General features: G+C 43.8%; 1 protein-coding gene and 1 long non-coding RNA gene across 2 annotated transcripts; both read right to left on the bottom strand.

Annotated features, from left to right (window-relative positions):
* Window positions 1–1,486: 1,486 nt before the first annotated feature.
* jak2b (Janus kinase 2b) lies at window positions 1,487–12,397 on the bottom strand. Its single transcript, XM_003975117.3, has 24 exons — window positions 11,925–12,397; window positions 9,759–9,995; window positions 9,171–9,294; window positions 8,969–9,086; window positions 7,822–7,967; window positions 7,446–7,737; window positions 7,221–7,340; window positions 6,909–7,066; window positions 6,318–6,429; window positions 6,051–6,237; window positions 5,634–5,758; window positions 5,411–5,545; window positions 4,972–5,059; window positions 4,360–4,487; window positions 4,147–4,285; window positions 3,917–4,068; window positions 3,574–3,724; window positions 3,140–3,276; window positions 2,809–2,998; window positions 2,538–2,662; window positions 2,287–2,459; window positions 2,088–2,205; window positions 1,832–1,945; window positions 1,487–1,629 (listed from the first exon to the last, which is right to left on the bottom strand). The coding sequence occupies exons 2-24, from the start codon at window positions 9,979–9,981 to the stop codon at window positions 1,522–1,524; spliced, it is 3,363 nt and encodes a 1,120-aa protein (XP_003975166.1). The 5' UTR covers window positions 9,982–9,995; window positions 11,925–12,397; the 3' UTR covers window positions 1,487–1,521.
* A 3,962-nt stretch (window positions 12,398–16,359) lies between these two features.
* On the bottom strand, window positions 16,360–64,124 carry LOC105418061 (uncharacterized). The gene is made up of 4 exons (XR_003886818.1): window positions 63,984–64,124; window positions 62,863–62,882; window positions 17,409–17,554; window positions 16,360–16,971 (listed from the first exon to the last, which is right to left on the bottom strand). It is a non-coding gene; the product is annotated as an uncharacterized lncRNA (long non-coding RNA).
* Between the last annotated feature and the right edge of the window lie 59,029 nt (window positions 64,125–123,153).

The following is a 123,153-nucleotide window of genomic DNA, read 5'->3' as shown; positions in this document are numbered from 1 at the left end:
TGGCCAAGCAAAACATTTTCAATCTTATCTTAACAGCCAGGATCACCATCACCACAGAGAAGGAAGTCACATTCTACCATGTTCATGACTGTCATGCTGACTTACCTCCAGACACACCACATGGAACTGAGATATTCAGTCAAACTAAAATAAGTTCAAACCAACTTTAAAAGGATTCTTTCACCACTGAGGTTCAACAGCATTCATGGCCAAAGAGGCATAAGAGCACAACAACCCTGCCAGTGCAAGAAGCAAACTCATGAATGAACAAAGAGCCAGCAATGATTCATATTTAGTGAATTCCACATACAGAGGGCTGCGGAAGTCCACAAATTCTCCCTTTATCAGTTTCAAACATCTCCTGTAATGATGGCTGTTGGGAAAACTCGTGGTTAGCCCTAATTTCTGAACAAAAAACAAGCAACAGGTTTTTAAAAAAAAACAACCAATGATGTAACTTTTGCTTTCGTGAGGCTGCAGCTCACTGCAGCAACTCTTGGTTTAAAAAAAAAGACACCTTAAAAGGTATTTTATGTTACTATTAAAACATTTACATAAACAAAAGGTTGTGAAATTTTCAGACACGGGTCATCAACCCCATCCGCAGGCCTGTAATCCAGCCAGGATTTTGCTCCTTCCAGGTAGGCGACTGCTTTCAAAGAGTGGGGTTCCAGGTGAAAGCTGCTGGATGGAAAACACAGTTGGATTATGGGCCTGGCTGGACGAGGCTGCTTAGCGTGCAGCGGCCCCCAAATGAACGAGGATGATCGATATTATCACTAGAAATACAGGCAAAATATTCCTGGGATGTTGGAACAAAACAGACTGACGATGTTGAAGGAAACAGATCTTTACTTTTCACACCACCTGTCACAATTTTAAAAAAAAGTAACAGATTTTTAAATCACTTTTTATATAAAGTTCATTCCCATGACACCCTGCTGGCAGCAAATATAGAATTTACTATATTTTGTTTTTTATAAAATTAGAAATTTCTTCTAGAGATATGTACACAAATATATGGTAGATATATACAGGTACACAGAAACAGTCCACATCGAGAACCAGTCCTGCTAGCTATCTGTCTGGACATCACATTGCAAAGTAACACCCTTTCTTTCAAACACTTTAACACAGTAAATTCACAAGATAAAGGGGATCAGTGCCTTGCTTAAAGGCACATTGGCAGTAGTTCATCTGCAAGTCTTAATATTAATACTGTCAGTAATCTAATGCTCTCTCCACCCTCCCAAACCCACCCTGATAGATAACACACTGACTTCAGGGCCCTTTTCTGAGATCCTTTCCATCATTTGGGCTGGTCTGCGGCGAATGCAAGGTGTATTATCACAAGTGATGCTGCTGTTGGATTCAGATACACGATATAAATACAACTGAATTGACAAGCGGGCGCGCAACACGCCAACACCTGACGCGGTGGGCGAGATGGCTTTAGTCTGTGAGCTCAAACAGCTAAAGTGACTCCAATGAAGACAAGCGTGGCACTTCGGGTGACTCTGCCTAAAATTCCTTGTTTTCCCTGAACAGGTCGATGCTCAGAGCGAGCTCCTTGAAAGAAGGACGCAGGAAGGGATCCTTGTCCCAGCACTGCTCCATAATCTCGTGCATCTGAAAGAAGGAAAAAGGCATGAAACACAAACACCCACGTTGTTCTGACTAAAACCAAGACAGGAAGCGTTAAAAGGTTTGTTTCCCAGTTTAGAATACGCTGATGCTGTCTTCTCTACAAACTGCTAAAAATAACTGCACTGAATCCTGGTCAGCACCAGACAGTCACATGCACGACGACAAAGATGGTGGCTGTCCTCACCTCCGTGGGACACCCCAGAGGTGGAGGCAGCCGGCTGCCAGACTTCAGGAGTTCAATGAGGTGATAAACAATCAACTGTCCCTGCTTGTCATTTCCCATCATGGACATAAAGACCTGGAAAAACAGAATGAATGTGGACATGAAGAGGATCTGCACTGTTCGTTAAACACCAAGAGTCTCAGTTAAAATGGGTTTTGTCGACTGCTCGGGGGCTAGAAATGACGCTGCACGTGCACCGGTGTGTGCTGGCACGTACTGTGGGAGGGCTGCTGTTCCTGTCGCTGTGGGTGAAGAGCTCATAGAGCACCACCCCAAAGCTCCAGACGTCCGAAGCCACCGAGAACTTGCTCTCAGTCAAAGACTCGGGCGCGTACCTGCAACAATGGTGCACGCTGGTGAGCAAAGGTGGCCACGAAGGGCGATGGAGAAATACCAAAAAACCCAAAAGCTCTGACCAGAATATGGGGCTCTCTCCCGGCTCCTTGACCATGTAGTACTCTTTATCTTGAGGCAGGACTTTGGTGAGGCCAAAATCTCCGATCTTCACCCTCGACTCGCTCTCCACGAGAATATTCCGCGTTGCCAGGTCTCTGTGAATGTAGCGCTTGGTGGACAGGTACTCCATTCCCTGCCGGGACACAGAGGGGAGGAAATGTTGCGCTGTGCTTCTTAAAAACAACTTCACACACTGGGTCGAAGGAAGTACCTTGCAGATCTGGGAAGAGTAATGCACGAGCTTTTTATGGTCGATCCTCTCCCTGTTTTTCATGAGGTAGTCTCGCAGACTTCCGAAGGGAAGATATTCCATTATGAGACGCAGATTCCGTCGACCTGGGATGTTGAAAATGTTCATGGAAGTTTTTTTGCTTTATTAAGGCTCCGGTTAATGCAACTGAGGCTGCAGTTGCCAGAATTCCAGCATTTCTCAGGCAACCTTCCCGGAAACACTGACAATGTTGACGGGACGTGAACTGTACCTGCGCTGTAGCAGACGCCTTTGTACTTGACGATGTTCTCGTGCTGCAGAGATTTCAGGATCTCGATTTCTCGCTCAAAGTCTCGGATGTGCTCCGCCGTTCCGTGCTGGAGTTTCTTCACGGCCACGACCTCGCCGGTGTTGTCCTGAAGCGGATCGTATCGGCACATCTCCACGCTGCCAAAGTTCCCCTTTGAGAGAGGGCGGACATCACATTTAGAACTTTTTTTGGTGTTTTGAGTGAAAAAATAAACCATATGGACAACTGATCTATATTCATGCAAACCGGATGAGTAAAGTAAAGATTAAAAGCTCCCTTGCTGCGTTGGTACCTTGCCCAGCTGCTGTAGGAATATGAGGTGTCTCTCCTCGAACTGAGCCGGCTCCTGACTATCGAACCCTCCCGATGACCAGCCCGCGCCCACTGTCCTGTTTGGCAGGATGTCGCTGTCTACAATCAGTTCGTAGTCTGGGGAAAAACAAGCACAAATTCAGGCACTTTTACAGATAGGAAATTAAGTACATCCACATTTATGGAGAGAAGATTCACCTAAAAAAATGGAACAGTCCCTAAAATCTCATCTGCTATGCAATTATTAAGTTCAATGACTTGTTTAGCCATCTTTCAAAGGATCAGATTTCTGAAGAATCCTCAGATTTCCTTGCATAATTCCAAACAGTAGCTGGTAATGACATGAGGAGACCCTGATAAAGGTGTCTGATGTGTGGGTGGTCCCTACATTGGGGACTGAGCACCTGAACCAACCTGGCGTGAAGAGGCTGTGGAGGTCACGGATAACGGCACGAAACGTGGGCCGGAATGTCGGTTCGTAGTCCATGCAGCTGGTTATTAAATTTGCCAGTTCGATCCACTTTGGAGCTGGAAGCTGGTACCGGTCCTCATAGAAGAGGATTTTCTGTAAGAATTAGTAAAGGCATAATGTACAGAGAGGTGAGCTCAATCAATCAACATTTAATGCTCCTATGTTAGATGTCAGTCAAAGCACTACTTATATTTAAAAAGGGAATTTTCTTCTACTTTAAACGACCGACCTGCTAAATAACAGCCTCAATGCCGATTGTGTTAATAATAAATACAGCAGCCCTACCTTAGTGTTGTCCAGTGATGCTAAAGGCTTCTCTCCACCACTGCAGATCTCCCAAAGTGTCGTGCCAAAGCTCCATTTGTCTGCTGCCAGGCTCAGGTTGGCAGGATCAGTGAGACATTCAGGAGGTACCCAGGGGATCCTCTCCACCAGGACTGGTAACAAAAAAAATAAACCCCAGTTGGTTTGAAAGAGAAATAGAGAACTGCACTTTAGGTGGAACTTGCACTCACTCTCTTTGGGCAGGACAGTAATGCTGATGCCAGGGTCGCTCAGTTTGATGAAGGGAGGGTTTCCGGCCTTCCAGTCATCCTCTCTGATCAGGAGAACGTTTTTAGCACACACGTTGCCATGGACAAGATGCTTCTCCTCCTGTGGAACATCGAAACAAAACATTTGTATATATTAAAAGTGACTTCCTGAAACTGGCGAATATAGGTCCCTACCAGGAAGTTCATGGCCTGAGCGAGCTGCTTAGCCACCTCCAGCTTCCAAAGGATGTTTACAGAGTTCTTGTTCTTCTTCAGGTAGGTGTCCAGGGAGCCAAATTTTACAAACTCCTGCACCATTATATCTGAAATAATAAAAAGATTTAGTCCAACGTGACAAATGTAGGCTTAATTCCATCATACGCAAGAATAAAATCAAAAACATTCTAATTTTATGCCCATTTATAATCATATTCCCAGCCTTGGCTCCATTTGGCTTTAAACTGCACTTGTGTCGTCTTCCTCTCAAATTCCTACAATGGAGGCACCTTCACCATAGCCTCTGGTGTTTCTTACATGTGTGTCACAAACATTTCCTGCCTGTTGATGGCCGTCCAGCCGGTGGGATTATCTACCTGCACGCGGTCATTAGTGAGTGTCAGTTTTGGAAATGCAGCGTGTCTGGTCTGGCTTAACAGATGGCTGCATTGGCAAGAGAATCAGAATCATGTCAGTGCACGAAAGGTGAAGGTGATTGTGGGGGAGGGTACAGTAATCCCACTATATATAACCCACTATGCCAATTGTGAAGCTCACAGGGAAGCGTCTTGACATTAGCGATTGACTTACTTTCCTCTCCGCAGACACAGACGCCATAGTTAAGGATCAGGTGTTTATAGGACAACTGTGTCATCATGCTGGCAGCTTCGAAGAAAGACTGAAACACAAGACAGTTAGGTTTCCACTTATGTCCTTTCAGAGGTAAACCAGGTGGCAACCATGGTTCTATCAGCTCATATTTAAGGATCTCCGTCAGTCTGTGACGTAAAAAAAGACTTAATTTTCTCAGAAATAAATAAAAGCACACAGAAGTAAAAAATATGGGAAATGCTAAAGCTATTAAGAGTATTAAAGGACTTTTCATGATATATAGCACATCATATGATATTCTTATACATCTCCTGCAACTCTTCCAGTCTGTAAAACACAACCAAGGCAATCTATTCTTTTTTTGATGCAGGAAGTGAGTTGTGGAGGTATAGAAGGGTGTCACACTTCGACAACTGACCTCTGAGAAGTTCCGGTGGGCCTGGTCAAGGACCTTCATGACTACTTCGGTCTGATGCATGAGGCCGTAATCTCCCAGCTCTTTCCGGATCCCTTTGAAGATTTTGGTAAAAGTCCCTTGACCCAAGCTTTCATTCTGAAAGCGAGGCCACAGTCAGCGTTTCTAGACCCTAAACACTCGGCGCTGCACTTTGATTCATGAGAATTGTTAGAGAAACGCTTACAAATTCAAGATCTTCTTTCCTGATTTTGTGAAACACCATCTGACTGATGTTGTGTCTGTTGGTTGATGGCGACAGAGGCACGTCGGGGCCCTTGTTGCTCCTGCATACAAGGAGGCAAGACCTTTCTGGGGAGGGAGAGGGTCGCGTAAGAACTACTAAGGTATGCAGTTCTGACTGGTTCTAGGGCCCCTTAATGTGGAAGTGAATCTGTGAGAGTCATTTTCCTATCTTAGCCCTGTTCCTGTTTCGACAGCAGAGACAGTTGTCCCACACTTGTTGGTCATGTTGTAACCCAGCCACAAATATTTTGTCCCTCTGTGTCCCAATCACTGGCGTGAGCACTGACTTTATTTGAAGACCAGATAAAAAGAAGAAGCTACCAAAAAACCAATCAAGGGTAAATCCAACGGACGTTACCTTTGGCTTTAGGAGGACAGCACTTGCTGAACTGAAAAACAACACTGTCGGAGCGAACGGTTTCATTTTGGTAACAGCCGAGGAGCTCGTGCAGGCTGCTGAAGTTTCTTTTGGTTCCACTGAGATTAAACTTCCCGCCGTCAGTCCTGGTTATCTGGCAATGCTTGAATTCTACAACGTCATACACCTGCAACGCACAAAGAGGAGGTTTGACATGAAGAAAGAGATGCTTGAATAGCCAGTTAGCAACAGCCAAATGCTACCTACCTCCACAGGAAACGTCAGGAAATACTTATTGAAGTCTTTAGGGCTACACCTCAAAATAAACAACCCCTGCTTGTTTCCGCACTTCTGAAGTCGATTGATTGCAAACTCCAGCCTGCAGAACAAAGAACAAACATTCATTCAGTCATTCTGTGCAATAACCATAACCATGTGCATATCTACATATTTAAATATATTTGTATTTCCAGTCCTTTAGATTATTTTTCAACAGCTCTCAGGGTGTTTATTTCTTTTTCTTTCCTATTTTCCAGTCTATTTCTGCTTAAGGTTATTAGTGCTGTGTGTGTAATTGCAACAGCAGTTTCCCTGAGGGAACCTCCCAAATGGATTAAAATGGTCCATTCTACTCTATTTAAAAGGTTTTGTATTAACCGTTGAGGCAAACACACAAACAATGTTTCAAAGGCTGAAGGAGGATTAAAAACTGGTTAGAAGTAAACGGGTTTCTCTCGTTTTCAAAGAAGATGCATCAGACAGGCGAGGCAGTGAAATCTCAGCTGATTTAGCAAAATCGAGCCTGTTATTAAGACACAAACTGAACATAGACGGAAAAAAACGCATTCCTCCACTTACGAAATGGGGCCGTGGCAATGGGACGTTATGGCCTCCACGAGCCTCGGAGGAGCCACTTCTTTACAGAGATAGTGGTGAGCATCTGTGGTCAGCCGATAATAGCCATCAATGAGGGACACGAAGGAGAGCGCTTCGGAGAGGCTGGGGAACTCCAGCTCCTGAGAGTGAAGACAAGTATCCAGAAAGGTTCTTAATTACATCCATTTAAAGAGGCCAAAATGCCTGCACCAGATTTTTATACTATGTATCATAACTGGGCTGTTCCTTCTTTTTAAACTGCTGCCGTGGTAACAAGGAGAGTTCTTCAATTACCACGTTCTTGCCGTCTTGTTTGTTGATGGTGACCACTCGGCTCTCTGTAGCTCCCTCTTTGCTGGCCTGTTTGATGCTGATGTCAGTGACATCAGGGAAATCACAGAAGCTCTGCAGCTCCTGAACAGGCAGGAGATAAAAGAACCCCCATCATCCACAGTGGCGTCTCCCAGAAGGGACCAAAGAAAGTAAAGGCAACCCCCCCCCAAAAAAACCGTTACCAACCTCATCTGAATCTTTTAATTTCTCTCGACACCACTGGATGCCGCTGTCGGCTGCGACCAGTACGATGAGCTGGCCTTTGGACTGTTCCCTGACCTGGAAGGTCTCGGTGTAGAACGCCTTCTCCAAGGACTCCATGCTGATGAGGTACTTGAGTTTGAGGTCGCGCACTGTGGTCCGACACTGACTGAACTGCTGGATGAAGCGCTTGAAACGGAAGCGGATCCGCTTGCGTGTCAAAAAGTTGCAGTCCTGAATCTGAGCTCTCATCTCTTTTGGCAAGAAAGACTTATAGCTGTAAATAAGCAGATCAAAAACATTTCCAGAAATCAGAACATGCAGTTTCCAGGGTTTTAACAAAGACGTGTTACATGAATACCTCATAGTGTGGTAGATATCCAGAGGTGACAGCTGACTCTCCTTGGCTGTCCGGGTCATGTCCAGCACAGCCATACCGAGACATTCTTCCTGAGATTCATGAGAACTGGGAATCTTCACTAAGCCGTTGACAAAGTCGTTCCTCCACTGCATGAAAAAGAGAAAGAGCAGAATCCACAAATGGGGTCAAAACCCAAGGTAGGACCAAAGAAGTACAATCAACAAATGAAACGATGAATTTACACAAAAATTGCGCCCTTCACCTCCTGACGTTCCTATTCTCTCTTATTTAATCCGGTTCGCTCATAGAAACCTGGTCCGACAGCAGCTAGAATGGAGACGTGGCCAATCGGCCCATCCAGGTTCAAGAGAGGACATGTGTGACGTCACCAACATTTTTGCTGGTTAGTCGCCACTAGTGCTCTAATACCCGACCTTACCCAGGCCAATAGCTGCCCATTACGCAAGCCTGTGTTAGAGGAAGATTCTTTTGGGCTGCGCAGATCATGGGATGCTGGAAATGGACTGGCAAACTTCATCAAATTGGTTTCAAAGCCTGGTGCTTTTTATGGAATGTTTGATTGGGACCAGACTTTGACACAAACAGCAAGTAATATCCCTGACAAGCTAGCAAGAGTGTGTTTGAAACTCATAACACCCTTCGTACAGATGCGATGAATGCCGGTCTGGAACGGCAACACGGTGGCAGAGAAACAGGGACCTCATCTCCACGCCACCCGCTACCACATGGCCACTCGCAATTATAGCTGTTCCTGAGCCATGTGCACAGCTTTCCATGAGCATAAACCCTCATAATCCTAAAGTTCAAACCAAGTTCAGCTGAACGCATGTTACGCTCTGCTGTTACCTTGTTTCACCCATCAGACACACCCCCTGTGCCCTGTTTGTGCTTTTTGCCTTTCCAAGTGGGGAAATAAAGCACATCAAGGTTGAGTAAGTAAAATAAAAATGCCCGTAAAACTAAAAATGTACCAGAAAAATAAACAGAATTTATTCAACTTGTTTTATTTATGCAATCAAAGTGCATAGATAAATGTCATTTACATTGTCCAATATTTACAGAACCTCACAAACGGATGTGGGAACCATTTAAGGGGAAAAATATATCTTTAAATCAAAGTTCTCACCTGAGAGAAAAGGTATGACATTACGTAGTCATCAAAAACAGGGCTCTCGGACCCCTTGGCCACCCCATATCGATATGCTCGGGATGCCCCCCCGCTGTACCACCTTGGGAAATAGTACCTGATTTAAAGCAAGAACAAAGACAAAAATACATTAAACTATTATCTGGAAAACAAAGCTGCTAACAGAGAGCAAAGATGCTACCTTATTCTGAAAAACACGTCTTCTGAAGCCAATTCATCGAGCTGGAATGTATGATTGGGTGAAAACCATAAGCAGTCTCGCTCTCGGAAAAGACCGAAAAGACTGAAATACAGTGGCGAGATACCTGGAGCAAACACAGAAACAGCCCGTTAGATTTGACACAAATGCTGGGAGCAACATCTCGTTTCACGTGGAGGAAAGGCTGAATCGGATTCGTGCAGGTGCGGCGTTTCCACCACCCACATAGGTGAGCAAAAGGTGGATTAAGATTCCCTAAAATGTCAGCCGTGTTTGGTTTACCATCAAACACTTGACAGAAGTTTCCAACAATATGCATGCCAGATCACACCCCCGCCTCCTCCTCACAAGGTCCTGCTTTGTCTTACACTTGCAACACATACTTAAGGTTCAAGAAAATAAGTACCACGTATTAAAAAGTGCCAAAATGTCTGGAAAAATTGTTTTTTTCCATGGTAAATTTCACAGGAGCCTCTTGATTCCTTTATCGGAAGACCTCTGCCCTGAGCTAAAGCAAAACAAAGATGAATGGGAGTGCACGATGAGGGCCCGCACGGCTTCAGTACTCACTGCACGCCTTGGCCGCGTCTATGCACAGCTCCTCGGCAACGTAGTTCCCAGGTGGGTAGCTGAGGAAGCTGGAATCTGCCGCTCCGTGGCCGCTGGGGTAGAAGTGAAGCCTCAGCACGCCGACAGTCGGCCCGGCCCCGTGAGAGTCCCGCTGGGCAGTTCCGTTTTGGTGCACCGCAGGGCACGTGTCAGCCAGAGTTTCCATGGCTGCCACAGAGGCCATCAATGCAACGCAGCCTTTAAATCGATTAAAAGCGAGCGGTTAGTAAACATGTTTTATGGTTCTTGAACTAAAGTGTGATGCATCATCTTCCGCTGAAAGAACCGTTTATGCAATTGTTGCATAAACTGTTATCTGACTCTAATATTACATAAAGCTGCGACGCAGAGAAATGACAGTCTGGACGGAGGTCGTTAAATCTGGAACGGTCATTTAAAGAAGACAGTCTATAATACAGGTTTGGGCTTAAAACAAAACGTAACTTGGTTCAGGCTGCATTGAAATTCCCATTGTGATCCTGCTGAGATACAGAGCGCGTCTGCCATGAATTAGACCGGAACATCTCTCATCTAACAAACCAACGCACTGGATTATAGAACTGAGACTTCCCCCGTGTCCAACGTGCAAAGATTCTGCCGTGATCGTTTGAATAAACAACCCCCGTCTCTGTCAGTCTCAGCCACTGTTCTGATGCTTTCCAACCATACAAGCACGTCCAGACAGATGATTAGTTTTAAAGGAACCACCATATGTTCAAAGTGTGATGATTATTAAATTGGGTGGATGAAATAGATGATTCTGAAAAAGGTCTTTGGTAAATTTAATAACGGTGCAGCAAATCAATTCAGTGCGCACAGGACCAGTGATTTTACTGTTTGTCTTTCCTTAACCCACCAGCAGCAGAAATATCAATGATTTGTCCTGCAAGAACTCAAAACGCTGCAGCCAAATACAGTTTGTCTCAATGGATCCAAACCTGCAGGCAAAAAGTTTAAAGGATAAACTGATTTTGAGAAATTGCATATGGCTAGCAGTGTTGCTAATTCTATTATTGTTAAAGAAATCAATTTTCAGCGTATTAAAAGAAAAACAGTTATACGGTGGCATCATCATCGTCAGGATTGCGGCAACACATTCGGCTGACGATGATTTGTAATGAGTCGGTGACTTTTCCCAGAAGAAATGAGGGAAATCCAGCAGAAGGAGGAACAAAACTACCGTAATTGCAAAACCCGATCAATCTGTGCCATCTGGTCCCTGTACTCCTACATCCAAACAGCTGCTGTGTCTTCACGCCACAACGTTCCACCGACTTCACCAACTTTACCCGAGAACGTGCCCCTAATGTGGGTCCCATTCGCATGCATATGCACATGCACATGCACATGCATGTATAAACCATCAACGTCCTACATTTGTACTGATCCAATATCTCACGTCGGGTCCCACAGCAACACTGAAATTCCCTATCAAAATAATATCTGACAGAGAAAAATGAAGGATAACAGTACCCAGCTGATAAAAGAGGTGACTGACATCAGCCCCGGCCGAACCTTAGAAAATCCAGATGTGAACCACTGGCAAGGGTGAGTCAATATTATCACAAACCTTCTCCATTTGTCTCCATGACTCTTATGACGATGGCACAAATGATATCACTGGATGCAGTTCCGTGATAAAAAGGATGGGTAATTCAATTTAGGCGAGGACTTTACACGTGAAGCTTCCTATTAAGGTCTAAATTTACCTCATTTCTCTGGCAAAACATAAAATAAAACAAGGTTATGCAACTGCACTGTTCACATAATCGACATCAGCTGCAAGCACTGGCGAGTCAATGAGGACCAAACTACCAAAATACACGGGGAGAGGCAATTCTATGGCCGAATTCAGCGTCCATCTGCAGCTGATGGTGTCAAGGAGCGCATTCCAAGTTAAGCTTTGCATCAAGTCCGAGGCACAAACGTCAACTTTTGAACGGGCCCTGGTGCTTCCTGCTCCCGTTAGCTTCACATGAGCTCCAACTTTAGCGGAACATGGCAGTATGGCGAGTCCCATGTATGAATTCATGAATCCGCCGCCACAAAATACAAAACAACTCAACTTCCGAAGCTGAAAGTTTGCGTTTGTGCACCAGCAGCACGAAGCCGTCAATAGATACTTACTTCGGTAGGAGCCAGTCGAGCAGACAGCTAGCTTCCTAGGCTACCTCTTTAGCCAGGACGGTCGAGAATCTGACAGCTACACCCTGCCCGATTCGTTAAGTTGGACAATAAGACAAACGTCCGAATCAATACAAATGTACTTTATCGTCCAACCATGTCGGAATGCTTCTTTTTTCCATGCTGCATTCTGCTGGTTAAGCTGCCTTAAGAGCTAGCTGCAGCTAACCTAGCCATACCTCTCTTATCTTGTCAACCTTGTAACTTCAGCTAAGGCTAAATGAAAACACGTCATTTTCCGCAATGGACTGATCCGCAACAGAAACGATCATCTCATTACGAGGCAACCGAATCACATTGTAGACAGTTCGTCAAACGAAGAGCTTTGAGTCGAGTCTGCTGGGCTAGCGCTGTTAAACCTCGATAGACTGATAATCAACAAACCAGCCTCTCCCACCATGCTAATGATGCCTTCAGGTACCTTCCAAAAATAACACAACCTGATCCCAGACCTACCAATGGCAAAGATATTAAAAACCAAACGCACAGCCAAAGCTTGATGAGTTCTCAAAACAATTGCCTATACATAAGGTCTAATATGCATTAATATCTGAAGGCCAAAATGAGCGATGGTGTAATTGTAATGCCTTTTTCTTTGGGATATAATGGCCAAGAATGAATTTGAAATTAAATAGAAGTGCTTTTGTACAGTGGTTATTTTATGACTAAAGATTTAATGTGATTTGTTCGGTTATGAATGAACCCGTAAGGAACTTTGAATTGGGGAAGCCCAAATTACGATGGCCGTGAAGGCAGCAGCGTCAGGATACTGAATCCTGTTCATGATTTTAAATCAATACGGTTATTATTTTTTGAGTATGGTACAGGTGTTTGATTAATTTGAAGCCAGTTTATCTGCTGACCTTATGCTCGGAGTAAACATTAACTATGGGAGCAGGGGAGACAAATGAGGCGAAGAGTAGCAACGCCAGGAAAGGTGATGGAATAAATGAGAAAGTGAGAATGAGAAGAGAGACAACAAGGGTGGTTCTGCAGATGGCCTGCAGGTTCTGCTTACTGGGACTGGAACAGCTGTCTTTTGTAGAGTTAAGATTAGACATTTCTGTTATCGAAACTGCAGCAAACATTATCTTATTTGCCGTTTAGTTTAGGGTGAGAAAAGTTTTTTTGAATTACTAAAATAGAGTGCACACCTTTTATACGTGCACCGATACGCTTACCTGTCCAGTTTCATGTTTGTGTAAAGGTTAAGTGAGGCGCGTCAAATACCAACACCCACCACTAGATGGGGCTAAAGGTACACAAGTCCCAGTCACACGCGCAGATATTTATTGGCTCTATGCTGCCACCTGTCGGTGATAAGCCTCCACTGCCACTGTAAAGATGGTAGATCACAAAAATATTCTTTTAACAACTTTGGCCAAAAATGTGGACAACTGCGTTGCACGAATAAAAATAAAGGTCCTCACAGAGATAGAAACATAAATGTCACATCCACACCCGCATAAATCTGAAACTACGGAGCACGATTATAACAGTGCCTTTGTGACCTATCTGCCAACCAATCATAATTGAGTGATGTTTATCATGTGAGTAGTAATCTTGCTATTTTTCATATACACCTTTCACATTTTTCCTTATCTTCCTGACAGTATTATCCTTCTCTCTCTAGGATTGCTCATAAATCTTCTGTCATCCCTTGCTTTTAATCAAAAATAGTTCTCCGAAACTGCCGCAGATTTCACTTATAAACAGATTTTACTTATGATGACATGACTTATAAAAGTCATGTCATCCGGGTTGGTTAACTAACTTTTAGAATGGATTTTTCATTTAATTGTCAGGTCTCTCAGATCTTTCAGATGTTCTTAAAGTGGTTCTTAAAGGTCCAGTATTGAACACTTTGAATATTGTAGTGGTACAAATAAAGACTGCAAATCTCAGATGGCATAGAACAAATTAAATTTTTCCATAACTGTTTAATAATTTTAATTTAGGGACAGTTACATCACAGAACATCAAGCTTTATCATTATTCTACTTTGCACTAATCATCTACGAGTGTTCGTATCCAAAGCTGCGAGTCAGCCGCTGCACCTGTTTACTCCACATGGCGAATACAGGAGAGACTTCAGAAATATTCAAGGATTTATTTTTTCCATAACTGCCTGTCTGGTCTGGTTAACTGCAGAAGCACGAAGGAGCAATATTCTCGCACTCGTGGAGGTGAATATCAAACCTCTACATCAATCCCAGGTGAACAAGAAGCATATGAAAGTTATGATACACTACAAAATGTTGGACTCTGCTGTCTGGTTTTAATGAACTCGATGTTAAAAATAACGTACGTGCTGACAGTTTGTTTACATCCAGACAAAGAGATGAGATTACATCTGCCTCTTTTCCTCACAGACGCCCCAGGTTTTTCCTTTTGTCACACTTCTGTCACTGCGACGTTTTGTGGGAAGAAGCCAGAACTGGGAACCAAAGTCAAGAAGGGGCGGAGAAATCATTATGTTAACGGAAACAGTGAGAGAAAAGTGCAGAAACATTGGCTTTCGAGTGCGGTGAAGTAGTCATTTATAATCAGAACTGACTGAGAAAAACAGGAACTTGTTGCCTGGTTACTCTCATCCGTATGTCTGTCATTTATATGTTCACACCACATCTGCCCCAGTAGATTCCACATTAGTGTGTGTTTGCACGTTACCGTGTGGCCGTGCGCTGACACGATACACACATGCCCGCTGCCAGAACGTGTCCTGCAGCAAGAAATCTGGACTTGGGAAAGCGTCCGCTGAGCTGTCGATAGGTGACATGAGCCAAAGCGGGCGCGCGGTCTGACACTACGTGCGTTCGCCTGAAGCGGCGCCAGAAACTGCTCGAGGGTGCAGACAAAGAAAAAAACCAAGCGACTTTGAACTGTTTGAAACAAGAAACGAGCGCCAGAATCTGTCCAGAGTGCAGCAAACGGCAAAGAAACCAGCAGCAGAAAAGACTTTGAGACACCTGTTCATGCAGTTTGTCACTCCTTCATTAATTGTGTGTCAAAATCCAACAATTAATATGCAAATCTGTAGATTGAGGTCAGAGTTATGAGGGTTGCCAGCGGTGGGAGGCTGTGTGGAACTCATGCATATTTATTTCCTCTATCTCCACCCTTCATTCTCCACCTTTCTTAGCATTTCTCATCCTCTGCTCCTTCATCACACATGGGGCGTTCGCACACGGCTCTCCTTCACTCCTCCTCATGCCCGTCTTTGCTTCCGTCCCTCCTCATCTCATCTTCCACTCCCCCCCCAACTTCCTCTCGCGTCTCCCCGGCAGCATCCTTCTCTGCTCCCATCTGCCTGCGCTGATGGAACGAGGCGTCTACCCTTACTCCAAAAACCGGCGCCAGCACTGAGAAACAGTTTCTTTTCATAAAGACTCCGGATCTGTCCATTGATAGCGTGTTGAAATTCAGTGGTAATGAAACAAACAAACAATAATAATACCAAAATAAAACCCTCAATAGAAGTCTATCCATCTATTTATTGATCTTGTTAGCTTAGTTGCTAATTGGCCACAGACAATTGCTTGCTCATTCACGCTCTCCCTGCTCTATTTTCTTCCTTTTTAACTTCATTGTACTTTTTATTTTGTTCCCCAGTGCTTATATGATCTCAACTCTAGCAAGAACACTGTGGTTTTAACCAGGAAATTAACAGATCCATTATAACCGATGTTGTAGCATTGCCACGATCAATGAGGGTAACTAAATGTAAAAATGTCTAAAAAGTATTTAAAGTGGTTTGAGCTGAAGAATCTTTATATTTGAGAAACTGAAGTGTTGGCAGTGATGCAGGTGCTTATACCTTCAGTTCTATTCAGCTTTATCCATAAAGCCTTTGTTTCAATCAAAACATCTGATCATTTTAAAAGCAACGGTGGCAGGAGAAACTTCCTTTTAGTTGGAAGAAAACCTTGAGCAGGTGGAGAGAAAGTCATCAGCAGTCTAGAAATGTCTTAGCTTACGCTCCAATTTTAGCTTTATTCTCGCTAGTTTGTTGCCACAGGCAACTGTTGCCTCTGATGACGTGACGAAAGGATCCATAACAGAGGTTTGAACGTCCCTGCGGGGCTCATGGAACCCAAAAAGTGGCTACTTCATTTCCACTGGGTGGCCATCTTGCTTGTGAGCCAGGGTTTGTGTTTCTTAAGTGCTACATGTGTAAAACAGCTCAGTAATGAGTTTTAGCGAGCTCATTGAGCAGCTGTTGTGAGTAATTACAGTTCAATCTCAGAGAGGAGAGTTTCTGTGAATATTCACACTTTGATCAATTCAGCCGGCCCGTCATCTCATGCCCTCTCGTTTCAGTCCCCCCCCTTCATTCATCTGTCCCTCCCTCCCTCCCTCCTCTCTTTCTTCTGCCTCTTGCTACTCCTGAAAGGAGCAGGACCAGTCTGCATTTGGACCGAGCAGACATTCTCTTTTCTCCGACTGCTTCTCTCTCTTCATCCTTGCTGTGGGGGTCTCGATGCTGGTTTAAGGTATTATTCTACATTACAACGTTACACAGGGTGATCACAACTTGACACAAATCTAGAGCTAATAGAGCTGCTGAATAAGCTGCTCCCTGCTGCTGCCCTCCGTTTCTTCTCCATGTTTGTCGTTTTCCACCCTCATCGCTACCACATCACTTCCGTTTTCACATGCACAGATGCAAAGAACCAAATAATAGTCCACGTGCACGACGGCATCCGGCTTTTGGAGAGAAATCCAAGTATGGAAATCTACGTTCTCATAATTAGATTACTGCTGATACCTAAAAGAACATATTACATTAGGTGTTTACACAAATAGCCTGATTAAGATCGGATAACGATCGGATTTTTATGGCCATTTAAAAATTCCAAGGCCACAGACTGAAGTTGTTCCACAATAGAAGAAACATGGTGGACACTTGTGCTGACAGATGACTGGAACAAGACATCCAACTGGTATCGGAGCCCCAGTTCTAATCAGGGGAGGCAGGAACAGCATTCAGCTGCAATCACAGACAGTTGCATATATGTGAGCAAAGATGTGAACCGATGTTTGTTTTTTAAGTCAGAAAGGTGACAAACAGACACAACATTTCCCAGAATTATCTGGAACAAACTTTTGTATGGATTGACAGGTCGACGTGGGCTTAAAAGCATTTAACGTGTAAAATTGTTCCGGCTACGCGTGAAACCTTGTGGCTGCTGCTAACGGAAGACTGTAATTTACAGACTGGATGAATAATTGTGCACCGAAGAGTTCAGGTTGCATCAATGACCGCAGGGCCGTCAATCTTCGAATTTTCCGAAGGCAGGAACACACTTCCCACATGGGTGAGGGTACCAAACATCTGTCACTGTTTTGCTTGAAGTCACATCTGCATGCTTCAAACTGGGAACAATACAGCTGAGCTTTCAGAAAATAAACCAGTTTCATAATTACCTCGTGGCTGTTGATGTAAACAGACTTCACAGCTTGGAGTGAGGAGTCGCGGCGCTCCTCTCAGAAGAGCGGGGATACATCAGGTTCTCTTCTGTTGCGGTGCCCTTCGCAGTGCAATCGCATTCTTATTATTCCCATTTTCCATTCTGCAAATGGCACATTTGATGTACAAACGGGAGAATTCTGAGTATGAGAAAAATAATGCTTATAATAATGACAGGCCTAAGGTATATTTTTGTACAAACCCTTGCCTCAATCTTTGGATTTTTGAACAAGGCATTAAATTAATGAATAAATTAACCAAAAAAAGCTCTGTAGAATGCTGTGCAAATGTAAACATACCATGTTTAAGGTTCACACAAGATGATTGATTTGCATCAAAAGTATATATAGTTGTGAAAAGAAGTAGGATTCAAGTTAGTCTTTGGAGAACTTATTTAGCTTCTTAAATGAGCTGGTTATCATTTAAAACAGTTTGACTTCCTCCATGTTTTATTCCAAGAACCCTACAACCACATCACTTTCAAACTAATAAATTGTGCGCGGGCGAACAGATACCCTCAGGTAACAGGTCACCAATGCATGCTAAATCATACCTGAAGCCTCCGTGTAACGTGTGTTGGAGGGTATATAAACAAAGCTGAGCCAATTTCTTCACCTTCCTGCATTTGTTTTCCGAAGGGACTCAAGCTCAAACCTTCTGGTATCACGCTCTCCTCTTGAATTTCCCATCCTGATCGCTCATCACTCCGCATTCGCTCCCCCCTCTGTAGCCCCCTTGTCCTGTCACACCGCCTGCTAATTCAGCAGCTCTCCGGTTGCATTTTTTCTCCATCTGTTCATAAGAAAAGTAATAAAGCCAAAGCTGTTCAACAAGACGAGGAACCGGGCAGGAACACACTGCAGGCTTTAAACTGGATCCAGGTGTAATGCCGAACTACCGCGCCTTTGGGCTTAGCAAACAAACAAGAGAATAAACTGAGGGGTTTTTGTGTCTGCCTTCACTACCTTGACATTATGTGAGTAAACAACCACAGCTGGCAGTTATTCTGTTTTGTGGCTGCAGTCACTTTATGCCCTATTTTTCCCGTGATTAGCTGCACTGAAGTTTTCACAAGACAAAGCTTTATTCCAGCCCTGAGCTTCGAGTACGCGTCACAAAGTGTTTTGTGCATTGTGTTTAATCGGAATATGTCAACACGTTGGCCTTGCTTAGCCATGGTTGTTTGTGCTCTATGGTCCTTGGCTCAACCCTAAATGAAACGGAAATGTGTGTCTCGTTGCTGCAACAACCCACTCGCTGCAGTTCGAAAGGCAGAGAGAGAGAGAAATGTGAAGGAGAAAGCTCAATCCCATCGTTTGTATATGCATGTGGACGCCTTAGCTCGATTAAAATCGGGGTAGAGAACTCTGAATGAAGTCACAATAACAGCCCCAGGTCGCTCAGTTTTGACCTCATGTCCGAGAGCATGTGTACAGCGAGCAGGCCCGCACGATTGACCAGGAAGCAGAAGCGTCCCATCGAGTTGCTTCCAAACAGTCGGCTGTGGGTTGCAACCGGTAGGAACCTAGCCAACCATGGCAAAGTATTTTTGGAACAACCGATGATTTTTTATCGAGAACATAGAAACAGTAACCAAGAACTGACATAGAAAATCTCCCAGGGTATGGGGGGGTTAAATGTCCTCACTTCCCACCAATGTCCTCACTTTGTAGAGTGCAGAATGTGGTACTCGATATGTAACAAATACAAACACACACACACACACACACACACACAAACACAAAATCATTCAATTACACTTAGCTTGCTGTATCGATTGGCATCCTTGTGTGTGTGCTTGCATTAGGCCTGTATAGTGAATATTACAGGTAATTGAATGTTACAGAGTAGATTGACTGTCTGTGGGCGGGGGGGGTGGTGGTGATGGTGGTGGGGGTTGGGGGGTGGCGGGGGTGGGGATGAGTGAACCTTTATAGTGAAGAAACAGAGGTAATCTGTGTAAGTGCTGCTACACTCTGAAACCTTTAAAAGTCTTTTCTGAATAGGCTCTAAGCGAGTGTGTGTGTGTCTGTGTGTGTGGGAAATAGAGGGCGAGAGATTGAGAGATAGAGATGTCTGTTGCTGGGATGCCCTATTAAAGATGTTTTACATCATCACCTAAAGTTGGACTTCATACCGAACGTTTGTGTTCATGTTTTGTATTTTTCAGACTTTAAAAAACATCCACACTCGACAGTGTTTATTCACCAGGGAAACCTTTGCAGTTTTAATCAGGGATTAACTGCTGAAGCACCGGCCGATGTGCCAAAGAAACAGTGACCGCACATATATTTTGTCTGAACCTGCCTTATTTATTAATATGTTTCCCTCCTGGGGGTGGGGTGGGGGTATATAGAAGGGTGTGACTGTGACATGGAGCACCTCTACAACGGCGCCCCTGGCCGTGCTTCAGGCGGCTCATTAATGTGCTATATAATCCAGGGCTGTCCAATGATTAAAATATAGACAACAAATTATTCAGCATTAATCACAGTCAAATCTTTCTTTTTATTGTTGTGGGAATGGAAAGCTAAATGAAAACAAGGGAAGCGTACCGTTAAGATTCAGCCTGGTCCAGGAAAAGAATTAACAATTAACTTGAATATCAGCTGATGGATTCATTCAAAGAAAAGAAATCTGACCTTGTTTGACTAAGTAGATTTAATATTACACCTTGATCAACGCAGGCGTTGAGAGTGATTGTTGGCAATATTCGGAGCCATATTCGGACTGCGTGCGCCTCCCAGAACCAAGATTGCCTTGTTAAATGGAACAACATTACAATTTTTTAAAAATTATTTCATCAGTGTTTTCAAACATACATAATTGAATCTGGTTGAGAATGTGTTCAAAACATCAGAGAGACATTCTGAGGGCTTCACATCACCACTTGATTGAGTAAGGGTTGAAAAATATTGAAATTAGTCATTATACAGACAATTGTAGCAATCACTTTAGTTTCCACAGAGTTCAACTGGTTCACCAAGCTGTGTGTGCATGTGTGTGTGCATGTGTGTGCGTGTGAGTGCACGCGCGTGCGTGTGTGCATCCAGGTCACAGTGTGTCAACAATAGAGAGAGATGAGTTCCACATGAATGGTTCACCACCTCTGCAGCCTGTCTCATCCATCCATCCATCCATCCATCCATCCATCCATCCATCCATCCATCCAGTCTTTCCCTCTCTCTTGAGGATCACACCTCCTCTCTCGGGTCAGCAGCTGCTGCTTATGGATGCAAACATTTAACTAACTGCGCGTGTAAAGTTCCCCCACAAAGTGAAACCAGACAACTCTTAAGGGTCCGGCAGCTTCTGTTAGTGCTTTTATACTGGTACCAGTATCTCCAACAGAGTGGGTCCAGAATATTTACTGCAATTGGGTTCAGCCTGTTGATGCAACATCAATAAATTTAAGGTGATTGATTTAAATTTAAATGGAGATCAAATTGCCTTGTTTTATGCAAGAATTGGGTGAATCCAGGTTGATTATTTTCAAATCTTTTGTCGTTCTGCTTTTCCTCAAAAGATGCTGTTCTCTGCCCCCCCCCTCCCACTTACGCTTCCTCCCTTCTTTCCTCCATTTCCCACCTTTACCACGTCCACCTCTGCACCACTGTTGGTGTATTTGTTTTGTTGTTGCTCTCTCCCCATCCACTAATCTTTAGTTTAAATAGCAAATACACACATGCGTGCGCGCACACACTCGCTCACAACTACACACACAGAGACATGCAAGCAAGCGTGACGCACAAACATGTGCAGTAGAGCAGAAGTAAGTAACATCCAAATACAGATAGGTGCCAACATGAAAACACACTGGAGACACACACACACACACACACACACACGGTGTATACCTTGCATGTACAATGCACCTTTATAGTGTTTTGACCACTTGAGGGTAGTAGAGAGCTTTTACTGAGCTATATTGCAAAAACACGCACGTGCACGCACACACGCAGTGATGCACTCACTCACTGTGACCAATCACAAGCTCTTTATGTGCCCCGGCTACTGTAAAGGTTGATGAAAGACCTCGGCATTGTTTGAGAATGAAATTCGGTCTCTGAGCCGAAACACGACGCGATTGGAGGGGATGCGGATTTGTCATTTAGTTTGGAGCCTCTCTCAAGCCGGGGTGAGGGGACGGGGGTCTTTACAGAGGCCTTGCATAACCAAAACAGGTCAATTTCTGAGAGATTATTTAGCGGCTTCACGGTGGTGCGGTTTGCTTTTCAGTAGCGAGTGGTGGGAGACACGCAGGAGGTTCTGATCTCAGACTTGCGACACCGTGGGTGCACTGCAAGCACACAAAGATGAAAACAAGCGCGCAGCACTTTGGGCCTTGCTGCCACTTGATCCTACAGCAAACACAGCAGAAACCGCGGCGCTTGATTTACTTTAATCTCGCCGGTAACGCGTCTGTGTTGGCAGATTTTCCAGCCTGCTGAAGTAAATCAGGCGCCTCTGAAATGTTCCAAAATAAAGTGACATTTACAGATTCACATCAGTGGAGTGTGTACCCTTGTCTAAGAAACAAATCATAAAAAAAAAAAAACTACCATAATTTCCAGACTATAAGCCGCTACTTTTTTTCTACACTTTAAACACTGCGGCTTATTCTACGGTGCGGCTTATTTATGTTTTTTTTCGTGGCGCACTATCACAACTATTGTGAATCAGTCATTTTTATGAACCCTCATCAACATGGAAAAGCAACATAGAAGAAAAGCATATGATGCGACTTTTAAGTTAAAAGCGATCACTCTGGTGGTTGAAGAAGGAAATTGAGCTGCGTAATCTTGGCATTACGGTAATCAATGGCGAGAAGGTGGAGACGCCCGCCTGAAGAACTGATCCAAAGCAAAAAGACGACAAAAGCTTTTAGACGTAAACATCGCAGGTGGCCCGAGCTTGAAAACATTCTGGAAGAGTTAATATCCAGTCCAAGAAATTGATTTTCTTTCTAAAATTAGATTATGCGTCTTATAATCAGGTGCGCTCTATGGTCCGGAAATTACGGTAAGTATCAACCAATCACAACCTCAAAGTTAAAGCACTCATGCAAAACTTTAGATGAGAATCTTCTAGATGATGTCCTTAAGCTTAAACTGAATTTTTTCTTTCCATTTATCCCCTGAACGGCACCTAATTTGTAATTCTACAGCAGCCACACACGGTGCAGCAGATTTTATGATTCATCACGCCTGCAATCTTTTAGTATACGATCAGAAAATACATCAGAGCGATTCCTGTTTTAATAATGGCCTCGCTTGGACGATAAAACAAACAGGACACACGGCAGCGCTGCATACAGAATCAATGTAAATTCCAGCAGGCCAGCAGGGACCCGCTACAGCGGCAGGAATGAGAAACTGTAATGACTGCGGGGTAACACACACTTACAGCCTGCCATTCTGCTGAGATTTTACTCTCTAAAGCTCATGGAGGAATTTCATTAGGTAGAGATTATGGGATAACTTCGGAAAGTGCATGGGCAGGTGACAGTTGTATACAAGCACACAAATGTCACCAGATGTGTGCATCTAGTGAATGCATCTTTTTTAATGTTATCAATGCTTATTGAATATTCTGCTGTGTGGGTGGACTCATTGACAAGGTTCTCTTCTCCTCCCCTCTTCCTTCTCCTCTTCTCTTCCTTCTCTCCTCTTTTCCCCTCTCCTCTCCCCTCCTGCTTCTCCTCTCCTCTATCCCCCCTCCTCTCCTCTTTCCCTTCCTCCTCCCCCCTCTCCTCCTCTAGGTTTTCAAACAAACAAACAAGCAAAACAAACAATATAAATAAATAAATGACTTGAAAGTTCATGGTGGGAAAACCCCCTCAAATCTAGGACCATGCAGGCTGGATCCTCAGACATGGTGCATGGTTGTCCCTGAAGAACACTGTCTGCATATCGATCGGAATATGAAAGCTGGAAAGAGCAAAACTCCAGATGATCGACTCAAATCCAACAATCACATAGATTCTAATCTAGTCAGTGCTCTGGTTACAGTTTCCTTAATTAAACCAGAGAACGACGTCACTTTGGTCTGGAAATACACCGACGAGCCCCCTCCAATAAAGAACATTTTAAAAGTTGCCCCTCAGCCCACATTTACATCAATCTAAAGCGCCCAAGGCTCCAAACTCATTTAAGTGCTGCGAAAGTTATTCCATCGAAGCAGAAAGACATAAAACAGCCGAGTAAACACAACTTCGAATCTCTCTCTTACTGCATGACTGTCAGTCGCTCTTCATCATCATAACTGCTTACAAATTCAACCATTTTTTTCTCGCCTCCCTGTGGCAATGTGCAACTTGCGAGTGATTAGTTCATTTACAACTAATCTCTTTTGCAAATGGCATCATTAAGAGTATTGTGAGTTATATCGTGTTATCTGGGCTTTGCCAAATGCCAAGATGTGGCGGATTGCTTCTGGGCCTGGACATTAAGTGGCCAAAGAAGCAATGATTCGTTTGGTCTCAGTGGATCCGTTCATGTGTTGAGGGTGAAGTAAATAAAGTTCAATTTCAAGAACTTCTGGAAAAATAATAATAAAAAAATGGTGAAATGTGGGATTGGGTCTTTTCTAATGTCCAGAAAAGTTTAAAAAAAAGAAGTTCAATTGCTACAAAAATCGATATTTTTTTTCTTGCGGTCAGTTTAAAATGTGATGTGTCAGAGGAAAGACCTTTTGTGTCCATCCACCAATCACAAAGCTAATGTTCCATGTACTGGCAATCGGGATCCAATCAGAGACCCAATCAGTCAGTCACTGGGTTGTAACACTGAAGAGGGAAAGAAGCACACACACACACACACACACGCACACACACACACGCAGCAGAGTTTAGTAACTCGACAGCAGCATTACTTGAATTCATCATCCGAAACATCAGTTACATGTCGCGTCCCAAATGTGTGATCCAGACATTAACAGACGTCGAAGCTCAAGTTTGTTTTTGTTGAGTCAATATTAGAGATTTATCTTTGTGCTGTGGCGCTCCAGTGCAGAGCAGAATCATTTCTATAAATTATGGTGGTTTCCATATTTTAGACCATGCTGATGGGGCTGACACATCCGTAATGAGATAAGGAATGAATTAACTTGATTTATTTTGTAGTAGTTTGCAGAGGAGCATCGAGGAAAGCCCTGCGTGTAGCCAGAGCTAGGCTAGTTTATATTTTGTGGAGCGTGGTAAAGCCAAGGAAAAGCTCATCTTTTCATGTAGATCTATATTAGAAGGTATGCTAGCAGGCTCTTTGATTGCATCCAGAAAATACAAAGGTCTTCTTCAGTAAGAGACGTTTTTCTCAGAAAATAAAAACCTTAATATAAGACCTTGAAAATGTGCCGTATTTATAATAAAAGACCAGGAGAAAAGTCTCTGAGCATAAATGGGAGTGCTTTAAATAAGAGAGGTGAGTGAGTGGGTGGGTGAGTGAAAATATGTAATGCAGTTTTGGATGATTTGATGTGTGTGAGTGTGTTCTGATCCCATCTAAGTACATTGTCTGTGCATTTATGTTTTTTGTGAATTGGGGCCACTGATTTTGACGACTTCACAAAGTCCTCCAAAATGTAGTTTTCCAGAGCTTTGCTGATGTCATTCTAGTTTTCTACTGGGTTCGACACTGATTGTCACTCATAATTCTGGTGGTTCAATCATAAAAACTTCACTGTCTGAGTTTCTTGAAGAGGCTTTAAGATTCCCTGATGAAGAATTGATGAAGCCTCTTGGATGAGGGGTGAAACATTTTCAAGAAACTCAAACAGTCCAACCACCAGGATTACCAAGACCTGGATGACTGAGAACCTTCACAGACATCATCACTCATGGAACAATTGTCACTCTTGCATTAGATTTTTCTTCTAATGTGGCGTAAAGTGTTGTTGACTTGGACCTAAACGTCCCTGGCTCATTTTTCTGTCTATGAATTAAAATTTCCTTCTTTATTAAAGCAAATTTGGAATAGAATTCTACATAAAGGGTGTTGTGCTAAGTCACCACCAAGTCCACTGGTGACCCCCAAATCAGTCCATGATGCCTTTTGAACAAAATATATTTTTTCTTCTATTTTTCTTCAGAGCCTAATAAAGTTTTAGCCTAAAGTGCTCAAAGTGAAATGCACACATCTGGAGACAGAGGAGCTAGAAGATAAGATACCGTCTAACTGCGCAGGCTTGCAGACTGATACCCCCAATTGGATCGCCACACAGCAATCCCTGCAATCTCACACCTGAGCGAAGCAGACAGAAGTGCAGTAAAGGTACGCTTGTAAATGGAAATAGAAGACCATTTGTGGCTTGTCACTTTGCCGGCATATAACATATACATGTCTGAATAAATGCTCGAGCTGAAGCGCTGATTTGACAGCTGCTAGCGCACTCCTTTTCTTCCAAAGAAATCTAATATATCACAGTCTGACACACACTCCGAACGTAATCACAGAAACTGAAAAGGATATTTTCAATACACCGGAATGAGTCACTAAACACGTTTCTATGAGATCCTCAGGACATTTATATCTTACTTTCTTTTAGCGCAGCTCATCAGATATTGATTTCTCATTGACATTCACAAGGTTCACCTGTCTGCAGCAGGGTATAATGTTCTTGGCCTTGAGTTCTGACTTACATCACATGAGCTGGAGAGAGGGTGGGTGAGGAGATCGTTTCTGTGATCGTTTTGGACTAAATCCTTTCCCGTTTCCTCTTTTACCCTCCCTTCTCCATCTCCTCATCACTCAAACAGGCGCTAGCAGGAACCACTTGGCCATATCAAGTTCCATTTCCCTCGCAGGCCCAAGTAGGAGCCCTCGAAACTTTTTGGATGCACACTTAATGACAATTTCCTCACTGGCGCATCTCCACTTTCTTGAAATGCAGATCTGCAGTGTGTCTCAAAGAGAAACGACGCTTCCCGCTGTGCCTGGTAATTACGCTCTTGTGACTTGGCAGGAGCACGAGTGCTGAATGGCAACTGCTTCATTTAAACTGCAGCCTGTGTGAATTCAGGAGCTCTTTGTGTGTTTAAGTCAGCATGGCGACCCGAGCAGGTGAAGGTTCTGTCCTCTGGTGTTAGCTTCACCAACCTGTCTCCACATAAACATATTTGCTGCCCACTGGTTGTTTTTCTGGCATTTAACAAGATGGCATTTTCAAGTAAAACTCTTTAAATAACAAAGAAGATTTCCTCAAAAGGGGTCTTCGACAACCAAATGCTAACATTTAGAAGTTCGCAAAAGGAAAAGTTGCCTTTTTGTCCATTTTTTTTTTAACGGAAGATAGTTATAATGAAATCATCTACAAGTGCAAGAGAAATAATGACTTAATTAGTTCTCACTGTATGTAGATTATATTATATTTATATGTGCCTGATGAGTGAGTGGCCAGTGACAGTAAGTTTCAGTGGGTTGGAAGTAGGGATGCGCTTGAGGTTGGATGAAGTTGTGGATTACGTGATCAGTGGATGCACTCATATTTAAGCTCAACGCCCATACTCCCTCCTGGCTTCAGGTGTTGTCATGCTTGCCAGTATGCTAATGCATTCCTGCTTCAACCCACTTCATGTTATCTTCTCTCTACCAGGTCAGAGAGAGATGTGAGGCTGGAAAAGAATTCTTAACATTTCCACCAATTTTCCATCAATCAATGATCTGATACTGTGAATTATTTATGTATTTTTGTGTCGATGATCATTAATTGGCACACCAGAACAACCACAATTGTTTCTTCTATGTCGCGACTGAAAATCTGGGGTTACTCAAAAACCACTACATCCAGAACTTGCAAATACAAACATTCTGAGTCCAACTGAAACAAGCGCAAATAGAAGTAGTAGGATGTCCAATCTAAAGGATCAATAACAGCAGCCGACCTCAGGTGATTACCAGGATTACCCTGGTTTATACAACATCAAATCACAAATGTAAACCTTTTAAACAAAATCACTCCAACATGACCAAACTGGCATTTCAGATCTGGACCATTCCATTTAATCCATGAATGGCTTTTGTTCAGTGGGCGCATAAGGTGTCATTTCATTGAGGACAGCAGCCATTGTTGTCTTTGACTTTGATGTCTTCAGTGTGTGTGTGAGCAACCTGATCTCGAAGCTTCATGTCAACAGGTTTAAGAATTAAGGTTGCAAGGTCGGGATTTTAAAAACACAAAGCTTTCTTCCTCCCAGAGAGACTTTGACGGGGATGTTTACTTTGACGCAGAAATCAAACCTCAGACTTGCCTGTCTGTAAGCTAGGTTATGTCAGCAGTCGGCACAAATCTCTGCGAGTCATTTGTGAATTAATAGCACGTTTGTTTGCAGCCTCTTGTGCTTCTAAACTGGCTGCATTGCAGGGATTGTTAATCAAACAATTAAAAGTGTATAAAAGTTTCACAATATAACCAACAAGCACACCTCCATCTTTGTTTTCATGCACGGACAGCTCTGGCTGTGCCTCTTTTGCAGCCCAGTGTAAAAAAAAAAAAAAAAACCCTGAAAAACCCCCTCCATCTGTAGTGCAAGTGATAGTTTTTCGGTTCCACTTTTTGCACTTTTTGTTACTTCATCGCTGCGCATTTGGGATCCGGAGAACAAACAGAGAAGAAAAATGAGAAACCAGTAACCTGTAACAGAGAATTCCACGAGGCGAATGGGTAAAACACAAAAGAGAGAATGCAAATGAATGAAAATGTTAAAAAAAAAAACAGAAATCAAATTTGCATAAAATAAATTAATCTCAGTGGCCCGAGAGTGAAATGAGGAAAAACACCAAGGAGAGGTTTTCTTATCTTTAAGACTCTCTTTCACAGACACACATTTCTTGACCTTCCCTTGTGTGACAGGTATAACTGCTGTTAGCGTGCTCCGCTCCACCTCACGTGCACCTGATGGAAGGAGGCCTCTTCAGCACTGTTACCTGCAGAGAGCCTCACCCTCTCAGGTACGAGTGGCTGAGAGTCTCCTGCGCACTTCAGATGGCTGAAATGACGCATTGGCGGGTACGAGGACTGGAAAAGGCGATCGGAAGGGCGCAGTGTTTCACTGCTCATTATATGTGTAATGTGAGGCTTCCTTGGTGGTTGATGGATCACTCTTTCTAAAATAAGACAGCAGGATGGAGATGGAGTTCTTTTAACAGAGCTTTCCTTCCCAGCAGACTGACCAATTACAAGGCAGGATTGAACAGGATTCCAACAGGCCGACACCAACGTAATGCAGCTGTGTCTAAGAGCCCCTATATTAATATGTAAATATGTGAATCTGTAAATCTCAACCCTCCATCTGTCAAACTGATGCTAAATGGTGCAGATGATCTGTTGGGATGGCAGCAAAGCTCCATTCTAGACCAGTGAAATGAAAACAATGTGTAAAATGTGCAACTGCTTTGTTTGCACGGCTCAACACAAATGGATTTTACTGAGGAGTGCGAGGGTAAACTGGATTGTTTAGAGTTGAAAGTGAAAGAAAATTGTACTGAAGAGACTGGTTATTAATTCAGGATCTCCATATTGTTTTGGAACTTGAAGTATATTCCATTATGATCTATAAACTCACAGCCTGCTGATGCCGTAAGTTCCATTTTCTAACTTTCCCACTTTACTGTGAAAGTCGTGCCGTCCATTTGTGCCGTCTCGTCAATTGTGTTCATTTGTTGGTGCTGTTCACTAAAGCTGTCAGAAAGAAGAATTCCACTACCTTTCACTCTTACTGTGTTCAGACAGTTCCGAAAAATTCCACAGGTTATGTTTTTCCCCCTCACATTCCAATTTACTGCACCAACCACAAGAAAACCCTCTCTGCTGTAATCTGATAAACACTTCAGAGTGAACGAAAATGTCTGTTGAAAACTATAAACTGTCAGAGAATCTTCCAGGGCAGCAAGCACAGCATTTCCTTAACATTTTAATTAGACCATAAATTAACTTGCTAAGAAGTCCAGTGTTCCTTATCCGGTTATAAAAGAATGAAGATTGGAAGAAAAGAGGGGAAATAATGTAGAGTGCGCTGAAATAAACAGCAGATTAATCTGTAATCTTGCAGGTCTGGCGACAAGTCGAGCAAGTTTTAACGAATTAACTTTTTTAATTGGCCCGTGTTTTGACAACCCCAGATCCGATCATTTTTACCCTTTTCCTCTTGGTGCATTCACGGCCCTGTGAAGGTCTGAATTAGAATCTGTTTCCCGTTTTAATTAGTGCTGTTTCTCTTAATTTGTGGGTCTTTTGACAAAGTCGGGAAAGAGACGGGCCGAGACGGAGATGGAAGCCGATGATTTGGTCCTGCCCTCCGCTTCCTCTTCCGCCTCGCCTCACGTTTGTTTCCATGAGTCATCATCATGTGAATGTGCCAGATTCTAATCAGCTGCCGGCAACTGCTGCTGGCGTCTGCTCCAACGGGCGCCAAAGACAATCAAGGTTGAAAAGTGGCAGCTTCAACGACAACCAGAGCAACAATGGAATCTGCTGTTTTAAATGTGGTTTCAAAGGAAGGATGGCCCATTCCAAACGTTCCCTACTCAGATGATGAAAGCATCTATTCGGTGCTGCGCCGGATCCAAAACTGTAGTTTGTTTTAGGAGAGCTAGTGGCTACAATACCAGTGTCACTTTTTACGATGGAGTAAAGGAATATAAAAAAGGTAATCGTGTCATTGTCTGGGACAATCCTGGTGCCTGATTCACTTCCTCTCTTAGATTCCCTTCTTCTCCTTGGTTCCATTCCTCTCTTTGGTTCACTTTGGTTTTATTCTGTAAGTGAGCCTCACCAGGGTTCACTTACTAATCAGGAAGCTAATCAGGACCCTCATTTTCCGAGTTGGCTTGTTGTTGAGTTCACACCTGCCCAAATGAAGTGGACTAGCCCAAGAAACAAACTCCAGTCCTTTTAAAGTGGTTGAAAGACCTCAGGCGTAAAAATGCTGACAGCATCCCAGCAGCACTAATGGATGATGACGATGTGGAATAACTTGTGATTTTCACATCTTATAGTTGTAGTTTTCTCATGTGTTGCGTCTTATCCCAGTTTAATATTATATTGAGAATTTTTTACAGAGTTTTACATGTCTTATCAGGTCACGCAACTTGTTCACACAAAGCTTGCTAAAATCTCTGATTGTAGCATAATGTCACACTGAACCTCTCAACATTCCATCCTTACGTAACTCTCCACAGGTACAAACTGGGTTCACTCTTACTGCTGGATCAGCAGTCAGCGTAAAAAGCTGCCAACGTTTTTATTGCACTTTACCTTTTTTCCCCCTTTTTGCAGATGATGAACAGGTCTTATCGCACAGCCTCTAAAGTCCATTCCAATTCATTATCCAACGCGCAGGAAAACCTTCAATGAACAGGAAGCGGCGCTCGTTCAGAATGAGACCGGCACGATAACTGGAACAGTTTAATTGAGGAGATGCCATCTTGTTAATTTAATTAGCAGCAACAGAATACAATGTCACTGACAAGTCGCCGAGTGACATTGAGAGAGTGGAATGAAGAGGTGATGCCGATAAAGGGCCACACGGACCACACGGAGAAGGGAAGGCTGAAGAGCTCGGGAGAGAAACGGACAAAGAGGAGCTTGAGTGAGAGTGAGGCCCCTTTGAGGGGGAAGCTTAAAAATGAAACGAAAGGCAACGCATGGAAGGAGAGATGAAAGGAGGGACGGTGAAAGGATGCGCTCGGCATTGATTTTACCTATATAAAAAGATCATGTCAGAGCAATTTCAAGGAGAACGTGTTTACTGTTACACAGACACACACACACACGGAAGATGCTCAGGGATGATTACAGTTGCAGCTAAGTGAACTGTATCCTATTTCTATGTGTATGTGTGTGTGTATTGAGGGTGGAAACCTCAAAACACCAGCTTCTATTTGGAGCATCTTTTCTTTTCTATCAACAACCCTCCCTGAAAGGATCTCAGTGGTTTCATTATGATTGTTAGATTTGATTGATACAGAAACTCGTGACAGTATAGAAACTAAGAAAAATACCCCTTTCGGTCAAAGGAAAGATTTTGCGTTATTTATGTCAAATTATTCCCCTACGGCATTTCAAACTTTCCTATTTTTGCTGAACCATCACACTTGTTTTATCTTATAGCACATTTCCCCCCCAGAACAATCCAGAATTCAGCTGCAATCCATTATTATTAAGCTGTTATGTTGCCGTTAGTGCTATTTATACTGTGTGGGGGAGAAATTACGGTGCATTTAAAGGGGAGTAGCAAATTGCTAAGTGAGAAGATCAGTCACATCCGTCAACTGTGACTTGAGGGCAAAAGAACTTCTGCGAGAGCAGCAATTGATTAACATCAGTTAAAAGATTTTTGGGATCGTTTCTTATTTATTATGTTGTGTCAATGTGTAGTTAAAATGTTAATGGCGAGACATTTTTTAGTCTGGTATTGACAAAGGATTAGCTGCGGCAGTAATTAAAACCTAACAAAACGGCCCCTTTTGTTGAACTGCTGTGAACAAAAACAGTTCCACAAGATCTTTGTTCCTTTGCTCTGGAGTGACTTGTCGGATTGTGTTGAGTTCACAAAAGAAAAAAATGTGCTCACCTTGTTCAAAGGAGGTGAAGGCAGAGACTTCTTTTGGGCAGAAAAATTCTAAAATGTAAAATCTATCATTATAAATTACTTGTAGGTTAAGAGTTCAGCACGGACGATTCCAAAAGTTGCCCTCTTCATCATTTCCCCTTACAAAAGCTCCACACACTCACACACAGGTGCACCGCTCTGTTTGTGAGGACTTTCATGGACATCACAACTGTGAGAAGAATTATTGTTGTTATTACTATTATCGTTTCAATGCTATAGTAAGTATAGTAAGTAGATTTAGAATGTTTAATCAAAAAGAATGTATGAGTGTTTGACTCAAGTATTGTAGCTGTTATGTTCCCAGCACTGGGAGGTACCATGTTCAAGGACACGAGGAAGTCGTAGAGATAGGAGGAGAAGGAATCATGAAGTTGTTTTGATACCAATGTTGTGTGAACCAAATAAAAGAGGAGAGCGAGCAGCAGACGGGCGGAGTTGAGAGAGGAAGCTTGAACTGCTCGTCAGCTCTCCCTTGCAAGGCCACCTGTTGTCTGTGTGGTTGATCTGAGTCTAGTAAACGAACAGCGCGGGTGACCAAACATCACCCTCACAAAAATTGGTCCTTCGAGCCGGATCCCAAGACCTGGAGAGGAGCGCCGTGGGACGACCGAACGCCGAAGTCTGTGCACAGCCGGAGTCAAAAGGACGTCCGAAGTGAAAGACCTTTCATCACGAGTTGACGGAAGGCCGGTCTTCGTCCCTCCCAGGGCGACCATCTCCAGTGACGGGAGGAAGGCACTAAAACAACTCAGAGAGAAACCATAGCGACAACGGAGTGAGTATAAGACACGAAAAGCGCTACACAGAAAATACCGCGGTATTGCCTGCCTGGTCATCGGGAGAGAAGCAGAGGCAAGATACACCCGCCTCCTCGGAGGTAGAAGCCTGGTGTATACTCTCCTGATCGAGAACGATTGACTATAAGGCCACGGCAGGGGGGCTGAACTAGATATCCTGTATGGATTGAGGGTTGTTCAGTCGGGAGATCAGGCGTCTCCACTCAAGTACATAAAAACTGATAAATAAAGTGCAAACATGGGCAACCAACATTCCACAAAAGGTGCTGAATTCGAAATCCCAGCATCATGTAAACACATGGAAGACAAATATCCAGGTTCATGCTCATATGTTCAGCTGTGGATGACTAAGTTCGATTGGGATGGTAACTTAGACAGGCCAGGCAATATTATAAAATTAAAAGAAGTTACCATACTGAAACCCAGCAAGTCCTCATGTGCGTTAATGGCAAGAAATGGGGCACTGTTAGAGGAGATTGGGTCCCAGTGGATCCAGCCACTCAACAACCATGGCAGCCTAACAGCCAAGAACTAAATGACAGACTTGACAGACTGTACGAGCGCATGCGAACTACTTTTACCAGACGAGCTGACTACAGCGCCATTACGGCCACGAGACAAAAGACTGACGAAAGTTTTGAAGACTATAGCATGAGAATGAAAGATGTGTTCCGAAAAAATAGTGGAATTCCGTATGCGGAAGAACCAGAAGGTCCCTACCAACAGCAATTAAAGCAAGCTATACATGGGGGATCAAAATCAGAGATAAAAACCATGGGTAGAGAGACAATTAGTTGATTTCGGAACTAGTAACCTAAACCGCTATGAACAACATGCTATGCATGCTGAAAGACAATGCCAAAAAAGTAAGAACCAATCAACAGGCATGTTTTTCAATGCCAACCCTCTCCCAAGCCGAGGCCGCGGACGTGGGCGAGGCCGAGGTGGAAGGGGAGGAGGAGGCAATTCCCGTGAAAAAGATCAGTGTCATTATTGTAAAAATTATGGACACTGGGAACGTGATTGCAGAAAGAAACAACGTGACCAGGGATACAATAGAGGACAGCAGCAAGGTTCTAATCCACCTCAACAATGACTAGAACCGGAAAAAGATGTCACAAAAATTAAAACAAATCAGGGCACAAAATTTGACCAATTTGAAAAAGATGACTTAGAAGATGTTTTAGACTTAGAAACCATCTTCCTGTTTGCTGAAGGCAAACCAGAAGTACAACTGACCGTGTTAGGTAATTCTTTAACATTCTTAGTAGACACGGGTGCAGGTAAATCAGTAATTAGAGATCCAATAGCCCTGGCACCAACTTCTACACAGATTTTTGTGAGATCAGCAAATGGTCTCATAACTAAAGAAAGAATGTCAGTTCCTGTAGATGTTTGTGACCCTGTAAGTGGAATCACACTTAAAGCCCCTTTCGTGATCTCCACCACATGTCCCGTAAATCTGTTAGGAAGAGATCTTATCTCTCAGCTTTAGTTGATGATTCGTACCACAGCCGAAGGAGTGTGGTCTGTAGATAGAATGGTTAATCTGTGGGTAAGAGAAGCAGATGATGTCATTCTTAGGACTAGTGAATTTTTGCAGATCATGGATCTTAGATTATGCGAAAATAACTGCCCCTTTACAAGCATTGATGTATGATAATCCCTTAGCAATGACTGATGTGTTAACTTGGACCCCTGAAGCTGAAGAAGCATTTACACACACAAAGCAGGCCCTTGTAGGTGCTGGAGTGTTAAAGCTGCCAGACTATCAGAAGCCTTTTGAGCAGGTCGTAGATTGCAAAAGTAATTTTATGACTTCAGTTTTGTTGCAAAAACACGGAGATAAGAGGCAGCCAGTGGCCTATTACTCCCACAAGCTAGATTCCGTAGCTTGTGCACTCCCACCATGCGTTAAAGCAGTGGTGGCAGCATCTGAGGCAGTAAAAGCCTCCGCAGGAGTGGTGCTATATCATGAGCTAACTTTGCTAGTTCCACATGCAGTGTCAATACTGCTGCTACAAAGTAAGATAGCATTCCTGTCGCCCGCACGTCATCTTTCCTGCATGGCAGTGTTGCTGTCTCAGCCGAATCTGACGATTCGACGCTGTACGACCTTAAACCCAGCGACGCTGCTACCCACCGCAGAAGAGGGACACCAGCACAACTGCTTGGATGAGGTCTCCACCAAGGTCCTGCCGCGACCAGATCTCAGTGATGTCGCGTTGACTACAGGACAGACACTCTTTGTGGATGGATCATCGAGAAAGGATGTCTGGGGACGCACTAGAACTGCCTATGCAGTAGTTACAGCAACTGAGGTGGTGGAGGCGAAATCACTTCCCTCCTCCTATTCTGCTCAAGCTGCAGAACTCGTCGCACTCACACGTGCCTGTGAACTAAGCAAAGGACAAGATGTTACCATTTACACAGATAGTCAATATGTTTTTTCCACGCTGTTTGTGTTTGCTCAACAATGGAATTTAAGAGGGATGAAAACGTCGACGGCAAACCGGTCATGCATGCAGAACTGTTAAAAAAGTTATTGGCAGCAGTACAGCAGCCACGTAAAATAGCTGTATGTAAATGCACTGCACACACTAAGAACACAGACGCAGTCTCACAAGGCAATGCCTTTGCTGACAGAGCCGCAAAGGCTACAGCAAATAACAACACACTTCTTGATAATGAGGAATCATTTACCTTAGAACCTGCAGATAATGATATTCTAAAAGAAATGCAACAAAGTGCTCCAGAAAAAGAAAAGGCCACGTGGAAGAAGCGAGGAGCCAAACTGGATGATAAAGGACTATTAACCATAGGAAACAAACCAATCCTTCCCCGGAATATGCATAAATGGGCAGCATTAGTGAGCCATGGGCCATGCCATGTCTCAACAGGAGGGATGGTACAGATGGTTAATGAACATTATTATACTATAGGATTTCATACATACTCAAAAAATTTTTGTTCACAATGTGCTATTTGTGTAAAACACAGCCCACAGGGAGCCCTTAAGGCCCCTGCAGGCACTACACCGTTACCAAATCATCCATTTCACACAGTTTTTCTAGATTTTATTCAGCTAACACCATGTGAAGGTAAACAATATTGTCTAGTAGTGTTAGATGGATTTACTAGGTGGGTAGAAATTTTCCCCACAGCAAAAGCAGATGCACTGACAGTAGCAAAAGTTTTATGTAGAGATCATTCCCAGGTTTGGCATCCCGAAGGTCATCTGGAGCGACAATGGAAGCCATTTTGTAAATGAGATAGTGAAAACTGTAGGAGTAACTTTGGACATTGATTTGAAGAATCACTGCGCATACCACCCTCAGAGTGCAGGGTTGGTTGAAAGAGTCAACGGTACTATTAAGAACAGACTGAAGAAATGTATGGACGAGACAGGAAAGAACTGGATGTTTTGTCTCGACCTGGTGAAATTATGGATGCACATAACACCACACAAGAAAACAGGCATCACACCCTTTGAAGCATTATATGGGCGGCCTTATTGCCTGCCATACTTTGCAACAACAAATGAGCTAAAACATGTTGAAGAAACAATAGCAGATTATCTGAAAAAAGTGTTACTTAACCGATGTGTGAATACAGTAAATGTTCTGCCTAGTCCTGTGTCTTCCACAGATTCCACCCCCCAGGAACCCATTCAACCGGGCGACTACGTGTGGGTGAAGAAGTTTGTGCGGAAGAGGTGGAACACGCCTAGATGGGAAGGTCCTTATCAAGTACAGCTGACCACAAAGACTGCAGTTCGAGTGGACGGAAAACTGTCGTGGATACACCTTTCCCATTGTAAGAAACAGAAGATTCTTCCAGGTGAAGGCGAGGGAGCAGTGGCGGACTCTCCGTAAACGGCTGACGGCCTGTATAGGTCCAGCAACGGCTGAACCCCGTCGGAACCTGTGAAGAGGATCTAAAAGGAAATGAAGTTGTTCTTCCTAATTGTGGTGAGTGCTGTGACGGCAGGACTTGTGAGTTTTGGTCTTTGGAACTTCCGACAGGAGGGAGGTAATCAGGGACAGAAAGATGCTCTGAGACAGGATGAGAGCTACGCGCGCGCTAAACGCACCGCAGTTAGCCATTTAGAACATTCATGGTTAGAACAAAATCCAGAGTCCTCACACACTTACAGTTTGAATACATGGTGGCGCTATGCTACTTTCACAGCTTGGACACAGAATCATTCAACACAGAGGTGTCCAGAAGGTTATAACTGTACATGTAACTATCCCGCTTTCGCGCCAGGAGACAAAGGCACGCAATTAGTGGATAAGGGATGGTGGTTATGTGGACACAATGCGTATGCAGACCTACCAGCAAACTGGTCAGGAGTGTGTGCTCCAGTACATCTCAAGGATCACACAGTCATAATTTATGCTGCTAATGCTAGCTCTGCACCACAGTTGCGTTCCAGGAGAGATTTGAATGACGAGTTCAAACCACATGACTCAGTGTGGGGCACAGATGTACCACGAGAGTTTAAGCATTGGCCAACCGGAAATAAAGTGATCATGACTCTCTTTCCGTGGCTAGGAATAGGAAAGAACATATTGAGATTGGAAACAGTTGATTACAGGTTGAAAGTATTTACTAATTTGACAAAAGTTGCTCTCACAGGAGTCAAGGAAGAAATGACAGCGCTAAGACTGATGACCATGCAGAATAGGATGGCCTTAGATCTCATAACGGCCCCCCAGGGAGGAGTGTGTGCAATGGTAGGAGATTACTGTTGTACGTTCATCCCAGAGAATGATGCGGACGGTCACCTGATAGATAGCGCATTGAAAAATTTAACTAAACTACAGAGAGCTATGATTGATGATGGTAGTCCCCCACCAGACTGGCTTACAGGGATGTTGTCAAGGTGGAGGGAACTGTTGTTCAAGATAGGAATGATGATAGGGATAGTGCTGCTAGTATTAGCCATACTAGCTTGCTGTGTAGTACCTCTTGTTCGGGGTTGCATTGGCCGGCTCGTGGGATCAGCTGTTACTAGTACTTTGCTGCAGGTGGAAGAACAATCTCTACTGGACAACGATGAAGAGGAATCAGAAGAAGAATGGACAAATGTGATGCAAGATGTAAATGAAATGTTTAAGATGTCTTAAGCTGTACACATGTTGAACTCTGAGTGTAAGAAATGTGTTTCTAGGAAAATGACGTAATGCATTTAAATTTCATGAAATGAAATGATGTAATACTGACAATGAGAATCTAGACGCATTTAACGATAAACAGGAGGGAAATGTGAGAAGAATTATTGTTGTTATTACTATTATCGTTTCAATGCTATAGTAAGTATAGTAAGTAGATTTAGAATGTTTAATCAAAAAGAATGTATGAGTGTTTGACTCAAGTATTGTAGCTGTTATGTTCCCAGCACTGGGAGGTACCATGTTCAAGGACACGAGGAAGTCGTAGAGATAGGAGGAGAAGGAATCATGAAGTTGTTTTGATACCAATGTTGTGTGAACCAAATAAAAGAGGAGAGCGAGCAGCAGACGGGCGGAGTTGAGAGAGGAAGCTTGAACTGCTCGTCAGCTCTCCCTTGCAAGGCCACCTGTTGTCTGTGTGGTTGATCTGAGTCTAGTAAACGAACAGCGCGGGTGACCAAACATCACCCTCACACAACTAACACCCCAACCCTAATTTCCAACCTCAAACTTAAAACTGAGTCCTGACCCTCAAACAAGCCTTTGAAGTTGTGAGGACCAGCCAAAATGTCCTCACTTTGCTAGTAGAATGAGTATTTCGATACTTAATATGTAGCAAGCACAAGACCACACACACACACACACACACACACACACACACACACACACACACGGCAGATGTTTATTTCTCTGTCTTTAGGCTGATAACTGATTGAAACCATACATTTGAATACGACTTTGACCTTGACACGAAGTAATCAATTCTACTGTCCAGGTTCACCTCATCATTGAACTTTTTATGGGAACAGGTCATAATTCAAGACTTTTTTCACAGTGAAATTAATTTCAGTGCTCGTTGTTTATAGATTTTCCTTAATCATAAATTAAAATAAACTCAATTTGGTCACAATTGAGGTACCCGGCTTCGACGTACTCTGGTTAGCTTTTACACATCCTCTTCCATTCCTCTCCTTCCCTTCCCATTTCCTCATTGCCTTCATCCCCAAGTCCCTTCCTTTTTGAAAAACCTACTCTTGCCATTATCTTATCATTCAGTGTTTCTCTTCCATCTTGTACAACCTGTCTGTCCCTCATTCTTTCCTGTCCCTGCACTTCCCTTTTGTCCCTGTCACAAGACAGCTTCCATAACAGAATGCAGCTGCATAACAGCAGCCATTATGCAAATGCCTCTTTTATTCCATGCATCAAAAAAGCCACTTTCTTTGTCAGGGTCAGAACACATTGTAGTGCTGAAAATGCACAAGAAATATGTGGGAGACCGGTAGATATAGTGCACATTTAAATTCTAACTACATTACTGTGAATGTGGCATTTTGACACCATAGTGATTTTTGTTTCTGTCACTTCAGTGAGCAATAATCCTAAACCCCTATGGCATATAGATACAACATATAGATGCTTTTAAAGCTGTTTATTACATGGGGGAAATTTTTAATTTTATTGGAAAATTCGACTTTTTTTGTGTGTTAAATTCTCCTGGTCTGTGATGTTTTTTCCATTGCTGGTAGATAAAGTGATCTTGAGCACTTAGTAATCAGATCCTTCACAAAAAAAGGGACAGGGTGAAGGTCAGTCGAGTGAGAGGGCGAGAAAAATGTGTGTGTGTGTGTGTGTGTGTGTCTGTGTCTATGTGTGTGTGTGTGTGGGGGGGGTCGTGTCACAGTAATATAAGAGAAAGCAGAAAATTGTGAGAAAGAGAAAATCCCTTTATTCTCTCTTGTGAGGATGGCGTGCAGATTGCCTCTCAATCACTCCAGATTGTGTGTCTCCTCTTCACATCCTCTTCACCTTCTTCTGAAACCCCCCTCCCTCTGTCTCTCCTCTTCCTTCCAGCTTTCCTTTTCCACTATCTCCTTTTCTATCCAGCCAGTCCTCTCCAGACCTGTGCTGGAAGTGTGTGTGACCACATCTTTAACTGCACGTCAGAAGAGACAGATTGGTCTGTATTTAGGGAAGTGGAATATCAATACAGAGAGAAAGGAAGGCTGTCTTCTGGAGGACAGAGAGGGTGTTCAGGAAGGCGCTGTGTTGTGTTCCACTGTGCAGCTCCACAGGTTGCTAAACAAGGGGTTGAAAAATGGGCTGCGCCTGTGCGCAGGCGAGGATTGATTACCTCAACCTCCCTTTCGTCGCCACCTTCCGCCCCATGTTATCATATTCTCCCTGTTTTGCTTTTCCTCTTCTGTTCAGTGCAGAGGGAATATGTATGTCTACAAAAAGATATCTATTTATCTATCCATCCATCCATCCATCCATCCATCCATTTCTTTCTCTCTAGTCAGCCAGACAGGTCACCATATCAAATAATGTTGTAAACAGACCATAGGTATTTTCCATAATGTTTGGGAGAAAGAAAAACATTAAAGAGTTGAAGTTCACCATTGATTTACTTCACTGAATGTTTGTATCTACAACACCATTAAAAATAATGTTTTGTTAAATGAGGCAAAAGAAGCGGTGAAATACTTTTGTCAGTAAAGTTTTAGGGAAGAAAAACTCATGTAACTTCTTGCACTGCCGTTCACTTTGTTGGGGAAAGAGTCTTCCTCAGGGTTTTTAATTTCAATTTAAACCCCCCCAAAAAAATCATGATGGAGCAGTTGCAGACATGACACCAATGTTTTCAATTTGATTTGTCCAATTTTACTGTCTTAGAGGTCAAAATCCTCATTAATTTGGGGCTTCCATTCCTTTCCTTTACACAGCAATAGCAGCCTTTGAACAAGCACAAGAAAAATAAATGTATGAGCTCTCTCTCTCACACACACACACACACAACAGTCGCAGTTGTCATAGAGGAACAGAGACTGGCTTGAGTATGTGCTAATTTATCTATGTGTTTACTGCATATGTCGTGTGTGTGTGTATACGTGCTCCCTAGCGGCGTGGACACAGTGTGAATCCTGTGTTTGTTGCTAAGCTAATGATCACTGTTTACATCACAGATCACACCACAGGTTTCACACATACAGCTTAAATATGAAAACACCTTTCATTGGGGAGAGGCGTGTTTTTACACACTGGCAGATTTTTACAATTATTCAAAATTATTGGTCTCACAACACCCTGCACACACTGAACAAACACACAAATCTCTCATATATACACACTCCACAAACTAGATTGCTTCATTAAGATGGATCATGCAGAGATCTTCCAATTAACAGCTGTTCAAAATCAGAAAACTATCATGTGGGAAAAGGCTTCAAAACCAGTGTAATTTACTCCAAAAGAGCTGAATAATAGACTCTTACTGCAAACTACATCCATTGTTATTAAACATTTCTCTTTTTATTAGAGATGCCGAGAGGTAAATTCATCAAAAGGAGCATTATATGTTCTGCAGGCAAGCACAGCACAGCTAAACAAATGCGATGATAATGGCTGCCTCACACAGATGTTAATGGGTATTTCCTGAGCCTGAATTGCCCCGAATTCCCTCAGAATCTTGCTGCTTTTGTGACCAATTTATTTGAACACATGCCTGATGAGAATCACGTTAACATCGTTAGAATGTCCATCTGGCGCATTCTTCAACAATGCAGAACGTGCAAAACAAGTAGTTAAAATCACGACTTAGGTCCCGTCTGGCTCTGCCAATTGCAAACTACCATTTTGTCTAACATCTACCATTAAGAAAAAGTCAAAGGGGAATTATTCACAGAGCAGAAACTTGTTTTTCCTTTAATGATGCAGCACTGCATTGATTTCCTTTGTACAGAGCGATGCCGCTATTAACTCTAAAAGTGTCTCTACTGCACATGTACACACACACACACACACACACACACACACACACACACACACACACACACACGATTCCTCTCTCTCAAACAGTAATGCAACATGTCAATAAGGACAGTGTGACCTATGAGAACTAAGAACTACACACCACTTTCCTGTAATAACTCGCTAAATCTAATCCCATTTCCATTAGGTGTATGCTCCAGAAGGGCTAGTGTGTGTGTGTGTGTGTGTGTGTGTGTGCGCATGCGTGAGCAGTTTTGTTCTTGTGTACCTCAGAGAGATAGTGTCCATATTGGCATACACACTCGTGGCTAAATTGGCAGCAGTGAGATAGAGACAGTGAACATGTGGAACCTTTAATTCCCTCTTGATCCTGGGGAGTGCTGACTCAGCGGCACCCTGTAAGACCTCCGAGTACACTCACGTGTGCATAGAGTCACACAGACTTACATGAATGGTGACGCGCAATGTTACTCAGTCGCACTAGCACTCTTTGAAACACACCAATGAGGTCAGTCAACCATAAATTTCAGGAATAGAAGGACAACTGAACACTTGACAGATATGATAAGAATCCGGGAGACACAAAGTGCTCATCACATTGGAAAACAATTAAAAACTACAGCTCGAGTCTGTTCCCATTCTTCTCCGTGAGCCGGTAAACCAAACTTGTCTACGGTGACTCCAATAATTTGGTCAGGATGGGCTCCTTGAAGTTGAAAATGAAATTTCTGCCTTGGGCCGTCGCGGTTCCCGCGTGTTTTAAATTACACTTCTGAAGTGGGCTTTGACTTTTTAATATTCACAAATTAATATGCTGGAGAAAATTCCTTTTTTTCCCATGCAATTATACCAACTCTGCCAATTTAATAAAAAACAGGCCTAAAGTAATAATTTAAAAAAAAGGAAACAAAAAAGCTGTGAATGAATGTAAAGTTGAAGATTTGTAATGAAAAGACGACGATGGCATAAACAGAGGGCGACGTGCTCTCGAGAGGGTTCTGTGCTGTGACGCTAAATTAAAACTTGTTGGGAGGAAAGAGAATTCCGATGTGCTGCTCTGTTTTTGAGGGGAACAGAGAGGCTACATCGATGCGTCTTAGGGTGGGGCAGGACAGTGACAGGGGATTTAAGGTGTGTGTGCTAAATTGACTGTGAAGGTGAGCGAGCGGGGCGGATCGTTGGCGTTATGACACTGACTGGAGGACCGGGTGGGGGGACGCTATGGGTGTTGCTCTCCCACAAACAATGTGTTCAGCTCTGCAGCCTCTTTACTGCACACGTGTCCATCCAGAGCGGGCCCATATAATATCCTTATGGCGCTGTGAAATCCACGAGTCAGCACTTTCCTTCCGCGGCAGATGAGGTAATTGTTTGATGCCCTTCAAGTAAAAAGCATTTCCTCTTGTGCTTTGTTGGCATGTCGGTGTGTTTACATTCTGTAGTGTGTGAAATAGTGCACTGAATTATTTTGCAAGCCTGTGGTGAGATTCTATTTCATTACTGCCCCCCCCCCCCCCCCACACACACACACACACCACAATGAGTGTGTGTGTGTGTCTTAATTTGATGTCTAAATAAGTGGTTCTTTCCCTGGGGAAGGGGGGGGGGGGTGGTTCCTGGCAATATATCACAGTGGAAACAATGGGACTGCTGTTGTCATTGTCTCCAGGGACCAGCCGCTTGCCCACTCATGCACGGCCTTCTGGGATATGCGGACCAGCTGTAGGACCAAACGAATCGATGCTCAGTGACACAGGTGCACGTACAGGTGCTCTGTGCTCACCTATAACCACTAGCCTGCCCCCCCCCCCTTCTATTGCGCATACTCCGTCTTGTGCTCCGCTGCTTTGTTGCCTTTTCCATGTTTCACAACGCCGTCACCGTTTTCCTCTGCTGATTTCTCACCGCCGGATGTGAGACAGAGCCTTTGAGCAAACTGACTGATGGTCAAGTGTCAGAAGCTGGGATAGAGAGAGGGGGGGGGGGGGGAGAGACAAGCCAAAGCAGACACAAAAGACCCGACGGTGCTGTCCCTGACCACCTCCAACAGCTCCTCCTCGGAGAGGATACTGGGAACTCCTGAGGGACTCCCCCAGTAGAGGCTCCAAAACCACCACAGCTGACTCTCCTTCACCAGACCATCCCAGTGTGAACCTCCGGTTCCACAGGAGACAGAGTGGCAACGAGATGGAAAAGAGAAACAAGGAGGTACAAGTGGCGACGTAACCGAAGAGACTCATCGAGTCCTCTCAGCGCTCCACACCGTCCCTGTCGTCTCACCAACAGCCAAATGGGCTCATTTGTCCTCTGGCAGCACAGTTTGGGAGTGGTGGTACTGGTGACCAAGGCAGGAGGCTCAGAGTCAGCTGGACGTCTCCAGGGGACAACCATGTTTTCTATCAAGGGATTCATGCATAAAATCACCATTACACAGGTTGTAATCATGTGATAATTATAGCGTAATAATATTTGTGTTGCCCACATGACAATAGGAAGGCATGTGTTGTTATAGCATCACTATGGATACAAGGCTGATAGTGGGTAATCGGGATGAAATCAGATGTTAAATGTGGACATTCTAGGATTATTTACAGCCTATTTCCAAGTATGTTGTTTTTTAAATGTGGGAAATTCCTAATCAGTCTTTCCGAGCTGAGGTAAAGGTCAGAGTCGCTTGCCTGCTGTCTCTGATCAATGGTGGAAAGTTGGAACTTTGTCTCTGTCTGCTCTGTTCACCTCCCAGGACAAATATACCTTTAGCCCTTCTGTCATTCAGTGCACCCGAAATTAATTCAACTTAACGATTTAACGTGCTAATAACAGAACGGCAGCTAGCGATGCAGCAGCTGGCATTTTTCCATTAAAATTACATTTAACATGTGTAATTATGAAGATATAATTAAGAGATGTTATAGGAACAATATGGGAAATCATCTGTGGTTTCTTTTAACACGTAATTAAAAGGTGGACAAATCACAATGGACAAATCACAATGGACAAAACAAAAGTAATTAACTGAATCTGCTGGCAGTCGAATGCTTCTATCAATGATCGCGTCAGGCTGAAAGTTACAGCAGTGGGTTAAAAAGCAGCATTTTGGGGTTGATTTTGTGTTTTTCATGGTTTATGGGCATCTTTTGATGTCAAATTAGATGTACACAGCTAGTGAGCAAAGGAAAGCCATTTACGACATATTACATCAATAAAACAACCAAAATCCTTGACCTCTGACCCCATATAACATAATGATCAAAGTCAGATTTGCAGGATATTTACAGGCAACAATGTTGGTCTTTAAAAGCTCGCTGAGGCAAGAGAATGAGCTCCATTATTAACTGGGTCTTTCCTGCAGAGGTGTTCAAAAACCCATTTGTCCAGTGTCCATATTTTGATCTGGGCTGTTGTGCCGTGGTGTTCATCGGTTGGGAGGGGGGGTCATTGAGAAGGGGAGGGGGGGAACAGAGAAGTGAAACCTGAAAAAGAGAAGAGATAGGATAGTGGTGTAAATATGTCAGCGCGGCTGAGCTCAGAAACCAGGGAGTTGACCTCGGTCATAGTTTAAGACCTGTCTTTTATGGTTCTGAGAGCAATCTGTCTGCCCGCCATTCGCTTCCCATCCTGTTTCATTTCATCTCATTCTTTTAGCCTCCTTGTCCCTTTTATCTCTGTAGTTCCTACTTCCTCCTGCGTTTTAGCCCCCCTTTTTCAAAATTGAATTGGAAGTTCTTATTATCATCGTGAAAGCTTTCGTTTGGTCAGACTCCCTCTCAAATTAGGGTAACTGCTCACCTTATGAGCGGTAGCTCGCTCCTATGATAAAATCAAAGGGACCGTATGCTTTTGAAGTATTGCTTCATACTGATCGGAACCTGATCGGAAACACCCTTTAGATTTTTCCTTTTTTAAAAAAAAAAACCAAACTAACATTATTTCATATGTTGCTCACAACAAATGTGTGTTTCCTTGACAATTTCCCTGGCAGGTGGAAATTTGAATCCACAAAATGTTGCAGGTGCAAAAAAAATCTTCTATCTTTTTTCCAAGAGTAAAGTTTTCTGTGGATTTTTTCCAATAGTAGCTCTGTTAAATAAATGTCAAGCTAACATCAAAGTCTTGAGATGACAATAAAAATGAAAATGAAAAAGTTCTTCATGAAAGTATGGCCCAACTCTTGATTTGTTTAATCGATTTGACAGTTTTTCGTCTGTTGTGGATTTTTTCCCCAACATAATTACAGTTTAAATGCCATAAAATGCCTAAAAACACATTTTTTTTTTCAAACAAAATCACTGTTGCTGTCACTAACTCTTTTGTAAAGCGAGGAAAGACTGTCATCAGCTGGATGCTTTAACACCAAGTTGCTCATGTGAAAAGTCATCAACACCCTAAATGAATTTAATCTGTCATCTTAACCACCGTCACAGAGTTTTAGCCTTTTTTTTTTATCTCAAATTTTCTGGATCAGCTGATGTGTTAGCTTAATTTCCATATTACTATGGCTCTACTGAGAGGCCTGTTTAAAATGCTGCTGGTTTTTTCCTGTTATCCCCCTTGGGGACTGCATTGATTTCTCCCTGCTTTCCCTTCTTCCACTTTTTAAAATTAGGCAGCAATAGGAAACAGAGTTTTCGTGCCAAAATAAATTCTAATTTCAAACCATCATAATATCGTTGCTATGAAAGTACTCGCTGGTTGCACTTTAAATCAATGGTGCCCTTGAACGGACAGATGCAACACTCTTTAACAATAAAAGTGAAGACACAAATCCTGGACAGACTGACAACAATCTGCTAGGAGGGAGGGAGCCAGAGCGAGATCTCCTCTCAACTCACCTCTGGGAGCGCTGGTGCTAATTAAGCTAAAGCTCATTGGCACGGCGACTGCTGCCCTGCGGTTGGAAAACTCTGGCCAACAGGCAGGTCCATCAAGATGCTCTCAATCCAAAAATCTCCAAGAGGGAGAGAAGCCTGTCTGGAACTAAATGGCAAATAAATAACAGCTATGGGAGTATTTTCTCCCAGTGCAGACTGGTGAGCAGGCCTGTTTCACTCCATCTACCTTGTGTTTTAAAGCATATCCTAATTAAAGGTGAAACTCGGGTGTTTCTTCTATTCCACTGTCTACTTGACTGCATTTGCTCTGTGAGCCCATGTTCTGGATGAAAATAAAAATGTATGGGACTGCCTGTGCAATTCTGCACTGTATATTGATTGTGTTACCTTTCATTGCTGCGCTAAATGTTGTAAAAGTCAGAACTGCTTTCCATTTTACATCTTTCACTTCACCGGCTGGACCGTGTGGCCGTAAAATGAGCGCAAAGCACTCGGGAAGAGCGATTGGATCTCTCTCCAGGTCTGTCATCTATACCCAGGTGGCGTTTCTATTCAGGAAGGAGGGCGGGTGTGGAGTGCACTCGTAGACACGTCTGTTTGTGGGGTTTGGGGTCCTTGTGTGTGTAATACACACTGTGTATGCATGATTATAATGGTGGGTTTGTTAGGGGGTGTGTGTGTGTGTGTGTGTGTGTGTGTGTGTGGTTGGGGGTGGTAGGTAGGATTAATGGCACGTTGTCAAAGGACCAGAGATGATAAAGTAGTCAAACCAACGCAGGACGAAAAATTAAATTTAAAGACAAGAAAGGGCAAATGATCAAATACAGGATTTCCAGAATGGAAAAATTACACAAAGGGGCATTAAAAAAAAGGACCAAAGCCAAAATAGCTCTAAATGCTGGCCATTTCCTGTGTAAAAAATAAAAAAATAACTTTGGCATTAAGAAAGTCCAGTATGAGAGCTGTGCTAACATGCACACGCTTGTTAATCGGTAAGAGTAAAAATAGATCAAAGTAATTAATACAAGGTGTGACGGGGCTGTCTGAGACCTCCTCAGTGTTAATGGATAATGAGAGAGGAGGTGTGAGTGGATCAGTGTGTGTGTGTGTGTGTGTGAGGATGATGAGGGATAAAGACTGAGAAAAAGAGGAAGGGAGAGAGAGAAGATCATCTGTGCATCTGGGGAACCTCTGGGTTGCCAATCGGAGCGTCTGAAGACATCCTGCTTCCTGATACGGGTCCAGATTAGAACCCCACATGAGTGACCTCAACTGTCTCACACACACACACACACACACACACACACACACACACGCTTTGAATTAAAGCTCGTGCTCCAAGGTGTTAATTAAACATTGTGACAGGTGATTCCACTCCACTGTGCCAGAACACTGATCCTGGTGCCTGCTGTGTCCGCCAGCTGTCAAGTCTCTCTCTCTCTCACACACACACACACACACACACACGAACATGTCCAACAACGATGAGATAAACAGGTCTGTAATTTTAGGTGTTGAATTTACAAACAGCGATACGATCATCTCAGTAAAATATATTGGTCCCAGTTCTCCCCCTGATGGCGGGTTTAGACTAAAACATCTTTGAATAAAGACTTCGGGTTCGGGATTGTTGCCATGGACTGTTCTGGACCCGATCCCCATCTTCGCCGTGATCTCCATCCCTCCCGCCTCGATTGTCGTCTCTTCAACTTCCCCGAAACATGGAGGGTTTTGCGGTGCTTCTGTGTTAAATCCCTGTGAGTCCCGGGTGCCAAATGCTCCACCTTCTGTGTGAGCTTAATACAACAGAACTTTGCTTCTCCCCTTTTAGAAAACAAACGTCCACCACTAATGCAACGATCTGCACACACATCTGTGTCTTTTTGCCCATAATTCTGTCTAGTGACCATCATAATTGCACATGTGCGTGTGTGCTTCCAAACATCTGCTGATATAAATGATGCACCTGGACACCTGCTCTCTTGCACATTGAGACAAATGCCAGTTTCCCAGCTTACATATTCCTGAAAGTTTACTCAATTTGTGTGTGTGTGTGTGTGTGTGTGTAGGCATGGATTTGTGCCTCTCCATGTTAATAAAGCCCAGAGATAAAGCTGTCAGCTTGCTGTGTTGATTCAGGCTCAAGGCCAAATTCTCCAATATCCTCCCTGACTCACTGTCTCCATCCATCTACATCTTTCCATCTGTCCCCCTCTTTCCTCATCATCCCTAAAAGGCTGCATCTGTCTGCCCGTCTAGCTACGCATGCATCTGGTCATCTGTCTGTCTGGCTCTCTAATCCGCCACAACTAACTTTGTGAAATTATAAAGGAAAGATTTGGATAGATATATATTTTTTTATCTGAATGCAACAATTTTGGGGGGTGGGGGGTGATCAGTGAAGGTTTGGATGAAGTTTGTTAAACCTATGTGCTCATTTCTGATGGACGCTGTGTGTCTTCAGCCTGAGATCATGCTGCAGCAGAGCCGGTCAGCAGAGGGTCGGGCTTCCTGCTAACGCAATATCAATGCGGCAAATGGGACGTTTCAGACATTGAAATGTGAGTATCTTGTTTTAGGGCACAGTTGAAAGGGTTTATTTGAGAGAGTGCACTGATTTAGCTTCATTACAGATACGTTCAGTTAGAAAAGAACTTTCTTTTGTGTTTGAAAGGCACATTCTTTTCATTTATGCATTGTAAAAAAGTTACCTTTTCCATGAAGCCGTAACAGTCCATTACTGCTCCCCAAGGTGTAGTCTGCAAGCTTTATTACGTAATACATGCAATATATTTTGAATATTTCATGAGTTCTTTTTCATTCTGAGAGTAAATGAAACATAAATTCAATATTGTTTCAATTTCGTGTGATAAGTTGGAATGGCTCCATCCAACAGTAGGAAATGTGACTCAACTGAAAAGGCAGATTATTCCTGCCTTTGTATGTAAAGCTGGAGCTAACTGGGAATTTTCTGCAACTGGATAGAATTCCGGTTCCTTGCATTGCATCTGGAATGTCCCTACATTCCCCTGAATTATACAAATGCTGCTTCCAATTTAGTCTTATCTTGCATTCTCAACCTGTTCTCAGAACTGAGGACTAAGGATTGTTGTTACCATAGGTGGGATATCAGTTTAAGATTCTGGAAGCAGCCTTTTGGACCGGTTGCACTTCATGTAGACTGTTGTAATTTAAGCACTTGCAACGGAAATCACACAGGTTAACTCAAAGGATGCAAGTGTGCATTAGGAAATGCAAATAAAAGGAACAAAAGTGTACATTGTACTCAGATGTTGCATTAAATCCTCTTAGCTGAGGTTTGGTTCATGGCTTGGGAGAGAGGGGCGCTAATGGAGGACAAACAAGCGGTCCTTATTTAAGGTACAAATCTTTCCTTGAGAGCACCAAGAAACACGCCCCGACCACCCTGGAGTAGAGACACACCGTCCAACGCAGGTGTAGCAAGGTGGCGGCAGCCCTCTCCCCATGAGCAGCAGATGATGCCCAGCTCCCCTGGAGTAGAGACCTTAAGAGTCTGACCGTCCCCTTTCTCGTTCTTGCGCTGCTGATAACAGGCCGCGTGGAAGTGGAGCTGCACTTCTGACGACAGTAGGATGCAGCGGTTCTCGGCAAGAGCCCGACTCGCTCGACCAGCCGCCTCATCGACGTCCAGCTCAGCCTCCGACAGAGGAGCAGCTCTGGTCTCTGCTGCTATTTCACTTGTTTGTACACCATCATCTTCGCTGCATCTGTTTTATCTGTTGCTCTTGAGTGCGAGCGGTTCGATTAATGACTCATTTGATACAGACCGAATCATCGTGCACGTTGTGGCTACTTCCTCTTGACTCCGTCTCCACGTCTCTCTGCTGACTGCCCCTTTCACCTCTGCTCACTCCCCAACTCCACACTTGCTGTGTCAATCCTCTCTTATCTGCTCTCAGGAACATCCAGGCTACATCCGGCCCTCTCGTTCTGTCACTATGGATATTTGTTCTAGATTAACCTCTCGTGCTCCTCTCTCTATTGCTTTCCCTCTTCCTGTCTTTATGGCATTTGCCTTTCGCTTCTCCCACCGGCGTCCCGTCCGGATTCCTTGGCTCGTCCTCTTCTCCTTCCTCTGGAGACCCGTGATATGAGTTCAACTTCACGCCAATGAAATATGAATGTCTGACTTTCTGCTTATTTTCTGTGTCCCTCTTGAACGGGGGGGGGGGGGACCTTGTTGCGCAGAGTACCGATCAATTCCTGAGAATAACGCGGATGTTTGTGCCGCACGATTGTCGTTTGCTTTTCATCCAAAAGATAGATTGTCTCTTGACCCGGCGTCCTACAGTGCTCCCTCTTTGTGTGTCCTTCTGCACTTTTAAGTACTGATTCGTGGCATCTTTAGATTTACTAAGAAATTCTAATTAAATAGAGAATTGCTTGAAACATGACAACACCTGTGGTGTTGACATTAAAGGGGGCGATAAGCTAATTTTGCTGTCTGTGGGCCAAAGCAAAGGGTGTCATTAGCCACCCCCCTGCTCTCCGCCCCCAACCAATAGCCTCATGTGCTAAAGAAAGCTCTGCAAAGTGCAAACGCAACTATTTTGTGGAACTTATTTTTTTAGAGGCAATGCTGGTCGTCTTCAGGTGACCGTTTCGTACCGCTCTGCCATTTTACTTCAAAAATACACCCATAAATTACAAAGTCCTGAATCATGTTCAGACTCAGGGTGTTTACTTTTAAATGCTTGACGAATAATCCTCCCAAAATGCAGATGACACATAAACAAATAGGAAAATTATATATGCAAATGATAATCAATTAGCAGAGGTTACTTTTACGGCTCTTAAAACAAGGTCAAACATACAGTATGTAAGACCAAATTAAAACCATGGGTAAAACCATGAGGGCAAGCAGCGAATGAGTCCTCCCCCTAGAATCCTACTGTACTGACTGACTGCTCAGCCTGTTGCAACAGCCCTTCAGCAGCATGCAGAATCTTTTTTAGGCCCGGAGGAAAGACCCAAATCCTTCTTCTTGCCTCCCACTGAACGGCTTCTCATGACAAATGTGAACGTGTGACGGATGCGTGCTGAAGCTGCACCTGAAGCGCCATTATTTCTGGCCAGCCTGTGTGACCGCCTGTGTTCCCTCTGCGGTTCCAATCAGAGGGTTTATGGGGCGTTCATTATGCGTTGGCACCCGAGGCCTCCACACACGTCCTCCCTCAAAAGCACTAAATTACTGTTGCTAATTAATGTTTTGAGTTGAGGTAAATCGTGGGTGGAAACGGTGTGGCTGGTGTCACTTCAGCTCTTTTGGGTCTATATCCATCTTTTTCCTTGAAACCTCCCTTTTTTTCCCCAGGTCAGAGCTCGTAAGAGGTCCTGATTCACAATTACATGGCGGAGGGCCGAGGTCGGCCCCGGCGGACACACGCGCACGCACGCTGCAGCCCGGGCACTGCTCCCCTCTGATTTTTACAGTGAAAGGTTAATTTGGGAGAAAGGAGCCCGAGGCAAAGCGGAGTAACAGGGGACAGATAGAAGAGAGACAAAAGCAGGAGCGAGTGGGCAGAGTGCTAATGCAATTCTAGATAACCGCCCACTTAGAGGAGCGGGAGTGACTCAAGAGACGGGAGGAGTGAGACTCAAAAACGATATTTAATTAGCTTTGGATGACTAGCTAACTTACTCCAAAAAGGCCACCCTCCCTGCTCTCTCCTCTCCTGTCAAGACCCCTGCTAGCAAAAGCTCCAGTGAGATGGATGGAGGGGAAGATGGAATGGTAAGGATGGTGTGTGTGTGCGTGTGTGTGTGTGGGGTGGGGGGGGGTGGGGGGGCATCCAATTTTTATGATATGGGGGAGATTTTAAATCAGTTCACAAATATCACAAATGGTTTTTTTCTAGCTTACTCAGAACAGAATAAAAAAGGAGGAAGGAAGAAAGAAGACCAGATCAGCATCAGCAGAACTTTGATGTCTTATTCAATTGAATGAAATGTGGGGAAACAGCGTCGTACGTAGCTAAAATGTTTTATGAAGATGCCGAGTTCGAGAAGCCAGATCTCAAGCAAGGATGACAAAAAAGCCATATTTGAGGGAAGCACGGAGCGAGTCATAAAAACAGCTTTTGTTCAACAGGAAACAGATAGAGGGTAACACGGAAGACTCAACTTTTATTGCTGAGGATTTGTAGCCATTGCTAGGAACAAAAAACGTGTTGCGTCGTCCACTTTGCAACTGAAATACAAGGAACTGCTTGATGGGGAGGGCAGATTTTTATGTTGGTGGTCCACTGATTTACTACACGCTGCAGTCACTCATTTTCCCTGCAGGCTTTCCCTCTTTGCTTTTCTAGGAAATATGCTGGCACTTGATGCATTTTCTCCATTAGCTTTCTTCCATTAGATTTCTTTCATGAGTTAAATATTTTATATATGCTTAACAGGAAGCATATTTTATTCAACTAAATTCTAAGATGGCTGCATTGTTGGTGGACTTGGGTGGGTGGGGGGTTGTTCCTGCTATTTCAGCAGCCAGCTAGCTAATACAGCTGCAAACAGCTGCAGTTAGATTAAGCACCAATGATGTGCTGTAGATGGGAAATGTAAGATGTGCTCCAGGGGGTGTTCCTACCAGATGTTTGGCAGGATCAGTGTCACATAAGTGAAGCGGGTCACCAGGCGACAGCGAGACCAGCCTCCCCAAAGATACTCCAACTAAATGTCAGAAATGACGCCTTAATCTGTGATACTGGGACGACTGGCAAGACAATACGCAACATGAAACCTGTTTTTAACTTAATTTGTTTCAAATAATTTCCCAAGAACAGCATGAACATCATCAGCGGCCGGACAACAGGGAAGGTCAAACAACAACCAGAATGACGGCATCGTGAAAGCAGCCTGGATGGAGCCACCATGAGGTCACGAGCCAGGTCATGCCCCAGGCCAGGTCTTTGCATGGCTTTCGAGATTACTACCCCCAAACAGTCCCGGGAGATTTGTCAGGGAGTAGCGTGGACGGCACCAGCAGGATATTTAACAGTGTCTACCAGTCAAAGGTCAAAGCTTTCATTCTGCCTTTACATGGCTGACTTGTATGGAAACGGCATTTCCCAGCACCATCAAACTCTGTCCCTGAGCAAATGCCGTTGTTTTCAAGTAAACGTCTTGTCTCCTTCATTTGCCCCAGGCTGCTGAAGAGCACACGCTTCTCTCTGGAGTGTCATCATATTTTAAATATTTATTGCATCACACTGTAGGAAAATATGAACAGTCACTGTATCTCTTTGATTCTCTGCTTGAAACACACCGACACCTCTTCACTTTGAAATGTTAATGATATCGGGATACTGTTACTTACTTTTTTAAGCTGCAATGGAGGAGTGTGATTTATAAAATTGTGCAGGCTATGCACTGAAGATGTATCTCTCTCGTCGCCCACAAAATTACATTTTCCTCAGTCTTCTCGCACAATAAAATGGTCATGAAAGCATCCATTACCGAGCACTCTCTTTTCATTATTGAGCTGCTTTTCCCCCTCTTTTCTAAAAACAATCTGGGCCTTTAAATGGCAGGGTGTTCATGCCACATTCAAATGTATTCAAATGAGTCCACCTGACTAATTAATTTAAACTATTAATTCGATCTGTCGCGTCACATTTAATTTCAGCCGTTTGAAAAGATCAGAATTTATTTAATAGTTCAATAGTTTGGCGTCTCTACGTGTACCTGACATCAGTAAAAAATGACGCTCTGTGAGGACGTTCAACGGTTTCCCATTCTTCACAATTTAACATTAGCTTTCAGTGTGATGAAATAATCCGCTGATTAGAAACACGTCAATTCGTTCAGGAGGCATTAGTGTGTAAATGTGACCTGGTTTCCTCAACAAAGTCCTGCTCTCTGAATAGGTCAGTTCAACACTGACCGATTAGCCTCTTTATTCCTGATCAGCATCAAATGAGGTTGGACTCTATCCCAGCAGTCACTGGGGGAGAGGCAGGAATACATTCTGGACACTTTACTGGACACACACACCTGTCACTCACACACACTCACGTGTAGAGGCAATTTAGAGTGTCCAGTCAAGCAGGAAAACCCCATGAAGCCACAGGAGAACATTCAAATCCATACAGCGAGGCCCGAGCTTGGATCAAACCCAGGACATGCGAGTGGCTGTCCTGACCAGTGGACCAGCATAACCAGTTTGCCCTGGTGATCGCCGTAGCAACACTGAAACACCTCAACAGATTCTGGTCTAATTAATTCTCTGGAATGCACTTCAGCATATCAAATATTACAACTCCACCTTCTGACGCATTTCCAGGCATTATTGGCTCTCAGAGGAGTTCCTGTCCATCAGACAGGAAGATGGTTGCTAATCCACACAGACGTGCTGTAATATTGCTGCCTCAATCCAGCACTTTTTAAATCCAGTCAATGCGACGCATCTTTACATTCAGGGGCGATAACCAGGAAATCTAATGGTGCAGTAATTGCAGAAGGCTCATCCCTCATGCAAATGATCCGTTGGCAGGTGTCCTGTAAAACCCGTGGCTTTCCAGAGTCCTCGGTTACACATTTGTTTTCCATTTCCTGTTGTGCTGTCCGTCTGCCCTGCGGCCACGCCCTGCTTCCCCTGCCCTGTCTGCTTTGATAAATAGCAGCTGTTTGCGAGTGCACATCCACGAGGAAATGATAAATATCCACAGAGAGCGGCTTCACAATCTTCAAATACTCAAGAAGACAGCTTTCACCTCAAGGAAACACATTCCGAGGACAGAGAGGGACAGTCGTTATTTCCTTCCGCGCCCCATAACACACACACACACACACACGCATTAACACACGTAACATTGAACGCAGCCTGGAAATGGAGCTCATCGAAAGTCTCCTGACTCTCCTGACCAAACTACGATTCATCCTCAGGGTTAACAAAATAAATGCTAAAACATCCAAATTCTGCATCAGATTACATGTTCAGACCTTTTACTCAGTGGTTGGAGCAGCTGTGACAGCAGTTACAGCCTCCTGTCTTCTTACTTGTGATGCTACCAGCATTGCACATCTGGATTTGGAGATATTCTGACATTCTTCTCCATCAGTGATTGGCCAGTAGCAGAGGGGAGAGAGTTTTGATTAGGTTCAAGTCAGGGCTCCACTCAAGGACATTCAAGTAGTTGTCCCCAAGCTGCCCCCTATGCTGTCTTGGCTAACAAGATTGGCCAGTAGCAGAGGGGAGAGAGGCTAGGGAGCAGGACAGACAGGTACGAGCACACGTGCAGCTCTGAGGCGTTTACGTCTCGGCTTGGCTAACAAGACAGCATAGCACTCTGGTTTTCCCCAAGTATACTTACTGCTCCGGTCATTTATCTGATCAGTGAGACTAGTTCCACGCCCCGCAGACCAACATTCGGATGTGGCTGCCACCAAACATGATGAATTAAGGTCAAAAAGTTTAGGAACTTCTCAAAGATTTTCAGGAGAAATAAAAGCCTTCCAAGCTCTTTTGATAAGTCATATTTGAATTTCAACAGTGAATTTCTGCCACTTCCCACCTTTCTCATGTTTACTGAAGGTTTAAAGAAGTCTCCAGTATCCAGCAGATTGAGAAAGTGTTGACATGCTCCAGCCTCAGTTATTACCACGTTCTCACAGCAATAATCCTCAGAAGCAACATCAAGTGCTTTGCAACATTGCTTAAGCCAATCTCCTTAGAGGGCCTAAACCCAAAATCCACAAACCAAGTTTTGTGTCCGCGGTCACTAATTTCAAGGAGATTTACGCACAAACACACAAAGTCAACATTGACAAGTCAGCCTTCGCATCAGCACACTGGCATTTATGAAGTCATAGATGAGCTAAAAGGGTTGTGTTTTATATTACTGTTAAATTTCACCATTTGATATAAATTACTTAAAGTGCAATGACAGTTTTAGATTGGTTAACACACACACACACACACACACACACACACACACACACACACACACACACACACACACACACGGGATGAGAGGTGTTTCCAATCTTCTAAAGTAAATAGTCACAATGTTTAAAGAAGGGGGGACTCAGTGTGTAAACCCAACAGCCCATCACACACCTTCTGCACACACACACAAAATGTACTATAGATGTTATTAATCCCTCGTGCACACACACACTAGAATTCGAATTTTTATCCAAAGATGAGGTCTGTCAGATAGGTGTGTGTGCCGAGTGTCATGTCTGTGACCATTTATCCAGGGGTTATAGGACAGTACCACACACACACACACACACACACACACACACACACACACACACACACACACACGCACACACACACACACACACACACACGTCGAACTTGAAGACAAATGAAAACACCCTGTACTTGATTATGTACTATAATACATATAATTCTATAATACTATAATAATATTTCTGCATTGTTCTGATCCAATCAAAGGGCTGCATCACTCAGCTGCTGCAGTTAACAAGTGTTGGCTTTGTGGACCGTTCTGGTTCGGACTGGGTCAGGGCTCAGAAGGTGTTCTTCAGCAAAGTGTGAACTGTTTACCCAGGGCAGACAGACCAGGCTGGATTTTTGGGTGGTGTCAAAAGTACTTGGAAACATTACAGCCCATCCAGGTCGTGCAGAAGGAGTTCTGATCAGTGCGGCTCATTACCGCTCAGCGTGTGATCCGTTTGACTCGACCTTCCGCCGTCTGCGGTGGAAGCGCTCAAAAATCCGTCACAACCTAAAAGGGTTTTTGGAATAAACTGTCATTTTACAGCGCACTGTTGAAATGTTTGTGTCAAAAAGACAGAAGAGCCCGGGTCCACATGGACTGGGTGGGCCACAAATGGCTGCCCTCACATGCTCCTCAGAGATCTGGGGAATTGGGGGACCTGGGGTGTTATTTTGTACAGCAATAAACCGAAAAGAGAAATTCAGAGGCAGTGCCAGTGGAGGACAGGCAGAGGCCAAGCTCGACAAAAATAATCTGTCAGGAAATCTGTCAAAACATCGACCTAAATGGCAGAAACCAGTCAGCTTATTATAACTGAGCAGCCAACTGAGATCTGCACCTTTCTCTCTTCCTTCTCGAGTCTGCAGATGAATATTAATGAAGCTATTAGAAGATAGTGGTTTGTTTGGAGTAAAGAGGGGTTACACTGGCAGCCAGCATGATCTGGTTTTGCACCGTTCCTACATCTGTGGAAGTCATCACCGGGGTCACGCCACCATAGGGGAAGCTTATTATACATTCCTCTGCGCTTGCGATCATTTCAATTTGAGTGTTCCTCTCCAGGTGAGACGGAGTCTCAAATAATGACGCCGTTAGAAAAGAGATTTTAGCTGCAGCTGCACAGCAGCGAGGAGTCACAGGCTGTCTTAAGTGAACTGCTGAACTTGTTCCTGTTGCACGTCTTTCTTTTTAAGCACCTCATTTTTAAGCACCTCATTTTTAAGCACCTCATTTTTCCCCTCAAAAGCATGGAAGTAAGAGCATTAATATCTCATGAAAAAGAGCGTCAGTGTAATACCAGTGTGAAAGAAATGCTTATGACAGGATTTATGGAATAGGCTCTTCTCATACAGAGGAAATGATACTACAACTACGTCAGGTACACTTGAATGGCTCGATAAAGAAAATAATTAGCCGAGATAAACTTGTGTTTATGCTAAAAGTTGCATTTAGTTTTAATAAAGCTGCCAACAATGATGGGAGTCCATTGTGAAACTGCACATTGCCGCCTGACTGGAAACCATTTGGAGGCCTGGTGCAGCATCCCGGGTGAAGTGTGAGAAGGTTGCTCGATGCCCGTCAGAGCAGCCTGGCTGTTAACATTCACCGCACGCAACCTGCTCTTCATCCATCTGCTGGAGCACTGCTAAATGTACGCTAGATGGAATCTCAAAAGCCCGACTGCCCCGGCAGAGCAGCTTGTGTGCCACTCGAGCCAGGAACCGTGGTGTGAAGTATTGTGCAGCCCTGCGTTTCCTCTGGGTGCCCGACTGTGGTCACCCTTGCCTGGAGCAGCCTGACTACAAGCTGGCCGACTGGGCCAACTTGGCAGTTATGGGTTATTGCAAACTGGCTGTGGGAGGATTCACCATCCTCTGACACAGGAAACCTGCAGCACTCCAGCATTTGATTACCTATAATTGAAATAATTTAGGCTTCATATGAAGAGGAGGAACAAGAAAAATGTAACTTGGGGAAAAAAAAAAAATCAATTTGATAGCATCCCCACCAAACCTGGCCCAGACCCATTTCCACAGCCTGTACTCTGTAACCCCAGCCCTAATTTTAGAACCATACCATTATTTTCCACCACACTGGTCATAAATCACAGTGGTCTGTGGTTTGATTACAGGAGCTAACAATGCTATGGGGAAGAAGAGATCGCGCACACCCCGCACAAGCTTTTCTCAGGAAGAATATGATGCGCTGATTAACATAGAGGGTTACTGGAGAGCAGGCGAGCCAGGCTGCAAGTGAAGCAGGCAATATTTCACCAGTAACCATCCCTTCATTGTTAGTGTATCTGTTGATGTTACGTAACCGAGTAAGGAATTAAAGTCAAGAGTCAAATATCAGGAATTGATTTTTCAACAACTGTTCTGCTCCAAATAAAATAGAAACTAGAAAGAAATAGAAACTAGATTTCTTTAGCCAGCCAACAGTAAACACCATATGGGTGTTAACAAGGTTAAAACCTGATTTTCTCAGAATAAACATCTGGAAATTACGTTTTAACAGCCATTGGACTGATAACATCCTCAAAGTTAAAATACAGAATTCATCCTCTTGGAGTATAACAAATATGACCAAAACAAATGCTTCAACATTTACCTTTTGAGTTTGTATGAAATAGTCATTTCAGCAGAAACACCATACTTTATCTGTTAAACTGTAATTAAGGACATCCACAACTGCAATTATCTCCTAATTTCTAAAAGACAAAATGAAAAAAAAAACCCTTAGCATTTGAATTGGATGCTGATCAGTATGTTGAATCAGACAACAAAGATTGAAAAAAGAAATCCAATATGTAGACGAAAGCGGCCCAAACGTGTGTTGGAAACACACGAACCCCCCGAAGACAACGACGGGTCTGGGTTCAATTTCAGCTCAGCCAGAGAAACTTGCAGCTCTTCAGTGATCTCAGCTCATCCTCACGCATTTAAAAATGCAAACCATGTCACAGATAATTGGTCAATACGCATTTAACCTGCTGCTCGTGGTCAGGGATCCTTTAACCTCTGCCTCGAGGTAGAAATCAATTGCAGCCTCACATCAGTACGAGGAGACTCACCTTTGCTCAAAGCTGAAAAAAAGAGAGGAAGCTGCTCTGAATATGAAAACAATCAAAGGCGTGAAAACACTTGACGCTTGAGTGCTTTTCAAACACAAGTTGTCAAGTCATTTCCAAAACGCCGCAAAAATCTAAATGCAGGAAAAAATTGTTGCCCTGCTGGCACCATTGTACAAAAAAAAAGCCTGTGTTGCATTTTTATGAGGCGCAAAGCAGCATTTTGGTGAAATATTCAGCCGTCAGTTTTACAATGAAAAATAAGCTGTTATTACAGCTTGAATGCACGGGTGGAGCCGGCAAAACCACTCAGTTAACAGCAGACAAACACAGTGGCTCAACTGGTTCACCATGCGATGCATTTAGAGATTGGTATTTTACCAGTGAGAGCTCCTCTTTCCATGTAACTGCTGGTCTAGGAAATTGAAGAGCACTTAAAGTTCATGTCATCATCAAGGTTGGGTTAGAGAGGAGGGTAGAAGAAAGGAGAGTAGAGAGGAGGAGGCTAAAGGTTAGGGAAGGTGTGTCACATGCTAGAGATACATTTGCTTCCCATTGTTTCACTATTTTTATTCATTCAATGCCGGAAGACTGCCTCCCTCGCCTTCCTTTTGCACTTTTCCTGAAGTCGTCTTCATATATCTAGTGCCACATGTCCGTTTTCAGAGCCTGTGGGACAACAAACCTGCCCTTTCATGGCAACAGTCCCTCATCGATGCTGCGTTCAACAACACCCTGCAGCTCTGTGTCATCCGCCGTGTCTCTGCCATCCACCTCAACTTGTCTGAGGTAGGCGTTGTTACCTTAGGAGGGCGTCAGCGAGAACCAGGTTCTTTCCTGGATCATAAAGCAGTTCTGTAACTGGAACTTCAACATCATCTACTGATGAGGACAACCCGAACATTAGACCCAGGCATGCTTTTTCAGTCTGGGCCTAACGGCCTCACGTTTATCTGTCCTTTCAAATGCATCGTCCTATTGTAAGACTTTACAGATGCATGTTGTTTTTGCAGTCAAATCGGGGATGAATTTGTCATCAGTGTTAACCAAGCCATAATGTGGAACACACCTGTTTTGTCTTGGCATGTTCTGTGAGGCACTTCTTTTTCCTGAGCTGAGAGTTTGTCTCAGGAGTAGGAGTTCCTAAACTCGAAACTCACATTTGCTCCTTGGGTTCCAGACCATATGTGTTCCAACACTCGCTTCAGCCTCTCGTTGTACTCTGGGACTGTCGCGCCCAATATGATGATGTCATCGATTTAAGCTCAAACTCCCTCCAAGATCTCGATGATCTGCTCCATTGCCCTGTGAAATACTTCAGGTACTGACTTTATTCCAAAAGGCAGCTTGACAAAACCAACCAAAGGACATATTGAAGACACAATATTTGCTGCTGCTTTCATCCAGTTTGAGCTGCCAGAGGCCTTGTGACGAGTCAAGCTTTGTGAAGTAAGGCAACTGCCATTTCACTGATGATTTCTTCCCCTGAGAGTATTTGATAGTGTTTGTGTTTCAAGTTCTGGTACAGATCTTTTGGATCCATGCATATTCTGAACTCCTCTCTTTTTCTTTGTGACGACTATGGAGATAAACCAGGCTGTACGCTCCTTGACCTTTTTGATCTCAGCCAAGACAGTCGTTCTAGCCTGCTCTTTATTTTCCCAAGACCATCTCTCAATGGTTCTGGCCCCATTTAAACCACAGACACCAAATCTTGTGCATCCTACTTTAGCTGGATTCTGTATGTGCAACCTCGTGCTCCACATCCTCTGGAAACGTCTGCATACTTCTGTGCTATAGAGCCAGTAGTGTCAGACAGTGTGCTCACGGCTGTGATGACAGAATTGACCAGCCTCTTCACAGGATTTATCACCCAGAAGTGATTCATGTCCTTCACAACAGAGAAGAGCAGTTGGTGCACTTTCCCTTTCCCAGTGATCTCTAGCCTGCATTAGCCTAAGGACGCAATATGAGAGTGGTTCAGCCACATTTCTTATCTGGCTTTTGTTTCATTTCTTCGACGTGCTTATAAGATTTGCATTTGCTCCTTCGTCTGATATCATAGTGACTATAGTCCCATTTATCAACAGTGGTGCTTTCCATTCGTCTTCCCTACTGACGTTTCTTTTTCTGGCTTATTTTATGGTTCACTGAAAGCGATTAACGATGCCAACCAAAAACGCATCACTGAGGTCAGGTTTACCAATAAGTTAACAGTTTTCTTTCTTTTTAAAGATGCATCACTTCGCAAAGTGGTTCATCCCTTGGCAATATGAAAGTCGCTGACCAAAAATATAGAAAATCTCTCAGCTTGCGTTCGAGCACCATGTCCTCCATTGAGCATTGAATTTACCAAGCGCTACATCCAACTGCTCTCTTTCTCCTGGGCTGTCAGATATGAATGTGGTGTATACGTCCATGGCCTGCGGCCCAGCTATTGCTCAGCTCAGTTCATGTCTGCTGCCATGTCATGTTTGTGCTGAAGGATGTGGTCTGGATTTTCCAAAGGTAAGTGTTTGTTATCAAACCACACGCCAACGCAGCCGCACTTGTCTTCTTCTACTATCAACCAAACAGAACTCTGGAACATAACGGAACATACTGCTACCTTGTGGCCATTGTGCATTACAACAACTGCTCCTAACAGCTGTATCTGTGCACGTGCGTGTTAAAGATATTCACATTATGACCCGGCCACTCAGAGGTGGGCTGTGCAGCAGACTATACCCCCCACCCCCACCCAATTGCACGCTTCAAACATCATGAGTGCAGAGTTAACCTTGCCCTTTCACACACACACACACACCTCTGTTCGGCCCTTTCTCCCCTGTCAGAGGGGCAGTTACATATCTCATGTTGATCTCTAATCCTAATCCTGTTCTGTTAGGGAACTACAGGGGGAGGCAATGATTAAGTGTGCTGACCTTCAGATGGAGGATAGGGGCTGGGGTCACCATGGCCACAGGCACGTGTCCATTAAGAAGCGCCCATCAGAAAGGTGTTGAATCCACGGCCATGTGGAGAAGAAAATGAGACAACAGCTGCAGTTAACCTTATTTACACCCCCCCGACAATTCTGAACATGCAGTACACTCAATTAATTGTATTATCCTGAACAATTTTAATGCAGAAATATTGAATTTAATGAAACACCATAAATGAAAGAGCTGTTGAAATGTCTTACAATATGGAATAAATACGATTAAAATATTCATGTCCTGTTGTTAGACGATATATGGAAGCATGAAATGCAGACCTAATGTCTTATCTCATTAACATTTTTGTCTGAAGAGGATATTTTTGAAAACAAGCCATTGATTTCTCCGTTGATGTTGCCTGTTCAAGCCAGTTTGTTGGGAAAATGAGGTATTAGCGGCTTTTCTTTCATCATATATTTCAGATAATTAGCTTATTCCTGACAACGGATAAGCCTATTAAGGACTGTGGAGGGTTACGAGGCAGATTAAGAATTAGTGATGCAAGGATAGAGCCTTCATATATGCAATAGTTTGGGAGTCATGCTCCTTTGGAGAAAAATATGCTAATTATCTAGTGTATCTAGCCAGTTGGTGGCTAGTGACTTTAGCTTGTAATATACTGTAGAAAAGCCTACCATTCCTATAAAGTTCCTTTTCATCCCGACAACGATATCTCCCTCACTAACACTACAGCCTTTAGTATGAGATTCCTATTTGGAGATATCGGATATTTCCTTCTTTCACAGATAATTGCTGATGTGTGGGTTTAAAGAGGCTAAATACAAAAACAATTGTCTCTTGATGCATTTGATTTCAACAAGACAAGAATATTTTAGAACTGGGAAGAATACAAGATGGGTTTCATTCCTTTTTCTCAGTAATTATCTGAGAATATCACAGCGTTTACATCTGCTGTTCTAACTCAACAGGTCAGGGCGCCGTGACCTCTGCTGTCAGGGAGGGAAAAGAAAATCATCTGCTTTGTGTAGAAGGAGGAAGCGGAACAGGTCCAATGCTCGAATTCTGTTTGTCTGCACAATCAAAAGTGAACGAAAAGAAAAGCTCACCTGGTCTACAGTGACCTGTGAGGCCCTACTGCTGCGTCACCTAGAACCTTGCAGCCCACAGCAGGCGGAAGAGACCAAACTGCGTATGAAAGCTCCGAGGAGGGTGTTTTCAGGTGCAGCCTATCTTCCCTGACGAGCAACATTCTGGTCCTCAAACACACACACACACACACACACACACACACACACACAGATACAGAGTCTTTAAATCATAACCAATCTGAAAGAAAAGGAAGGGGGGGGGGGGGGGGTAAATGAAAAGAATAAAAAGGTGGTTGGTTTGAAGAGAAAAGGAATAAGAGCAACAGTGGGTGGAGCGTGGGTGTTAGATGGGTAATCTAATCCTGGGGAGAGCACATCTGAACGGAGGTGGAAATTAGCTTCTACAGATGCAACTTTATAAAACCATAAATTGGCAAATTTAGAAAAAAGACTCCTCAGAGTTATTGACTCGAAGCCCTTAGCTGTGGAGGAATTTTCAGACTGATTATTGGATGCTGAAATGGGATTGCCTTTGTTAAATATGTCTTCATTGCTTCTGTTTAGCAGGTTGGTATATTTGTAACACCCCCTCATTATTCTACTGTAGCATAAACTATACATTAAGGAAGGGTGCGTGCTTCAGTTTTCTATTTATTTAGAATTCCCTTGGAGACAGATCCTGGAAGGTCTTTGTTAAGACGTCATTTTCAAGGCAGTGTCAATGCGAAGCGGCCTGAGTTGTCTTTATCCCCTGTCGCTGAAGCCGAGCGGAGCACCTTTGAATTTGTGCAACCTGCGGGGAAAAAAAGACAACATGCACACGGATCACTGACAGCCGGAGCTGTCAGTGCGTCTCTCCTCTGTAATTGCAGATGCATTTATTCCAGCTATGTAGCCGGCGCATTCGCAGCTGCGTCTCGATAGCGGGCGGCTGTAGGAGCCACTTTATATCCCAAACTGAGAAACATACTTATCAATGCAAATGGAATGAGTGCTGCGGAGTGAGCAGTTGGAGAGATACGAGGGGAAGGGGATGAAAATTCGAGCTGTGCGGAGAGAGGAATATGCATTTCTTCTCGCTTAATGTAGTTAATTTTTTTGTTACGCAACACGGAGCGACAGAGACGGCGTGTAAGTAATCTGGTTAGCTGAAAGACAGACTTGCTTTTACTCACTTACTGCCTCTTTTTTAATACGGACATCATGATTGGCTGAGTGCTGACCAGGCTAAAAGCTTTTGAAGTGGAGGTGAAGAACAATTAGAGTAACTCTCACACCCATCCTTGTACTACTATCTTTCTGAGGACCTTCTTAACCAAAATGCATTCCACAGCCCCTTAACCTAACCCTAACATGACCACTAACTCATGAACTCTTACCTAACTTAAACCCATCAATAACGTCAACCTTTAAACCACGTCTCAACACTCAAACAGTTCCTTAAAGATGGTAGGCCAAGAAATATTCTCGTTTCCCCACAATGTCCTCGCACTGCTAGTAAAATGCATTTTGGTACAAGTACAAGGACACACAAATACCATAACCAACCTGTCCTGCTATTTAGTTTGTAAGTAAAGACATAAAGATCTAATGAAAGTGAAGCTAAATGTACTCAAAGAGAAACGTTCGTTTATCCTCCATCTCTTTTTACCCTCATTTCTTGCCTCTCTGTAGCTGCATTTCTGGAAACTAGCAGCCTAACGACAGCCTATGAGCGGCCAGGGTCTCTGCTCTGCACGCCATTGATGTGTAATCCTTCTCAATGACATAGTGAATGCGGCAGCATTTGGAAATAAAGAGTGTTGCAGTACACGGTCCATCCAGCAGGTGGAGTGGCGAGGAAAGCTTAAACTGCTTTTATTCCTTTCATTTTTGTCCACTGTAATGTTTTTAATTTGACATTTGTGAGCAGTAAGCTGTGTGACATCTCAATGCAAAACTAAACATTCTGTCCTATAAATTTAATTTAAGTAGTGGATGTCAGCTGTAGACTAAGTATGCAACTTTCTGTAGCCTCCAGCCTGACAGCAGATGACGGGAGCACGCCACGCTGTTTTACCCTTGACACAAGAAACATTTGCATTTTAGATGAAGATTTTATTGGCTCCTTTAATACCTGGGCCTCATGCCTCAATGTACGTCCTGCCCCTTAAACCTCTTATGAAACACAGCCAAAAACAAAAAAGAGAGAAAGGTTTAAACTTTAAACATTTGCTTCCGTGACCGACCTAAAAGGTCTACCCCTCCCACACAACACTTTATTATTATTCCTGACTTCTTCTTTTAATAATCCACAGTCAGATTTGCAGACTTGCAGAAAGAAAATGTTATTTAGTTTAGAATAAGGTTGAGATTTAAATCACCACACAATCCTGCTGTCCGCGGTTCATGATTACGCCGTAAATCCTGAGGTACTGAGGCTATATTCTCCAATATCTCACCTAATTCAATATGTGGAGGTTGACACCATGGCCATTCTGAGCCTAAATAAGTATTGATTTCATAAATATTGATCTACTTGTGCAAGGAGGTTGACATAAAAAAATGCGTTTGAGCTATTAATTTGTATTTTTGTAGCGTTTTTAAAAAAAATAAAAATTGCATTATTTAAAAAGGTTCTCTCATGGGGAAGCTGGGATGACAACAATAATGCATCCAATACGTTCAGCCGTTGCAATTAAAGAACTTATAATTATGCTTTAATGTCATTATAATAAAAATATGGAGTCCTTACAAATAAGCCCCAGGGGAGCTCTGCTCTCCCAGTGGAAGAAAATGGATGGATGGATGGATGGGTGGGTGGATGGATGGATGGGTGGGTGGATGGATGGATGGGTGGATGGATGGAGGATGGGTGGGTGGATGGATGGATGGGTGGGTGGATGGATGGATGGATGGGTGGGTGGATGGATGGATGGGTGGATGGATGGAGGATGGGTGGGTGGATGGATGGATGGGTGGGTGGATGGATGGATGGATGGGTGGGTGGATGGATGGATGGATGGATGGGTGGATGGATGGAGGATGGGTGGGTGGATGGATGGATGGGTGGATGGATGGATGGATGGATGGATGGGTGGGTGGATGGATGGATGGGTGGGTGAATGGATGGATGGATGGATATGTGGGTGGGCGGGCGGGTGGATGGATGGATGGTTGGGTGGATGGATGGATGGATGGATGGATGGGTGGATGGATGGCTGGGTGGGTGGATGGATGGGTGGATGGATGGATGGGTGGGTGGGTGGATGGATGGATGGATGAATGGATGGATGGGTGGGTGGGTGGATGGATGGATGGATGGATGAATGGATGGATGGGTGGGTGGATGGATGATGGATGGGTGGGTGGGTGGATGGATGGATGGATGAATGGATGGATGGGTGGGTGGATGGATGATGGATGGGTGGGTGGATGGATGGATGGATGGATGGGTGGATGATGGATGGATGATGGATGGGTGGGTGGGTGGATGGATGGATGATGGATGGATGGATGGGTGGATGATGATGGATGGATGATGGATGGCTTAAACAGGGTAGGTGAACAGGAGTGATCCACCAGGGTCCTGGTTCTGTCTCTGGCTGAGATTTTGTGTTTTCGATGCCAGTAAAACGTTTTACTTCTGCTGAATTTCAATCGGACAAACAGCGAAAGTCCGACGTGCGGATGAAAGATTCAGACATAACGTGCTTGTAGATAATAATGCACATAATAATGGGGATGCATAGACAAATAAACAACAACAAAAGATGCCGGGCAAAAGAAACATCCGTCTTCCTCAAGTAAGACGCACAAGCACCATGAGGGCCCGTTTCTGCTGGCGCCAAACGCTCTCAAGTTGGCTTTTCAATGTGGAAATCGTTTCTTTTGGGGGGGGTTGCGGTGATGGATGCCACCTGTCATGGACACGTTCTTCAAGTCCTGCTGAGAACGATCTGTCAGTGCTGCGATTTCCTGAACATCGCCATCCATTGCTCCCGACTTAAAATCAAACCTGAATTCCTAATCGATCGGTCTCAAGCTGAACGGCGCCAAAAAAACACCGCGAGCTTTTGTTCGAGCTCCTTTTCGCTCGCATTTGAAACCAAGACCTCTCCCTCTCGGCGGCCACACGCCCGTTTTTGCGGCGAGTGCGTGTGATTGATTATGCGCTGCACGGAGATGATAAATGATTGAACGCTGCGGCTTTTATGGAATCGCCACAGTTTTGTTTAAAGTACTCAAGACTTGAGGTTTCATCCTTCAGTCATCCTGTTCGAGCACTTTTTCCCACCCGACAGCGGCGTGAAGCTGGTGACCTGCTGGGATTTGATTATGGTGAAAACAAGTAGAAAGGACTTCTAAAAGAACTATAGACCTGAAAGAAAAAGGTTGATAAAACCTAAAAAAAAAATTCTATTCCTGGCTATGTCAATGCTTGAGGCTCAATACTAGACTGACAGCCACTCACACCATCATGCCATAGTGCACAGTTACTCCCCTGTTACACACATTCACACACGCAAGCATATCCTTACTTTGTGAAGCCTTTCTTATACCGTAATTTCCGGACTATAAGCCGCTACTTTTTTATCTACACTTTTAACACTGCGGCTTATTCTACGGTGCGGCTTATTTATGTTTTTTTTCGTGGCGCACTATCACAACTATTGTGAATCAGTCATTTTTACTAACCCTCATCAACATGGAAAATACTAGAAGAAAAGCATATGATGCGACTTTTAAGTTAAAAGCGATCACTCTGGTGGTTGAAGAAGGAAATCGAGCTGCTAATCTTGGCGTACATTGTGGTAATCAATGGGGAGAAGGTGGAGACGCCATCATAAAGAACTGATCCAAAGCAAAAAGACGACAAAAGTTTTTAGACGAAAACATCGCAGGTGGCCCGAGCTTGAAAACGTTCTGGAAGACTGGGTGAACACACAGAGAGCAGGCGGCCGCGGTGTTTCCGCTGTACAAATCAGACAGAAGGCAAAAGCAATCGCCATCGAGATAAAAATAGAAGATTTTAGAGGTGGGCCATCGGTGTTTTAGATTGTTCATTGTTTGAGTAAAAAAGCATAAACAACGTAATTTGTGTGTAGCTGATACAAACGTATATTTCAAGGTAGCTGCATTACAGACACCGTTAGAAAAAAAAAGCATTTACCTGCACAATATATTTATGTTGCTAAACGGATTAAATTAAAAGAAAAATTAACATATCCTGACGTGATAAAAATTGGATTTAATGTATGTATAAACATACAAGTGAAAAGAGTGGCTGTTGTTTCTTACCTGTCTGTCACTTGTCAGTGACTCGTCTCTTACGGTAATAAAAACATATACCGGTACTGGATGTTTTCGATCTAATTTTTGATATCACTTCGTGGGATACCTGCGGCTTAAAATCCGGTGCGGCTTGTACAAAATTGATTTTCTTTCTAAAATTAGATTATGCGGCTTATAATCAGGTGCGCTCTATAGTCTGGAAATTACGGTACTACAGTACACAGCATGCCCTAACCCTAAACATCTAACACCACACCCTAACAATTACCCCCTCACCCTAGCCCTAAACCACCTCTAACCTCAGCTTTAAAACCAATACTTACCGGTAATACTGAAAATATCCTTTGAAGTTGCGAGGACCAGCCAAAATGTCCTCACTTTGGTACTAGAATGAGTTGTTAGTTCAATATGTAGACGGTACAAGAACACACACACACACACACACACACACACACACACACACACACACACACAAACATGCACTTTTATTCCCGGTACAGTAAAGGACATTTATTCTGATTATGTTGGGCCCTGGAGATCGAAGATTGCAATAATCAGAAAACTGGCCAGGCATCTATCATTGCAGCAACCAATCAAACAACCCGTTCCACCGGCAGCGAAAAAAAAGACACACAAAAATGGTTCTCACCGGTCTCCGCGTGTGTGCCTGTGCTTTTTGGTTTGGTTTCTCTATTCTTGGGAGGACAGCTGAGGGTTCTGAAGTAAGACCGTCTTCTTTTGTTGCTCCATACTCATATGACAACTGTGAGTTATCATCCAGGTCAGGCTGAAGCCAGACGACAGTAATTAATGTCATTAAACATTATGACAATTGAAGTCACTGATGGGTCCTCACAAGAATGATTTGTGGTGAGTTTATGTGTGAGTCTGTCTGGGGAGTGTGAAGCTATTTGTTTTAGTTAATGATGGAGGCGGCGGTCTATTTGGAGAGACAGCAGAGAGGGCAAGGCAGACATGGGCGGGTTTAGAACCAGCACCCACAGGGCTGTAATGACCGGCCAGCCTGGGCACACACACACACACACACACACACACAGACACACACACAGTGGATTTCTACACAACCATATGCACCTACATGCTTTTAAATGCTGGTTTCCCTTCTCTAATTCTCATTTACTGACACATGCACGTGTCGAAATCTGGAAACTTGCAATTATCTCTGGTGCAGATTAGCGCAGACATGCACAGGAAGCGGGTAGCAATTAACGTTCAGCTAGTCCCTGTTGGAAAACCTTGATGAATGTGATGTGAGTTGGAGACGGAAAGCAGGTGGGAAGACTGAGGCAGAACCGAAGCAGAGTAAAGAAATGAGACGCAGCAAACTGTCCGCGCCAGGAGGCAAATTTATTTAGCGTTTTTTGTCCCTCGTCACAAATTGAAACAAATAAATTTTAAATGTTTACATTTTTAGCGTTAATTAAAAGAAAAATTAGGCAATTAAGTAAAACCTGTCACCTTATTAGTAAAGAGTTGATAATACTTCTATTTTTTAAGTCCAAGAGAACACTTTGCTACTTTGCTCTGCTTCCTTCTGTAATTATATATATATACAGTATATATATATATCTTCGATATATATATATATATATATACACATATACTTAGACCTTGTTTAAGTTCCTAAAACCTGATGTGTTTTTTAATATCTCAATTGATTTTCTGCCCCTAGTGGCCAAAAAACCTACTGCCGTAAAACACCCGAGGGATATTCCTGTCATGACTTTGTTTTTATTGGCTGCACCACAGTATATTTTAGGAGATAGAGAGCTTTTTAATTGAATTTATTAAAGGTTTAGGTCAACTCATGTTGCCCCCCCCCCCTCCTCCTTTTTCATTACCAAAAGGCTTCCGTTGATAAATGACAATACACTACACTGAATTTTCAAGCAAGCATTTACGGAGAAATTCGATTGGGTAAGAAACTGGCGCTAAAATATTGTTCTGTCATTTTTTTTTTTTTTTTTTTTGCTGACCCAAACATATTCAGTGGGAGCTTCACTGTAAAAGGAGCACAAATGGAATGGCAAGCATAATTTATTTTTGTTATTTTCTCTTGTCTCTGTGGAGCTGCTGCTGCACAAAAGAGACGGCCTTGGATTCAGTCCAGCTGCCCTTCAATCAAAACGCACTTTTTCCACATCTTTTACTGAAAAGTCGCCGTCCTGACGAGCACACGGATAGGCAAACAGTCTAATTACGCCGAACATTTCCTCTTAGGAAGCGGGGCTGTAGCTACACGAGTTCAACATGACACATCACACACAGCTGAAGACTGAGCTGGAAGGAGCGCACAGATGGTGGGACTACGGGAAGTGTCTCATCTGGTGGAAGGTGCCTTTGTAACCTGGATGGTGACAGCTGTATGCAGATATAGTAGCCATCAATCAGATGCCAAACAACTGCACACACACACAGACACACACACACAGACACACACTAACAAGGCCCTTGATGTTGTCAGTGACAGGGCTACAAGTTTTTGAATATGTCACAAGAGGGTCAGGGTATGTGTGTGTGTGTGTGTGTGTGTTTGTGTGTGTGTGTGTGTGTTTGTCTGTGTGTGTGTGTTGGTGTGTTAGTGTGTTTACATATGTTGTCTGTGTGATGGAATGATTACCTCCATCTGTTCCTCCAACCTGCTTCAGGTTCCATTTTCATTTTCCTATTGTTAACCTGCTGTTAGATCTATAGCTAAAGACCAAGGCTGTATATGTGTTTGGGTGTGCACGTGTGTGTGCGTGCCTGACTCGCACGCACGCACACACAAACACACAGAAGTCTCAGCTCAGTTGCACCCCTCCAGGACTGTGCAATGTAAATTGTACTCCCTGCCATTGTCTCTGTTTGCCCATTTTTCCTCTGTCTGCAGCCCACCAACACACGCACGTGCACGCGCACGCACGTGCATGCAGAAAAAAGAAAAAAGTAAAGGATGTAACGTAAGTGAATGGAAAAGGAAAAAAGACAAGAGACAAGAGAAATTTGCAAACAAAAAGAAATCCAATGAGGAGATCAGGTGACTCAGTGGTAGAACAATATTTCATTGGTTTACCTTCAGAACACAGACACACACAGACACACAGACACATACACACACACACACACACACACACACACACAGGTGCACAGAAGAAGCAGAGCTACCATTATTGCCATTGTTTATGTCTGAAATTGCATTTGTCAGCAGAACGAAAAAGCTACTGTTGTGTGAACAAAGGCAGAAGGTGTGTGTCTGAGCACGGGCCTGTATGGGTGTGAAACGCTTGTGTGTGTGTGTATGTGTGTATGCTTTTGTGTGTGTCAAAGCACAGTGGCCTTGCTGTGTCTCAGCCCTGTCATATGGATTCATAACCCAATCCCACACAAGAACTTTGTGGAAAGGCTCCACTGAAAAATCATTTTTCCTCTGCCACAAAACACTCACACCCCAGTTTATGGGTTACAAACAAGTTTCTGACAAAACCAGGACGTCCACGATATTTCCACCACCCTTTTTTCTGGGCAGCTCAGGACATTTTTGTTTTAAAAGAAAACTTGCTGTTTTTTTTCCTGAAGTCAACAAAACTGAATTGGTTTCCTCCTCTTCTGGTACCCAAGCTTTACGCTAATTCTGCCTGTGTGGGACGTCAATGTTTGAATCTGTGCTGTGCAACTCTTTCCATGCTGCACGTGACTGTGGCCGTTTGCTAAATTTCACATTCAGACCAACACACACTAATATAGACGTTTGGCCCCGGGATAATTGGCCAGCAGTCACACAGAAAGCAGACAGACAGAAAATATGTTATCATGCTTCACTCACATCTTCAGAAATTGATTCAGATACGCACAAAATATTTTCGCAATATGTTTGTGTGAGTCTGCCTGGAGCCCCGATAGTGTTGCAACCTACGCTGGACTTTGAAAGATGGTGGATGAACGTGCGTATGCAGATACCAATGAAAAACAACATCAATATCGCAGGAAAACACATTGAATTATATGAAAAAATATGACGGATGGATCAAACTTTTAAACCCCAAAAACACTGAGGATTAGCATTTTCACTCCAGCTGATTTAACCCAAAAGTGTGTTTTGTTCTTTTTCCGTTGCTGTTCCAGGAAGCTCTCAGCGGAACTGTTGCAGTTTCATCTTAATAGTTGCTGCAGTGCAGCGTGCGACGCTCCGCGGCGGGAAGATGGATACCAGCGAGGGTTTTCCTCCGTTTTCTTCACAATCTTTTCCTCACATGGGGGTTAGCTGAGGCAGCCGGAGAAATTAGAGCCAAACGCATCCATCATATTTACATACTTTTATAGCTAGTTTAAAGTTTGGCCGTCTCTTCCACTCAAGCACAACACCAATCTCATCTTCCTCCCCTTAACTTTAGCCCCTCTTTTAGCCCTAAGTTTGCATCCATGGGCACGCACACGCACACACACACACACACACACACACACACACACACACACACACACACACACGCCCAAGCATTAATTCAGGGCAGTAGGTATAGCTGGCTGCTAAGCTGTAATATAAGCAGATGAGATTGAGAGAGGGCCAGTTGCCTCTAACAAAGAGTCAAAAGGACAAAGCTCGGCCACAGTGAGTCAGGCCTGTAATGAAAGCATTAGGATAACTGTTCAATATTTATGAAAGTGTGCTGGTCCTAGGCCATGCACACACACACGCACACACACACAGTCAAACACACACGGAGCAAAAGAAGGAAACAGTCTGTTGGGCCATTCATTACAGGAATTGATTTAGTTGAGTTTTCCCTGGTGGTCTGCCTGCAATATCAAGCTCCCTTATTCCATCTAACCTGTGTGTGTGTGTGTGTGTGTGTGTGTGTAGCATCAGTAGTAGCATAGCAATGCGTCTGGCTTGACAGGACACGGAAATTGGGAGTTTTTATGTGTTTATAAGCTCGGCGTGTGAACAAGTGATGTTTTTTTGTCCTACGGCGAACACTAACAAGCGTTAATGTCGATGAAAAGGAGCGCCCTGCCGTATTTACCATCCACACTTGCACGATCCCAAAGTTTTTAACGCGGTGAGGAAATGGAGCTGTGCATTGTTACCTGAATCAGAACCAGCAGGGACGCCGTCTCTTTGGTGGAGAGCTGCCGGGGGACAAAACAGTTTTAATAAAGAGCAAATACAGGTGTCACCTGTATACAAGGACTACTTTTTGTATACAGGCACCGTAACCTTGAATAATTACAGTTCAAAGGCCTCCTGCCTGCGTCTGCACGGCACCGACCTTCTGATAGATCACGCCTGTTTATCCTCTTGCCAGAGCCGTGTGGGCATTTTCCATTCAAAGCGTGAAAACGGAGCACGGTCGCTGGAAAGGTGATGGGAGGGCAGGGAGGAGGAAACATCCAGCACCGCCACCACCAGAACGTGCCGTCTGCTGATTTGCCGCCGGTGTTTATGTTTTCAAGGATAGTCAAATATGCTCTGTCCTCAAAAATATAAGCAGCAGTTGGCGGATTTGGGGTGTGTATTCAGACAAACAGTCCCTGAAGCTCAGTATATTCCTGACAGACAGTGATGTGAGCCAGTCGCTCGTTTGGTTTCAATTTATAGTCAGACAATCAAACTGACTCAAGTTGCCGAGCCTACTTTTCATAAAAAAACCCAAATATGAATAATGATAATAACAATAAAGTCCAGCCAATGGCATAGTGCATGTGTGCCAACAGGGATTAACGAGGCTGCGGAGAAGCTACCTTATGTGTCCTCTGACTTCTGTTCTGCTCGTCACTCGTCTGTCACTCTGCTGCTCCTTTTGGATGCAAGATTAAGGATCAGAGGATTCAGGCTGTCATCTGTTGGGAAGGCTTCGAAGCCCTTTAAGCTAACTATGATTTACAAAATGAGGTTATGGAAATGTCACGCAGGAACGCGAGCATTGGGGCGGACGACTCCGCTCCCTCGGTTCAAAACCGAAAGAAGCCAAACAGTAAATATGAGCGGGGAGTCGGCCCCGACTCTCTCTGTCTTGTTAGAAAAGAGTTATACAGTCACTCCCTGGATGCTTTGAATCGCCTAAACGGAGCAACCTCCACCCTTTTCTCCGCCGAGCGGCTGCCTTCATTCCGCAGAGACATATGTGAGCCCATGTACCCGTGGATTCATGCCTCACCTACCCTCAACAATCTCCCTCCTTAAGCACCCCCGTTCCGCTCCCTCTCTCATTAACGGCCCTTTCTTCCCATCAATCCATCCGTTCCTGCCCCATCTGCACTCTCCTTCCCTGTAAGTGCCAATCATTAAGCTGTCATTCAGCTGGAGTTTGCATGTTGAAAGGGCCTCAGGAGTCATTTGGGATTTTACGAGTCACACTCTCAAATGTAAAGGTTTCTTCCTGGCTAATTTATGCCCCTTTTTTAACCCTCTGTTGGTCTTATACCTCTTTATGCACACCTCCTTCATTTTTCTCGAGATCATATCTCCCCTGTCTGCTGTCATCCAGACTCTGGCCTGTGGTCTCCTCCTCCATCCACTATGTGTTTTATTATTTTTATTTATGTTCCCAATCATAAAATACCTCCAGAACCTATTCCCGTTTCACAAAGGCGGAGCAATTTATACACCTCTTCAGTCCAAGGTGGGTGAGGACGCGTTGCAGGTGGGGACGGGCAGATTTACACATCGCTCTACTCTCCTTCATTCATCCTCTCAAAAGTTCAAGGTTCATTTCCATTTAGAATATGTTTAGTCAGGATGCTCCCACGGCTCTAGAACAAATATAATGCCCACCAACACACACAATACTGTATGTTTATGCTCAGGGACAGAAATTTACACGCCATACTTGAAGAAGCAAGAGCTTCCGCTGCCTGAAATGTGATATTTTATTGTGTCAGGAATCCAGTGAGACAGGATGCCTCATTCCTTTGAAGAAAAAAAAAAGAAAGAAAGAAAAATAGCCTCATGTGGGGGGGACAGGAGGTTGAAAGAGAGCTGCAGAGCATGACTGAGCATTCTATGTCTTTCCCACAGCTTAGAATAGAGAGCCAGGTGGCTGTAACTCTTCAGTCAACCTATGATCGATGAATTGATTAGTAAATCAGGCACCATACAGTAAGTCAAGGCCAAAGCTCCATTAGGGAAGAGCTATGTCATCATTACAGACCAGAATTCAAAGAGCTCTGGGTGAAAAACAGCTATTCATTTTCACAAAGACCTTACCAGTAGGTTCAATAACACTAGAATTGGGCCAATGACTTTAAGTTAAGGTCTTTTCCAGTGTTGACCTGAGCCTGCACTGAAAGTGTCACTGTCAAAAGCTGCATGCTAGTACAGAATGATGGAACATCACCCCAGTAGTAATGCTGCTAAGCTTATATACTGTCATTCATTTATGTATTGCAAGATAAAGTCTTGATTCAGAAGGAGCCACATTACAAATCTGCTGGACACTAGAGGAGGAGCGTTACACTTATAATCTCCTATCCTAAGGTGTTCTTTTAGGCCAACCTGCTAGCATCTGTCCCCCAGGCAAGTGGGTTCATCCATGCTGACAGCTGAAGTCTCTGAGGAGCATCAGTGCTCTTTCAATGACAACCCAGGGGTTAGACAATAAGGCCTGACTTAGCAGTGGAAGCTTCTGTTATAATAGCAAAGGGCTATTCTCTCACAGCTTCGAATGACCCTTTTGACCTCACCAGAGATGCAATCTCAAACGCTCTGCTCTGCAGCAGGCAGAGATGGTTCCTGGTGGTCTTTGCAAATCCAGAACTAAACCCATCACTTCCAGAGAGGTGCACTGACCTAGCATCAATCCCCAAAGTGATAATACAATCGGACATCACTCCAGCTCTCCTGGAGCAGCAGAGCCCACTGACACCAGGCAGTTGAGACAACCCATCAGGACAGAGCTCTGAGTGGTCCCCACTAGTCCTCTTTAGCCACTTAATTATGACAGAATGTTACTGGAGGGGTAAAGAGCTAAAGTTATGAAGCTACTTTCCGCTGCTCTGCTCTTCACTAGAGTGGCAGCAGGCTGTTGCAGGTGCAGTCCATGTCCTTTTCTAAATGATGTGACTTCAAGCGCCACCCAAACACAAGAGGCAATAGACAGAATCATTTCAATAAAATACTGCATTTGTACAGGTTGAACAATCCCTCTGTGTCACCGTGGCATTGAAACCACTGTCTGCGCTTGACTTTGTCTTACATATTTAGGCAAGACAGGCTCTCTACCTCTCTGTCTCTCTCACTCACTCACACACACACACACACACACACACACACACACACACACACACACACACGCACACACACACACACACACACAAGACATCTGCAGCTCCTTCTGCCAGAACACTATATGTCTCTCAGGGGACTGCTTAACTTAATGCTGGTCCTATGATAATGATCCATTTCATTTTATGCATAGAAGCACTGTGATACATTTTATAACCCACCACGATATAAGTATAGTTTATATGTCCTCCTGATGTTCTTAAAAGTTGCCACTATGATGAATTATCACAAGTAACACCACATGAGTAGGGAAGCTTCAGTCCATCTCCTCCCACAACTGCTTTTCCACTAGTAGGTACAGAGTGACTCTTGGTAACGGGTTCCAAGAGTGCCGATTAGGTACTATCAGGTTAATGTCGGTCCGTTAATGCTCTGATTGGCATCAGTGATGAGTCACGAGAGCAACATGTTTCAGAAAACTCAAGCCCCCCATTTTTCAATCTCCGCCATTGCGCTGGGTGTATTTCTTTACTTTACAAAATAAAGTTTAACGCTGCAAGTAAAGCAATACCCTGGTCCAACAATGGTGGACTAGAGAAGATGGAGCTACACGGTGAGAGCAGAAATGAGGTTTACCTGGTGGTCTCGCTCAGAGGAACCAGCGGACATAAAAGCAATAAAAGAAAAGGTAAAAACACCAAAGTTGATGACTGGACTATTGAGGAACTAAATGGGATAAACAGAAGGGACAGGAAGTGGTTTAATCACTTGGAGGGTATTTATGGCAGGGAACTGTGAGCAACAGGAGGGACCTAGCTACGGCGTTGTTGGAGCTCACGTTGAACAAACAAGCATGTCTAGAAAGTAACATTGTTGTTTCCTGTATGCAGAGAAGGAACTGGCTATTTAGCATCCGGTGTTAACCCTGTTCCCAGCTTTTATTTTCCAATTGCTATACGTTACAACCACAAATACAGCCTGTCGACAACATTTTATAAACTAAGCTAAAGTTGGTACAGCAGGTGTGTGCTGTCTGTGTACTTAAGTTGCGTCTGTATCTTCAGTAAAGTCCTGCTTCATTTTCGATTTCACAATTTGTTAAGTGTCTGGATTTTGCCTTTGACCGTTTTAATGATTCTTATTTTAGTGATTACTTTGGCCTTTTCTGTGAAAACCCTGATGAGAGGAAAGCCAGTAGTACAAAGTAAACATTTATCAGAGATAAATGTGTTTAAATGCTAACGGCATTGCATTGCATTGTTTTGATGTTGTAGACTTTAATTCTACAATCTGCTATGCGTTAAAACCCAAAAAGTCTTTAACAAATACATTTTTGGTGGTGCTAATTTGCTACCTTAATTTCCCCAGTTTTGCAGAAAGTGATACATATTAAATGACACCAGATGGAAATAAATATCTAAAAACTGTGTGTGTCTGTTCAAGATGCTGCCTGTGCCCCCACATGCTGGATTCCACAGGCTGCAGCAGAGCAGCTGTCTCCTTTCAGATGTCACTCATTTCTAGAAACCAGTAAGAACTTGGCAGGTCATATCTGGCATCGCACAGCAGCATTTTGCATTTATGTTCAGCTGATTTCCCAAAAAACTGAAAGATTGGCTTGACAAAAATCAATAGAAGCATTCAGAGTCTTTGCTTAGAGTTCAGTGGAAGCACCTTTGGCAGCAGTTTCAGCCTCCAGTCTTTCTGGGTTAATGCCACAGATTTGCACGCCTAAATTTGGAGATATTTGTGGCTGCAGCAATGGTTCTGGAAATTTCTCTCAGCTCCCAGGAGTTTCTGGAGTCCAGCCAGAGTGATCATTGGAGTCAAGACCTTTTTCCCTGCATATTGCCCAGGTTGGCTGCAGTTCTGGTCCTGGTTCCTTCAACTTCTTTGTTTTCAACTAGATGGAGGTCGATATGTTTTGGACACTAGATCTGTGCCTTGATGCAACCCTGTTGCTGAGCATACGTTCACCTATATCCATATATGTTTTTCCATAGGCCATCATGATGGGTTGGCATCAACAGCGGCTGGAATCCAGGCCGTGGTTGAGACTGACAGCTCTCATCTACAAGTGCAGGCATCAAATATACTGCACATTTGTGCGTGCACGGCAGTCAATGCACATGAACGTGTTTTAGTGGATATGGGGGAAGACGCTGAGGCGTCTTCTGCCAAGCACATTTCTTTCTTGCAGCGGGTTGATGTGTTTAAATTCAAATGCTCAACTGGGATTGCAGTCATCAGAGAGTGAAAGCACAAACCACCACCTCTGAATACTCATCATGCCAGCTTGTCAACACAAGGATCCTTTGCATTTTATTCATATCCTGGAGATGCTCTGCCAGGGGCTATCAGCGACATACTTTCAGGCCCATAAAGTCTGGATGTCTACTAATGTATGAGCAGAACAGCACCTCCTGGCTCTCTTTGGTGAAGGGTTGCTCTGTCTGGTGATCCTGGGCACAGTCACTTCCATGAGGAGCATTGTGGCTGTGGTATTATCTTCTATTATCTCCTACATCATCCAAAACAATGGAGCAAATTTGGCTCATTGCTGTAGACTACTAGCCTTGCTTGCTTCTCATAAACACTGCGGCTCACTTTCACTGAGACAGATCTGTTTCTGCAGCCCATGTGGTCATTACCACCATTGTAGGTCCCCCTTCCTCTTTGAGGCTTACAGCTCTGGATGTATGCAGGTAATGTAGATGTTTCTAGCAGGCCTTTGATGAGCCTGGGAGGACATCACAGTAGACAGGCTTAATAAGGACCTCTCCCATCGGGAAAGCCCAGATTCTTCAGATGGGGTGCTACCATGTCAGAAAATTCTGCTACAAATCTGAACAACCTGCAGTGGGATGTTACAAACCACTGGTGTCCAGAGACGCTCTGACAGGATGAGAACCGAGTAATTCAGGGATCTCCAGCTGCTCTGACTTAGCCAGCAATAGGTTCTGGATTCTTAGCCAATTTCTTGATGAGCAACTGCTTTCTGCTGAAAACTTCTCTAAAAGTCCTGATTGGATTCTGGGTGATTGATGGGACTTCATCTCCCAAAAGGGGGGAATCAGAACCTGTCCATTATCTTTCATGTCCTGAGGACTACAAACTGGCAACAGGCAGGCTCAACGTCCATGTCAGCCCAGCTAATAAGACATGTGACACTGACAAATCCGTCTGCAGCTTTAATGATGAGTATGCCGGGCAGCCGTGGCGGTGGGCGGACCTGTGCACTCCACCTCTACAGGCTTAACAAGCATGTTCATGTCCGAGGCGAACGGGATCACTGGAAAGGTGCCCCCATGATGATGTCGTTCCTCAGGCGATGAAGCCGGAACACTTCTGCTTCAGAGGTGATTGTCAAAGTGAAGCAGCTGTAGCAGCCAAGGATGAGAGGATGAGTTTCCTCACAAGAACACAGACGGAAGCAGAAGAAAAAGTAATGAGTTGTATTATCAGGCAATTGCGGTGAGCAGAAGGAAAACACAAATCATCATTACATGATCAATGGTGATGATAGCAACCTGTTTGGCTCCCTTAAGGCTTCACCAAAAGCAGCCAATTGCAACTTTTTTTTTTCATCTGTAATTTTCACTTGAACATCTTCCTTTTCATTCTCCGTCTCTCATCCCTTCTTGTTGCACAGACCAATTTAGAAAGAAAACGACTTCTGAAAGACATTTACATGAGAATATGAGACTTTTTGTTCCACATCTCTGCTCTCATCATTTTCTTTTGGATGAAAGAATTTTATGGCCTTGAAATCCTGGATTGTTGCTCTTCCACTGAGGCCACGTGAACACTTGCATCTTCCTCATTTGAGTGCCTAATTTGTGTCTTCAAGCTTGTTTTCGGTCCTTAAATTCCCCACGTGGCCCCCCATCTCTCGCCACCCCTGTCTTTTTCTTTGCCTGGCTCTGTCCTTGTCTCCCTCCGTCTCAATTTTCCTCATCTGTTCTCTGCTCTCATGGAAGGTGACGTCTGGAGAGCCTCCCTCCGCAGCTGCACAAGGAGCGAGAGTGGCGGCGGCACACCTGGCAGACGGCGGAATGCAATCCTCCGAAATATTTGTCAAGCAAGAAGATTAGATGAGGGCTGCTCCTCTAAAGCACAGCAGGAGGTCTTTGTAGAGAAGGGGAAAATAACCCCGCTACGACCTGAAACAGCAAACTGACACTTAAGTTGTGAAGTATCACGCTTATGTTATGCAAATGTCCGGGCTCTGACTTTAGTCTGACATATGGATTTACTTTTCAATTATTTGGACCAAAAATGATTCTACAAAATACAAATGGAATGACGAAACACCGCCACATAAGAGACACCATCGCTGCATAATCTTAACCTCGGCCGTTAAACTGATTCGATTGTGAAACACCACAGTAAATTAATCGGACATATGTGATGCTTTCAGAACCACGGGACGACTGAACATGTCCACAAATGTTCTTCTTTAGGACATGAAGTTGTATGAGAAGTTCCATCAATACTTATTGTGCAAAAGTTGGATTGGTTATTTGACAGTTGACGTCTGATGTTGGATTTATTATTTTTCCCCACCATAAATTGCTGCAGAGGAAATTATTAGCTACCCACGTAGAAGGCAAAGCTTTGTTTGTTGTTGACTAAATCTAAAAGACGGGACATTTGCCTTTGGGTTGGACTCCTGAGGGACAGCTGGGGAGGTGATAGTAGCACGGCCACTGTCTTCATTGGCTCGAACTAGTTTAAAACTGTTTTGTTTTCCTTCGAGAAACTCTGAATCTTTAAAGATTTTGTTGGTGGTTTGTCATTTTAAAGCAAAGATTAAAGGTCAACTTGTTTTGAACTTAGTTAATTACTGCATTTGGAAACCTCCTTCGTGGTCCAAAACTCCTTGTTTTGAATGCGCTAGTTCCCTTCTTCCCCTCCGTTTCTCCATTTTGATCTCCTCGTTTCCTGTAAATCACTGGGAGCTCCAGTTGTTTTCTTCTTCCTTGTCCAAATGCTCTTGTTGTTTGCCGTTGCTTCTCCATCCAGCCATCTGTCATTGGTGGGAACTTTAGAGGAACCAGGAAACAACAGACAGGGGAGACTTCTAATTGGTCCACAGAGGATAAGGGCTTGTAAAGGGAACACTGTTGGAGGAGTGCTGATTAGACAACAGCAGGTGCAGGATCCTGCCTCAAATGAAAGTTGAGGCATCCCAGGAGGACCTGGGGGCCAGTGAGAGCATCCCAGATAATTTATGCACTCCCTAAACTAAAAAATCAGCTATTTACCAATCTCAATATCATCTGAATTTACAGTATATTTACACGCTAATGTGTGCAGCTAATCGTGTCCTACTTCCCCCAATCAACACCTTCTCTGTGTCCTTGTTAGACTACTTCTCACCATGAGAGGGAGCAGTGACATGACATCAATTTCAATTTACCTTAAATGAAAAGACGGAATTGTTTCATGCTTTTATTGGAATCCTGGTTATTAACAGCGATTTAGTGAGGAGACCACCGTCATTAACCTAATGTTTGAACTGCCCACCGATGGGAATTTGATTGAATCCGAGGAAGCCAACGTGGTTCGCCGACATCGCAGTCTTTAGGCATTAACGCATTAACACCACGGAGACACAGCTAATATTTGCTGTGTCTCCTGGCTCCATGTTCATCGTGTGAGTAACTGCAGGACACACGGACACAGCAGATAGCTCAGCATCACTTTTCAACCAAAGGCCTTGTATAAATAGGAATTCCATTACCCGCGCTGCCATTCTACACCTCACGAAGGCTGGTTTTTATGTTATGTCAACAGTTCTCACCGAGCGTCAAAATCCTTTCGGGTTTTTTTCTTCTGTCAAACGCTTTTGTGTAAAGTTGCGTTGAGGTGGCTGTTAATAGCCAGGACAATCAATGGGACAATCAGATGACACGCGTTGACGTGTGTTTTGTTGAAACGGAGGGAGGCTTTGGTGAGCTGTGACTATTGTGCTCAACACAAACACAAAAAGATCAGTCGTTAAGCATCGAATCATCTGAATTTCTCCACACGATTTTGCTACTTTTATAAGATCAATATCAGAATGGAAGAAGTGATCTTTCTCATACGAGACAACTCGAGTACGGTGATTAATTCTCACATGTCCTGTTAAATGACAAGTCAAACTGTGGAGAAACGGCTTTCTTTCTTCAATTTCTCACTACATTGCCCTTCTCTTTCTCTCCCTTTCTTTACCCTCTTGCATTCTCCTGGCTCCCTCTTCACCAGTGCCGTGCTATCTGTCAGTCATGTGCAGCTTCTGTCAGGTTTTCAGCAAAGACTCGGGTAATCCTCGCCATCGCCGAGACCGTGAACTGGCTAATTACGGAATATATTGGCCGTCACAGCCCTCTAATCCCTCACTCTCATTCACTTTTGCCCATTAAGGATCCCCAGAGGATTACTGTAACAATCACACCTCTGTCTCTCTCTCTCTTTTCCTCTTTGATGGTGCAGGGATTAGCATTAAGATATACTCTGTGTGTCAAGGAAGCAATGGTGGCGCTGTCAAAAGGGGGAAAGGAGCTCCTGCAAAGTGGTACTGCTTAAAGGAAAATCTTGTCTTATAAGTAGGAAGCGGTGGGAACTAAGGAGGCCCAGTGCAATACCATGACCCTCACAACAATAAAATATTACCATCTGGATTTATAAAGAAACAAACGGATGGAACATGCATTCCAAAGAAAAAGCTCTTCCTTAATGGGAAGAAACCTTAAGCAGGACAGGGCTAATAAGAGTGATAGAGAAGTAGCAGCCGACACACCAGAGACAACAGATGCAGCTTCCAAACTGATCTGTAGCCCAGTTTGTGGCTGGAGTGATAGCCTGTTCGTCCACACCTCCAGGACTCTGACAGTTAATCTGACAGGGAGGAGTTGATTAATTCATCTTAACAAACCTCCCCTTCCCCCAGGTCTCGGTGAGAGAACGCCACCACCACCACCACCACCGACAGTGATGGAGGCTCAACACACGGCTAATCACGTCAAGCCGAGTGTCATTAGCACTGACACTGATTATGAACTCACTATAGTCCTGATTATTTTTAGCTTTTAAAAACTTTCGACTCTGGATTGGAGAGATTTCATCTTTAGCTCCTGTTTTACCCTCAACTTTCCCTGTAAGTTGGATAAACTTTTTTTTTCTCTTAAAGTTAATATTCGGTGTTACAAATTGGGACGGGGAGATAGAAGGTAAAAAGGACAAAGACATCACAGCGCTAACTGATAGGAGCCACATGAAAGTAGCACTGCTCTGCCTCCTGGCAACACTCTGTAGGAAGAGGGGAACAAAGAAGATGAAGAGGAGGGAAAAGTGATAAGCTAGCATATCTTTTATTATTTCACAGGTGGGAGAGTTTGGTTATCACGCGCTCACCACTGAGCCGGAACTGCAACTCAACTGGAATGATTTTAACAAAGGAATTAACTCGTGCCTGAACGAGGCCCAGCACCGCCGTCACACCTAAAACACATACAGGATCCATAGTCTTCTGATTTTGTCCTCTAATTTTACCTGCTCTGCAATTTTGTAGCGTCTCTTTTGGGCTACATATTCTAACTTCTGCCCCCAGTTTGCTGAGTGCCATGAGAAATGCTCCTGCTATATAGTGTAGCCTCACTCCTGAACCTTAAGCAAAACTTTATTTGTCTAATCAGTTGGGAGGAATAACAAGTCCAAAAGTCCATGTCTGGGAGCAGCAAAACAGGTTTATTTAAAATATATACCAAAGGATGATTCTCGAAACCTGCAGGATAAAAAGTCTGACCTTTGCCTGGTTGCGCTGAACTTGCAATGAATTAAATCTGATCTTTCCAGCAAAGGTCAGTCAAAGTGTTGCGTTCTGTTAAGTTCCTACAACGTTTTCTGCCTGTTGAATATGGTAGTTCATCAAAACTCATGTCTCATAGGATTGTAACTGTGGCGTTCCACAGCATAAGCCATAAATGTTTATGGGCGTTGATGATTCGGGTGAGCTGAGGTGACATGTCCCCCCACAAAAAAGCGGGGTGCGGAGCAGGAGAACCCTGCAGGAAAGCCTGATGAGTACAAAAAACGGGAAAAAGAACAAAATAATAGCTATTCATAGCAGTGGAGGGATCTTAAAGCAACAAAACCAGAAACCAAGTAAAATATGAGACTTGACGTTGGGAAAAATAAAAGACTTTTCCTGCGCTCTTGGTTGTATTCCCTTCAGTGTAAATTACTCGCTGCTCCCGCAATATTAAAGTGGTGCTTCTGCCTAAATAAATAATCCCCACTGTTTTTCTTGCTTAGATGTGAAGGCAGATGCTCCACGTTGACTAAGAAAGGCCCGCGGATACACCCTGACTCTGGCAAACCAAAGAATAAATGCTTCTAATGGTTCCTAAAGAGTAGCTGAAATGATGTCGAACACAAAAACCTCCTCTTCCTTCTCCCAGCCCCCCCTCCCATAAAAGCAAGCATCAATTTCTCTGTTTAGGACTCGATTGCTGGACCGACCCCACACAAAGCAATTACTGAAAGTCTCTCTGTGCTGCACATGGACCCACACGGGGCAAAAGCGAGTGCCGGGCAGATCGAGTTCTGCACCTTTTTTGTCCCCCCTATACAAAGTTACATTGAGGAGCTGCCTGATTGGCACGACTCTTCCAAAAAGAGGAAGAAAAGGGCGTAAAACACACCGACACTGTCAGGAAACCTAAAACACTTTGGAACTCTAAACAACTGGCAGCAGTGAGAGAAAGACTGCGGCCAACAGTGAGCATCAAAGAGGAAAAGGCCCTGAAAGGACAAAAGTGAAGGGTGATGTAGGACAGAGTCGAGCTGGTCGAGGTGTTGGGGAGGGCAGCGAACAGAGGAAGCGAGGGAGGGAGAATTCTAGGGAGTGTGGGGAGCAAATGGAGGAGAGGGGGAGAGAGATATTAGGGGGGAAGATGAAGAAAGTGAAGCAAAGTGTGAAGAGGAGGAGGACAAGGAGGAGATGCTGAGGTGGGATCTGGTGCCTTCAGGCTCTCTGGTGTCTTCTATCTTTGATCTAAATGTACTTTGGCATTTCTCCTCTCCACTCCTCAGATGCAATTAGATTCCTTGCTAGCCAAGCAGACGCAGATGAAATGGCTGCTTAATGACTTCCTCAGCAACCCGCCCCGGCAACGCAAACCTTCCATCTGGAGCCTCCTGTTCCTCTCCCTCTCCCCCTTCTGTTCCCCCTCTTTCTTCATCCATCATTTCCACACTCCCCACTTTCATTTTTCCCGTCAGTTTTCCTGTCGTCTTATTTGATTTGCTTTTCCTTTGATCTCCACTCATATATATTTCCATGTGTAAATCCCCTTTTGCTGGATCCTTTCTCTTGTCGTCATGCGTGTGTTCTTCAGTCATCTTTTCTTCCTCCAACCGTCCTTATTAAATCTAAGACCTATAACAATTCAGCCTGTCGTGCAGTTGTGGCCTCTCCCCTGCTTTAGGCTCCAAAAACATGTTTGCTTTCTGTTTTTCTTCAGGAAAATCAGGTTTTGCTCAAACACCTACTCGCATAGGCCAATACAATTCCTGGGAAATTAAATTCCATTCACATAAATCCCCTTTTAATTACAGTCATCAGTTCCAAGTGTGCGTTCTGACCTGAGTCCCATCGAGGGTCCTCAGAATGCGGTAAAAGTACCGCGCTACATCAGTAAATGGTGATGTAATCAACGTGAACTACATCATCAATGCATGACTTTTGGTCCACAAATGTGTGATTCCCTCGAGGTAGCATTAGTTGAGTCTGCTGGGACGATGCAGTGGAAGATACGGGGAGCCCGTACTGCACTTCAGGCCCCAGAATGAGAGGAATCAGCCCGTACACGCTGTCAACCACACCGTCCTGTGTATTCTGTTGGTTGCCAGCACTTCTGACTGATGGCTCTGATCCACTGCTGTCTGTTTTCTGCACATTTTGGCACCTGATAGAAGAGCACATTATCTTTGTTTTGCTTATTAGTGCATCCCAATGCACAAGTAGAGATAACAGTAGAATCTAGACCCAGATTACAGAAAGAACTGAGGGGAATTTGTCATGTGCATATTAGCCAAGCAACAATATTAGAATCTTTATTTGTTTTTACTGGTTTGACTTTGTCTTTTGTAACTTAAAACTAAGTGCAGTGAAATGCAGCTAAACAACATAAATGATGGACTCCTTGTCTGTTCATCTTTCAGCCCGTTTGCTGGTATTTTGTGGCGTTCTGCTCATCTTTTCATCTCTCCGCGGGAGGGAGGGCACATTTCCTAATCGGGCTGAGTAATGCAAATTTAATGAATTTGGCAAAGTGCTTGGATGTGTTTTGTGTGTGTGTGTGCGTGCGTGTGTGTGTGCGTGTGTGTGTGAAGGCGCGAGTGCACACAGGAGCCAGGAAGTAAAAACGTGCACCAAATCCACAAAGGCTCTCTTACTGCCATTGACGGGTGGCTGCCAAGTTCCAGACAGACAGACGGAAGTAGAGAGAGTGTGTTGGGTTCAGAACATGAAATTGTACACTTTTTTCCCTCTGTGTGTCTCCATGGATACTGCCATACAACAGATGGGTGCAAATATTCTCCCTCTTGATTTTTGAAGCCTCTATTGTAGTTGAGACAGAAGTAGAAGAGTCATCCTGTCATCATGGCGTCAGACTGCAGCTTTAATGCCCACTAAGCGTCCTGGATCCAGAGACTGGAGCCCAGACCTCTAAGTACAACCTTTTACGTGATACATAGTCAGTACCAAAATAGTTTACTGACAATATGAGGACATTTAGGTTGGGCCTCACAATTTCCATGGGTTAGAGGTTAGAATTGGGGTTCAGGTCTGGGTTAAAGTTTATCCTCTAGTTGAGATGGTAATGGTTTGGGTAGGGGGCTGGGGAATATTATAAGAGACCTCACAATGATAGGGATAAAAATGTGTGTGTGTGTGTGTGTGTGTGTGTGTGAGAGAGAGGGAGAGAACAGTGCTTTAAATAATGCAACAATGAGTAGAAATAAACAGTTCACACAACTAATCTGCCTCTTTACCAGTGACATTTATCACAGTTTGTCCTTAACAATGTCCATTTTGAAAGAACACGATCTGACAAAAATGTACATAACATCTAAAAAACAATCTTAAGAAAACAGTACAGGCTCGCGGCTCACTCTTAAAATCTCCAACAAGCAAATCTAGTCGAGCTTCTGTGTCTGAGAGGGTGGCCGAAGTGTGTATTTTCCCTCACCCGAACATCGACTGGCACCTGGTAAATGTGCAGCTGTGAGAGGCTGCAGACACCAGAGGTCATTTTCAGAGAGATGAGACGCAGCAGTTTACACAGAGGACAGCCAAAAGCACGGCGCCTCCACTCAGCTCGGCCTCTTTAAAGTGATTATTCCCACATGCCTTATTCAGGGTACCTGTTCCTCTCAAAACACCATCTAAAGATAAACGCCTCCTTTTTTTTTTAGACTTTTGAGCGCCGAACACAAATCTTCCTAATTTGGGTAAACTTGTTTAAATGCGTTCCACACGTCTGCAGATATTTCAGCTTCTGCAGTCCAAACACTTTTCTTTTCAGCGTCTGTGCTTCAGGCAATACATCAACAAGTTTTGAATACGAGTGCATTATTTAATGTGCAACGCTAAAGCGTTTTGCTTGGGGCTTAATAAAAAAGGTTATTTATTGCGTTCCTGCAGCCATTCTTTACTCATATGAGTGTTCAGAGATATTTTAGACTCTTTCAAGTTATTTCCTTCAAAATGGAAAAAAAATGAATCATCCCCGTATATTTGAAATTAAATATAATGAAATCCAATTACTTCCGTTATATGCCCGTCCACTCATCTATCTATCTAGTTTTGCATTGGTATTTCTTGATTGCTTTCATCCCTGTTCCAGAATTCCTCTCATCTTCCCAGGTTTCCTCCTTCCGTCTCTGCCTTCCCGTTTCCTCGCCACTCACATGCTAACGCTCTGATTAGGGACTTGTTGGCCTCCCGGCAGTTTGAACTAATCAGGGGCTGACTTGACTGGGAGCGCTCACACCTGTCCTGACAGGAATGATAACTAACAAGGCCGATCATCAGCTTTTTGCCGCACTGCCTCGCAGATCTGCTTGCTGTAGAACGCTGGAGTTCTGTTGCAGTTCAGAATAAATGGTGCTTTTTGGCTCTTTATTGACTTTTTGTGTGCACAATCTTAATGTAATGTGGCAAGATTGTATCATTCACCACGTTGTGACATGCTCGGTCCACCTTTGGGATGATGCGACTTCATAGATACCCCCCGTAATTGCTCCAGGGCTTTGACCGGACCACCTCCCTCTCCAGATCTAATCCAGCATTCATGGGAAGTGACAGACCCACAGGCGGAACAAAGCCTTCAGTTTCATCAGAGTGTTGGATAGAACAGGACAACCTCAGAAGATCCCAGTCCATGTCCAAACTGGATAATGATTTCTTTTTTGAGAGGTTTTGAGAGGTGTCACTTTTTTCTCATTGTTCAGGGTTTAAGGCAGTAAATGATGTCTTGGTTACCCCGGATCAAACCAGATCCTTTCTGTGCAGACAGCTCTGGATAATCCTTGGCTGAACAGGGAGGAAATATTTTTTCTCTCCCTTTGTGATGTGGCATGATCATATATATGTTGCTAGCTTGTTAGTTAGCACTCTTTAGACTCAAATTTCGTTCATGGGACAGTCTGACAGCTTATTTTGGACCGCTACTGATGAAAAACCACATTTCTGAAAAATATCCTGCTTTTTGAGCAATACTTGTTTTAAACCCCAGCAGATTCCATGTATTCTTTAATGAGATCCGGCAGTAAAATTACAGGAGGAAGGGGAAAGGGGGGGCAGAGAACTAAGCGGAAGTGCTGTTTACCCACAGAACTTAGCTTTCATCAGAGCTGTGTGCGTAGGCGCTGGTGGCGTGCGCTGCTATCTGTTCGTCTGGTACCTACGGCTCACGCTTATTGATACTGTCACACCTTTATTTATTCATTATCACACGCATAATTTATTTACCCCTTTTTATTCACTGTGGCACTTCAGTTGAGAGCTGTAGCTTGATCAAACGGTGACGAGAACAGCCACGCATGTGGGTGAAAAAGTGGAAAAAATAAGGGAAAAACCTTAAAGAATCTTTACCTTTTATTGTCGTTGAAAAGGGGTGTAGATAGATAGAAAGGGATTTTCAGGCACATTGCATTTGAAAGCTAACTTTGTGGACAATAACACTCAAGATTAAGGATGAAGAGCTTGTTGCTCATAAGCCATCTTATCATTCATTTAGACATGAACTTTAGTTACCGCAGAGAGTAAAATGCCAACTTCTCCCCCTCCCGATTTGCAGCAGATGCGTCGTCTTCATCTTTTTACGTAATGCTCGACGTTATTGCTCCACTTGGTTGGAATGTGTCAGCTCAGGTATCAAATTACCGATGGATTTATTGTACTCCGAATTTTAGATTGTTAGAAAAATTCCCATTTTCATGTTTACCAGACAGAAGTGTTGTTCGACCTTTATAGATAATCATAAATGATGAAGTTAAAGGATCTTTAACTAAAGAAAATCAAACTCACTGGAGTTAGATGGTTCTGAAATTGATTGTTCAGTGTGCATTACTTTCAGTTGCACTCTCTAGTGGACTCTCATTAGCTTAACGAGGCTTTTGACCGACAGACAGGCTTTCAGCCCAGAAAAGGACTTATTGATGGAACCGAAACACACAGATAAACTGTCCAACAGCACCATTGAACTCAGCAGGCGCTATGGAGGAGTTCCGTCTCGGTGAGGGTATGCATTTTATTTTTAATATGATTCTGTCACTATTTCTTCAGTATTTGACTTTAGCCACACCACATGCTCAAATACAAATGCTCCCTTTACTTTTAATCAATAGGTTGTTTCCTTATTGCCTCTAAACGACGACAATGTGCTGGTTATTGCACCAAGTCCAGGTTTAAATCTACCAAATGTACACATCTGATGGACTTTTTTTAAAAGCTGTTTAAAACTAAACTAAATTTGCTTTTTATTTATCTTAGTTTCCTGCTCTTAGTTGTGAATGGGAGCTTATTGATTGTCAATACGATGGAAATGTTGCTCAACTAGCCTAGATTAAGGCGACAGTAGGTCCAAGGGTTGAGTGCACGGCCCACCTTTGCAGAAAAGACAACAGCTCTTCACTTTGTTAGTGAAGTGAATAATTTCTTCTGTTTTTGTTTTGCGCATTTCGATTTTCAGATCAGTTTAGAGCTAATTGATCTCTTTTTTGGAGTTGAGATCTTTAAGACTTTGATTAAAAAATAAATGAAAAAACAAAACCACAGTTACAGTCTAAAATTAAGGAAAATCTGCAGATCAGCACATTTATCTGAAATTAGAAGTTACGTTAAGTACGGCAAAAAAAAAGAGGAAAAATTCCGCAGAATGTGCACAGAATGCCACTGTTACATATGCTTTAATGTGGCAACAGCTGACAGGAAAGAAACACTCAGAATATAAAATAAAGCAATAACACACAGTAAAAAAAAAGTAATTTAAACTTCCGACTCATACGAGGAAGATTTCCCCCTAGGGGTTACGCTTTTGCTTTGGGTTTGCAGACCAAAATAATCCTGTTTTTGGACAAGCAGGAATTTATGAACGAGTTTATGCAGATGTTTGGAACAGTCTGAAAAGCTGGAAAACTCTCATTATTTTTATCCATGTGACAATTAATCACCATTCCCTGACACAAATTCAGTGATTTAGGCTGAGAGATCTGAAGGGAGAACTCCAAAAACAATCATCTAGCTGCCATTAAAAGGCCCAGATTGTCAGCATGTAGCTCAGCTACAGTATAACAGACAAGCCAACACTGTAGATGCTCGTTCTTAGCAAAACAGAACAGCTGATGGCAACAGCCAGGTTTTCCTTTGGCTGTTCCTCTTGCTGGGATTTATTGAATCCAAGGATCAAGAAAATAACAACAGCAATAATAGGGCGACATCACGGTTGAATAATTGTAATCAGAGCAGATTTCACTTCAGATGGAGCCTCCACTGATCAGAAGCTGAGCCGATGGGCTGATCGGTTGCTACGTGAGACTGTTACCTCACGTCGCTATTTAATACTTTTGTTGCCATTCAGTTCAACGTCATTGCCAGATTTTGACTGACTTTTATCTTGACATAAAACTCATCCTGAAATGAGAGTTTAACCTGTTTTCTCTGGTTCCTCTCAAAACTGTATGGATTTGCTCTCGAATGCATATTAAGAGTGTGGTAATGTATTTTCTTGGCGGGGATACTAAATGTCTCCATTTGCTGTCCCGCCATGTGAAAACGCTCCGTCTCCGGCACCAAATTTGTGGTTGTTCAAAGCAGAACTAATTGGTTATGTTGCATGAAACGCCGGACGGACACACATTGGCATATTCATGCACCATCCCAGCCATCCACTAGTCTGACCACAAACAATAGCAGCAGTTTACCGATGAAATGTGGTCTGAATGCCCTGGAAGAGCCTCCAACGTCTGAATACAAATGTCGGCGCATGTATCAAGTAAACTGATGCCCGGCTCTCCGGTGGTGCCCTTGGAGCCAGGTCTAAAAAACATCCAACCCACCTACCTGACCCACCTCCCTTTTCTCAGCCCTGGATTCCTCCTCCCTCTGTTTGTTTCATCCCCTGCTGTGCTGTGAGCAGGTGTTGAAATGACATACATAAAAAGGAAAGATGAAGATTTCTTTTTTCCCTTAAAAAAAAAGAAGCTTTTCTTTCATTCTATCTCCCGTCCCCGACACTTTACAACCCTCTCAGGGCTTTCTCATCCAAATCCAATTTAGCTCATGTTACCATCCACCCGTACCCCCGTCTTTTCCCTCATTCCTCCTCCCCTCATTTTTCTCTTTCTCCCCTCCCTGTTTCACCTCTGGCTGCCATCTTTCGCTGCCGTCCCTCGCTCTATCTGTTGGTGGCGACATGAAAGGCTACCTGTGCGCTGATAGCCGGGGGAGAAGGAGGGCTGAGTTAATTAACTCGCTATCTGGGGCTGACTGTTAATAGGAATTGGACCTGTTAATAAGAATATATTGTTGTGTGCCATGCTAACAGAAATGGCTTCAGACAGCGCACACCAGGACGAGGAATGTGTGTTAGGCTGGATTATGTTTAAGTGCGGCTGAGCACATAGACAAGTCCGCCAGTGTGCGATTATGTCCGCACAACCCGCACGTCATCGCAATACACAGGCAGGGAGGTGGCAGGTGTAATTTCACGCATTAGATGGACTCACAGGAGGAAAATAAATAAGAAAATCTCCGCTCCAGCCAAACCTCACGCCCCTCCAAGCACACATATACACGTGCTCCATCTGCCCCCCCGGCCCTCTCCGTTCCCGCCACCCGAACCCTTTGAAGATAACTTTTTCTTATTACCCTAACAATGGCGGCAACGGAATGCAACTTTAATTCTCGCCGCCAAAAAATTGAGACGGCAAGGAATGGGGTGGGGGGTGGGGCTCGCTTGTTCCTTCCTGCGGGGTGGAAAAGCGAGGGAATGATGAGGAAGGAGAAAGAAATGTGTGAGAGAGAGAAAGAGCGGAGCAGGAGAGAAGTCAAAAAGGAAAATTGAAAGGTAAAGATTTTTTTCTAAAGCGTGAAAATGGTCCTGAGTGCTTTTTCTGTTTGCTCCTCTCTTTTTCTGTTTGGCTTTGCCTGGTGTGAGATCGGCAAAGAGCTGACGCACGCTCATCCAACAGCACTTGGATACTTTTAACATGCTCCAAACAAAAAAAACGCAGCAGCCCCGCTAAAGGGATTCATCTGGTGAAGTGCTAAATACCACTCGCTTCTACTCGAGAATCCTGCTCTCAGCGCTTCTTCTTCTCAACCTCCACTGCCTTTTAACACACCTCTCTTCTGTCTCCCCGTCTGTCTCTTTTCTGCCTTTTGTGCTCTCTCATCGCTGTAGGTAGGCACCCGGGCGAGTCTGACAGGCCCTCTTACAGACAAGGAGCAAATGTTGGCCCTTTGAAGTGGAATTGGGGCCTGTGGAACTGTCTAGTGATGATTAGTGTGCAGCTAAGAAGGGAAGGGGGGAAGGAAGAGAGGGGAAGCAGATTAAATGCTCGCTAAAGGGAAGTACAGTAACGTGTCTCCCAGCCGCGTATGTACAATTTACAATTCTCCAATGTTTACTAATTGACAGAAAGCTAGGAAGGCACCAGTAAATGTAAAACAGTTGTTGATGAACATGTTTATTCTGAGCTTTAACACAACATTGTGTTTAGTGTTCTGCTAGTCACGGCGTTACATGTTGCAGTTCCAATGACAATGAATCACGTCAAAGCTCAGTGGGTCTGGTTTGTCTGGGTGCTTCTCTTTCTCTTGTGATGCTCATCAGATGCTGAGGGTACAATCTGAAAAACAGGGGCTGACAAACGTCTCTATGCAAGATGAGCTATCCGTGTTCACCACCATGCTCATGGAGGGCCACAGTGAGGGGAATCCTGTGCCTCTTGGCCTCACTCTGTAAGTGTTGAGGCATATCCAGTGTCTGCTACTAGCTGGCAGCCCTCTAGCCTTCTCACTTTGAGCCTGCTGTCAGCTTCAGCCAGTCAGAATAATCCATCCTTTACACTGGGAAGCATTTGCTGAGTTTAGAATGCAGTTTGGAACACGCTACGTGCTCTTGTGCCAGGAAGCAAGAGGACCATCCAAGACCAGAGGTGGCAGAGCTCTGGTGTTGGTGTGCAGTGTCTCCTGGGTTTTTACCTCCAAGCATATCTACTACCCCCTGAGCCTTTTAGCCCTCCCACTCCTTGTGATTGCGGTTCTCCCTGAGCTCCCAAGTCTCATAGTTCTCCTGGTTCTCAGTGCTTGGAGAGTTCGACTGTACTGTGTTCATAGCCCATTAATTATCACTCTTCACATGTATATTTGACCCAACGTCCTTGGTGCGTGATCACCAGTTCCCTCTACCACTAGGACCAGTCCTCTTACCCTCTTTGTCCTCATATAACCCTGTAGCCTGGAGATGAATAAATAAAATATATTGTGTAACATTACCTCCTGTTTCCTTTTCAAATCTGTTCAAACAAGCGTCTGATGGTGGCTTCAATATGCAATATATTTGCCTGTGGCAAACATGATGAATACAGTTATGGAAAACAAGTTTGGCAAGGCCAATGGTTGTTTCATGCAGCAATGTCACATTTGATAATATTTGATATTCAGACCAAATGACAGTTTAATGAGTAACGGAATTCAAACCACTGCCTTCCGTGCAAAATTCCGGACTTCTGGTCGGTTGAAATAGATAATAAAACTGCATTAATGTAATCCTTTTCACGCTTTTCCCTCTGCCTACAACATTATTCATGGCATGGGATAAAACAATTCAACATTACCCTTTTTTTTTCTTTTAATTTAAATGTTGGCTTTTTAAAAAACATCTCTGGTAAACCTTGTCGAACTAAAACAGACTGTCCGCTGTAAGAGGACACAAGAACGCCGATGCACACAACAGGGAAAGTGGTCAAAGGTTAAGTGAGGTGACAGAGTAGAGCAAATGTGTGTGGGTCTGTGTGCAGGAGTGAGATCAGTGTGTGTGTTTACGTGTGGAAGCGCGGTGAATAAACTGAGAGTGAGAAGAAAGTGAGAGAATAGAGTGTCCCCTCAACAGCCATCTAACCCTTGGCCTTTCTAACGAGCTGCTGAGTGTCTAAACGTCATTCACTTCAGGAATTATTGCCCCGTTGACACTAAATGGCAGTCAATGGACAGATAGATGGCCTACTGGGAATGGATGAAGTCAATGGGCAGTAGAAGAGTGAGGTCTATATTGCATTAATGGGAGCAATACAATATACTAAAAGCTATTAAGCAGACACTTTTATTCAGAATGACTCAAAGTACCTCAATGAGTGGTTTTATTTTTAGAAAGGGTGGCTCTGTAGAAAACCAGGGGGGCTAATGCACCAACTTATCCATCCATTTGTGTTGTTGGATAGCCGCTGTTGAATTTGCTTATCATCTCTACCCATCATGCACTGTGTTCAGCTTCACCTCCTCTCTTTGGTCTGCTTACATACAAACTGGAAGTAAACCGCGGCAGAAACGACTGAACCGAGACCCACATCACCCAGCGGACCAGAGTTTCCTTGTTTGGTCTACCCCAGAGCTTGGATGAGCTATCACACCTACATGAAGCAGACCGAGGAAAAACCTCTGGTCTGACAGTCCAAACAACTTTGGTATGAAGGTTCCCAAAGTGTTTTTGCTTAGGGATTCCCTTTTAGGCTAGAGAGTCCAGTAATATGTCACTGGAAATCATCCCAGATAAGGCCACTGATGGTTGCGCTGTCTCTATTATTTAATCCTCAACTGTTTGGGTCTCTGGCGGTGTGTGAAGTCCAGAGATGGTCAAAATTAGTCTCGTTGCTCCCGTCGACCAATAAACTGTTTCTTATAATTGTGGAATTCCACAAGCTGGAAGAAATGTGCATCTGGTGATGTGGAAACACCAACAAATTTAGAATGTCCGGTCCCCCGCTTCTAAGTCCTGTCAACACTGACCAAGTCTGAAGGGAGGCCGGATGGTACGAATTAGAGAGTAAACCTGGATGTTGCAGAAACTAAATTCCCTGAAGGTAACTAGAGTGGATCTACTTTTGTTGTAGGTAAGGATTATTCTGAACGCCACTCTATTTTTTGTTAGCATACCTCAAGGGAATTCAGGTCTGCTTCCAGTTCCCGTTGATTGATTAGTTGCACAGTGGCAACATTCCAGAGATTTATAGATGGATTCCGTGTGAGTTTAAGTGATGTGGCTATCTATAGAATGACCTGGGAAGGACACCTGGAATGCCTTTTCCAACAGGTTAATTTTCGTTCTCCTTGTTTTTCGTCCAGCTCTTGAGAACCCTCTCCCAGACCACTTTGAGTTACACAGTCAGATTGCATTACTGAACAGATTGTTTTCTATTCATGTGAAAACAATAGTGTGCTTCTTCTACCTGGTTTTACCCTCTATTTCCCACCAGTCCATGTGACTTCCCAATTCATCTGCTCCCCTGTCTCCTCTGTTTTCATCTCTCTCCTCCACCATCAGCCTCCTCCTACTCTTTATCACCTTTTTTCCTCCTGTGATTCCACCTCCCCCACCCCCGGCATGTCAACTTTTAAGGCTAGCCCTGATTGTCAGCCAATTTCAGTGCCAAGAGGGGAGGATCTACAGGAATCAAAGATGGCAGGGCATAGCAGCTCCTTCCAATGGCCCAATACACAGAGGGCCGTCCGTGGCCATGCCGGAATCAATCCGACTTCCATTCATCACCGAACACTGTCTCTGCAGGGATTTGGAGACATCCTTCCTGTCTGTGTCCAGTGTCTTAAGCCCTGTTTTTTCTGAACCTCTGACAAAATACCATTGGGTTTAAGTTAAACAAACATCCTGGAATGTTCCAATCTTAAATATTTATAAAGTAGAATTCCTGTAGCGGAAGGAGAAGTTGCACAAATAGCCTTGGGACCTGCTACCATTCAACAAGGCCTTGAAACCGCATACCAGTGTGAATGGTTTGAATCTTTTAGCTAGCAGATAGTTAGTCAGCATGAGATGGGGGATTGCAGATAATGGATGCCATCATCCTCCAACCAAGCACAGGAGAACTTTGTCTTACCATCGAGGTATTTAGTATTTCTAAGTATGTACACAAACATTTCTTTATTTTTATTTATTCAGGGTCTTTGATGTTTGGTAGCAGGCACTTTCTGAGGCAGCCTGAGGTCCTACAGTTGGCAAATGAATGTGGAACACGCGGGATCATGAGCCGAGGAGATGTCAACGGTGGTGTTGGCGGCGTGCGTCACAGATGAACAATTGAATGTCACTAAAAGAATATGGTTTAAAAGAACCACCCAGTCAAATGCGAGCAGACGATAACTTTAATCTGCTGTCCCTGTGACTCAGCACTGACTGCTGCAAGAAGGAAAAAGTTTCAACTTAGGGGTGAGACAGAGAGCAAGGACTGAACAATGAATAGGTGAGACCCGGGGAAGTATAGGTCAAAGCATCGACTGCTGCCGCTTCTCTTGAAAGGCTGGAGAAGAATGCCTCTGGGTCCAGAGATGTGCAGGAAGACATTGACTGTATCCTGCTCAAGCTGTCTCTCCCCCACATTCTCTCTCTCATTTTACTGTTCTTGCCTCCCTCAACAATAGATGTGCTCCCCCGAAGGTTGACAAAAGGGGCCTGTGTGAAGTTATCGCTGCGGTAAAGCAGAAGTTATCACCTCTGCAGCAGCAGGTGTCTCCGAGGCCGCTGTGGCGCCTCGTTTCTCAACTTTCCCGCATTGTCAAATCTCCTTTTTCACCTCATTATCAAACTTTATCTTATGAAGAAAGTCCTAATAAGTAATTAAGTAGATCAAACAGTACAGACACACATTGAACACTATTTTCCTCAAGTTAAGCATAAAGCACATGTGATTGTCAATTTAAAGTATGTTTAGTAGCTTTTACTTTTATTTATTGATTGTTGCCATCCAGTCTTTCTTATTAATATTTTGGCTTTTGGGTGATTTATGGTTCACACAGACCAGACATCCTTCCCCCTCTCTCTCCATAGAATGAGAGGTTTTTACCTTTAAAAATACGTTTTCTCTTGTTGCTTCTGGTTTTTTTTGGGGGGGGGGATGTTTGGTCTCTTATCTTTGTAATAGCTAATAGAAATAACAGAGATGAAATAGATTTCAGTCCAAACTGACGGCCATAGAAGACTATTTTCTGTGAATCAGTGCTATTTCAGTGAAATTGAGCTGAAATTTTTTTTATGACAGAAGCCCAACAGGACACTGAACCCACAATGCAGACCATGACCAGAAAGGTCTTTACACAAAAGGTTTATTCGAAACAAAAAGAGCACCAAGCAAAACTTGCAGGTGTAGACAAAATGAGAGCAGGCTGGACCCAGGGAACGAGAATGAGGGTGGCAGGTGAGGCTGCAAACAACTCAAAGGTTTTCCAACCACAGCTTCTCTCAATTAGAACAAGCAGCAGAGCCGGTACACAATTATCACTTGATTTTTAAGGAACTGGCGGAGCCTGAGAGGACGTGCCTGAGATAAATACAGCTGCTCCTGATGAGCTGACGAGCAGGTCAGAAACTTCAGAAGGGTTGGAGAAATGTGCCCAGCACCCCCAGCCTGCACAGATAAGGGTAACGAGCACACAACAAAAGGCAGGGGAACGACCTTTGACATAAGTAAACCAGCAACAATCAGCTGCACTAATGAGTCAACAGATACACTGTATCTCCATTTTAGACATGCTGCAGTTTTCTGCAGAATCACGGTCACATTACACGTTGAGGAGGATTTTAACGGCGGACGCTTTTGACATTTTTCCACTTTGTCAACTTTTTGTTTGGCTGATGATCTAAAAACGGTCCTCCACCCTTCGCCGGGACCAACATGCACCGTTCTGCTGTCTAAACTACCCACATCAGCGGAGACCACCTGCTGTGCCGGCTCTTAGCCGCAATCATCGCCGCATTTTTCTTCCTGTTAGCTTCCATGGACATTTATGTTCCACTTTCTTGTCTCTTCTTTCTAATTTCCAATGTGGATTAAAAGAAAATGGTGGCATCATCATTATTCACACACACACACACACACGCACACACGCACACACACACACACACACACACACAGTGTTTAACAGCATCAAAGGAGCCTTAATGGAGATTGTTATCATTTGATGCATTAATCTCTCTCTATGTTAGCCTGTCTCTTTCAAGAAAATCTGTGCAAAAAAAAGCTAAAGAAATGTGCTACTTTTTGAAAGAATATGTTTTTGTTCCTTTTCAAGAGTTCAGGGCAACGAAGCCCATTCAGATCCACCTTCCTTTGAATGCAATAAAAGACACAGCGAGCTGCTATCAAGGGCATCACTGAGCAGTGGAAGGAAGTGGAATGGGTTTGAGGTTGGAACCGTTCTCAGGATGAAGCCTTGCAGATACGAATCAAACCTCTTAATTATGCTCTTTCGGTGAGTAGAAAGAAAAAAACAATGCTGCCTCAAGTTTTGTGCAATTACTGCACAGTAACGCAAAAGCACATTGCAAATGGATGGAAATGATGCATTGTTCAGCACAATTGGGCTTGATTTTAGTTTATTTAACACTTTTTACATCTCCAGACATGACATCATTACGTACTTTGATATTCTTAAGCTCTGTTTTGTCTTTCACATGTGGGTTAATTTGTTGTCTACTATGGAGGAAGATCTATGTGCTGGAAATGATGTTTTGTGTCCTGTCCTGTTAGGTTGTTTTAATTGTTTATTCCCAACGAGCAGCTCATCAGAACAAAGTGGGCGTGGTTAAAGGAAGGCGATGAGCCACCTGAGGCCTTCAATGTGGATGCAGAAAAGATTAAAAATATGATAAAATACCCCTCCTTTAATCACACATGGGTGGTTTCACCTCGACTCACACAGGTTTTGTGTTTTATTCGGATTTTACAATCATTTTAACACCAAATGTTGAAAGTAATGACTTCCTGTGAGGACTTGATTCTACATTAGACCTCTGCCACGGGCTGCTGATGGATTACACAGGACATTGATCGCTGCATAATTGTGGTAATGACATTGCAGCTGAGACTAACCCTAAATGCTCCAGCAAACTGCTGACGTAGTATCAAGTCTCAGAGCACGACCTCCCGCTCTCAATTCTCTCGTTTATTCAGGTTACGTTGCCAAACTTTAGTCCGGCACACACGTTTAAGGCACCAAGAAGGAACAGAAACTCCAGTTTCACATCTCTCGCACTCTCGAACGTGATTCAATTACAGCCCCCCCCCCCCCCTTTTGATGTGCATCCCAAGGTTTTGGGGACATTTTTGCTGTGTCCTTGAAAGTTTGGTTGCTCCCGCAAAAGAGACATCCAAGCGCGCTTTAGCGGAGCGATTCACATCAAAACGCTGTCAGGAAAATGCCCTGCCTTCCCATCTAAATGGAAATGTATCTCAGTCATCACAGCTCTTTTCTTCCAATATGACCCATCTATTTTCACCCATCAATTCATTTCCTCTCTCTTCGTCGTCTCGACCCTCCCCTGCTTAACATTTCCATCAGAGGGTGTCATATGTGGACTTCCTCGAACAACCATTCATTTAAATCTTCCAATGAGAGCTTAATTATCGTCTCTTATCCCCGCTGGACAGAGCTGTTGACCACAGATGGAGTGAATTTGCTCACTTTGGTGCTCAAAAAGCCACTTGGCGATGAAACGCTGCCAAATTTGAGCAGTTTCCTCAAAGTAAAAGGTGACTGTTTAAGCAGACATAAAGGCGCAACACGGCAGCGGTTGTGTTGTTATTAGTGTTGGGGTTGTTCTACCACACTGACATATAACTGGTAATTTAAGATTTTTCACAGGTGTGAACCTTAATAATGCAACGAGGTGTGTAAAAATCAATCCTCCAAGTGACATTTTCTCTCTCCATATATGCAGCCCAAGACTGTTTAGTATTTTGTGTCTGTCTGGAGTGTTGTGTCTATGTCTGAATACAAATTGATTAGGTTGTTTTTCCACTGCAATCCAGCTTTATATTACTTAAAAAAAAAAAAATCAATATTGTATTTGCTTGACAAAAGGTCTGTCATGACTACAGGCGAACTGATACATGAAGGTTGTACTACTGTGATTCAGATGTGCAGGTGGTCTCTCAGTACACAGGAGATTCTGGTGCATCCTGGCAGCACTGTTGTAATAGGATCACCGAGGTCCAGAACCTGGAGGTCCATGTTTATATCACACTTCTGCATAACTGAACACTTCTGAAACATCTTCATGCAACACACACGGGAGGGCAGACACTGATGGACACCTGAGGGATCGGCGGGGAGATTTCAGCTTGGTTGTTTATTTATTTTTAAATTATCTGATTACGGTGAGGTTCTTCTTAAAGGCAACTTGTGTCGTCAGTTCTGCAGCGACCCACGCCTGTATCGCATCGTCACCGCTGAAACGTGATGAATTCTCATCGAACCAGCTACAGAGCGAAGGTGATCATGGCGTGGAAACTTGCTAACTAATGGAGACAAATCAGCGGCGTCTGCGCCCTTCTCTGAAAAATGAAGCGGGGTTGGAGCTAATGGCGTGTTTTCTGCACCACCAGTCAGGCACCTGAGGTGGAGAGATGCTGCTGTCACATTTCCTGCCACAGTATTACCGTCGACCGTATCTTCGTTATAGTCATGCATCAGGCGTACCGTCTGTAATAAGACCTCTGGCAAAACACATCCTTCAGAACCAAAGGTGTGTTGTTTTCTGAGCCCCCTCTATATCAAGCCCCACCCAATGTTGGTCAAGGCCACGCCCACAAAAGTAGTAGTATTTTGGCGCACATAGATTCGTGTCTGAAACGCAATCAGACTAAATTAACACTCCCACTCAACCCACTTTTAATACTAAAAGTTTAATAACCACCAGCTAATGTCACTGTATTGATTTTTGCAAGAACAGCGTTGCTTTGCAGCTTGTGTGTCATCCTATTTTGTACTACACTTGTTTCTATCTGAGTCTCCCTATAAAAGCCTGTTTCCCTCTTTTGTCAGATTGCCAGTTCTTTCAATTTTTCATCGTACACTCCCTTTCACACTCTATCGTTCCAATAAAATCCTAAATGTGTTCTCGGCAGACTAACTTATCTTGTTGGAGGTTCTGCACCCAGGGTCAATTTCCCTCCAAATGAGAGCATTATCTGTGACAAGCTGTCCCCGGATGTAAGCCGCTGCCCCCATCTACTTCATTTGTTTCGGCCGGACAAACAGAAGGCTAAAAACTCTTCATGCATTTTCGTCCGCTGCTCTGATTGTTCCCTCAGCCTCCCCCTTCAGGTTATTTGTTCCAAGGGGCCAATAAGACTCGAACAAGCTGCATCATCCAGGATAAAATAAGACTGCGGAGAGATGACAAAGGTCAGGAAGGTAGAGAGGACAATACTGCGAGGTGGAAATAGACTCAATTTCCTTTAGTCAATAGATTCAAAGAGAGAAATGCTGGAAATGGTGGAGGAGTCCGAGTATTTTGTGCATTAGAAGAGAAAAAACACTCGTTCAGCCCTTTTGAGAGCCAACAAAGATTTTGTTATTTGTTCTATTTCAAGACCCACAATTCCTGTTTTATTTAATAACTGCTTTGATTCCAAGAATTTATTTGAAGCAGCTGCGTATTTCCTTGCCCACCACATGTAGCTGGCAGCCACCGTGGACTTCCAAATGAAAGGAACAAAAGTCCCAAATCCTTTTAAAATGTCCTTTCTAGACGACATGTTAATGCAGAGCGTGATGGCAGCCGGCGCCTTTTTTGTTTTACTTATGATTGAACGTGGGTGCGATCTATCCCGCCGCTGGGTGACTGTTCACAGCCTGCGTGTTCGCATGGCTGATCGTCTATCAATACCCGCTTGTTTCAGGACGGCCGAGGCGTGATGCCACCGGTAGTTACAATATGCAGCGATTTATCAAGTGCAAAAGAGCAATAGCAGCGCAGCGAGAGAGAGAGAATGGAAGATAAAGTAATTGCTGTTGTACAGTTAATCAGTTAGCTGTAAGATCGGAGGACATTTGACTTCATGTTTGATTGGTGCTGTGTTGTCTCATTCATCCAAAGAGGACTTCCCGGGACATCCTGTTCCTTTTCCTCGTCCATCCTAATTCAGACGAATGATGTATTAACTTAAGTAACGCCTTAATTTATATTGAGTATTGGCGATTCGATGCTATCTGGCAGCAGAATCGACTCAATCAAGATGGACAACACGGAGCGACGTGTTGGTCTCTCGATGGGCAATTTGCGTACGAAAAACCCAAGATGACACGATCGACCGACATGAAGCAAACACTAACTGGGGATTCCTTGAGAAGTAAATCAGGGATGCCCAGCTTGGGCTAAACCGCCCTCACAGGACATTGAGGCCTCGGTAAATGAATCCACCTCTTGAAAATGACTGAAACACTGTTTGTGTAAAAAAAAAAAAAAAAAAACACCTGTAAAACTCTTTAACACCTGGTTCAGATGCACAGGATCCCCTTTGTGTCTTCTTTGGACACGGGTCTTTTCAACCGAGCCACTGCTCAGAATGCCCACTTCTCTATCAGAAAGACCCGAGCAGTGGTAGTAGTATTCATCGCCCCACAGACAATGGTGTCATACAATAAGACTGTGTTTAAAAGCCGGCAACTTCATTTTATTCTTCAATCTGTGTGACCCTAACATGACCCTTACACCTAACGGGGGACAGAAGAGAAGCAGATGACCTGAGGATCAATCTTTATTTAAATCAAATCAATCTTTATTTATATAGCGTCTTATACAATCAAAATTGTTTCAAGGCGCTTTCCACAATCCCAGGGCCTGACCCCAGACAAGCAACAGTGGCAAGGAAAAACTCCCCTTTAACAGGAAGAAACCTTGAGCAGGACCAGGCTCATGTAGGGGGACCCTCCTGCTGATGGCTGGCTGGGTAAAGAGAGAGGAGAGGAGAGGAGAGGAGAGGAGAGGAGAGGAGAGGAGAGGAGAGGAGAGGAGAAGAGAAGAGAGGAGAGGAGAAAGAGGGCGACAGGCGGATGGCAAGGGTGCAACATAGACAGAGAGGGATGAGACCAAGACAGAGGTGGCAAATAGTACGAGTAGAAAGAGCTTCCATGGAGAGAGAAACTTGGTGTGAGTGAGGGAGCAATGGGAAGAGGAGGAGGAGGTGTATTGCAGGACTAAGTGGCCAAAGTGCAGTCTGCCAAATATAAAATCAATAGACACTATCTCAGTCCGACCCCTCACTGCTGAATCCATCAAAAAATTTAACGATTCCTCAGTACAAGATGCAGCAAAGCGGTGCCAGAGAGGCGCTGTGGCCGTGTATTTATACAGCATGTGTGGGGGGGCTGTGAGTGTATGTGTGTACGCACGTGTGTGTGCGTGTGTGTGTGCGAACAATCGTAAGATGACAACATTTATGCCAGAAGTCATTTCCAGGTACATGAGCTATAATGCTGCTTCCATTTTACAGACACAGCCAAGGTCTCTCAGCTCAGTTCAGTACACACACACACGCATGTGCGTGCACACACACACACACTCACACAGTGACAGATGAACTAACTGGCTGTGAGACTGCTGCGCTAACACATGGCCTTTTATGTTTTGCTCACTGTTAATGGGGATGAATATACAGGCGAGGAGGGAGAAAAATGGAAGTAGAGGGGTGTTAAAGGAACGACAAAGAAGAGAGCGAGATGGCAGGATGGCGAGCGTGGAAACAACAGAGGAAAGGTGATAAAAAGATCGAGAGGAGTGCAAATTTTCATGGGGTGAAATTGAAGTGGCTTTGAAAGGCAATTCTGCTAAATCAATTTGAAGTCCTCCACTGAAGGACTCTAGGATGATCTCTCTCTCTCTCTCTCTCTCTCTCAGACACACACACACACACACATACACGTATTTCATCCATATGTGAGCAACCTCAGCCCTTTGTGATTTCCATCATGTACAGTAAACAAGTAAGGAACAGGAAGAGGATATTAGTTCACAGCGTCGTTGAAGCAACATGCTAACGTTGTGTTGGTGTGATGCAGATTACAGCTTTAAAGGGGCCACATTACATCATTATTGTGCCTGCTGTAGTTATCTCAGACAATTCTTTCGCTCGCTTTTGACATTCAACAAGGGAGCCTGGGATTTTAACACATCACAGGATGACAAACTAAAAGCTCCAGGTAACTATTACTGATCTTTTCCACCCTGTGGCTCATGAAAAAGCAGAAGATACCTTTAATTACTTCAGAATGATCTTTATTTTGTCATCCTTTGACACTGTACTGTCCTACCTTAATAGTCTGCCACATGTCTCGACTGCTTTCAGCCCACTAATCGGTCAAATACATCATAGAAGGTGAGATTTTATGGGGTTTTCTTGAAGAATAACTAAATAAAATAAATTAAAATTGAAACCATAACATTTCTTTTGTTTAGCCATGCTAACCTTGCTAGAATAATGATAATAATACCCATTCTAGCATCCATTTTAGCACCAACAGCATCATTTAACTGTCAGTCAGTCTCCGGGGAGAAGAAATTATCCGATTTACAGTGAGCTAATGGGCAGGATTTTAATTAGAGCCATCAACACACCCCCCACCCCACCCTACCCCCACACCCTCCATGTATCAGTGTTATTTCAACAGCTATTCATCTTTTCTTTTTTCCCCCCCAACAGTCATTTTGTTCTGCTGATTGCTACCCCACAGGGGCTTTTCTCTTGACTTTCCTCTCTCCCTCTCTCTCTCTCTCTTCCTCTCTCCTTCTCATACACAGCCACACACACACACACACACACACACACACACACTAAGGAACCCTCACAGTCACTCAGCAGCACCGTCCTAACACACACTGTCGAGTCCATGCTAACACCGATTCAGAGCGCCAAAGTGATGTTCATTCAGATTAGCATTGGCTAAATGACAACAACAACAACAACGATGATGTTTGCGTAGTACATCACATCATTATCATTGGTTGAAGTCGGCCCACCTGAAAAAACAAATAATTAACTCATTGATCACCAATTACAGATCAGTAGTCACCATTATTACATGGTTTTAACCAACTATGAAGCAAGATACACAACTATTGTTGCTGGTCCATGTTTGGCAATTTATTTTTAAAAGCAATCCAGTCAATTATCTGTCCTGATGAGCTTGTCGCCATTTTGGGGGGTTGAAGCAACTCCTAATAGAGGTGATATTAGAGGAGAAATAAATTGGATTTGTCAAATTAAACAATAGCCTGAAACAGGAACGTCCTCATCAGAGACAGATAATAACAGTTAGCAGGGTGGATGAACTGATGTCGGCCCTGAAACAGCTGATGAGTGTTGGGATCTCGGTAACTGAGAGCTGAACGCCCTCTGGCGTCATCGTTCATGTCAGGGTGACGGCAAACACAGTCCGATCCGTTTTCTTCTCCCTCCCTCAGTCAGGGAGTTGGGAAACTGCGCTCCGGTTTAACTGAATAATCCGACAGACTGTCCCAAATGTCCTTGTGATGACAACTGTGTATGTGTGAGTTATTCATTTACAGGACTGTTATTAATATTATCTATGTATTCTGGTGCAGAGCAGGTCAAGCTGTGCTAAAATCATGGAAAACACAAACAAAGCATCAAGAAAATATGAGCCATTTAAATAGAAGCTTTGAGAAGATGCTGGAGGACAACAGAGAAGCAGGACGTTCATCGGGGATGGTTTCAGCTGGAGGCGTGATGCTGGGACCCGAATCCTCCCCACTGGACTTTCACCAGCATCACCAGCTGTTATGGGTGATTCTAATCTCCTCGGCTCTGGACACTGCTGGGAATCGCTCTAGAATTCCATGGAATTGTTGGAAATCACACATAAATATTAAAGCCATGATACTGAAATCGAAACAATACGGACCAAAAGCAAGGAGCTCCTAAATCAAGCCTGAGCTGTGCTGCTGTGGAAGATAAGAGATAAAAAGATAAAAATCATGCAGAAAATCACAGCAGAAAAACAAATATTCCAGTTTGTTCCAGGACCCTTGTGCGAGTCTGGTCCTGCTCAGGGTTTCCTCCTGCTTTTATTGGCACTATTGCCTAAAACTGCCTGATATACCGTACACAGGCTGAGCAATTAACACCTCATTATGCCTCGTCTCTCTTTATTAACTGAGTGTGTGTATTATTGTTAATCACAGTACAAAGACTCTGAGGGCGAGACACTGACATATTACACTGACACATACACACACACACACACTTATTTTGTTAGGGTGCGATTCAGGCAGGTCCTGTAAGCAGACAACAAGAGCTGACAGTGTGCAAACAAGATTTTAATTAACTCAGGTAGTAAAAAGGTGCGCGGAGTGCAGATCATTTCTCCGAATGAGGGGCGCATGGTGACTCGGGAAGAGACGTGAGATAAACAGGGAATGTTACTTGACAGGCCGGAACACGAGAAGACGCCATTGACCCACATTTACCACAAAGCCGACGAGACGATCAGACGCGGGTGAGCAGGAGGCAGCAGCTTTTGAAGACTGTTGATTGGTGACCAGCTGCAGGTGTGAAGGTCACCTGAGACCGGTACCCAGGTGAATCACCACGCCCCCTATTGAGAAAACCAGGAACACAAAACACAAACAAAAGGCACCAACACACGGGCCATGACACATTTATCATTCGTCGTGCTTGAAGGAGCACTTGTCCTGGTGTCACTTTCATAAACAATCAACACATTTTCAGTTTTAGCTTTCCAAAGCGCCGCTGACGGCACATCTATCACATTCCAGAGCGACAGGCCACGTCCTCATTTCACTGACGCTCTGGAATCATCTCGTCCTTCTGTTGGTGTAATGGACCCAAAGACACTTCTAAACCGTCAACGTTCAGGTCTTCTCTTACCACCTCAGCAATAAATTAAAGTAATGGCTCCAGAGTAAAACCAGTGGACTCTGAGCTGCATTTAGAGTGATTCTCGGTCAGGGATGCCCACAAAAAACACCTGCAGAGTCTTGGTTGGGAGGTAGGGAACCGGAAGACCAGAGGTCGCACAAGTCCACAAAGGCCTTTAGAATCGAGCAGGGACTTTAAAAAAATGAGCTAAAAGAAAATCTACAAAAGAAAAGCTGACCCTTCTACACAGAGAATCATGTTATCCATGTGGGACCTGGCTGAAATCTGTGAGTGCGTGTGTGTGTGTGTGTGTTGCACAGAGAGCTGCCTGAGGAGGTGCCAATAGGATACATCCAGGTCATTTTTGTTTTCTTTTTTAGATTCATCAGGATAAGAAAATAATGGGACAGTTTCGTACCTGGGAGACACCCAAGTAAAGACCAGGTTGATGGCTCCTCAGAGACAAAGAGGGACGTCACAGCACCAGCAAAACAGGGGGAACAGAATATAATATCATGTTTCAGCTGCCTATCAGGTCGCTCACCCTCCACAAACTGGAATTGTTTGGACAATATTGGGACAAACTAGATGAGAATCTGAAGTGTTTTATGGGTTTTAGTCCAGGACGGAGAAACACCTCAGGTCAAGAAGACTAAATGAACTAAAGCTATGACAAATAGAACAGAAATGTTATCATCAGCTGTGGATTTACAGTGGTTTCCCATCCAATTTGATGCAATCAATCCCTGTTTGTACTGGGGTGTTAGGTCAGTATTGACCATCTCAGTCTTTATCAATACAACTATTGATCCTCTGCTATCATCAGGTGGAAAGATGACGCAAATGTCTGTGTTTCAGTGTTTTATACCTCACAGTGGCTTAGTTTAATGAGATGATTATAAATGCATTTTAAATAAAGCTTTTTAATTTAGCTGCACCGACACCTCCGCACCAATAGGGGTCCCTGTTTAGCATATGTGGTTATGTCATCGAAAGCTTGTTTGCTTTCTTCAAACATGTGATTTGGACCTCTGTTAAAAACAGCAATGACATGTGCACATCAAGAAGGCTTCAGAACATTTTGTAAATAGGAAGGAAGAACCACGGTGCTGTGTTTGGTCCACACATTTGGGCTTAAAACAGCCCTTAAACTGCGAGTGAAGCGGGAAAAAAGGTGCGGGATGAGACGTTTAATGTGCACAATTGACCAAAGGATCCAGAATTCTGAGAGAAAAACTGGAAGAGACGTGTGAAACTGCTGATACTGATAGATTTTCCTCCCACATCACGGTCAGATAGGGATCTAATTTTGCCTTCCCCTTAATGATGTCGGCTGACGTGGTCACGGCTGTGCTCTGTCACCGAGCGTTTGTTATCACTATCTGGCTAAATGAGAACTGCCGGGTTTTTATCTTCCTGCGACATCTTTCATCCTTAACGGAGGATAAATGTTTCCTACAGAGAGTAGAGGATAACTTTTCACTGATGATCACTGTTCAATTATTGCCACATCATCCCATCTCAGACCCAAATGCATCTATTTTATCCTGCAAGAAACAAATATTCTGTTTAAAATTGAGAAGCCAAAAAGCAACAGAGGTGAATAACAGAGGCGTGAAGTCTGCAGAGAGTGGACGTCAGAAGAGAACCGACGAGAAACTGGGGGGGGGGGGAGATAGGAAAGAAAATAAAACCAGAGAAAATTAAAGGTTAACAGAGGCAGAAGAAACAGATGGAGAAGCGAGGGGGGCGAATGCATTGGGAGCATGCAGAGAGCAGCAAATCAGCAACAGAACCACAGCAGCGTCCTGAAGGACTCCAGGTGCTAAATTAATATTGTTTCCAAGTTCTGAGGGGAGTGAAGTCACGGGCAGGAAGGAGTCCGGAGGAGAGAAGGGAGACGCTTGTCTTCAGAAGATCAGCTGGCTCCATCCCGTCTGAATTAGCATAAGAAAGGGAGGCGCGCTCATTTCGCAGCTGGACACCGACAGACAGGCGTGCTTAACCTGATGCTTTAGAGCGTTCAAGTCATGCTGGAGAAGGCAGGAGACTCCCGGCACGGCGATGGTTGTCTTCAGTTTCCCAGCTCATCATTCACTTTAGATTAAGAGTCTCAGCCAAATGAATGAGGTGTAAAATGGGAATAACAATTGACTGGCTGTACGCAGGGCTCAAATGGGTCCCCGGGGTCTCGTGGGCCCCAAGGCTGTGAGGGTCCCCCGATACACAGAGGGATCATAAAAAAATCACCGCTTCAGCAGGTCTGATGTATTCATTTGGAAATTCACAACACTGGAATTACAGAGATAAGAAAGGCTGGAAATAAAAAGACTAACAAACAAACAAACAAACACACAAGCAAACACTGTATCAATAATTGGAATGAGAAACTTTTAAAATGGTCTTTCTCAATAATGAGCGCCTTCTGTGAAAATGATGGCTGCAACTTTTAATAGCGAGTGTGTACATTTTCAAACTAACAATCAGGCCAAATTGCATATATTATGGTTTGTACAGTGTAATTATAAAGAACACTGAGGGGAAACAAATGTGTCCACAAGCCATACGTATGCGCTATTTTAAAGGTGGCGTGTCAGCTTGTGCGTGTTAGTGCGGGGTAAATGAGCGCTGCTGCCACCGCCGCCGCCGCCGCCACCGCTGGCGAGCTGTAATGTGAGAGCCCTGTCAGGGTTTATGGCCCTTCAGGGCACCGCCGCCTCAGGACGCCGTGTTTATGTCCCATCAATATGCCATCACTGGGGAGAGCTGTTGTCCCTATTAACTCACGCACTACACACACACACACACACACACACACATATTATGTGTGTGACTTATTCTTTAATATATCTTTTTATCTTTATATCTGGATAACAAAATAAGAGCATGGCCAATCCCACGTATTTGCGTCCTGCATCGCCAGAACTTGTAGTTGCGTTCCACGTTCTGTGCACCTTCTCCACCACTGGGATGAGATGAAACACGAGCACAAACTGGAGCTAAACGTATAGTTTCTATCTGTGTTCGGTGTTTGTCTGCATTATTTGAGCGCTACAAGTGGAGATAATTGTATCGTTTTTCTTCTGCTGTCATTTCCCCGACGCTCCAGCGCCCCTTCAACGCCTCATCTATCTTCAGCCAAATGCTCCTGATGGATCAGAGGAACCTGGAGGTGGGGAGAATCTGCTCGCTCCTCAGGCTGAACCAGGCCTGTTGGTGCTGGCAGTTGAGCAGCTCCTGTGTTCAGAGACGAAACAATTGGGTCTAAGAAAATGAAAACGCACTGGGCGCGCAGCGTAATCCTCCTCTACACTGCGTATTGATAAGCTGCTTAAACAGTAAACAATCATTTGCTTGATTACACCACACAAGTCATATCTGGCAGTTCTTTGTCTCCGGGGCTGCTGCTCTCCTCCCCTCTGCTGGGTTTTCTCTTTAGCTGGTGTTGCTCCACCTGCAAAAGTTCCCTCTTTACATCCAAACTCAATCTTTTCTCTAATTCCCAGAAACGAAGGTCTCGGCGGGTTCAAGACGTAAGGGAACAAATCAGATTTTCCTGTCAGGAATCTGCTGCCGTGGCGACCGGACAGTTTTTATTGCATATTGTGCGGAAGATCTTGTTTAGCGTAGCAAAAATATGGCTCCAGGAAAACAGTTTAGGGAAATAAAAGTGGGATAGGGAGAAAACCACGAGGCAAAACCATGTATAAATGCCTTAAATGGTGTGTTTATATGGTTTGTCTTAGTGTGTTAGCTCTGTTACGGTCAAAATGATTGTAACACCTTGGCTGCTCTTATTAATATTCATCTTAAATCCAGGAGTTTGCACCTCTCATCTGTCTTAATTATGCAGCGTGGATTAGACCTGATCACCAGCAGAAAAATCGATTTCGATTTCGCCGTATGCCCGACTTTTAAGCTGCTGTCTGCGGAGACCAGTTCCCAGACAGCATAACTGGGCCTCGGTGATTACACTTAACGCAGAGTCGCGCCGCCCGCACGTGTGTACAGACAGCATTATCAACGTGCATCATCAAACTCACCAACCCACAACAGAAATCATCACACTGCAGCGTGAGGAACCTCTGGGACACGTGATTCAGTGCTGATAAATGAATTCACCAGAAAGAAATAAGATTCAATCTAAACGCAAAGCCTCGGTGAGCCCTCCTGAATAATTAGCTGTGGAGACAACAAATGTGTATGAAGGTCTGCCCGCTGTATTCTTTACGACGTGTATAAATTTGCATGTGTGAGCATTACAAATTCATCACCTATAGAGAGGTCGTGCATACAGATTGGCAAATCAATAGCTTCCCTTTTGGTTTCTATTTCAAAGACCTGCCTGGAATCAAATTTAAATTGTGACTTATGTTCACATCAATACGCATATTTAATACAATGCAGCAATATTTCAAAAGGTCTGTGAGCATGTGTACTCTTTGTGTGTGTGTCCTCTCGTTTACCACATATTGAATGCCAAATTCTTCATTCTGCTTGCAAAGTGGGGCCATTTTTCTGGGCCCCACAACATCAAGGGACTGTTTGAGGGTCAATACATGGTTTTAAGGTTGAGTTTGAATAGGGGTTAGGTTGGTTATGGTTAGGGTCAGGGACTTGGTTGAAATGGTTGGGATTAAGATAAGGGGCTGGGTAATGTATTATGTCTATGAAAGACCCCACAAAGATAGAAATGTGAGGATGTGTGTGTGCTGTGGGCTAACTTGATCTTTCACCAGCGATGACAGAGAACAGTGGGAAATAATCAGCACTTTTGTCAACCCAAATTTCCTGCACTGAGGCGTCTGTAGCCGGCCTTAATTTCCATCTGAATGACTTCTTCTGTGGTGCCGTTTCCTTCTTTTCTCAAACATGACACGTGGGTAAAAGCAGGGCTGTTGCCGTGGAGCCTTTCATGGCTGCAAATCTAAAAGCAGAAGTGATTCAAGGAGCCTGCAAAAATAAAAATGGTTTCAATTCCAAACGTGCGTCTGTTGATCTTAACAATGTGCATGTGGGCGTAATGAATAACTGAGAAACACGTATACTTTCCTCTTTAAAGCAACATGTGGTATAACTTGACAGCTCGGCTGCTTCAATTCATTCACCAGCAATTTTCTCACGGAAGATGATGAAATTTGGGTGCAATTTACAGGAAGTCTGTATCAGTGATGATGCAAACAGAATAAATTGGATTCATTCTGTTTACAAAAGTAACCGCTCATCAAACAGAACTGGACTTTTATCTCCAAGGAAGAATGGAAGAGTTTTCCTCACCTTACTTGACCGTCAGGTCAATCTGAGACTTTGAAGGTGTGTGTGTGCGTTTGTGCGTGTGTCCTGTGATGGACTGGTGACCCGTCCAGGGTGTATTCCTGCCTCTCCCCCAGCGTCCGCTGTGTTGGCCTGCGTTGATGGATGGATCATGATTGTGTTTTCTCAGCTGCAGAGCAACTTTTGGCAGCAGCCGATGTTTGATAGATCACTCTGGACCTTTCTGACATGTTTCCGTGGCTTCGCCTGTGCCAATTCTGCTATTTTATTAGTGCATTCTTCATCTCTCTCTTTCTTTGAGTAATTTTCTTTGTCCTCCTGCTCTCTTCTGTCCAGGTTTTCCATTTCTGTGCAATGTTGGGGCGTCATCAAAGTTCTCGGTCCTCGTGTTCATGTGAAACTGTCACGGTTTGACGTGTTGTTGCTGTCTGTGACATGGCAGCAGGCAGCACATCCATGGAAGAGGGCAACAAAATTAAGAGAATAAAGTGACATCTCACCCCCAGCTGTCTTCATTAGTAGAGAAATGAGTGGGTTCATACCACTTAGCTTCATTAGCTTAGAGGAGTCCAGGTAATAAACACATCTGGTGCGACTGGTCCCCAGTAAACACTGAAATCACTTTCACCTGCTTGTGCATCCTTGTGATTGTAATAAAAACAGAATTTCATCCGTAAAGTGGATGATTTTAAAGGTACGCCCACCCTCAAAAGCCAAATTCCTTAACTTAAAATGCAGAAAGGCTGAGGAATACCGCTCCTGATTCTACTCTGGCTACACCGACACGCACGTGCAGGCAGGGAAGAGTTAAACATGTATCTTCTGTTAGTTTCCCAAATCGCATAACAGCATGAATCTGCTTGCTGGTTGTAGTGGGTATTGATTTTTCATTACATGACACTAGGAAGTAACTAACTAGTGTTAGCATCATAAGCTAAAAAAAAAATCTAACTGAAAACAAGACATGAACCGCTCATCCAAAGATCGGTAGAGTATCTCCATCCAACTTCCAGTTCAAATTGGAAAATTCTATCTCTAAAGGCCTGAGATAGCAGGAGGAGGTGATGAGTAAAATGACGGATGACCTGCAGAGAGAGAACGTGTGAAAGAGCAGAGATGGATCTGAGCATAAAGGAGGAGTGACTGTGAGCGAAATAACAGCGAAAGGAGATGTGGTGTAAGGAAGAATGAGAGGAAAGGAGTGTCAGGGAAGAGACAGCTGATTTGCAGTACACACACACACACACACACACGCACACACACACACACACACACACACACACACACACACACACACACACACACACACACACACACACAATACTCTCTAAATCAATCCACCTTTAACTACACCCTCTACAGTATATTGTCCTTCAAAGGTTTCATGTTGAATTTGAAAGTTTTGTGTCTAAACTGCAAAAAAAAAAAATTGTAACCAGCTTAACTAGTCTCGCATGTTTACGTGTAAATTCGGGTACAGGTCTGGTGTCCGCAGTAAGACAGGAAGAAAGGGGAACGCCTCCTCCTGAGCACGGTGGCCTCGCTGATGGTCACTAATGTTCACCATCATGCTCCTTAACTGTGGACAACCGTACACAAGCAGCATCCGGTCCACGTAAACAGCACATTTCTTTACGCTCCCAAATTCAGCAGAACACAAAACACAGAAAACAAACCCAAAATGATTGTTAAGAGCAGGACTGTTTGTCCTGTTCATCAGCAGCTTCTGTCTGCTGGACAAAAAGAAAGAAAAAAACCCACTTGTTGTAATTCTGCGCTTTACTCAAGCTTTTTGTTGAACATAAATGAAAACAGAGTTTGCTTTTAAAGACAATAATAAAAGGAACCTCAGCTTTTAGGGTGCATTCTGTTTACTTCTCTCTCTCTTTATCTGTTTGTGTGTAACAGAGAGAGAGTGAGAGAAAGAGAGAGAGAGAGAGAGAGAGAGAGAGAGAGAGAGAGAGAGAGAGAGAGAGAGAGAGAGAGAGAGAGAGAGAGAGAGAGAGAGAGAGAGAGAGAGAGAGAGAGAGAGAGAGAGAGAGAGAACGTGTACAAGGTTAAAATGTAGAAGACTTTACAGGTACAAGAGGTCTTGAAGGTTCATACACAATGTCAGCACAAAGGCTGCATGAGTGATTTTGCAAGTGTGTGTGTGTGTGTTTTTGTATATATGTTGGGGGGTTGCTTCTGCAATGTTAGCACGCCCTTGGTGCCCTTTCCCTAATCAATCTATGAGGGAGGCGTAGGGTTAGCCCCGCCCCTCTGCGAAGGCTAAAGGAATTAATATTAATCAAGCATTGATTAAGGCCTTAACTCTGAGCAGTCATTATTCACAACACCATCCTTCCTTCCCGAAACATCCTCCTCTGTCTGGTCCCAGACGGAGTGTCCGCTCTTACTTTCCCTCCGCTCCTCCATTCTCCCACAGCCAGCGTGCAATTCTTCATTTCCATTGTTTCATGTTCTTCTCATCCTCTGTCTTCTTTTGTTAATTTGTCAAATTTCCCCCCCTTTTCCTTCACTGTTTCATACAAAACCCTGCATCCTTCACGCATGCTCATTCCTTTTTGCTTCCTCCCTCCAATTTCTTCATTTCAACCAGCAGTCCTGCCAGAACTGGGAAGACAATAAAAAGGAAAAGAGTGAACGGACGAGAAAAAGGGCACGGCAAATAAAGGGAGGGGAGGAAAAAAGGAAGTGGGAGAAAGACAAGGGCAGCTCAATAAAACACAATAAGCCATTGTTCCGACGGGGTATTACTCACCTGTGCAGAGGGAAGACAGAGGACAGAGTCTGGGGATACAAGAGGAAGAAGAGGGAGAGGGATGGAGGGAGACGACAAAGGCAGTGTGTGGAGGAGAGGAGGAGGAATGATGTCCAAAGTAAACTTTTTGTTAATAAAACCCTGTAGCCAGTGAGCTTTGGCCTTTTGGTTTGAATGTGTGACAAAAGCTCAAATAAGAAAAGAATATTTATTGATCTGATACACTTCCATCTTTGCTGGGGTCCTTCACAGCTGCCACCTGGTTCTCCTCATCCTCCGTCAGCTCATTTGTTCTTTGATGACACTCTGCTCTCTGATTGGCTGCCATTCGAGTCGTGACGCTCAACCGTGACGGTCTTTCCGAGATCGCTTTGATCGACCAGGCAATGATCAACGCGTTCTGATTAATCCTCGTTAGTATCACTCCTCCAGCTCTCAGCTTCACCATGGGAGCTGCCATCAGAAAACCAGAAAACCAAACAATATTCCAGTCACAATGGCCGGACTCAGGAATGGCCGGACCATTCCCCTTTTGTTGTTTTCCAAATGCCATCGACATGTTTGGAAATGTCACTCAGAAGACCAGTGAGTCGCAGCACTCACTGGTCTTCTGTGGTCGCATGTTCACCGTCGGCCAGATCCGCCTTGGTACCGCCTGGCTTTCTCCTCCGAAATGTCACCGTGTTGGATATTTGTCCTCCGATGCCATCAGAGGCTGTTGATCTGCAGGTTGAGCTTCACACAGATCCCAGTCCTCTTTTCCCTGGATGTCTACATGGAAACCAGAAAGGAAAAGGAAGTTCATGGAGGAATGAACCCCAACAGAAGGACAACTTCAGTGATATATGCAAATGAAAATGATCTAACAGCAAGGGTGGGAACTTTCCAGGGACCCCCTGTAGGGACTGTCGGCACCTCCCACACATACAGTTCAAGGCTCAGGGCTGAATTCCTGGGACGGCGACATTAAGAAGACCTTTGAAAGCGTCTGTTGAAATGAGGTTGTTGCTTTATTCCAGCAGTATAGAAGCTGAATCCGATCTTTCCAAGACTGGTGTTCACATCAGGGATATTCGAACTGTGGTGATTTGAAAGTTTTGTTAACTATGATGGAAACTGCCTAAGAATGGACCTATAGATAAATAAAAACAGTTCTGTTGATGGCAAGAGAAGTGAGTTTTCAGCATGGAGGACAAGGTTTTCATATGACATCACAGAAATCAAGGTTAAAGAGGGGTGTCCAATAACGTTTTTACAATGTGAGGAGCAGCAATTCTTTATTCGGTATAGAAAAAAAAAACATTCGCCATTTCTTAGTGAGCGGCTCCATCAATATAAAGAAAAAGTCTGGAATCCAGCTGGACGCCCAGATATGTGTAATCTGGCAGTTTAAATTGGCTCACCATGCGATGAGAGGATACCAGCGAGGTATCACTTTTGCTGGACTCAGTTTGTGGCAAATAAGAGATAATCAAAAATGATTAAAGGTAGTTTGTAGGTTCTTGACAGCTGAATTAAGGCTGGGTGCCATTCTGTACAAGATCCTGTCATCCGCACAGTAATGGACGTCCCAATCTGGAGAGGGGAGCTTAATATTTATATACAGAGCAAATAAAAGAGGGCCGAGGATGGATTATTGTGGAAGGCCCTTTTGGGTTTAAAGCAAGTTGGATCTAATTCTATCTGAGGTGACGACTTGAGAAATCCATGAGAGATAAATGGAAAACCACCTGACAGAGAAACGATCTGAGCTGCTGAGCAGAATATTGTCAAAAGCTTTTGACAGGTCAGGACAGCTGCAGAGTGCTGGGGCGCATCAAGGCCATTTAGAGCGTTGGCAACAGCAACATTTTTCTTTTTCATGAATGTGAGCGCCTGGCCTGAGCACTGTTTCACTGTTACTGATATCAACGACCCTTTATCTCTGCACCAAGCAGCAGCAGCAGTGTACAAACCCTCCATGCTGCTGATTGAGGGACCTCTTGTCATGGTGCGTTTAATGAAACCTCAAAAAGTCAGCAGCGATCACAGAGTATTCCAAAATACAAAGGGCAATTACTAAGAGGGAAAAAATCACACAAAGATGACAGGAGCGGCGGTGACGCACAGGCTGGCAGCACAACGGACTGGAAAAGAGAACCAAGTGACAACAGACAGCAGAAATGAGAGAGGAAAATTCACAAAAGAAAAAGTCATCCAAAGGAACAGAGGGTCCTTTAAAGCAGCGGAGTTGATGGTGATGATGAAGTCCAGGTGTGAAGCTCCGCCCCCTCACAGACAGCGTGACGTCTGTCACATTTACCGTTGACAAGCAAAAGGAGCCAAATGGCAGCTGAGCCTGATGACGTCTTTAGCTGCTGAGATTTATGGTTGAAGCCTTTGTCGGTCTTGAAAGACTAAGTTTGTGCTTGGTTTGCTTTGTTTCCGACAGAATAAACAGCACGTTTATCCCAACGTTAGTCCCAACGATCCTGAAAATCACCGGATCGGATATTTAACGGATTCTGTTGAATGCGACAGCGGCCACTTTAAAGCGACTTTGACATCTTTCTGGAGGAAATGAATTCTTTTTGAGGTCAGGCAGGTGTGCCCCATAAAACAGGCAGGAAAATGGAGTTTTTGGTCCAAGAAAAAAGAGCCTTTGACATCCCTGGGAGATGAACTTGGGCCTCAGGTCCAGACGAGTTTGGACAGATGTTGGAAGCTGCCCAAATTCTAACACTGACACGGTCATAGTTTTATCTTAACGAGGCGTCAAAGATCAGCCCAGGTTGGTTCCAAACACGATAGTACCAGTGCAGGTGTAAACACAGTCCTGAACATTAGCATAAACAGCAGCAAAGACGCAGCTAGTCGAGGGGAAGCTAACAGAGAGGAATCCAAAAATGAAAAAAAAAAGTTCCCATGGAAGAGTTTAACATACTCGAAGAGTGGTAACTGGTTTTTAGATTACATTTTTAAATATAATATTAATCACAAATTTTCCATTTATTAACATAACCAAGCTAATTGAAGTTAGCTTTAGCTATTAGAAACTTTGTTCGATCACCTTTAAATGTCATTATTCTCTTCCTAAATCTACAATCAAACCAAAGTGATTGTGGGAAAGTGCCCCATCATTTTGGTGCAGCGTGCAATATCTGATCACTACACACTGAAAATTTGATTGGATTGTGGATTTAAGTGGCATCATTTTATTATTTATTGTGAACAATGATTAGGCACAGTTTTTTTTTTAAATGTCGTAAGCGCGGTAAACCCTGGTGGAAGACACACGCGTGGAGGACCTGTTTCATAATATATTTAAGGTCAGAGTAACTATCCATTCAGACTTTACAGTGCGGTGTATTTTCAACATCCCATAATTCCATCAGCCTATTGATCTCCATGAGCTCCTATGAATAAACTACAATAGTAGTTTTGGCTGCAGTCGGTCCTTTTCAGAGATACAGTATGTGCCAACAGAGCAGGAGAAAGATAAAAAAAACTATTTTAAGTGATTCTCCTCAGTGATGTTTGGTTCGTTAAATAATTTAGCTCATCACTGTAGTGTAGCGTCTTTCCCTCCCTGTTGAGCGGCGATCCCGGGCACTATTCCCCGACCTGTGGATGCAGAGCTCAGCTGTGCCCATGAAGGGCGTCCCCGTTTAGACGTCCCCTCTTGTCGTCTATCAATTCCAGAACACATTCGGAAAAGAAAAAAGGATGAGGGAAAAAAGAGGAATTGCTTCTCCTGATGGTCAAAGACAGCGGCAAAGCATTGTCAGTCATGTGGAAAAAACAAGAGAGAGAAAGAGAGAGATGGAAATGAATCCGATCAGCCCACTTTTTCTCCTCTGTTCCCCTCTTTTCATCTCCTGTGTGTCTTTCCTCTTTGCTGCAGACAAACAGCATTGACTAATTTATGAGCATGGATACGCGGATGCTACATCCTCTCACCCCGACGAAGATAGAATTCAAACTTTACAAGAGATACACCGAGTACTTGAAAAGGACCATCAAATCCTGGTGAATAGCTTCATGCTCATGTGAGGAAAATGCAGATGTTTTCTTCCTCGTAAGCCAAGTTTTGCTGGGGGGGTTTTGCTTTCTCCCTCTGAGTTCAGCTTTCGAGTCCAAACTTGATTTATTGGACTCCAGGTGCAGATGTGGGTTCTTCACGCATCATGATATTTTCCTTTTGAAATAATCAAAAAATGCTGCATATTTATATTCAACATACGTAATTACTTATATGCTGTATTTTTGCAAACAAACAAACAGTTTTAAATCCTGTGTATGTGACAAAGCCCAATAATTTACAGTCTGTATTTTTGCTTTATTCTGGAAAAATAATCTTTTATCTAAAGGTCAGATGTACTTCAGGTCCGAAGTGCTTTGATGAAAAATTCTCTTGTTTTTACATTCAGTCAAATTAATCTGTGATTGGAGGGAACAGCGGCACAAAAGTCTCAGAAGTGGCGTTGGGTCCACTTCAGCTGTGAACTCAACAAACATGACAATCACAGCCTAAATATTGGATTTAAAAATGTAAAACCTCAATTGACAAAAGTCCAGATGAAAGAACTGAAAGTGGTGTTTTTAAAGAAAAAAAAGGTGTTCCGGTGCTGATTGAGTGATGTAGGTCTGACCGGGGCTCCGCCGCCATTACTGGGCTGTGATTTTTCTGTCAGCGGCGTTTCTGAGTCTTACAGCGTACGAGCAGCTGGAGGAAAAGCCCGTTCTGACTGAAAGTGAGTCGGTTCTACATGAGTTACTGCGGCAGTCCACAGTTCCAACGATAGCTCGTTTTCATTACAGCAGCTGATTACATTCGTTTTCTGTCCGGCTTTCAGAATTAATTCACCAATTAGTTGCTCACTGATGTGACGCGTTAACTCGTGGCTTTTCTTTGTGGGGAAAGAAAAGGGCCGTGCTCCTGAAACAAGGAGCACAAAGCGCCACTTGTCTGACATGCAAGACGGCTGCAGGGGCTCCTGGGAGATTTAGCCTGGCCGAGAATTTAAATAAGTCATACAGTGTTGAAAATCCCAAGGGATGACGAGAGGGGAGAGAAATGAGAAGTGCCAGGGGTATCGAGAAGAAAGACCATTTTCGCTGTGAGCGTAGCCCGTGTACACACACACACACACATACGCACGCGCATGCACACACACACACGTGCAGAGGGAAATTCTGTGATGTCATTTGTATCTGCTATTTGTGAGCTTACCATAGGAAAAAAATAAACAAGATGGATGGCCGCGTCACACCACAACCAGTGCACTTAAATCCAACCCTCACCAGTGCAGTGATGGATACCAACATGTGGAAAGCAAAGGTGTTGCAGTGGACGGGCTGGATTACACAAAACAACAGGTGCTGCGCTGTAAAACACCCTGTTTAATTGTTTAACATGCATTCTGCATTCAGGAGTGAGAGCTCTGTCATTGCATGGAAACGTTGGCTCCTGTCCACAGGATGATCTGGGTGTCCTGCAGGCTGATGTAACATTTGGGTTGCTACAGACATTAGCCTGTTCAGAAGAGGGCAACAAAGCTGATGACGGGGCGGAACACCACAGGCGACCAAAGTGAAACCGTAGAGTGATGTCGATGTACCTCAGGTCGCCTCGGGTCACAATTCTACCTCAGCCATCTGACTCCAAAGAGGAGGTTTTCTGAGCGGGCGACGCCCTTTTTTCTTTATTCCGACCCCGTGATGGTGATATGACGTCGGTGTATGTGTTTTTCTTTGCTGAATCCATCCCATTGTCCTGCCAACAGCTAAAGTAAAACAAATATCACACCACACACATCTCATCTGCACCCCCCACCTACCATGAGTGCTTTTAGATGACACTCAGATTTTATTATTTAGATACGTTCTTAAAAACAGCAGGACTTCTATAGTGACTTAATGATGGGTTAAGGGATATTTAGGGAAGGTTTTAGATGGCTTTTAATCATGATCATTGAGATACATTTATGTCCATTTATTGGATTGCTGTGATTCCCGAGCCGATGAGCACAGACAAGGAATCTTGATTTTGACTCGAGGTTCAAATCATGAGGCAGAATCAAGCCCAAAATCCAAACACGCCCAAAAAAAGCACCCAAACTGCACACAAGGACAACACCGAACACTTAAACCCACAACGGCCTGGAACTGGAGGGAAGGAGAAGCAGGTTTAAATACCC

Source organism: Takifugu rubripes, chromosome 21 (genome assembly GCF_901000725.2).
Source record: "Takifugu rubripes chromosome 21, fTakRub1.2, whole genome shotgun sequence".
In the NCBI taxonomy this organism is placed as follows: domain Eukaryota; kingdom Metazoa; phylum Chordata; class Actinopteri; order Tetraodontiformes; family Tetraodontidae; genus Takifugu; species Takifugu rubripes.
This window is presented reverse-complemented; position numbering and strand designations above follow the sequence as displayed.

Coding starts and splice junctions, on each gene's coding strand:
- jak2b (XM_003975117.3), bottom strand. CDS start 9,981: ATGGCCTCTGTGGCAGCCATGGAAACTCTGGCTGACACGTGCCCTGCG. Junction 5,759..6,050: donor CTGTCCTCCTAAAGCCAAAG/GTAACGTCCGTT, acceptor CTCCCTCCCCAG/AAAGGTCTTGCCTCCTTGTA. Junction 4,286..4,359: donor CTCAGGCCATGAACTTCCTG/GTAGGGACCTAT, acceptor GATGTTCCACAG/GAGGAGAAGCATCTTGTCCA.